The sequence below is a fragment of the Streptopelia decaocto genome, assembly GCF_964273445.1.
Source record: "Streptopelia decaocto genome assembly, chromosome: 3".
Lineage (NCBI taxonomy): Eukaryota > Metazoa > Chordata > Aves > Columbiformes > Columbidae > Streptopelia > Streptopelia decaocto.
Window position 1 is genome coordinate 39,836,888 of NC_138656.1, and position 144,179 is coordinate 39,981,066.

Here is a 144,179-nt window from a genome sequence, read left to right on the forward strand (position 1 = left end):
CTCTCCATCATCTTTGCCAAGTCTTGGGAAACGGGAGAGGTGCCCGAGGATTGGAGGAAAGCAAATGTCACTCCAGTCTTCAAAAAGGGCAAGAAGGAGGACCCGGGTAATTATAGACCGGTCAGCCTCACCTCTGTCCCTGGGAAAGTAATGGAACAGCTTGTCCTTGGTGCCATCTCAAGGCATATCAAGGATAAGAGGGTTATTAGGGGCAGTCAGCATGGCTTTACCAAGGGTAGGTCATGCTTGACCAACCTCATAGCCTTTTATGAGAATGTAACAAGGTGGATGGATGATGGCAGAGCGGTGGATGTTGTCTACCTTGACTTCAGTAAAGCCTTTGACACAGTCTCCCACAGCATCCTCACAGCTAAGTTGAGGAGGTGTGGTCTAGACAATAGAGTAGTGAGGTGGGTTGCAAACTGGCTTAGGGAGAGAAGCCAGAGAGTGGTAGTCAATGGTGCGGAGTCTAGTTGGAGGCCAGTATCTAGTGGAGTGCCCCAAGGGTCAGTGCTGGGGCCAATATTATTCAATATATTCATTAACGACTTGGACGAGGGAATTGAGTGTACTATCAGCAAGTTTGCTGATGACACCAAGCTAGGAGGAGTGGCTGACACGCCGGAGGGCTGTGCTGCCATCCAGCGGGACCTGGACAGGCTGGAGAGCTGGGCAGGGAATAACCTGATGAAATTTAACAAGGACAAGTGTAGAGTCCTGCATCTGGGCAGGAACAACCCCAGGTTCCAGTATAGGTTGGGAGATTACATATTAGAGAGCAGTGTAGGGGAAAGGGACCTGGGGGTCCTGGTGGACAACAGGATGACCATGAGCCAGCACTGTGCCCTTGTGGCCAGGAAGGCCAATGGCATCCTGGGGTGTATTAGAAGGGGGGTGGTTAGTAGATCGAGAGAGGTCCTCCTTCCTCTCTACTCTGCCCTGGTGAGACCACATCTGGAATATTGTGTCCAGTTCTGGGCCCCTCAGTTCAAGAAGGACAGGGAACTGCTGGAGAGGGTCCAGCGTAGGGCAACGAAGATGATTAAGGGAGTGGAGCACCTCCCTTATGAAGAAAGGCTGAGGGAGCTGGGTCTCTTTAGTTTGGAGAAGAGGAGACTAAGGGGGGACCTTATTAATGTTTATAAATATATAAAGGGTGAGTGCCATGAGGATGGAGCCAGACTCTTCTCAGTGGCAAACAATGATAAGACAAGGGGTAATGGGATCAAGCTGGAACACAAGAGGTTCCACTTAAATTTGAGAAGAAACTTCTTCTCAGTGAGGGTGACAGAGCACTGGAACAGGCTGCCCAGGGAGGTTGTGGAGTCTCCTTCTCTGGAGACGTTCAAAACCCGCCTGGACATGTTCCTGTGCGACCTCACCTAGGTGTTCCTGCTCCAGCAGGGGGATTGGACTAGATGATCTTTTGAGGTCCCTTCCAATCCCAAACATACTGTGATACTGTGATACTGTAATTGCAGTACTGCATAACAAGCTATAGTACCTATATGTCACATTACAAAAAACAGAGCATGGAATGCAGGAGTGAGCAGTTTGCCAGCACATGGAAGAAATAAATCTATAATTATTTATAATATTTTGCATGCATAAGATCCAGAGCTGACCAACAGTAATTTGCAAAGTGGACATCCTACATGTATTTTCATCAGAGAACAAGAAATGAGAAACTGAAGAAGGTGAGCACTTAGAAAAGATGTACTTTATCAAAATGTCTCTCCAAATGTCCAGTAAACAAGTCATCAGAATTCCTGCAGTCTGAGGCCATGATGCCTTTTTCAGAGCTTTCTTTTATCATAAAGTATGTCTTGAAACAGTGCTGGCTTTACGATTGGGGCTTAGTACTCAGAGCCAAAGAAATATGTTTGGGTTTTCATTTGGAGGAAGAAGTCTGTCTCAAAGTTAGTCTTGACTTCTTGCATTTCCTGTCTAACTTGTCTATTGAGTGATTAAATGACTACCTCATTTGGTGATTCCAGAAAAACACTGGAAGAAGATTCTAGTGGTAAGCTCCCCTGCTCCCACACCAGGCCCCTTCCACAACTGTTTCCAAAGCACTTCATTTATGAAACACACAAAACCTACATGCACACATACACTATATACTGCTGAAACACAGCCTCATGTGAGGGGAAGAGGAATAGCCAAAATTACACAGTTTCTAAAAAAAAAGGGAGAAAGAGAGAAGAAAGTTATACATGGTAATGGAGCGAGGCTTTTGTTATCAAAAGAGCCATGACACTGCACTTCATGGTACCCTTCAACTCTTCTTATCACAAGGTAGGACAGAGGAGAATAAGGATGAATGGCTGAAACACAGTTACAGGAAAAATCCATTCCAAGGTGTGTGTGCAGCAGAAACCACACATCCTGGCTGCTTGTTTATAATTATTTACTTGATGCAGCAGTCCACTGTTTGGTAGCTAAATTAAATAATTCTTTAATAAGTAACTACCTCTTCGTTCTCCTTGTACTTATACAGAGATATAGAAACTGTATCCTGCTCCATCTTTTCTATGTAACTAGAGCCAAAGCTTAAATTGCAGTACTAGGGAAGGTTTGAATAGTTTCTTTGAAAGCACTTCGGCCAATGCAAACTAGGAAAAGCCACGGCCAGCTCCAAGCAATTAGGCAATTTTATAGATTCACAAAAAATAGTTTTGAGAATTACTTTGCCCATCAGCAGATTTATCTATGACTCTCAGCAGAATTTTACTGAAGTAAGAAAGTACTAAATGAAGGTTGCCTTCAGTATGTTTCTAAAAAGAAGAGCAGGAGTGCAACATAACTGGTGTCTGCATGGACTGTGAAGCTCAGTAGGTTATTGTTGATAAACTCTTTGGAGGGTGTTACAGTCAAATTGAAGTTGATAAAGACAGTTGTGCTGCAAACTGAATCTTTTAGGCTGTATGTGTATGTCTTCTCATTTGGATGTCAGGCCTACCCTTCTGGAAATCTGTTAACAGACATTTGGTTTTTTGTGAGATTAGTACTATAAAGAAAATAGCAGGGACAGCACCTATGTTCAGGACATCTGAAAATAAAGTCCTTTAGACAGGCCAAGATTTTTCTCTACACTGGTATTTTCTGACCCTTCGACTAGGCCTATGAGTACTGTTTATTGTATTTATATAGCTATCAAAGTTAATACCACACTGGAGTCTGCAACACAACCTTAATCAATAACTGTTTGAGATTTTTGTGAGCAATGCTCTATTATGCAAACAGTAAAAATAGGTGCTTCAAAGTTATTCTTGGCCTAGTTCTGGGACACTAAAGGAACGAAATCAGATGATTAACAAAAAACATCAATAGCAGGCCAGAACTGAAGGCTCAGACAGATCTCAGTGCTCAAAATACAAGTGTCTTTCCAATTAACTAATCTGGCTCAGTTTCTGTTTTACTAATTTTTAATAGAGAATAGTTGAACAGTGATTCCAAAACTGCAGAAGTGAGGTCAGAACAAATGCTGGTGCTTTGTGGGGTTTGAAGCAAACATGCTAAATCTAATCAACCTAGCATCTTATATCGTAGTTGCTTACTACACCCGAATAATTATGTCTACCAATAAAAGAATTAGTGATATAAATAATGTGCTCAGAATCATGCTGAATTATATTTTTATTTACACACATTTTCTTATTTCCATCATATTCTTAGGAGTGTTCAGTATCCCTTTTGGCTCCAGAATAAATTTCTGAATATCTTTTTAATTTTGGTTCTTAAATGTGAGATAAGAACTTTATAAAAACCTGTTTTTACAAAATATTGGAAAGAGATGTTTTCTTTGTAATTAAATTCTTGATTACTTTGCACCAGAAGTCATGATTGCATTGCAAGAGAACACAAAGGAAACTTATACAATGCTGGAGATCTTCTGACTAAAATTTTAATCATCTGCTTGACATCATGGAAAGTTTACAAAGGTTTAATCGATGGCAGCTCCTGCCTTTTTCTTCTTAACACTGTTTGCTTCACATCTGGGTTTAATCTTTGGTTAAACAAATGAGAATTTATGGAGTTTACCACTGAGAAGTTTCTTTTCTTATCTCCTTGTCTGCATATGAAGTTTTTGCTAATCGAGTTGGTGCTCATCTAACACCCTTGTTCCCTATGCCTTCTAAACAAATAAAGACATAAATCCAAAAGAAAAAAAAATGTAATAATTAGTCCTGTGTATCTTGTGGTTTTTGCAATAAGAAACAAAAAATCTTGGTCAAGATTTTACAGGAAGGGTGAAGAGGACTCTCATCACTGCCTGGGCACTAATCAAGAGGGATAAATGCAGAATCCTTCATTTGGACAGAAATGAGCTGCACAACTACAAGATGGAAAGCAAATGGCTGGTGGCATTTCTTTTTAAAGGAGTTCATGGGATATACTGAATCACAAGCTAAGCATGAGTCAACACTATCATGCTGTTGTGAAAAGAGCAAACACCACACTGGGATTTCTAAACAGAAGCCGATCCTGCAAGATGTGTAGAATAAGCCTTCTGCTGCATTCAACAATGGCAGGGCTTTAACTGAAATATTGTATGTAGTTTAGGCACTGCACTCCAAGAAGAGTATGAACTAGCTGAGAATTCAGAGAGTAATGACAATGAGCGGAAATTTAGACTCTGACTTACAACAGAAAATGGAAGAACTGAGGTGGTTTAGCCTCAAGAAGAAAAGGTTGCAAAAGGCACACGATATTCCTCACAAACGAAAGGCTCTTTGAAAAGTAGGGGGAAGAATCTTTTTCTCTTGATTACATTGGCTATTACAAGAGATAATCAGCTTAAATTATAGCAAGAAAAAGCTAGGAAAACTTCCTAATGAAAAAGGTAGTGAAATGCTGTGATGACCTGCCTGGGAAACTGTGGAGTGTCCATCTCTGGAAGATGAGTCTAAATTAATCCCACTATGAGGCAAGGGGAAGATTTCTGAAGGCCTTTTCCCAGTCCTTGTTTCCTTCGACTCTATGTTTTCTATTAAAACATCTTTTTTCCTTAGACACAAAAACATATTTCTTGGTAGTGAAAGTCCTTAGATGATACTACTGAACCACACATACTTTGTGTAATCACAATGATGGGGATGCAGAAGTGTGGAGGGCATATGGGATCTTCTTATATTGTATTTTTTTCTCTGAAGCAAAAGGTGAGCTCAGCAGATCACCATAGCATAAGGGCTGATTTGTTCCAGGAAATTTTATTGAATACTGACAGGCATCAGTCAAGCCCCACCACACTGAAACTTCAACGCTAGGGACAGAGAGGCTTGGCTGCTCTAGCCCCACTGTTTTTCCCTTCCTACCTCTGTTACCCTTGCTATTTTGGTGGCACTACCATGTGCAGCTATACTATATTTTTCATTTGCAACAGTACCCCAGTCAAGATTGCTACTCAAATGCTTCTGCATGTGTATATGAGTGGAGGAAAAGTTGAGGAAGGTACCTGAGAAAAGGATCGTGACACCATGAACTCAACTCCTACTGTCACGCCCAGCACTGCTCTGCCAAACTAACAAAACATTTGTAAAACCGAATCTTAATGCCCATGTTCCACAGATTACTTATGTATTAGAAATGAACTTTCCAGACCCTGCATACCACCCCATACTGTGCTTCATCTGAAATATGCAACCTCTCTGTCTGGATTCTAAAAATATTTAAAAATAAACACAACACAATGGCAATCAGAATAACAATAGTTTAGATGTACAAGACTGTTAATATATTACAGGGCAACAGGCAGGGAGTGAATTCAGGAGCAGTGCAGACTATCTAAATGTTTATCAGCAATTCTATCAAAAAATCAACCTCTTTCACTGTTGCCCCAAGCCTCTACCACCCTCTGTCTGGTCTCTAGTTTGGTACCTGCCTAGTACTTCAACTACATTATATTTCATAACATTTTAACATTTCCCCCCCACTTTTCTATTTCTAAGAGGAATTTCATCCTCTGTTACTTGTCATAAAGACATTGTGGGTTAAGTTTTGTTGCCATGTGTGTTTGCCTGTGTGTGCATCTCTCTGATGCCCAAAATCTCTTTAAAATCACAAGGTTGAAAACACACAGGTTAACCAAAAACAGGTTTTTTTTACACCTCACCTACTTACCACACAAAAAAAAGATGTACAGGCTGCCTTACTTTCATGTTGTTACTTTTATAGGTCTGCCTTCATAAAGTTTATGCTGAAGCAAGTATATGGGTGTGGTTTCAAAATGGCATGAGGTGATTTAAATCCGTGCTGTTACTGAAAGTGTTAATTCTTGAAACTAACCTGGCAAACTCCAGGTCTGCCATCCAGCTGTCTCCATGAGGTCAGCAGAGCCAGTACAACCAGGGAAATGTGTTTGATCACTTGGCCACTCATGCAAGTGAGTTATTAAGGCAAGTATTATAACCCTGTTAAAGAAGTAAAGTTGAAGAATGAAGTTATACTCTGACTTTCCAAGAGTCAAATGGCAATTACAATTGCTGGATCATAAAAGAGTCATAGTTGATAAGACTTAAGACACTTGATTCAAAAAAGACTAACTGAAAAATAACATTGTGACAGTATTTTGAAAGAGTAAACAAATTACAAATGTAAACACACACCTTTCAGCCTGACATCAGTAATGGTAGGGCATATCAAGGACTTGACTAACTGAGATGAACATTAGTGCTAACATGTGCTTACTGAAAATACATGTTGTCTATCAGAGTATTCAATAGGATTCCAGTTTATGATTAAACAGATATTGGTATTAACATGTTAAGTCTTCCACTTCATTTGTCAAATGTCTCCCTTGGAATTACACAGCATTTTGACTAAAGGAGCTAGAAAAATACACTAGCTCATAAGCAGATCTCAAAAATTCTTGAAAACTGGGAAATCATCACCAAGTAATTGTACTTCTAACTCAGTTCTGTATAGCCATGTTTCTAGGCCTGTGCTATTTTTAACACAGTATTTTAACTAATAATCTAGAAGAAAAACAATTCAATCTCCCCCACCATAAATTAATCACTGATAAAAACCTGCAGATGTCTCAAAGAACAGTGATAAAAAGTGAAGGGCAGGTCAGTGCTAGTGGGTGATGTGCATGTAAGCACATACAGTGGTAATGGAACAACCACATATAAAGTCTGACTAGCTATAATTACACCAGATGATATTTGGCCTTATTTCGTAGAGGAATGTGAGAATAATCTTCTTATGGTAGGGACTATGTGCTGCCAGTCATCAAAAAAGCCTAATGCAGTCCTTGGACATGTGTACAGGAAAAAGAATTTTAATCTTACTTCTGCACCTGACACTGGAATGACTCCTGCTACATCCAGTCTAATGCATACAATTCAAGACTGATGTTGCAACTTGGAGTAAACTCAAAGAACTGCCAAGAGAATGCCTCAAGTGTTGGAAAAAAATCCAAAACATAAAGACAGAGATTCAAGAAACTCAGCTTATTTACTTTACCTGGGAGATGGATAATAGGTGGCTAAACAACTATTTTAAAATCCTAATAATTTAAGCAGGAAGCATTGACAATGGCTTCTTCAATCCAGCAGATTAACATATAGCAAGGTCCAGTAGGTAGCCATTGGAGCTAAATGAAGTAAGACTATACAAAGGGAGATTTTTTTTTTTTTTTTTTTTTTAATTTGGTGAAGGTAATGAATAATCTATAAAAAGTACCAGAGGATTTTCTAAGAATTTTTAAGTCAAGATTGGATGTTATTTGAAAAGTCATCTTTAGTTTAAACCCTCAGTTAGTGTTAATGATGTCTTACAGCTGTTCTATGGTAAGATAACATTACTGTTGAAGACCTGGTATTATGTTTACATCTGTGTGAAAACTACCAAGAAGAAAATAGAAGTAGGAAATGGAAGAAGGGAGAAAAAAATGAAAAAATAAAAATAAATAGAGTTTTATTGCAATTATTTGGATTCTTGAATTTCTTGTTTTCATAAAGGTCTCTCTATCCACTACAGTTTTAATGGTATCTTTCATTCCCTTTCTTGAGCCAACATGCAACATTATTATACAATGTCAAAGAGCAGAAAGGGTTCAAGCACACAGCTGGCTGTGTCTGATGGGTCCACCACTTGTGTCCTGTTGGTGCAACCTGAGGTATGACTTGGCATTCTCTTCCAGTCATGGCCCTAGAGGGAGACTATTGCTCTCCTACTGCCCAGATATACCTATTTCTGAAAGCTAAGAGAGCAACAAAGAATGGTTTGTCCTCATGTATTAGGACGGCCTTGGGGTCATCCAGAACTGAGCATATGTCATTTAACATTTCTGTTTCCCCATGCCAGCTCCAGAGACTGGGACTGATGTGGCATAGAAAAATACATGGGTTGGAGAGATGTTCTATTTTTTTTTCTACTTAACAGCCTGTGGCTACTCAAATGTGAAAGATGGTACAAGTTTTGATTTCATACAAAGAGCAAAACATGTTACTTTTGTCTAAGATGATTTCTCTTTCAGACAAAACCAGTAAAAATAAACTGCCCAAGGGAAACGGTAGTCTTTTTCCATTTGTGACAATCCTGTCTCCATGGTCTTACCACTGCTATGCCCGTTATCACCCTTTAAATACACAGGTCTACACACAGCCACAGCCATATGCTCTGTTCATTTTCTCTGACAGTTTCAGCATGGCTGAGTCTTACAGTTGCATTGTGTGAACTCCTCACAAGCCACAGCACCATCAGCTGAAATAGAGAAGCTCATCTTTGCACAAAAGGGAAACTAAGGAAGGATTAAAAGATAGGTACTATGTTTTTATGCTCATGATGCAAGAAAAGACCACTCTGCTAGTTTGGTTTTATCTCACAGATACTGTCATGGAACAATGCAGGGAGAATTTTCACTTTGAATAAGTGGAACCAGAAAAAAAAAAAAAAGCCTCTGAAACAGGTTTTCCCTTGAAGTTCTGGTCCAACACTCTCAAATATAAACTCTCTTCAATTACAATTGTAATTCCTCACATGTTCACCTGAACATCTGTTTTGTTCCTACCTACAGATTTATCTTTATAATATTCTTGCTACTTTCAAACACGTATTCCTCCCTGATGACACTGGATTCCCCACAGTGGAGTGACAGGCACAAAAACTTGGAGTAGCTGGAGTGGAACAAATACAACTCTCACCTGCTCTGACTTCCAACCTAAGCCCCAGCAACGAATCAGCAGAATAAACCCCTGCCCTCTGAGTCCTGAAGCTGATCTGCAGTCCCACACCTCAGCTCCTCCCTGCCAGCTTTCCCCTTTTCTGAATCTTCTGGATAACTCCCAGCTGTCTCTGCCTGCCTACAATTGGAAACCGTGCCCTGCTAACAAAGCAAAATGTTTTGATGGAGCCATGGTAGAAAACACAAGTCAGTTTTAACCTAAAAGTAGTATATGCTTTGTAGCCCTGCATTTTTCACTAGTCTGTAAACTCTAAGATTCTTGGAGATTAAAGTTTGCTTTGGTTTGCCCTCTATGAGACATCAAATATCACTATACTATATTAGCAACAGCTGCTATTTCTGGCCTTATTCCACTCCCAAAATGTTTTCTGTCCTGAACCATATGTTTCACATATAGTTATTTAAAGAGTTTCACTAGCTAAGCTGGTTGAGATGAATCATCCCTCCTGCAAAGGTGTCGTGGGATATACAGCAGAGTAATTAGAACATTAACTTGGTTACATAGCACAAATAATATCGTACATGTCAGTTGTGAGTTGCTGCGACACAAAGAGTGACTCAAATGAAAATGAATTCTAACTGATGTGGAATGAGCTTTCACATCCCAGATTACCCAAGAGACAGAGACAGGGAAGACATACCTTCAAACTATAATAGAATTAGGCTGGGTGTGTAGATATTAGTTATGAGAAAGTATCAAACACATCTCTGAATTTAACTGCTTATGTCTACAACATTTTGACCTATTGTTGTTTCTCTTCCTGCTCCAATGCCAGTTTTGCTGGTGCAGAGGGGAATAATCACAAAGACTTTATCTGAGTCCCTCATTCAAGATGGCTGTCTACTTTTCCTTAAAATATCTTTTATTGAGTTTAACTGTCATATACAAAGGATTTTAAAATGTCTCAGGTGCAGTTTGAAGTTAAGGAAGCTTTTATGCACACTAGGCCTTTGGCAGTATGAACTTAATTAAGTTTTGATTTTCTTCATATCTACTGTTTATTCTTACTCTCACTACATCCTATTTACTATGAAACATGTAAACTTTATGCCAGAGCAGAACTCCAGCCTCTCTGCCCAGGTAAGCATCCAAATAGTCCGACAAGAACATCGTGCTGCTTCTTACACCCAGGTCTGTCCCAGGCAATTTGGAATGCCTGCCTTCATGGTGTTACTGCACATTCAGCCACAATGGAAGGACCTACCTATATCAGTTCCAGGAGGGTCTCTGAGCTGGTGGCAAAAGCACTTTCAACAAAGGTGGCAGGTGTGTACCCTTATCTTTTTTTGTGGGTTCTGATTACTGATGTACCATGTACGGTATCCATCTCCTCCTTTAACTGTGAAATTTTGAGAGAGAGGTCGTAAGTGATCTTCATGCAGAAATTGGGATTTATGGTAGCTCCTCCGATTTCCTGATAAGCTGGTCTCTCTTCAGTGCTAGGTGCTATTTTCTCTGAATCCCTGACAGCATGGTTATATGGTCTATTCAGTTCAATATAAATCTACAATGTTCCATAATGGGGTAGTCCTAGCAACTTTACACCCTTGGACATTCCTGCTTCCTTGTAAGAGCACTGACTTGTTAGTTTGTTTTCCTGATATTAGTTTTCAGACTGGTAAGGGTCTTTGGCCTGATTCAAAGGGTTCCTATGTGCACACTAGAGATAGGGCATGGAAAGCAGCAGGGAAAAGGCAGTGGGCTACTTGAGAGGAGGAGAAAAGACAAGACCAGTCTTTTCTGGCAGCAGTGCAGACATCTGCTTGATGAAACTTACCACATAACAGTAGCCTAGGATACGTTCTTATGCAGCGTAAGGAGTGTAGAACAAAGGTTAACCTAGCAGTCTGGATTAATGAGGCCAGACATTTACCATATACTCAAGCTGAGAGAAAAGGTCCATTTCTAGATTTCTCCTTCGTACATCATGCGTGCTAGATAACATTGCTAGAATGCATTGAACATTTACCTACCTTGTTTTCTAAGAGATGTCACCTTTCCTTAACATTTTTGAAATGTCCAGCTTTAATGTTATTGCTCAAAGCAAAATTTCTTGTGAATTTCAAACAAGAAATAATTAAAAATAACAAGGTTTTGTTTGAAAAAATAAATCTGCCAAATTTAACTGTTTTCTAGCAAAATGGGTCCACATGCATGCAAACAAAAAAGACCCCCAAACCACCCCCCCAATAATCGGTCATTCTTACCATGCTTTTCAGGGTTTATTTTGCTTCACACTATCTGTGACAGTCACTTTGTGAGCCAGAATCTCTGGTCCAGTCAAGCCAGGCTCTTGTCAAGCCTGGCGGGTAAAGCTAAGGTAGGTTTGAATGACATTCAAAGTCCCAGATGCTGCAACTGCTCAGGATACAGTCCAATCCCTGGATTAAACAACAGCTGGCTCTCTAACTGATGCCTGGTTTCCCACAGTCCTGAAGTCCAAACATTTAATCTGTCCTGAAAGAACAAACAAAACCTAACCCCCCCCCCCAAAAAAAACCAAAAAAAACAGTGTGTTTTTTCAGAAGAGATCTGTGATGAGTAAAGGATTCTCCTGCAGTACAACTAGAATAGATCTCTCAATGCACAACACCACATCTATTTTTGGAAAAGCAAAAATAGAGCTAATTGAGTGATCTCACTGGCTAGTAATTTCTTTGAAGTAGTTTATCACATACATGAAAATATACTGCTTTACATCACTTCAAAAGTCATATTTGTTTTCTTTATATTAAGTTATAGTATTTTTCTTGATGTTTAAACTTCAGCATATGTGACTTCAGTGGCATTATAGAAACCATTGGCAGATCTTTTTGTACCTACATACTCATGTAGCTGTCCAGGAATGCAGCACTGGAGCAGTTAATTATACATTTGCAATGCTTAGAGGTTGACCCACAGACAGTTAAGAATTATACAAGACTCATAATGTTATTTCAACCTCTTCATCTCCGACACACATACAGACATATCTACATTCATATGTGAAATCTGTATCACATATGGGAGACTGAAATTTTCCAAACTTAAATTAGTGGCATTTAAATTAAAAAAAAAAAAAAAAAAAAGAAAAAAAAGAAAAACACAAAACCAACTTGAGTATTAATGCTGATTGCAAGAGCATGCCAGCATTTCACAGCAGATATAAATGTGGGAGATTTAACATTTTTGTACTCATTCTCCTGCAGGCACAGCTGAGGAATGTCCAGACCATCTCAACCACAGCCAAATTAGGATAGCATTAGATATGCGTCTCAAGTGCAGAAGCAGTTTTGTAAGTTAAACTCCAGACAACGGAGGCTTAGACATATAACTCACCAGACTGATGCATTCTTGTGCATCACCTGTTCATTTAGCACTGTAGAGAATAAACATGCATCTTTGGTCTCCTGCTGAAATTCAATTGTTTTCTAATAATATTGTTTTATAACTTGAAGTTATATGTAAGCAGAACTTTCAGGGCCCGTAGACAGGGTTAATGAGATGAATGTTTGTTCCTGGAATTAAGGCTGGGGTGAGTTCTAATTGGTTGAACATCCCCCCCTGCTTCCTTTTACACATCTCTATTATTTGCACCTCTTTTTATCTTTTCTCACATAGAACCTAAAATACATCAAAAAAGACAATGGTGTTTCTAGACCTCCTGAAAGGTGAGTAATGGTAAGTTCATAGTCATTCTTATGAATCGAGGTTTTATGTTCACATCATTCCTTTCTGACCACCCAAGACCCATTGCAGAGGGTCACATTCATAGTCCTACAGCCAGGTATCATTGCTGATGTAATTTCCAAGGTGCTTTCAGGAATGTCATTTCCTTGTTACAATGCAGGATTGGTTAACAGCAGAACAGTGGCTAATTCTCCCAGCCCCGATCTTGCTGTTTCTGTTTTGGTTTTGTTGATTATTTTTGTTGTTGGTGGTTGTTTTGTGGGGGGTTTTTTTGTGTTTTTGTTTGCTTTTTAATGAGGACCGTACTTCTGACCTCTGTTGCTTTAAAATCTGCTACTGAAAACCATAAAAGCTAGAACTGACTGCAACTCATATTACTCTTGCTACAATGGTATGTGCCACAGTTATTATATTCTGTCAAGTACATAAATACTCCAGAAAACTTGCATCCATAAGCAGATAAGAAGGTATGGCACAATATAGCACATTAGATAAAGTACGATTGTGATGGGGTAACTTCATTTACATTCCATGTCTGATGATTTCTAGTAGCACTCTGAGTAGGGAAGCCCAGCCTGTTCATCTTTTCTGACTTTATTTGTGAATCACTGGTAAATGGTCTCATCCTAGATATCAGGTCTCTAGAAGCATAAACAAAGTAAATGTGAGTAATACAAATATAAGTACTGTAAACTTATCTCCACACAGGAAGGGTAAAGTTCCAAGTTTCAGTTCAGAAGGATATAGGTCTAAAATGTCCTTTAATTTTTATGCACTTTTAATGTGCATATCTACACATAATCTCCTGGATTGCTTATAACTTGTTTATAGTTACAGTAGGTACCTTTCAGTGAATTTATTATTTAGATCTGTAGAAAGGAGTGAGAATGAAGCAGAAAGATAGGGTTGAAAACTTGGTTTCAAAAGACTAAAACATTCTTCAAGAAGATTGTTATAAAAAGGAAAAATCTGTTCCCTTGTTAAGCATAGTAAGATTCAGAACTATTTTGAAAGTCTCTAAAGCCACATTTCAATTCTGGAAATATTAATAGACTAGGAATAGAAAGAGGCCCAGATCCCATACAGAACTAACACCCATGACAGTGCGTAAAACTTCGGCTTTTGTTCAATGGCCCACACAAAGACGAAATTCAATGAAAAATGGGGACTGAACCATTAACACCAGATGAGATCTTCTTGCCTGTCTGAAAAATGAAATGAAACCCCAGATGAAAACAGAGTGCTGCTACTTATAATGTTGACACTAGTGATGTTCAGCTTCAACTAAGTTGCATCTGGCAACAAACATTTTATCATCCCAAGTGGTCATGACCCTCTGCAGACAGTAGAAAATCTTCAAGAGATCCTAGACAGATTGTTGCTAAGTTTTGAGAATGGGCCTAGAAGTTATAACTTCTTGCACTTTGCATCTTTACCAGATATTGGCATTAAATTTTTTAACTGAAAACAAAATTCTGTGAGAAAACTTTACTTAGTCCTTAACCAATCTATTCAAGGAAAGTTACTTTTAACGATTATATTGGATCTCCCCTGCTGTAGTTTTTTTTTCATTACTTCTTTTCCCATCTAGTTTATATTTTCCTCTTTGCAAAAACTTCATGGTTATGGGCTGACATTCCATTTTTCCTTAGTCTTCTCTAGACTAAACAATGCCAATTCCACCCTCCCTCATGCTGCCTCTAGACTGTTGTTCATTTTTTTTACTCAATTTTGGATTGTCTCCAGTGTGTCTACAGTTTTCGTGAAGTATGGTGTCCAAAACAATACTCCTTGACACTCTCCAGTGCCAAGAAAGTGCAACAATTAATTTACAGACCTTGCATAGAACATTTGTACTCCAGGATCACTCTATTTTGCTTGAATTTGTTAATCCTTGGTAAACACAGGGAGCATCTTAATTTATAAAACTGAAAATATATGTTCGGAGATAATTTTTCCTTGTAAAGGCTGGGTTCAGGTATAGCTTTGTGATCAGGGTCTTCAGGCCAGAAAGTTGTGAACATTTTTTTTAATATATATATATGTTACTACAGGGCATGCCAGGAAACTGGGAGTTAGCTCTGATTTACTGTACAAAATGGTCCTTATTTACAGATGCTCTAGCAGCAAATATGGTTTTCAGAGATGGATGGCAACTGTCCTATTACCCAGCTTTCCATAGACAGGTGAATTTGAGAGTATCTTCTCCCACCAGGAACGTTAGAGCAGAGATACCTTGCAAGATCCATACCCTGTTACGAAATATAAAGCTTTGTTACTTTTATGTACCTTTAAGCTGAAACATTGTTTCATTAGTCAATTGCCTTGTTGTTGACTTGGATTTCACCATGAGCTCTAAGACCTTATAGGTAGCAATTTGTTGCTATTTATACTTGGTCTACCAACATAGTCTTAGCTACTGCTCTATTGAGACTAATGTAAAGTAAATATTTGTTCTAACACCTGATTAAAAAAAACCCCACCTACTATTACTTCATTGTGTTGCCTTAAATTGCATAACATTTTACAAAGAGGATTTGGGACTGATCTTAATGGGATTTACTACCAAAAATTGGGGATTATTTCCTGGTGTGAGAGAAGGTAGGAAGTATGTAGAACAGCAATACAAATGTCCTAATAATAGATAACTTACTCCTTATTCTTCTACAAATTTCTTGCATGGCATTATCAAGTGACATAACTATTATGCATCTCCTTGTCTTTCATGAGCTATTTCAGAAAAACATTCTTATATTCCTTCCAAAGCAAACATGTTTTTTCCATTTATTGTTGCACAAATTTCTGAAAATAGAGAAAGAGCAAAAGACTTTGTCAGTTATGTTCATGTTAAAGTAGATTATACCCACTTTGATTTTGAGATATTATTAGCTTCAGGGTACAATAACATGCTCCTATGTTCTGGTCAGTACTTCTAAGCCAAATTTTAATTAGCTTTAAAGAAGAAAAAAAATAAAAATAAAAGTACACACACTGCCATTGTATGGCTGAAGCAATTAAGACCGTGGATAAATACCACCATATCTGTACCAGCACAACTTTTGCCTACTCTCACTTTCTTTTGTTAAACAATGGTTTTCCACACATAAAAGTGCTGGATAACAAATAAGGTATGGTGGTTAAAGTTTTAAGAAGAGTACAGGTACATTTTTTTAATGATTTAGCTGCCATTCTGGTATTTCTTCAGCAAAAATAGCACGGAAGGCTTCCCTTCTTTGCCCTAGCCCTCATTTTAATTTATTGGTATATTGAAATAATATTTTTTTTCGTTGCTTCTTGTCTTCTTTTTAAGTGACAAGTGGAGAGAAGGAATTTTTTTTACTTTTCTGGAAATGTTACAGTAGCCTGCAGTGGCAGTCCACTGAAGATTTCTGTAATTTCTTCGGTTAGAGAGATTATTATTCTAATACTTATTTACCCAACTTTGCAGTTAGTTCACTGAAGTCATTCTTAGTCTTCAAGGCAAAAAACACTCCCTGTTGAACCCCACAGCTATTAATTTCCAGTTTCATTCACTCTTTTCTTTCAAGTTATAGACACTCTGAGCAGTGCTGGTGTAAAAGTGGAATAATAATTTCAAATATACTTATTCCAGCTTTCCTCTGCTATAGCAAAGAACAAGATTTGACCTGCAGTCCCACTTTCATTTTCCCATGTAAAGTCATACAGCTATAATAAGCACTAAGACACTGTGAGACTAGATGCGTGAGAAAGTCTCATTTTACTTGAGACTCACTGACCTCTGTGAAGCAACATCGCATGTTGGGCTGGTGTTTTTTAAAATATCTGTATTTGTTTCGTATTTGCCCAGTACCAAGTGTAATAGATCTTTGACCCCTGGATAATATCTGAGCAACAACAATAAGTATTCTTAACTGTTCTGTGTTAAATGTGACATGCGACACTTCAGGAACAGAAGAGTTAACAACAGAAGTTTTTATTCACATCCATTTCCTTATTTGTATTTAAAATACTTGACACTTGCACAGTTGAATACAGGAGCTAGAGGCAATCACTGGAATTCACTCGGAATGTCATAGATACAGGACTGTATCTGCAAACAACTTCTGGAGAATGCTCACTGAGAAAGCCTGTGGATTCTCAAACATCTATTTCTATTGCCTAATGCAAATTCTTCTTGATGTAGCTTAAAACCATTGCCTTTTATGTCAATGTACATAAGCAGTAGTTTATTCTCAACTTTGTTGCTATCCTTTATGCACATAAATAGGATGTGGGATCAGGGTCCTTTGTCCTCAGACATGGCTGGCCACACAGGCTTGCCACTAAGCCAACCTCCTCTGTCCCCACAAATCCATTTGCAGGTGTGGAGTTTAAATGTGGGTGTGGGGGGGGTGTATTTTCCCTTTCTTTTCTCCTTCCATTTAACTCCCAACTATTCTCTGTTACATGACACACACTCGGAATTACATGTGTGAGAGCATGCAGTCAGTAATGCAGCATCAGCAAATTCAGACCAGAACTGTGAATGAACTAGACAGAGTCCACCACAGCTTAGCGCTAGTCACTCCTTGACTTGGATTCTGTATCTCAGCCAAACATGACGGCAGCCTCTCCGCAAACCAGAGCACAAATTTTTAAACGTTAGTTTGTCACAAATTACCCCTAGACATTACAGATTTGTGTAATTCAAAATCCATATGGTTTAAATGTTTTCCCAGACCACAGCTGGCTGTGGTAGAGCACATTAGCAGAAGTCCAGTCTAGTATTGCAGCACTGACAGGGACAATTGCAATGATCCCTAAATTAGAGTTTGTCAGTCTGGGGTCACAGTGATTTCCCCTGCAGCCCCAGCAGCAATACCTGCCCACAAACATATTCAGTCTCCTGGCCACCCATCTTCCTCACAGAAGAAAGGTCACACGTGCTATGTTCCATTCAAATGCTCTCATCCTGATGATGCTCTACACTAAATTTATAAGGATGGAAAAAGCAGAGACTGAAGCTTATTTATCCTGGAACACAGAAAACAAAGAGACTGCTTGAGTGTTAGAATGGCTAAGTTGAATTAACAATCAACATGCAACACAATGCATTCAGAAACAATTAATTTGCTCAAAAAACAACTAATTGTATTTTCAACCTGAAACTGCTTGGATCCAGAGCAAAAGAACACTGTTTCTCACAAATAGACCCCCTGTTTTTTTCCATGTATAGCTTTGTATAGTTTAACTCTTGGTGCTTTTGACAAGGGATGCTCCTCGGCTGTAATAAATTTCCTAAAGAGGATTAGGGAAGGGGGATGCAGCAGGGAGGGTATCAAGTCACAAGACAATATTGGGCTGCTGCAAAAAATAATGTGGTTTTAGGTAAATTGAGACCATTTGTTATTAAAGTACACACAAATGGGACTAAACCTCAAGTAACTAAATGTAATAAACACTAGAAATGTGAGGAGGTTGTGTCAGACCTTTACAACACTCCAATGTTTGTGAGTAACATATTCACAAAAAAAAATACAAAAAATAGCTTCAGGTCCACAGGCATGTGGCTTCCTAAAATATCATTTCAGGACTCTGGCATTGGCAAAATGTGCATGCCAGACACAGGAAACCAAGAAAAATAAGACAAACTAGAGAAACTTCCAAAATTGTATCATTTTTATAGTTTAGTGAGGAGATGAATGTTCTCACTGTGACTGACCTCCAAGAACTAGATTTGTAAGCCAATACAAATATTAGTGTTTTGTTTGTTTTTTTTTTTTTTTAAGTCTCTGAACACCCATATAATATTAGACACAGGACAATCCAGCTTAGTTTTGATCAGCTTTTAGACCATTAATCAATCTCTACTTTGCTTAGCAACTCCAGATCAGAACAGGTTTGGATTGGTTGGTTGGTATTTTTAATACTGATCACCTTCTAAAAAATAGATAAATAAAAATTCAATTGTATCTTATACTTTGCAACCATAATCTCAGAAATCAGTGTTCTCTATATTTACTCTAGAAACAATTTATAAATTGATATTATGTTATTTAGTTCTAGCTAAGCAGTTTTTTAAAATATCCATTGTCATTGAAGTGACCATTGAAGGTCACTGTATTTGCTAATAAAAACCCGTTTTATTATACTGAAGTTGGTATTAACTAATTTTAAATAGTCTTGACTGGAGAAAAAAAAATATTTAGTTTAGTCAAATTAGTTAATTGATTTAAAAAAATGATGCTAATGGTATAAACATGGCTGGTAACTGAACTCACAACACCCACTTTCACATGCATTCACTGAATGCCTTGAGCGAACAATTATCTGCTCAAAGCATATTTGCCAACTGTTCTACTTAAAAATATTTCTATTTGTGTCACCTGAATGATTTCTGTGACAGGCATTTTTCCCAGTTTGGTTATAAATTTTAAACAATAGAATAATGAACAAGACAGCTATAGTCTGGATTTTCAGTAACTTTACCTTCTGTACTGAAATTCAGTATTATTTTTGGCTAGTATTACTAGCCCCTATACAAAAACAACTGTTTCAGAAGTTCCAGGTGTGGTAACAATGCCAATTAACCAAATTAAGAAGTTGGTACTGTATTCTCGATTCCCAGATTCTTCCCAAATCAAGAAATCACAACTCTACACACAAGTGTATTTATTCAGGCTGAGAAGAGTTCCCTTTTGTCTGATGGGTATAAATATAAATGTGATATAAGTATCTTTTTCCTTGACTACAAAAGATCACAATCATTAAGTGATTATTACACAATCAAGGTATGTTCAGTCTCCAACTGAATCAATTGTAGGTAATCAATACTAGAAGATGCTGAAGCTCCCTAAGAAGTCAGTTATTGGCTTTTTAAGCAGCAGTATTCCGAGTCCCTGATGTTTCAGCACTTGCATGCAAAAGCGAGCAGGAGAATTAAGTGTCAATCCAGGTACAGAGCAGAATCTCCCATCTACCATTTGGCTTTGTGCCAACATAATACTGGTTATGGAGGAAACACTGCCATCAGTCTAAACAAGTATTTAAGCAAGTCCTTAACTATTGTAAAAATACAATGGTACCAAAAGGCTCCACATATCAGCCTTCTTTCTTTTAGGGAAAATAATAAGTAGGCTCTCAGCTCATGAGTTGATGTGAAGGAAAAAATAGTGAGAGAAGTGAATGATTCTTATCCTGAGATTTGTGCAGAACCATTACAGGATCTCCTGAAGCATGGGCCTCTCCATTAAGTGACCACCATGAATTGTCTTGTGTGCTCCTCTGTATCGCACAGGAATTTAGATGTATTAATAATAATTCTCTTAGTATATTTTAACATAAACTCACAGCAGCATATAACCATGCCACTAACTGTATAAATTTTAGCTTTTCTTTGCATTAGTCTTGAACTTGTACTCTCCCAGTTCCATGATTGTATTTTAGTAAATTTCAGCTGTACTTATCCTAATTCTTGCAGCTTCTATTTGAGCTAGATACATCAGAAAAATTTTATGGACAAGGACAATTTCAATTGTTTTTTTTTGTTTGTGTTTTTTTTTTTTTTTTTTTTTTTTTGCATCACTTCAACTCAATTGCTTGTAGTATCAACAAGGATAACCCACTTGCCACAATACACTTCCTTGCAGTTCAAAATGGGGTCACTTTTGGATAAAAAAATTTAGGCTCCATATTAAAGTTACAAACAAGTAACTAAGTAATCAGTCTAGCATTTGGAATATGCCTCAAATCCTTTGTCTCCAGACATGAACATTCTTAAAAATATCTGCAGACCTTCCCTTAGAGAGTAGGGCTGGAACACTTCTTACTCTCATTGCATAAACTACAAAGCAAGCATGGGAAATTAAGAAGTTTGCCCAAGGTGTCTTAGGTGACAACAGCAAAGCAGGAGTTCCAATGGACTTCTACAGGCACATGGGCAACTTAAATATGTTGGTATACAAAACTGTTTCAACTTATCCAGCTTGGGAAGAAACAGTAAACATTTGGAGTAAATACTTGAAAAATGCCCTAGTCAGTGCTATTCTTGATAACTTGGTTAACTAACTATGAAATATTGTTAAGATGTAATTTATTTTCTGTTTACTACTTGCAATTCTCTCACTTTAGAGTGTAAGAAAAAAAAGCTTTTGCATACCTCCTCTAAAACCAAAATTAAACAAGAAGGCTTTTCAAATAGAAGTAGGAAGGGTAATTGTATCTTAAATTGCTAGCACAATGCTATAACATTTCACTGCAAGCACTGGAGGAATTAAAAATATATCACCTGGATTTTTAAGTTTCTAGGAAGTAATCTTATAGAGCTTCAAAAATTAAAGCTAATTAAACAAGATAACACATCATATGCATTTTCAAGTGCAACCCAACGCTCTGTTCTTCTCTCACTAGACAGCATTTTAAAATTGTTGTTTGGAGAATGCTAATTAGTAAGAAAGTAGTATTTTTTTTAATTTTATTTTTTGAATGTTTAGTTTTCAAGTTAGAAAGTAGGAAACTTCTCTGCTGTTGAGAGCCAAAAACTTTAGTGGTCTGTGTAAAGTTAATTGATCCATTATTCTCATTTGTAACCAGGTCTGAATTGTTATAAGTATGTTTACGGAAGGACCAAGGGTGTTTACGGAAGGACCAAGGGGGAAGCTGCACAGTTTTTTTTTTTTGTTACTATCAATATAAATATTCCATCTTAGAGAAACAAAAACCAACCAATTAACAAACAAACAAAATCCCCACAAAATATTGTAAAATCTAAGCCTTGTTTCTTTCTCTTGCTACTACAGAAGTAGTGACACCTTCTGGCAGTGAGGGAGGTGGCCAGAGAAGAGTTTCTGATCCACTTGCAGCTGTAAAAAAACCTACCAAAAATAAAATTCACTTAGCTTCAAAGTGGTAAACTCTACTATAATTTCAGAAGCTCTCTCATGCAGAGTTTAATATTGACTTCTGCTGAGTATTAACAGAAATCATTAATGAGGAAAGATAATAGTCATTTCAGAGAAATCAATAAGTCCAATTAGTATGAGCTTAGGAAAAAATACTTTGCGTCACTCCCTTGATTTATTTTTACAACACGAGGTAAATAACAGATAAATATTGTTGAACCGACCTCCTTTAATACAGTAGACAAAAGTAACACAAGCCAATGGATGAAAGACAAGCTAAATTTGAAAAACTAAGAAGCAAATCCATCATTTGAGAGCTTGTGCTACTACAAGTGTTGCAATAATTTCTCTGCTGCAAGTAGCTAAACTGGATGTTTGCTAAAAAACAAACTCTGGTGCTTTAACATACTGGACTTGAAAGGAGCTAAGCAAAATCCTAAATCTGTGTTTGGCACACGCTGTAGAAGGCTCACATTAACCCCTATTGTTTTTAAAGTAATGCAAATAATAAAACTTCTAATCTTCCCAAACTCAGTCCTGTTTGTCTTGTTGGTACACTCCCTATGTACCTCTAACATTGAGGGCTTTGCTCCAAGTCCTATGTACATTTGTAACACTAAACACAGTTACTTCAAAGCCATTAAAAAATCCTTGCCAAAACAGGACCTCACGCAGGTACCTGCCATGATCCAAATCCAGAATTTTACATCTGTTAAAAGTAAGATTTTGCCTGGAGCACAGGAGTCTGGGAAGAATGAGAGCTATTGAAACAGAAACTCATCCCTGACAAGTGTTTTATGCCACTGACTTAATGTTTCCTCCATTCTCCAGTATGAAGGAAGAAAATGTGTAGTCCCACTTACCACAGAGAAGAGCTGGAGGGCAGCAGTACTCTCAAACAGTGCATTTTGGGATGCATAAGCTAAACTCAGCAACGAAAACAAGGAAGAAGGTCCTACTCCAAATGGCCCAGTAACTTATGTCATTCACAGAACATTATTCTTCAGTCTACATCCAAGGTGAAAATTTAGTTTTAAGAAGTAATCACAGATGCTCCAAAATATCATCATAGAAGTAATTTAGATGCAACATATACCTAAACCATCAGATTTTAAACAAATAGAATGGTATATTTTATTATATTACATAAGCTAGGCAGGGCACAGTAGTGGTGTCCCAATCCATTTCTTACAGAAGTCAATAATTGTACCTCAAACTAACTTACGTTCTTGAAAAATTAGACAAAATACACTCCATATATAGATTATGCATTCTGCAGACAAAAAGATGATGTGAACAGTTTTAAACACATGCCTTGAGCATGGAACTCCTCAGTCTCTACCAGAATTTTGAGTTGAGAATGCTATTATACAGGATTCGTAATATTAAGAAAAATACCTACTTAACTCTTCTGCAGTAGTTCCAGAGGAATCGCACCTATAGCTAATACCTCACTGTGCAAACACATCAAGAGAGGCAACCTTTTCTCAAGTCTGTCTTTCATTCAAAGCAAATATTACATCAGCCAAAAAGAATAATCTTAAACCTCTGAATAATTCTGAAAAGTTACTTTTCTACTTGAGCTCGAAGGAGACAAGTTTTAAGTATCTATAGATGTGCAGCTATATGTGCACATTTCTCCAGCATAGTTACCTCCTGCTGTAAGTATTCTCTACCTCTTCTGATTTTCAACAGTCCCTCGATCCTGTTTCCTAGACATTTGCTTTGTTGTTAACTCTCCTTGCTGTTATTCCTTCTTATGCTGAATTCTGTTATAACACTTTTCCTCACCTCTTCCCTGTCACCTTTAAGTTTTCATCATCCAATACAACCTTTTATTGTGTGCAGGATTCATTCTATTTCTGACACAGTGTAGACACAGTCTCTGCAGAGTCACAGTCCCTCCGTCTTATATTCCCTACCTGCTCTGTTCTATGTATTCAAAAGGCTCTGTGCCATATAGGCTACCCTGCAGATATTGAAGCTGGTGTGACTTACCAGATGCCACTAAAAAGGAGATAAAGGCTTCATCATCTAGAGACCCTTCTAAAATTCTCAATACAATTTTGTTTTGGCATCCATGATTCCAAAGACATGTCATCAGTATTTTTCAGAGAATCTTGAAGCCTGTATTTGTGACGACTGGTCTTTAAGACTACTTAAATCTATGTACTCCGGTGAGAAATGGTAACTCAATGGTAGGCCATCCTACAACTGCATAGCACTTTTGAGCTAACTAATTCAGGAACTGTTTTAGTCCCACCTTCTCTTCCCCACACCTCTCTCCTGTCCCCTTGCTATCAGCTTAAAGCTCTTTCTGAATCTGTTCTTGAAACTACATTGCCTGGATTCTACACCAGCTACCGAGCTGACAGAAATATTCTGACACCCTGTCATTTCACTGCCAAATTCAAAGGTATGTAATAACATGAAAAAGCCATAGGAGTAACAAGTATATTCATTTCTAGATTGCTACAACCAAATCCTGGGCTGCTGCAGCCAGATTCAAGCCTGTTATCAGTATAAAATGACCTCTACTGGTCAGAAAGATTCTCCCCTTTTTCTTCCCTCCTATGTTGATAATTCTAATTTAGTACCACATCATTCCTAGACCAAAACATCGTTGAAACGATCAGCTGGTAGTTATTCTTTGATGCAAGTAATAAAGCAAAAGATTGTCTCTTAGCTTCATCAACTCAGAATTATAATTTTGTTGGTAACAAAAAAAGTTAACAGACACCAATTGATACATAAAATCTGAATAACCTGAGCTTGTAGTACTCTCAAAGTAACAGTATGTCAACAAGAAATATAGCACAGTATTGCAAATTCATTAAAATACTATTATTTAAATTTAACAACTGTTTTTATGATCTGTTTGCAATTCCCTATGGTATTTCAATATTCTTCAGTCCCATGAAAATAACCAACTACTGTATTGATATGTATGAGAAGGAACATGTAGTTAATAACAACTGTGGTAATTGGAACAAAAAGATTTGAGCAGAAATAGCTGAATTTAGACAAGTCACTTACCTACAGCTTCAAAACCATTACTTGATTTGAATGATCACAGATTCTCATATTAATGCTCCATGACAATGAATATTTGCAGTTCATACAAGCATTCTGCTGAAGGAATGGTTAATCAGCACTTTCAAAAGTGAATCTTGCTTAGACCACCATTAGTAAATCTAGTTTTTCTAAGCCAGATTCACCATTTTAATAGGATATGGCAATGACATGCTTTGAGGTCCTCCTGATAAAATTAGAGAATATTTGTTATAGAAACTAAAGAAAAAAAAGCAAAAATAATTAGATTTAAAAAGAAACAACATGCATAAAGACATATGCCTCCAGGTTGCCATCTGCTTTCATTTTCTCCTCCTCACTTCTTGTTTTCCAACCATCCTCAAACTCCAGGTTTCAAATGCCTTCTTTTTAAAACAATCAAACTCTCCCTCCTACTCTCCAAGTTTATTTGTTATCTTTTTCTTTTTTTGGAGGGCACATTTTATGTTATCTCCCCCTCCCCTTCCCCCCCCATTATAATCTGTAAAAATTTTTCCTGTTTTGATACTGAGTATTTTTTACTATGGGATATGACCCTACACAGAATCAATTTTATCTCAGGAATAAAGTCTTGCACAAATTCATTTGCACATATGTTATTGTATCTTTCATAAAACAAGCACCAACCTAAGAACACCACACTTAACTATAAAACCTATATACTATTATTACATGCTTACATGTATTATATACTTACATGTAGTGTAAGAGAGACCTCTCTTAGCTGCTTTCTGAAAACAATCCCCTCTAATATGAAGTCAGAACCCAAGACCTCCAAAACACAAACCAGAAATCAAAGTAGTCTTCTTAAAAATGCTTCTGTAAGACCTTAATTGTATAACATTGTATGAAGTACTTCTGCATGAATAATACCCCCAATAACTACCATTACATGCTCTACCTTCCTATGGCTTTTAAGCCATCAATTATATTTCTACTTTTCTGTCCATACAGGAATATACAGGAAAAAAAATAAAAAAACAGGGCACCCATTTGTAACAAAATAGTGTCAACATGTATGTATGTACAACATTCACTTTATTTCCTCTGACTCTCCAGATAAGCTAGAGTAAAACAAGTGATGTTATTGCCAATAAATGAGCTGCAAGAACAGCTAAGGCAGCATTTGCATGCAACAGAATAAAAAGAGGCAGTACTGCTTTCACACATGTTGCTTGCAGGTGAGATATCCTATGCTCCCTTAAAATTACCTGTCCTTGAAAATACAGACGTGAGTAGTTTGTCTCTTCTGATGATCCACTAAAGCAGGAATTAGTGGCTCTTTGAAGAGGAAGGCAACAGGCAAGGATGGACTGTACAAAGTAACCTGGCAACTCCCACACTGATAAATAAGCAATAGAGGAAAACAATTTATTTTGTTTTCCCTTCAAAAATTCACTCTGTCATTGTTAATGTACCTATAGCAACACATAGAAATTCACTCTAGGCAATAAAACTGTGACTGGAAATGTAGCAACATTTATCTGTGGCCATTATTTGTCACATCATACCAGAGATAAAAATTGTCACCGAAGATCCATGTTAAAAAAAATTGCTATTCAGGAATAGGGATTTTTCTAGTGGTGTGTATGAGAGGAAGCCTGTCCTATAGCATCATTTCTTCAGTCCTTTATACCCCATACCTTCAATGCATACATAGAAATAAGAGGGCTACTCCCGCAAATGTAAACACATCCTTCTCTTGTAAGCAGCTACTTTGTAATTTAATGCAGCTGGTCACCTTAGTTTCATAGACGCAAATTCTGTTAAAAAGAAGAAAGTACATTGCAGTAAAAAAACCTCTGTTCTCATAGCAAAAAGCTCAAAAATGAAAGGAAAATATTTATCTCAGGAATGGAAAGGAAACATTTTGCAGGTTAAGATATCCTTTTGTACTTTCATCTGCTGCAGAAAGAGATACTATCCTTTCCTAAAAATAAAGTGAAAAATACATATATATCTTTACATTGATTTAAATCCTGATTTTAAAGGCAGAAATTCTGTCATCCAAAGCAAGGACCGTAGTCTCCTGGATTCTTTCCCTTTAATTGACTGGCTGTTGAAGACTGAAGCTTGGCTTGTGAGGACAATGCTCTTTTGTAACATTTAGCTCTGAGGACTAATATTTTCACTGTCTGTTGTTGGATAACACTACAAACATGGAAAGAGCAGGTAAAAATTGAGGAACACACTATTAATGTGAGAATTTGGGGACAAAATATTTGTGATATTCCTTTCCGGAATCCCCAGTTATTCCACCAATAACATGACTATATCAAAGAGAAAAGCTAACTGTTGAGAGTGCAGATCTTACCATATAGGTAAAAGAAATGGTTATTGGAGTGCTAGAAGTATAGTGAAGGCTGTTGTGAACACTGAACAGCAGTTTTACTCCTGTCTTGGAGCCAGATTAGGCTCAAGAGGAAAGAAGGAAGAGGTAAAAAAAAAAAAAATATTGATTATTAAAAATTGAGACACAAACTCGTTCGGCTGCTGTTGCGCAAAGGCAAAGACATAGCGATTGTAGAAGCTTGGACTGCATGTGTAACCTACATAAAAAGCACAAGGGCAGCTGAAGAAAGTTGGGATAGAAGTTTAGAATGGACTTTGAATAAGAGAGCACAGGAATCTGAAGGATTTTATTCCAGTCAGTATAGAACTGTACCTTTCCATTCACACCTTTATAAAAGAGATGAAAAATGACTAGCCAGACTAAAATATACAGTTGTTTTTCAATGCATCTTTCTATATTGATGAAATATCAAGAAGGTAAATTTTTACAATGATTAAAAATGCATCCTACTATGCACAGCATACAGTTCATTGGAATATAGCTCTCTGAACTTGACTACGTTCCAGATGATTAAAGATTTCTTCTTCTGTTTCTGGAGTGAGCTGTATATTATCTTTGATTGGAGACAACGGATCTGACTTTTTACAAGAAGGAAGTTTTTCATACTCTCTGCACAAAAAAAAAGACAACAAAACCCAAGAATGTTATATGTTTCTAACCACATGCCTGTAAGAACATATGAGTCATAACAAAGCAAGACCCCTCACCTGACTACTCACTTATCTATGGATAAGCCCAAAATAAAAATATGTGAGGGAAAGTTTTAATTTTAATTACGCTACAACTGAACAACTTCACTGGAAGAGATTTCAACTCCTCCAACTATCCCGTGACAAAATAACAGCTATCACTTTTATAACTGAAAGACTGTATGTACCATATCATACTCTGTTCCTTAACATTTTAAGTCTTCTAAATAACTGTAGTTTCCTATATATCCCACGAGTCTCAACATGAGGATAGAACAGATTAGTGTCTCACAGCACTGTGCCCTTGTGGCCAGGAAGGCCAATGGCATCCTAGGGTGTATTAGAAGGGGGGTGGTTAGTAGATCGAGAGAGGTCCTCCTTCCCCTCTACTCTGCCCTGGTGAGACCACACCTGGAATATTGTGTCCAGTTCTGGGCCCCTCAGTTCAAGAAGGACAGGGAACTGCTGGAGAGGGTCCAGCATAGGGCAACCAAGATGATTAAGGGAGTGGAGCACCTCCCTTATGAAGAAAGGCTGAGGGAGCTGGGTCTCTTTAGTTTGGAGAAGAGGAGACTAAGGGGGGACCTTATTAATGTTTATAAATATATAAAGGGTGAGTGCCATGGGGATGGAGCCAGGCTCTTCTCTGTGGCAAACAATGATAGGACAAGGGGTAATGGGATCAAGCTGGAACACAAGAGGTTCCACTTAAATTTGAGAAGAAACTTCTTCTCAGTAAGGGTGACAGAGCACTGGAACAGGCTGCCCAGGGAAGTGGTGGAGTCTCCTTCTCTGGAGACATTCAAAACCCGCCTGGACATGTTCCTGTGCGACCTCACCTAGGTGTTCCTGCTCCAGCAGGGGGATTGGACTAGATGATCTTTTGAGGTCCCTTCCAATCCCAAACATACTGTGATACTGTGATACTGTGATTTGCCATCAGATGATATAATTCTTAAGACAGACAGTTAATTAAGAAGCATTTTAAAATCTGAATAAACAATAAACAGAATACTCAGAGCTAAGTCAGTCCTGGCAGTGAGAAAATCTTTTATTGAACTAAATTAAGAAAAGAATCCCCTAAAAGCTTATTTTAAAATACTTTATATATATTATTCACTTCTATGTAAATAAAAATATATATCCCAAGTACTTCTATGTAAATAAAAATATATATCCCAAGTATATATCCAGAAGTTACAGATCACCCAAAACTGGATGGACAAAATGTTGATGTTAGGAACTAAGTCTTGGAACCATCAGCAGGGAAAAGGAACAGAGTATGATCTAGCCTCACTCTGTTCTATCTGTCTGTATTTTGATAAATCAAAACATAATGAATTTTCTCCTTGTGAATGACCCTGGTCAGACATTTCCAATTAGAAGTCAAGCAATGCATACACAAACTCTTTCACTTCCTCTTTGAAACTGTCATTCTTACCCCAGGATAATAAAAAATTATTATATTATCTCTATGTATATAATAATAATATATAATATCCTTATATTATATAAAAGTATATTATCCTTTAGCAAGGGTAATAAAAAGTAAGATTTCTAAAAACATTAATACTGTAAGTAATATTTTTAAAACAAAAATCAGTTGTATGAAATAGCCTACCATAAGGCTCAAACCTACCAAAATATATTCATCTGACTTAACACATGTTCAGTCTCACATTTATTAATACTACTCAGTGCAGAGAGAATACTTTTGTCCTACTCACATTTGTTTTCAGGTTAATGAGAAAAATAATTTTATTTAATTATTCAAAGTTGAGATTGTTACTTGGAGCCGGGAAAGCTTTGTCACTAGGAGTTTTTACCCAAGTCCATGGAAATAACATAAGTTAGAATACTTACACTTTTGTTTTGTTTGTTTGTTCTAAAATAATCCTTTTCCTTCAAGTTCAAAACTTGAAGGTATTTGTAGAAACTTCAAGTTAGCCAAGCCGTCTGCACAAGGGAAAACAATAACGTGCAAAAACGTTTCTTGTAACCTGACTTCAGCTAACAGAAATATTTCATCAATTCACCATCATCTTCTGACAATCAGCCATCTCAAAATGTGAAAGGCACATAAAGTTAAGTAGAAAGAATCTTGAATACAAGAAATTTTGGCAACTTTTATGCAGCTTTTGCATTTAGACTAAGAAATGCGTTTTGGTATTTGATGTCAAATAATGGTAATAATTTTCGTATAAATGACATTAAACTAAATGAAATATTTCAATAAATGAATTTTAGCTGAAAGATTTTCCTGGTTGGAAAAAAGTAGTAATTAGAAGAGCATATTTACCACAAATCATTACTTCACGGTTATAGCAAGCTTAAGAAGTCAGAAATTTTATTTGGGAAAAAAAAAAAAAGTATACAGGGTGCTAAATAAAGGCTAAAGCCACTCACCTTTTAAATTGGAAGTTTTTCCGGAGTTCACCAATGGTCGCTTGCAGTCCCAGCTTATTTTCAACATCACAGTGATTTCTCTTTTGCACAGGTGACAGTTTCCTACTTAATCCACTTACTTTAGCTGGTATCAATGGCTTGAGCTTTGTTACAATACGCGACCCTACACAGCTGGATTTATGTAAACCAGGAACCTGTGAGATTTTAATATTACAGCACAAATGGTTAAAATGGCAACCTGTAAGCAACAGGAATTATGCTGCAAAGCTTATAATCAAAAATAAAGTGCTTTACATTATGTTGAGATAATGCAATCTGAACTGCCACAACTAGCACTGAATGTTTTTTCATATGTACAAGTACATGAAACTCATTTTGCCATGACTTAATTCTCGTAATTAGGTCACTCAGTGCGATTTTTTATTTCATATACTCATCCCCCACAATCTCTTATATTCCTGTCAATTTTTTGGGTCAATACCAGGCTAATGGGCTGATAAAAAGCATCATAGCAGCAGAGTAGTTAATACTGATAAAATACTGTTTATCATTTTTGCCTTATTGAACTTCATGCACAAAAAGTAATAAGTTTATTTTAACAAAAAAAGAAATACACTAAAGCCTGATCTGCAGGATTTTTTTTTCTGCGTAGCTTACCACATTTCATAAATTAGAAGTTATACCTATTGCTATCTATTTAATCACTCTTCCTATTTGTACTATATGTGCATAATCAGAGCACAGTTAAATATACATAATGTACTTTTAGACAAAGCTAAAACTTTCTTTACCGAATAAGTTCACACATGGCAAAAGGCCACAAATAACTTGTTCATATATTCCATCATTTTCTTCTGTATTACATACACTTATTTTTTTCCCCATTTTATTGGGAAGTAGCCATATGGAAGCACTAGAACCTTTTACTCTTTTGAAACATTCTGTCACTTTGTTGTGCAACTACCCTCAATTACCAGCTTCCAAGTGATCACTCAATTCTAGCCTGCTGTTTTAGCTTTTATCTGGCACTATGAGGACCAAAATGTAATTATCAAAATACAATACCTACAGAAGAGATTGTGACTGCCTACAGTTTTAAGTTCTTATTTTATAATTGGCTACATAAGATTAGTTTACAACATGTAAGTTGTAAATAATGCACCTATTTCCATGTGGACAACGTTAAGAATAAAGCATTTTGCTCTAAATGAATTATCTGTTTTGCTGGATCACCTTTGGTGATGACACAGCTCTGCCTACTTCAGGTGCTTCACTTAACTAATGCAAATAACTCTTCCTCATTCAAGTATTTACTATTGATCACCTAATAACTTTTTTCTTGAAATGAAAAAAGGTTAGCAGCCTTTTCTTCACATAGAGTTCATACCTCAGTTCTTTCCAAATGACATCGCATTTTGTGATTCCCAACTGCACACACACATTTAAATTGAAATTACATGGTTTCTACCTGAATAGACTAAACAGATCTTGGAATCCCAAATGAAAATTGAAAAAAACAAGAAGCTTAAGATTAAATTAATTTAAATTAGAACAAGGATAACAGTAAAAAATAAAAATAAAATCCTAAAGCTCCCCACTTTTTAGTATTTTGCTGTTCATCTATCACCTTAGCAATTTTGAAACACTCATGAAGTCACCCATAATCCTACATTTCTTTGTCGTACTGGATTACATTGGAGTTACAACTAACCACAAAGTAGGCAAAGCTGCACGTCAAACACCCACTAAGAAACTAAAAACCAGGGTACATTGCTCTCTTTTGTCAATATTACCCTCACGCTGAGCTTGCAGCAATTATGGAAAATAATTAGCAGTAGAAAACACAGCTGGAATACTATCACAGAAAACTACAAGGTCCTAGAGGCCTCATTATCTAATAGCCACCTGTTGGTGAAAAGCTTCTATTAGTTTTGATATAAAAATTGACTAGCGAGATACTTCATATTTTGGATTTGAACCATGATAAGGGTTGATAACTTCCCCAGATTACCTCCCCCAGTTATTACATTTCTCCACAGATCAGCTATATTATTCAGCTTACCAAAATAATAATAATTAATGTTTTAAGTGATTGACTGCCTCTTCCTTAAATCTGGAACTCTTAACTCGCTTTAGTATCTTGTACTGTACTTAGCACAAGCAAAGATTTCCATTGTTTTACACTTGCAGTAAGCAATCCTAAGGGAAAACTGAGCCAAAAGTGGTTCTCCTTATCTCTACCTTCCCCTCTTCAATCCTGGCTACTTGTTCCAGTTGTCTTACTGGTGCTATGACTCACACAAGCCCGGGAGTCTGCGTGGGCCCTCATGATTGGCCTTTCGGCTGTTATCAAGTTAGTGTGCAGCCAGGTCAGTTTCCTGGTCCAATTCATTACAAGTATTATATTATTACCAGCACTTAAAGGAAGCAGACAGAATGCATGGACAAAAATACCCTCCTAGTAGCTGCTTGTTTTAAACTAACCCTGCTGTCCTCAGATTTTCAGCAGATTCCTATTGTCTGAAGAGCTTCAAGCATCCTGAAAATTTGTTTATATATGATGCTTATATTATCTCAGTACTTTCACACTGTGTATTCCCCAATATACCTTTAAGGTGAGCAAAACACTATGCAAAACAGATTAAACACATTCTTAAAACAAAAGCAATAAAATCCTGAATCCCAGTACAATTTCATTTCATAGCTCAGTCTTTTTGAGTAGAAGTGGGCAAAATGTTAACCTAATGAAAAAGCACCGATTTTTGTTCCAGCTGTTCTAGCATAAAGATGTGAATTCCTCCTTAACACAGCAGTTCCTAACAATAACCACAAGATGTCGCTGTTATACAAAACATGTACAATATTCTTGGTTGGCAGAGAAGCTTGCGCTTTTTAGTCTGCCTATCAGGAAAAAAGTTAGTAAGGGTGTACATCAAAAAATGAAAGTGTCTTCCTTCGACTTAACAATATTTTGGCAAATTCTAATGACAATGCCTAAGGAGTCAGTGTGCTTCTAGTTGTTAAGGTCTTAGAACTTTTGTAAATTAGACAAATGGGTAAAGCTCTTAGAAATGTCACAAAGACAAGGGACATAGTTTGACATTTAAACACACTTTTTCTAGTAAAAAGAGGAAGGAGGCTGCTAAACCAGCAGATTTATCAAAACAAGCAATGAATGAGTTTGCATCTTGTGACTATAACTGGATTATGAACATGACTGCACTTTGTATGATAAAACCTGTGTATTTAGCATGCCTGAGGAAAATTAAGAAGTGTTCTTTTGCCTTATCTTAGCTTCTTATTTTATGCTGAAGGGTTTAAAATTCCCAAACAAGTTGTAACTGTGATATCAATCATAGGTGGCCTGGTTATAGTTCATCCCAGCTCTGATATAGATGAACAAGGATATAATTTTATCCTGCCAGCACATGCATTGCTTAAGATCTTTCATTAAGAGTTCTAGAATGAACTAGTAGAAAGCAAAAACTGATTTTCAGAGTTTAGTAGAGCTCATAGTAAAGTTAGAAGAATTCTTACCTTTGTCTTTATGATAGTTCTTTTTCTGTCAGTTTGAAGAGCAGAAAATACTGACGACTGAATACATTGATCACCAACCAGTTTTGAATTTAAGTCAGATTCCTTCATCAAAAGAAAATTGATTAGGATTTAAAACAGGTTTGTGTCTTGTTTCATTTTTTAACACAAAGTATATTTTTATATTTACACATATATACCTTACAAGCAATTCTAAGAACTTACACAAAAACCTGGGCTTATTTTCTGCAAACATCATTACGGTGACACACATATGCTTTCTGAAAGGACTTCTTCAGAGACTAAAAAAGGCAGAGAACAAAAGCCAGCCTACCAGGATTTTTTAGGACCCACTGTAGTGGTAGCAGTGGAAAGACTGCAGACAAACTAAAACCAGAGAACAGACTTGATTTAAGCTAGTAAGTCAATCCATTCTATACAAATACGTTAAGCATTGACAAATTTTGTTAGCACAAACTACATATTCTACAGTGTATCATTTTGAAGAGAAGACTTTGCTGCCTGATTTCTTTTATAACTTAAAGTGAAAGTAAATACTGAAACGTGGGTAATATTCTTACTTCTGCATCTGAACTGTTGTTAGAAATATGCAGTAGTTCTGAGGACTCCAAATTGCATTCTGACAGCTCACAAGAACTTTGAGACTGCGATGACCGTTCCAGTTCTGTTAAGGGGGAGGATTCTTTCTCCAATTCACCACATGCTGCCCCACTCTCTGTTTGTACCCCATTAATCTGATCTTGGGATACCGCACAGTTGCTCCTCTGTTGGTGAAACTGCTGTGAAAATACAGTACAAGATGGACCAGGATTTCCTGAATTACGTATGAGGCTGCTAAACCACCTGAAGCAGTTTTTCTGTGTTTCTCCAGGAGGTGTAAAGATAGTCCTTGTTGATTTTCCAGTTTCTGAAAACTGAGAAACATTTTCTGCTACATATTTTACTTCCTGTTTCTCGCAATCCTGCTCAGCATCTTGAGTTAGGTCACCGTCATTCTTCTTTGTCGTACTATCAAACATAGTTGCATCATTGCAGAAAAACCTAAAAAAGTACAAAAAGGTGAAGGCAATGGAGAAGAAAGTTACTGTAAATAAGTATGTCAATATCCAAAATCCAATAGTTGTCTATATCCATCAATTTTATTTTTGAAGTCCACTTGCAAACACAAATTATTTTGACAATTGGTAAAGTCTTAGTCCCTCAGGGAGGCAGCACTTAACAGGTAACAGTAAAAAAAAAAAAAAAAGGAAAAAAAGCATGCATAAACATGTCATTCATTAACTGATATACTAATAAGGTCCTTAATCTGGAAAGGAGAAACAGCTAGGAATCCTACAAAGTTTAAAAATATCTTTATTAATTATCATAAAGCTCAACAGTAGTGAAACACTTTAGCATTTCTTATCAATGAGAACTAGAAGCTATCTAGTTCTTTACCATGCTATAGCAGCAGCTCCTAAGTGGAAGTCAGAGCTTTTTAAGAAACTGACCATTGCTTTAGAGAACTTACTACCGCTGACAACTCCCAATTTCTGATGCAGCATAACAAATCTTCCAACTCAGGAAGGTGTGTGTTAACGCTAAAGAACATTAATATTAGACTCTTCCATAAAATTACACGGCTCAAAAATATTCAAATTATTTAAGATAAATATTACATTATAAGAGACATAATTGTGATAATATTTTGCAAAACCAATTCAAGTAGCTGTGGCTAAGTTGAAACAAAAACCCATAACACACAGCCAATTAAAAAAAAAAAAAAAAGCAAACCCAGACTCTCTCTTCTCAAAGTGCTGGTACAGAGATCAGGAGCATGAACTGAATGGAATATGAATAGGTATTTGTCATACAGTATGATCAGGTTTGGCTTGACTGAAACAAACAAAAAACCCTATCAACATAAGTCAATATAGCTACTCACTGCTTAAATATTTGGCACAAAGCAACTTTTTTTTTTTTTTGAGATGTGTCATATGACCTTTATCAGAAAAAGAAATCTGGCCAATTCCTAATTAATTTTGATACCCAGAGGCTAGACTGCGTTGCATAGTCTCAGTCTTTATCTCAGCAGTAAAAAAAGACATTTATCTACCTAGTTCATGCATAGACAGCATACCTAGCACAAAAGGTTCTCCATCTCTGCTCAGGACTACAGGTACATTAATACAGTTGCATAAAAAAGGCTGGGGTAACACTTTTCTCTTCTTCAGTTTTCAGATTATTTCAGCAACCAGGACAGCAAATAATATTTTGCTACTTATTAAAACATGTGAGGCAATCATACCTGCTTCTTGTTCCTGGAACAACTACAGCATCCTTTTCTTTGTTTTTCCTTTGTAGAAAGGAAGCAAATTTATTTCTAACTCTGGGCAAAGCATTAGAGCTTTCCTGAGTCACAGAATTCCCTGAAGAATCAAGGTTTTGCATTGCTGAGACACACTTTTGTGCTTGACCATCATGATCACTCTCCTTCTTTAATTTTTTTGCTTTTGAAAATGAATATTGATTCAACAGATCTCCATCTGAGATTTCGTCTAAATCAAAAGACAATATAAGTATCAGTATACAAGTGTGTTCTAGAATTAACCAGTTATGAAAGAACTGAGCATTACATATTTACACTCAGAAGCCTAAAAAAAAAATAATAAGGTCTGGTAGGAAAATTCTTGACACTAGAGTTTAGAAGACTTTAACACAGTTGTTTTCTAGTAAATAGCCTTCAAAGTAACTTTCTCTGAAAAGGTAGATGAAGTGACAGCAACACAGCTGAAATGAAACATGATGTTTGGTTGGTTGGTTTTTTAAACACTTCAAAAGCAAAACTGAATTTGATCTAAAGGCAGGTTGCTAAACCAGGGAGTAGGAAGATATCAAGAGTAACAAAGACAAAAAAGGAGCCCTAATAACATAACAAAAAAGTAAAGGCAGCAGAGGACGAGAAAATACTTAACCATATCAGATGAAGCACAATGGGAAAAAATAATTGCTTCTATTACAAGCCCACAGCTCATTTCAGAGCATAAAACTTAAGTGGTATAGAACACAAGATTTACTAGAGATACAGGGGATAAAGGCAGCACAGTGTTGGAAGAGTACAGAAAACATTCTTTAAATTTTCTGGCTCACCAAATACCAACTCTACAAAAAACAGGTTGTTCCCATTGCTTCACATGCCATTTTAAGATGGAAATTATAATAAAAAATATTATAAAATAGAATAGATGGTATTAAACATGACAACTTAAAATTGAAAGCAATGAAATTTTATAGCAAACTTAAGTTAAAATTAAGTGCTGCTGAAAGTTTGCTGCCACCTTAATTATGTAGGTTTTAATATTCATTAATCTGGCAGCTTGTTAAAAACAGAATACAGACAAAAAAAAAAACCTAAGAGTTAAGCCTCTAATATCTCATGCCATCAATCCCAAGATAAAATCCTTTCTTTCCCCACAGTCATCTACTGTTATTTATATCCTTCTTTTAATGAAAACATACCACTCCTTGGCCTTTTTGCCAAGAGCTCTTTGACCGGAAGTTTTAGTCCTTTAACACTAATTATCTTCTCCATGCCTTTGGTTGTTGGTTTCTCTAGTAACTGCATTTTGTGAGGAACAGTATCTGCATTATGGCCAAGCTTGTAGTCTCTGCTCCAAATGCTATTTACATGATTAGGAGGTCTGTCATTCCAGCCACAACTTCTCTGCTGCACAGGCTGAAAAATAAATAAATAAATGAAAAGGCACAAGTTTATAATTTTGCCTTCTACATATGATTTCTTGATTTAGCATTTAATCATACTTTTTCATGAATGTTCAGACTCACATGAAAATCTTAATATATAACTTCAGAAGAAGGGTATTACCTGTGCAGTGTCAGGGTTATAATTATCAATTTGTTCCATTGTATCAATATCAATGTTGCCAATGGCAATTTGAAAGGCAGTATCATCACCAATATGTCTGTTCCCATCATATTAAAGGAAAAGATCTGAATATTACACCAAATTTCAAGAATCATCACATGAAAGCTGTTTCCCATTTTTGTTCTAAAAAGCACTGCTAGAATATCAACCAAAAGCATTAATACTAATACTCATGGCTCAGTCTAATGCAACAACAATTGCAATAGATCTGCAGTGCTTAGCAAATAAAAAACTCAAAAGGAAACCTTCACTCATCAGCAGGAAAGTTACAATCTTTCTCCTTCCTGATTTCTGGAAATGCCAGAGTTTATGTGGCTTGATGAACATAGAAAGCTAGTAGCTACGTCAACAGCCCTTCTCTTTCTTAATTTTCCTAATCTTACATTTGAAATTTATGCTGCACAAACGTGGCAAAATTCTACTTGTTCTATAGGAAGTAATACATGGTAAAACAGGAAATGCTTAGATTAGGGAATAAGTTGAACCCAGATTGCAAGAATTAAACTGGCAGAGGTAACACACCTAACATGGGCAGAAGCTAAAGACAGTCTTAAACAGTCTAAATATAATCTGTATTTAATGAGTTGGTTTTTAAAAAGAAAAGGAAAAAAACAGTAATGTCCATTTAAAGTGGCATGTCACTCAGTCTCTGCACTTTTTTTTTAATTAAAATCAGAGCAAAAGAGAAAAGAACTTCCTAAGATTGCATAAAAGCCAGACTTTAGTCAACAGCAGAGATGCAATTAAAAAATAGAAGTTCACCACAGATGCAATGAAAAGCAGAAGATCCCACATCTGCTCACCCTTATTTCCCCATTCTGCTGTTTTAACACAAAGGATACCGTCCTGCGTAAATTAGTGTTTCTGGATCAATATCATCCCCATATGCATTCAGAGGAACTAATTTTCTTTTGACAGGATCAAAAACTAACTGATAAAGGAATGTATTATTGGCTCGTGTAAAACCCTGTATGTATTCTTCTGGTACTGTTATGTTCATCTTCAAGTACTGTCCCATTTTTTTAATAACCTGTAAAAAAGAAATTACTCAACTTTATCATTTAAACAAGTTATACAAAAAGTTAACTACATTTCAATTATTAAGTATCTTTGCTTGTAATTAAATGTAGAAGGTATGTCCTGCTACAACAAACAGATTCAACTTAAAAAGGGGAAGGAAAAAACAAGTTTTGTACATTATTTTCTCACTTTCAAGTTGTTTACCATCACATAAATAACACAATTCAACTCTTTAAAAATATTTCTTGTCCAATAAATAAATATGGAACCCGAATAGAAATAAAGAACATCTTCTTAAGGTATATTTGTTTAAACTAATGCATATCAAATTTTATCATTTATATTATCAGGACACATAAGCAGTTACACAGGTGTTTTTAGGATAGAAAAAAACAAATGCAATCAGATTTTCTCCCCACCTCTCCATTACTCACTACAAACGACTACATATTGATCTGGTAGCTCCTCCTATATGTTGTTACTGCACCATTCTAAAATAAGTTCCTAGAAACTCATTGATCTCTACATTTTCCATTTTCACAGAAGGCAGATTATGTTCTTTTGAAGATGGAATTTGTCATACTGTTAGAAGACTGAGTTTCTCCTCTCCAAATAAAACAACTGTGTTTTGGCCATGCATCCTGAATGCAGGGAAATTTACCCATCTAATTAAGAAGTAAGAGTTTGAACTGTTGGAATACTTCGTATCTTTTGACTCACTTATGACTTTCCAACACCATTGGAAAACAGCTGTGATTAATCACAACAAATTACTAAGTGAAAAGTTTTTCAAATTATTAATTCCCAACATTTTGCTCAAAAAGAGATACATTAAAGGAAATCATGATTCATATGGGAAAAGTTCTAAGTTCCCTTTTTAGTTACACAAAAACCAATCAAACCAGTTGCTTTGATGCCTGCTTTACATAATGCAAAACATTTTCAAACTAAAACTCTTTCTGTACAGCATGTGAGAGAAAAAAAAAACAAACACACACTAGAGCATACAAGTAACTTAAGACACTAGACTGCATATTTAAATACTTTTTAAAATTACATTTACCTGCCTCCAGCAAAGCCACATAAGGTATTTTTCTTATTAGCTCTTAAAAATCTTTCTTCTCCCTTACTACCTACACAGAAGTTATTCCCACTCTCTTAGCCTCCGTATTTCCTAATCTAGATTTGTTTTCATTTCATACATTGGATAAGAAACAAACAAACAAAAAAAAAGCACCTACTTTATTTTTTGTTTTGCACCATAAACTTTTCTTCCCTAGTGTTTTTATTTAAATGTCTGTATCCATACATATGTAATTAAATGCAAAAAAGGAATCAAGATCCCTAATTCCTGTCCCCCCCCCACCCCAGATAAAAGTGTACTTATACAAGAATAACAGCGTTCAGTTAGCAGTTCTAATAACTAATCTGCAAAACCAGAAGACAATGCATGTAATGAGGTGAAAAAATCCTCTCCTCAAACAGAATGTCCTTGAAGGATTAGAACAACTCTTTAGTTCAGTTTAGTTTGATATATTTCATTAAATATATAATGCTTCAACACTTGAGTAAGTTTAGCTCAGAGTCTTTCTAAATCACAGGTAAAAAAAATACTTATTTTAGCATTCTCCTCAAAACGGAAGAAGTCAAGAACCCCTCATATTTTCAATTCAATGTTATTTTCGTATATACTAATATAGGCTCCCAAAAAGCCAGTGCACAAAGCAAAACCAAGTTTACCTTTATAATATCTGGATTGTTTGCTATTTTTAGTAACTTGCATGCTTTAGCTAACCCAATTCCATGAATTGAGGAGAGGTAGTCACAACCAGAAAGAATACACATGTAGCGGAATTTCTCTTCTGTAAATACATTTCCAAGCTGCTTGCAGTTTCCTAGTCGAGCTCGATCTATCTCTAGTCCATTTCCAAACTTGTCGATTTTCAGAAACACCTGTAAATTAAGAGGAAGCATAAATAATAACTTTCACTTATATAAGGTAGTTCGTTGTACTTGGTGGCAACAACAAGGGCTGGATGCTATTCTCCTTCTTTTGTTTCCCCCTTTTACTGTAGAAAAAAAACTTCATACATTAAACACATTTGGCAACTTCAAACTCCGCTTTTAAGGATCAGCAAGAGGTAAAGTTTATTAGTGTTTCCTTTCATACCTTTTTACATCCAAAAGCTAAAAGATCAGAGTCTTCTGTAATTATAGCTTGAACCATGCCAGTCTTATTTAGATAAGCCAACTGAGCATCAGCTTCATATGGTGCAACAATACAATCAATTCCCCGGGCTCGTGCAGCCTATATGTAAACAAGAAGCATACAAGTACTTTGGATCAATTTTTGGTAATTGTATTAAGACATCTGAAAGCATGAGAACTTCTACCCTAAACTACAACCACAATCTTTTTGCTCACATACCCATCCCTCCTTACAGCCCAGTATTTCATGCTCAAAACTCAGGTTTCAAGCAGTTTAGACCTATATAAACAGGTTTTCAATAACAATCTTTCCTGTGTTGGCCTGTAACACCATGGTCACTGCATCTGACCACAAGTGCCAGTTTCATAATCATGCAAGTTATATTCTGGACAAAGGAACACAGCACTATAACAGATGTAATACTATTTTGATAAAGGTCCTACAACTGCAGTGAAGGAGAGCAAAAATCTACTAGAAATGTTTTTAAGCAGCCGAAATTTTTTCTGTAGTCTATTCTCAGGCACTTGCTGAGGGGAAAAAAAAAAAAAAAAAAGTGTTTACTTTTTGTGCAGCAAAAGTAAAATTGCTGGTGTTATCAAAGTTCATAGCAGTAGGAAGAGGTATATTTCAACTGACACATCATCACTATTTGCACAACTGGACATAATGAAATTGAAGACAAGTTGAAGTTTGTTAACAGTACCCAACATAATCCAGGTAGAGCAGGAGTGTCAAACTCGTTTTCACCAGGGGCGCATATCAGCCTCGCCACTGCCTTCAAAGGGCCGAATGTAATTTTAGGACTGTATAAATGTAACTACTCCTGCATTTATACAGTCCTAAAATAACATTCCACCCTTTGAAGGCAAAGGCTAGGCTGATATGCCCCTTGGTGAAAATGAGTTTGACACCCCTGACTTAAAGGTTAAGGGGGGAATATTTTTCTTGTCTACATGGAAGAGGTAACGATGTGACAGCTACTTTATGCATATATATTTAAAAAAAAAAAATCAAACACACAAACAAACAAAACCACTGTCAGTATCAACAGCACTGACAACTTACTTTAATAACTTCATGCGCCATAACATGGGTAACATTTATACTGCGCCCAAAACATTCCCTGGCTTCTGCCAGTCTCCCTTCCTGCAACAATTGTTTCCCCTTCAGAAGACTGGCTTGACGCTTCCTGAAAGATAAACAAAATCATCCACCAATCTCGGATTAGCAGAAAGGAGTAAGAAAGACAGACAGGAAAGGGGGGGGTATAAATTCTTTTGCAGATAAATATTTCCCAAATAAGTTGTACTGGGTAATTTTTTAAAACATAAGAATAACCAAGTCATTTTATTGACATGGATGAGTAGATTGGCATGTTAAATTTATAATATTTTCTCAGAAAACAGTGACAACTCAAGAACTGAAATCAGCAGTGTAAAAGATGAGATTCACCCACCCTCAGGTTGCAGTAAAATAGATTTAATGGAACTTGGGAGTATCTGACATTAGAAACTTACTGGTTTAGAAGACAGAAGGCATAATTTATTTAATTTCAAACACTGGAAATTGTTAGCTCCACATTGAAGGAAGCAAATGTCTCATAAGAATTTATAAATAAAAACCACCAGTGAAAATTTCTCACCACTTCAGTGAGAAGTCCCATTACACAGGGACCTGAATCCACACCTGAAGCCAGTTCATCTGATTATTTATAGAGAAAGATGAAGTGGTGTTATTTTTAAAGAAAATTATATTGGGAAGAAATATTTTTGTCTAGAGATCACGACAGCGGGTAAACTAAAAGCCTTTAATACATTATAGGAACTAATGCTCAGAGGTTTACTTCCTTCCTCTATAGAAGTGCTTTCATTTATGAAATGTGTTTCTATTTTTGGAATAAAACCTCTAAGAAGAGGTATGTATGATTTTTAAATGTGAATTAAATTAAATAACACTACCTCACAGGGAAGTTTACCACAGATTACTAACTAGATGAAGTTTGAGGTTTTTCAACTTAAAAATGAATTATACTGTTAAACATACTGCTTTGCTTGCAATTCAATACAGTTCAGTACTTACTCTCGTCTGGCCTTTTCCACTTCCTTCTTAGAAGGTAGGGTGCATCCATCAAATACCAAAATTGGTTTAATTCCAAATGAGAGGAGCATATCAACAAGTTTCATACAGAAAGCTACATAACTGTATCAACAATAACAAAAGAAAATAAATATAAACCTTATTGTTAAACACAAGTCTGTTACATATCTTCTGTTTGCAGGAAAGTAGAACTGTAAGTTTAAGAGTAACTAGTGTTCAAGGATCATCATGGGCCATATATTGCCCCAGCATCACAAAAAGAGTAAGAACACTTGGATGCTGGTTTGTTTGGGGTTTTTTTATTTGTTTGGTGGTGGTGGGGTTTCTGTGTTGTGCTTGTTTGTTTTTAAGACAAATGCTCTACCTCCCAACTCAGAACTGGACTGACTGCTCCCTACTCCTACACAAAATTAATTGAGAACTTGAGTACAATTCAGTTTGATTTTCCTATATTTGGATTCAACACTGCCAAAAACTTTACAAGTTAAAGCATGGATCATCTTTCAGCAACTTGATTCATAATGGCCAGGGAAACAGGAGGCAGATGAGTACAGTACATTATCTTTCCCTGAAGCCTGGCCAAAGGCAGACTAAGTGCACTTTTCTAGAGGTGGAGGAGTGATAGAGTATTAAACCTCTCTTTGTGGAACTATCCACTTTTCTCTCAAGATGGTGGATACATGCTATGGACAGACATGCAAACGTGTCTTCCCATAATAAAAATAGAGGCACAGTATTGAAAATATTCCAAAAGACAGGAGAGCACCCCAAACTGTACTAATCAGTGAAGGTGGTGTATGGACCAGGAGGCAATCCTTCACTGCCTTCCAACCCTGTCCCATAGTTAAATATCTGTAGCGAATTCCAGACTTTATGCATTCGCTTGGACCTCTGATCTCCTTACGCATTATTTCTACAAATCTGTATGAGTTCATTTCATGAGCAGCATAAAACTAAAATCTAATAGCTGCTGTAAACACAAAGCGCATTACAAGGACGCTCAATATACGTATAAAAATCATGTTTGTTTTTTCTTTTAAGGACACTGTTTAAAACAGCATGTGCAACCGTTCCAGCAGGGGTTGGGAAGGGGACAGAGAGTAGGGCTTAGGAACACTAAGGATAAGAGCACTGAAGAAACTGGATTTAAAGCTACAAAACATAGACTGAAAAATAATTATTATTTTTGAGAGACAGGAGAAAATAGGATTATAGCTATGTAATACCTCAATTCAGATGAATTGAAAAGCGTGAAAGGACTCTGCACTATAATTAAAGTGCCAGTCTGGAAAGCAATTTATTTATAACCAGCATTTCCATTCCCAAAAAGTACAACTGAGACTGAGAATTCAGAAACAACAGTAAGAAGTGAAACTGCCTTAACTTAGTTTTTAGCTCAAGAAAAGCCAAACTAACAAAGCTTCGGTTTGTAAGAGGGTAGAGACTGAAATGTAACAAAGACTTACAGATCTGTCGGCTCTCCTCGGGCCAGCTTTTCAGCACAAGCATAAGCCCCTTTGTGCAACCAACAGTAGGTGTCCACAGCTACCGCCTGCCCTTTGTATTTCTTCACGTGGGTAGGCTCAGCAGCCTCCTTGATAAACTGGAGTAGACCCTGAATCCCCATGATGCTGGTTAAACTGCAGGCGGGAAAACGAAAAGCGTCAGCACGAGGCTGACTGTCGGTCTGTGCACAAGGAACGTCAGGTTCGGTAGCAGACAGGGTGCCGGGCTGAACCAGACACAAGAAGCTCCTGCGAGTGCCGTCGCGCGCCCTGCACAGCGGCAGCTCCTGACCGCCCTCCGAAGAGATGTGAAACACGAAGCCAGCGGCGAGCGCGGCCCGCACGGACGGATCTCCCTGCTGCCGGCGGGCTCGCAGGGGGGCAGCAGGGCCCGCGCACGCCCCCCTACCGACAGCGGGGTCGGGAGGGCGCACAAGCGGTGCCGAGCACGGGCCGCTCCCCCGCTTCGGTCGGGGGCTCAGGGGCCGGCGGGGCCTCATGGACGCCCCCGCTCCGTGCCGAGCAGCTTCCACCCAGCGGCGCGCACGTACCGACACGGCGAACCGTACCTGTCCGGGGGCGAGAGGGCCTAAAGCAACTCTCCCGGCTCGGGGCCGCCTCCCCGATGGCGCCGCTACCTGAGCGCGGGCCGCCGCTGCCCGGGGAAGGGGAGACACAAACCGGGGGACACGATCGCCAACCGCCGCGGGGCGCCGCGCGCCAGTACCTCGCTGGGGCGGGGGGAAGGGGTGGAGGCCCGCGCGCCGGTCCCCACGCGCGCCGCTCCGCTCTGCTCAGCCGTGGCGCGCCGCAGCAGCTCGAGGCTTTCAAGCAGCGCGCGCTCAGGGTAGTGGCCCCGCCCCAGCGGAAAACTACACGTCCCAGCATGCCCCGCGCATTTGGGCGCGAGCTCCACCCCCGTAAGGGGCCTCGGCTCGGCTCGGCTCGGCTCGGCTCGGCTCGGCTCGGCTCGGCTCGGCTCGGCTCGGCTCGGCGTTTGGGGGTCGCCGTGACTCGGGCGTTCGGTTCCCTGGCGAAACTGACGCTGAGAGGCTGGTAATTTCGGAATCGCTCTTGTGTTGGGACAACAAACCGGGAGTTTTACGGCACCTTCACTTTCATTCGCAACCGAGCCTGAAAGGCGAGGATTTAAAGACAGAGTGTTTGTAGGGCGGCCACAAATGCTGAGGAATGGGGTTCTGAGGGGGTTGACATTAAAGGGGAAACCATGAAATTTACTGCTAGCAAAGGCAGTGCAGCTAATGCAAGCATCTGCAAAAATATTAGAACACATTCAATACACTGAAATACATTCAGTGTTGTAGCACTGAGTGAGCATGTACCGTGCCAAACTCAGTTCTGCTGGCTCTCAGTACAGTGTAGAAAATTGTAAAACATTGCTCCTTACTTTGGGACTAACACGTGTATTTGAAAGCTTAGCGTTGGCAATACTTCCTAATGCAAATTTTCTATAACCACTAAGTCGCTAGCGGAGAAAATTATGGTCAACATCCCGGAAAGAGTGTGTCATCATAGTATTGAGCATTTATTTTCAGTTCTTTCTTTTTATCCTTGCTGTCTGGTCATATCTGTACCCTGGTATACAGAAACATTTTTCAGGTAGCTGTCAGGAAAAAAAAAAAAAAAAAATCAACCAGCAGAGGAACCACCATAGAAGTAATAATGTATTTGTATCTGTAGCTTTCTTGCAATATTTGAACGTGAAGAAGTTAAACACCAGTAAGTAAAAGTTACTGATCTGTGAATAAGGAATTTAGATACAGTAACCATCAGTTTGTACTATTGCTGTGACCTGTGTTCGGAATGAGTCGTTTTGAGGTGACAATCATACCGGATGATCCATTTCGGACAATATTCTTCACAGCGATTGGTCCAGATCGGTTCAATTACAGCAAAGGCTCCATGACATGCAGTAGAAGACGGCACATGGATAACAACAATGAACAAGAAAATTGTAAACATTAAGTATACTGGAATAAAAAAGCATCACAGAATTTTGGCAGGTCAAAGGACTGGGTCGTCTTGCTAACCCACTGAACGGGGAAGGAGAGAATGGAAGCAGGTTACTGACTGCAAAGGAAGAGGTGAGGGACGGATATTGCAGCAGTGAAACCCTGGAGTTAATGTAAGAGCAGGTTGTCAAAATTGTAATTTTACATCTGTATTTACATACTACTATAATGGCTTTCATTTTAAAAAAGTCCTAAACATCCCTATCACATACTGAAATTTGAAGTGGTGCACAAGAGAGTTTTACAAGAATAGTCCAACTACATATAAAAAGGCATACAAATAATATTTTTATTTTACAGATCTAGTTAGTGTTTTGGGATGTCTCATGCATGAGATTGAGTTCCTATTTAACCATCTGTTGCATTATCTCATTCTGCCTATTTGACACATTAAATACAGTAACCATAGTTTGATACCAGCATGTTGTCTGCATGTACTACAGATTACGATGACAAGGGACTCTACAGTGCCCATCTTAATTTCTTCATACTTCTATTCTCTAACACCGCTGGCAGCACATGTGCTGGAACCAGGAACAGTCTCAGACTGATCTTCCTCCTTATGTTTCTCATCCTCAGGAAATATGTTTTCATATATTGCTAAAGAGAACAAATGCAGTCTACAAACTCTGTAAGAATGGGGACAGAATTAGGATGAAATAGAGAGACTAGGCATGCAATACTGAATTATGCAAATTTTCCCTGCACTCATAAAAACCTGCATGTCTGCTTCATTTGTTGAGCTAGCACTCAGATAACACTGGAACAAATGCGTGTGCATGTTTCCAGCTGCAAGTAATGAGATCGCTGGACCAGATGTCTTGCTAACATTCTAGAATAAAAATTACCACCACACTGGAGTAGGTGTTTTTATTTACTGATTTTCTGAAATTAAAAAAGAAAGCATGATGATGTTTAACTGCTTTATTAAGCTGCTCTTAGTAGAGATCTGTGAAACTGGTGATTGAATCCTGATTAGGGGATGTCTGTCTCTGTGCAGAGAGTTTGAGAAATCATGATAGTCTTAGAACAAAGGAAAAGTGATAGAGATGAATAGGAATCAAATGTAGTACTTTGCTTGAAATTTCACGGGGTTTGAATATCTGGTATTTTTGTAATTACAAACAGGAAATTACTTATTTCGATGTATAAAGTTGTCCATTCATGAACAACGTGATTGTACATGTCCTTCCAGGCCTCGTGGAACAGCATAAATAAATAAATATTGCATAAATGCAATAACTAGTATAAATGCAACAGCATAAATTCACTTCAAAGTACCCTGAAGAGCTTTCTTTTTCCCCTCCTGTTTCCTACATGACTAGGAACTATCGGATGGGCTTATCCCTGTGTGATGTGTCTGATTATCAGGTGCCTGGTTTATACTAGTTTGTCCAAAAATACAGTTAATTCCTTATTATTGCCACCATATTGTCTTCACTGCTTAAGAATTTCATCACTTCAGAAAGTCTGGCTGGCAGTTAGTTGAACCATTTAATCAGTGTTGGAAAAGAAATTTGGTTTCTCTCCAATAGGTAGCAGAGTTACATTTATTGCACCTTTTATCTGCCTTTTCTTGAAATTTCCATTTATGGACAGCATATTTTCACACTTTTTTTTAGCTTAGCTAAGAAGCCAGGCCTTAATAGCACAAGCAAACTCATGTAGCCACTTGTACACACTTGAGAGAAGTCTAGAGGAAGACATCCTGAAAACTATATTTAGTAGCAGAGGAAATGTTTTTAAAAGCTCCCCATTTATCAAGAAAATATTATACCAATAATGTTAGTAAAGTCATTAAACCCCCAGTTTATCTAGTTATTATTGCAACTGCCATCTGCTTCCGTCAGGCCAGGCCAAGAGCATGATTTATGTGAGCAGTATCTCACTTAATCAACTAATTCTGTTGAACTGTTAATACCATTTGCAGCCTTCAGCCCCTGACAGGTACAGAAGGGAAGAGAAGCCGTCTTAATTGCCTGCATCAGAATCCCACATAACCTCATTAGGCTGGTCACATTTCCTATCTGTTCACTGCTGGGTGAGCACAGCTCTTGGATTAGTTTTCCAGGGAAGAGATCTGTGAGGGCGATTCCAGCATTCCCTTCCTGAACGAACCGTACCACTTCAGTAAGGTCTGGGCCCATCAGCTTCTTCATGAGAATGTGGTCACAAAGAGAACACAGCTCTGCCAAATAATACCTTGTGAAGCTCCTTGAGGTCAACTCCAGCTAAGACATATTTGAATGGATGTCTGTCAATAGCATGCTTGGCTGGAGGTGCCAAGCTCATCTGACCTTCTCTTTTGTCCTGGGTTTTTCCACTGAAGGCAAAGAACCACTAATCCACATCTTGCCAGTGAACAGCAAAATGAAGTTGCTCATGAGTAATCCCATGGAAATGGGTGGAGGTATAATGTGTGTGATCCCCTCCCTTCCTACTTCCAGTGGAAACTTGCTCTCTGCCATCACGATGCGTTACCAATGTTTTGATTTGGTCATCTGCTCCATTGCTATGAGTTCTCTGAGTTTGCTTTGAGTGATCAAGCAGTAATTCTCAGGTATATGAAGGAGCATCCATGGGCAGTCTCTTACCGATGTGCATCATGAAAACAAAAGTATGTATTAGTGTCTAGCAGGAAGGCTGTCCACTTGTTCGGATTCCAAAAATTCTGAAAAAGCAGATAATTTAAACAAAAATGTTTAAATTGCTATAGTGCCAGACTCATCCTGGAGGCTTCTACTTAGTAAGAAGTGACAACCCTCTTCAGTTGCTAGTCACTCAGAGACAACATAGCCATAATGTGGTCCCAGAAAGTGCCTTCTCGTCTGTATCTCTAACACTCCTCTGCTTTTGGACATTTTGCCAGGAAAGGAGAAAAATGCTCATGTCCTGCTCAGGTCCCCAGCTCTTCTGCTTGCTTCAGTATTAGTTTTCACCACAGGACATAAAGTGAGATTGAAAACAGAATGCAGAACAAGGACATTTGAAAGGTATTGAAAATAAAGTGCTCTCCAACCCATTTTGCAGGAGCATGATGTGTTTAGATTTTTTTCCTCAGCACTAATCAGCCTGCAGGTTCAGCTTGTTTCTAGAGGTACTAGAATGTCCCGACATTTTTTTTTTTTTGTTGGGGGTGTGTGTAAATGTTTTCATTTTTAGAAGGAATTTCCATTTACAAGAAAACACATAGAAGTAATTATTTTTAATATCTTGCATAACTATTTGTAGAAGCTTAATGGAAACCTGGTTCATGATTTACTCTACAATGAGAAGCCTGAAGACGTGGAGAAGAGGCACATTTTTTAAATCAACCAAATCAGTTTACAGATTATTATACCTATCCATTGCCTATTTGATCTTTATGAAAATATTGAAGAGGACAGACAGTACACCAGTTATCACAGACAATAAGCTGGGTAGCTGTTGTTCTGCATTCCTTACTAAAAATAATGTGAAATGATACATAATGAGAAACAGAATGGGATCCTGTCAGTCAGTAACATGTAACTGTGAGCTCCTGCACATGAGTACCAAAGTGAGAACGCCAGGAAATGTGATCATACCATGCTGGCTCATGGACCCAAAACTGAAAAAGTATCGTGGAGGACCATGGATTGTGTTTTACCCTTGCATTTAACTCTAGTTGGCTGATTTGCTGTGAAAAACAAACAAAAAAACAACCAAACAAAAAAACACCAACAAAACAAAGCAGTAGTCTGCCCCATCTCTTTCTGCCTTTCTTTCATGCTTCTCTGTCTTATTACAAATTGCTGTATTTTCACCATCCTTCATGTTGAGATCTTTCACCTCCTTCCTGTATTCCAAAGGACACTCTAATCCCAACCTTGCCAATCTGTCCTTTTATCTTTATTTTTCAACTCAGAGGTCTTTTCAGTTCCCTGTTTCCAGTTGTTTCAGTCCTTTTCTCTGCCAGGCATATCTTGAAATGATTCTGAGTGGAGAGAATGTATTTTCTCAGTTAGGAAGTGATAATGGACAGCTTCAAATGCACAGATGAGTGTGCACACGAACAGATGTATCCCATCACCTTTCCTACAGTGAAGTCTCAGAAAAATTCCAAGACTTTCCTCAGAAGACCCCAAAAAACAAAACCAGAATTAGGACACCCATTTTTGCCATTAAAGCTCAAAACCCTCTGCATTACCAGTTTTGCCGCCTTTACTGGTTAGAGATTTTTGATCTCTAGAAACATGTCAGTATAGAGAACAAAAGAATGCTAAGATTCTGGTTAACCAGTGCATCTTTTTTTTTTTCCTTTTTGTGGTCCTTCCTTGTGAAATGATACATCCAGGTGCTGGCGAAGCCCCTGTGGCATGGAGCTGCATGGCTCAGGCCAGCCCCTGGAGACCTCTGGAACAGAGAGAGTCCTGGCTTGAATCAAGTGCAAAGGTCAGTTGAGTTTCACTTTTGAAGGTGCAGAGGCAGGAACAACTCTCTCTCCCTTTCTTTATAGGTAAATCTTCAAACTAATCCTGCAGTGATCACTAGCAGTTTAAAATTGTGTAGATTTTTTTTTTTTTTAACCTCATGATAATGTGTATGTTTACTTACGATCAACAGAGAACTTGGAGCCTATTACAGTCATTTTGTTCCTTGGGCACGTGGACCTCACCCTTGTGGTGAAGAAGACAAACAGGTAAATTTTCTAGCATTTCCTCCTAGCTGCAGGTGCTTCTGTGCTTCTCCAAACACCATCCCTTTGAGTTAAAATCCTTTGGAAAGGTGTGTGTTTTGCTATCATGAAGTCCAGAAGAGGAGTTCTAGCTTGTATTACTGTGATTTAGGAGTTTTCCTTTGCATCTCCTCCATGTTGTCCAGAAAACTTTAAAAACAGTCTGGGGTCATTGAGTTTCTCCAGGCTCTCCAAATCTGTCCAGAGCCTGAGCTGTGCCAAGGCCACTTTCTTCCAGTCTGGGAATTAAACAAAGCTGTCTCCATATATCTTTAAGGCATAATCTAGTAGTGTTAGCAGCTTGATTCAATCATTAACAAGATATTGCAAAAAATACAAGGAAACTGCTGCAGATGATGACGAACAGTTTGACAGGTGGTGGGAAAGGAACAGCTGTGTCATCATATTTAAGGTGAGAACCTGCAGCAAAGGAAACCAGAGTCCTGAGGCAGGTGACCAACACCTGGGAGTTGCTGCTGTTGATTGATTTAACTTGGTGCTGGGCCCCACTGCACCTGAGGTAAGCTATTCCTAGACTTACACACTGCATGTGCAGCCTGCTTTTCCAAGAAGAGGGATTTTGAATAATGCTTGAAAATATTAATTTCCCAAACATTTCTGATAATGCAAACTGAACTACCAAGTGAAGTGTGGACTATACAAGGAGTCGGATGAAAGCTTGTTTTAAGCCACTAGCTCAAGTAAAAGGGCCTTTTAACTGAAGGGTTAAAAAGAAACTAAAAAAGCTGTTAATCATGCGCTGCAGGAAAACTGTAGATGAGATTCTCAGGGCTCTGATTCCAGCTCAAAGACTTTTACAGGACTTCCAGCCCAGAAAGAAGAGAGGAAGATAAATATCTGCTTTTGGGGAAAGACTCCTCAGTGTGGACCAGCTCAGTGCACAGCAGAGGTTGTCTCTAAAAAGCCAGCAGGATTCCCTCATAGCGGGAAAAGAATCTTTCGCTGCATTATTTGGGTGAAATTGCCCTCTCCTTTTCTTAGAGTAGGCAGCTGATGGGATGGTGTTTTCATACTACACCCCACCCTCTCAGTCTTACTGGGTGCTTTCATATGTGCTCTTGGGCCATGTGTTGTGGACAGATTCTTGCACATCTTCTTTCTCACTCTCTCCCTCGTCTGCTCCTCTTATCCTTTGCATTTCTGCAGGTGATGTAATGAGAGCAGGAGAAGAGACAACAGGGCAGCCCCCCTCATCTGCAAATATGTCCATTTACATACTCATCTGACCTATATTGAGTTTTTTTTTTTAATTCATGGAAGTGAAAAGTATCCTTTTTTATTCTGCTCTTTACTGACTTTACTCACTCATTTTTACAGTCATCCAACACAGTTACACTCAAGACTCTGAGCGTTCTAGAGATGTAATGCCCTCAAACCAGAAAGCACTGTCAGCACCTTGCTGAATTCCAGCTTTCCAAAAAATAGCTTAAAAATATCTTGGCTCCCTTGAAGAGAACGTAGATTTGAAAACTAAACAGAATGGAGTCACTCCTAAATGCACTCACTGGTGCTTATCTATAATGCTATCAAATTTACTCAGCCTAGAACACAGATAAAGGTAGATCTTGGTAGCACTTAATTTTTATCAATCTGCTTACTTTAGACAAGCCCAGTGTTAGCTGGAGGTGACTTAGCCTCTACCATGTGGATAACAGAAAAATATTTCACACAGGTCAGTGAGATAGATGTTTTATCTAATTTCATTAGAATTTTCTTACATTTTGGAAGTGCAAAAAAAGTGAGGCTTTGGTGGGAAAAAAAATATTTCAAATATTCTTCTGGGATCCAGTGATTCTCTAGCATCAGATAGGATGATCAAATAGTGTTTGTGCTTTCTGGGGAAACGAAGGATGTCCAGTAACCTACTGTTTCCCTTGCCCTGTTATTCTGGTTGAATCCTCTCTTTTGGAAACTGCATCAGTTACATCTAGCCACACTAAGTTCCCTGTTCATTTTTGTTTCCCATATAAGTACTCTTCTTCTTTGTGCTACATGAAATAAAATTAAAATACGTTAACCAGTAACTAATTATTCCAGCAGCAGCTGAACAGTCTCTCATGTGTTTCCAGCTGTAAGTAACCTAAATTCTGTCTTTTGCTTTTATGTAGGTACTGAAATATTTCATATTGCTGAGTCTTCTAGCAGCAAATGAAGGATATGTATCTGTTCCTTCTTTCCACTTCATATTTGCTTTTGAAAGCCACTGGCACCAAAGAGGTTATATTTGGTCATAATAATTTCACAGAATATCAGGTAGGCAACATGAACCTTATTCTCTCTGTCCCACACGGTGGGTCAATGGAACCCAAAGACATCCCCGATCGAGAAGCTGCTTGTTGGGATGCAAAGTCATCTTCTTGTATTTTCTCTCATGAGTGTCCTCCTGGAAGTACTCAAAATTCTAAGAAATGTAAAGTGTCTACCAACCAAGACAGGTACACTATAGAGCTGGCTCAGGCTCTTGCTGAAGAAATCAACAAAATTACTGATGGCTTCTTCCCACATATCATTATAAACCACCTGCAGAGGTTCAAGATGGATGCTAACAGGGAAAAGGATGAAGCCTCCTTTGGAATTCCCCAAGCAGAGCAGGCCTGGGAGGAGTATATGGGATTTTTGACCGCTGCAAAATCACAGATGAGAGGGGGCCTGATTCTGGATATCCATGGACAAGCACATCCTGAACGGTGGATAGAACTAGGTTACACACTTTCAAAAACTTCCCTCAACTCAGGCATTTTCTCTGCATCATGTTCCTCAATTAGCCACCTGGCCAGCCAGCTAGTCAATGTTTCTTCTGAGACTCTGGTTTCAGGGAACAGAAGTTTAGGTAAATATATTGAAGATCAAAATAACAGTTATGTTTGCGTGCCTTCTCCATCCAATCCTAGCCCAAATAATGGGAGCTATTATAGCGGTGGATACATAACAAAGACTTTTGGTTCCCGTAATTCTGGCACCATTGATGCCATTCAGCTTGAACTACCCCAGTGGGTGAGGGCAGCTGAAGAACGTCCCAGATTTTGTAAAGCACTAGCAAGGGCTGTAATGAAATTCTGGCAAACTAACTACTGCAGCCAGTACAACCATGAATTTCTGCCATGCTGAAAGAGTCTGTCTTGTCAAGATACCTTTCTGTACTACAGTAATGATCTGGATCAACAGAACAACTGATACACCTGGAACATTTAAGTGTGCAATATAACTGTGGATGCCGGTGGAAAGAAACTAACCTGCAAAGGAATATAGTGACATTGACATAGAGAAAGTCCACTGCTAATACCAACAAGTCTGTTAACACACATCTTTGTACTAGATCCAGCATTGAAAAGACTGCTTGAAGATGAGTGGGTCTATTTGGAAGTGTCACTTGCCTGGTATGCTTTTCTGTGCTTAATTTCTTTCTAGTAGCATCCTCTGTTCTCTAACACAGAATAAAAAAAAAAAATTCTTCTTCTAATTTACTCTGTGCAGTGCAATACCTTAGTTGATTATCTCTTCAAAGAAATAAAGTGCCTCTGCTTTTCTTGTGACACTTAAGGAAGACAATTGGATAATATAATTGTGTAAAATGTTTGTGGCTGGGACCATTTCCCATTTGGTGTTTATAAAGCTCTTCAAGTAAACAGCAATGCTGAGCAACAACATGCAGTCTGAACTTCTTCACGTCTTGTTAATTTAATAAATTATGAAAAAAGTCTCAGAGCATTGTAGCACTGTAATTTTGTCACCATTTAAATAGCACAACAGTAAGGCAGTAACTGGATGGAAGGCTGCTAAAGATAACACATACATATTGTGCATTTTTGACGGTTTTCCTTCCAGCAGGGTTCCCCCCAGAGAGCTGGTCCATTGATTTCATTAAGCATAGGATTAAACACCTGATTGTTAGTGGGAATAGTACTACATTCTGGATGGGCTCTTCGGCACAGTTAAGAATATAGTGGTGTGAATAGACATGAGTACAAATCAGCTCTTGGAAAATATAGGTAATTAATAAGGAAAAAGCAAAGAACCAGATAGCAAGACTGAAAAGACTAAAATTCAAAAATTAAGAACCTATGAAATCCTACCTAAAGATCTGGTAAAAAGAAAATAATGAGTAAATAGTCAGCCTGAGGAAGTAAATAGTAAATAAACTGAAGAGAATTGAGATGTCTGCATCTTGCAACCACAGTAAAATACTTTAGTTCTAACTATAAATAGGGACAATGCCAAAGAGAAATATTACCCAACTATAAAACACAACACAAAAGAGCATAAAAAGAAACAGGTGAGGTGCTCTCTGAACCTGAACTGTTCATTTTTAATAATATTTGAAGACTAGGCTATTTTCTGGTAACTGGAAGAGAGCTGATGTAGCTCTTTCAAAGGCAAACAGGACTCAGGGAACTGCAGGTGTGTTACCTTTCATACACCAACTGCTAAATCATGGGGGGTATGAAGGAAACACAAATGGTAAACGGCAGATTACACTTTATCTGGTGCCACTTGGTTTGTCAGACAAACTTGATTTTAGTTTTAATCATAAGGTTGGTTAAGATGGTGAGTTGACCCTGGCAGTCACTAAGTGCCCACTTAGTTCCTTGCTTACTCCTCTCAGTGAGATGGGGAGATATTTGGAAGAGCAAAAGCGAGAAAACTGTGGGTTGAGATAAAGACAGTTCAATCGGTGAAGCAAAGCTGTATGTGCAAGTAAAGCAAAATAAGGAATCGATCCATTACTTCCCATCAGTAGGTAGATGTTTAGGCACTTCTTGGGAAGCAGGGCCTCAGCACACATAATGGTTACTTGGGAAGACAAATGTCATAACCATGAACGTCTTGCTTTCCTCCTCCACTCCATGAGCTCTTATTTCTGAGCAAGAGTTTATATGGTATTGAATAGCTCTGGTCAGTTCAGGTCAGCTGTCCCAGTTGTGTTCCTTCCCAGCTTCTTGTGCACCCCAGGTTACTCATGGGGGTGGAAAAAAAACACCTTGATGTTGTGCAGGAATTGCTCAGCAATAGCCAAAACACTGGGGTGTTACCAACACTGTTTTAGTCACAGCACCATACAGGCTGCTATGGAGAAAATTAGGCTCATACCAGCCAGACTCAGCACAGTTCATCATATTATTTTTAAACATACTCCCACAAGATATTTTGCTTTAAAACAAAAGCAGTATTACTTTAAAATCCAACATAGCCCTGTAACAAGTTGAAGACATGTAAAGTATTGCAAGTCATCGTATATTGAGCTCATCAGAAGACAGTCTTTACAAGAAGACCAGCAGGTCAAACACCCTTCATTACCAGTAATACAGAAAACCCACTATTTTCCCCCAAATAGTAGGTAATTATGTCACTAATTACATGGATTATCCTAAATACCAAGGTGACACACTTGGCAAGGATTTGTACCTTTAGCCAGACAAAGGATGATAGAATATATATTCTGTTACCTGTGTCATGTCATGACACTGTCCTGGAATGCTGAAATGCTGGGAAGGATTTAGGGAATCATGACTGATGATTAATTGAATATGAGGTCAGCATGCACTCTTCTGGCTTAGAGCATGAACATGCTTTTTGAAAGCACAAGCAAGGAACTAACAGGCAGGGCATATTAACCCATTGTGCGTATCTGATGCATATAAAATTGTGAGTATAAAATGGAGTTCTGAGGCAGACACTTAAGGAAAAGATAACCACTGTGATGGAAAGAGAGAAAAAGGCTATAGACATCTGCCTCATACTGAGAGACTCACAAAACTCAAATTACAGCTAACTTTGCTGTCAAGTGTAATTGGGAGACTGATAGAACATGGGTAAAGGAGAATACCATTTGTGTTTTGCTTCTGCCTTCAAAATGGCTGACAGAGCGTGAAGTGCAATTTCTCCGTATCACACTCCCCTGACTTTTTGTTTCATAGGGGCTTTTTGAGGAAACAGAACCAGAGGCCCTGGGGAACATCTGCAGGGATACAGAAGCCAGACCTGTGCAGAACCTATTGGACCCAACAGGGCTTGTTAGGAACATCTCATCAACTCTGCCCATCCAAGGACACCAAAGCTCTTGAAACATGAGAGAAAAGTTAGAGCAATACCTCTGGAATAACATTTCTTGTTCTTCAGAGAAGTCTATATGGCTAGCAAAAGAAGAATTTTTGCAGATATATGGCTCTGAATCTTTAAACAATTAATCATAGTATGGTGTTTTTCCTTCTTAACAACCAAAAACTGAAGTGAGACAGGCTTTTCTGTGAGTATCTTGTTATAATCCTACACTGTCTTTATGAGAATTTTTTCTCTGTATGAAGGACTGGAATAGATGTAAATATTTGATTTCTATATGTTCTACTTAATAATCAAATGGATTTACATATAATAGAAAAAAAAAATCAACACATACACCAAAAAAAAAAAAACAGAGGAAAAAATTGAAATGAGGAACATGCTAATCCATTTTCCTGAAGACAGATGCTATGTTTATTTGTTTTGACCCTATTCTCCACTGATACCTGTCTTCATTGTCTATCCAATGGGACTGTCATCTCAGTTTTGTTCCGCTTAAGACCTTTAAAAAAGAAATTGCAAAATTTCAATAACTAATTAATATATTCAGGTTAACAGACCAGTTTGATAGTGTTTTGTAGTGTTGTACATGTAGCTCACAGAAAAAGTTCGATTTCATTTTATTGTAAATCCATTGCAGTGCCATTGGCTTCAGTGTATTTGCTCCTAACTTGCCAAGACACAAGAACCCCTGTATTTTATTTTATTATTCTGGAAGAAAACTAATCATAGATTTCCAAGGCACATTAATGGTCAGAGAATAGCATATGTGCCAACTATTTGAACATTGTGTTCCCGAGTTTTCTGAGCTACTATGTAAATGCTGTATGCACAAGCATTAAGTCATGTATATTTGAATGCAGAATTCCCTATTCATCCCACCTAACCGGCCATCTAGATGTGAAGAGTTTCATCTGAACTAGTTCTCTAGATAACCTCTATAGAAAGAGATCAGCACCTCTGCTAGGGGTGATTCTTTCCATCTTATGATAGGTGGGATAGACAAGGCTGTGGACATTCTGGTCTTTCTCCACAGAAGAAACAACCTAGGAAGCCTTGCTAGGCAGCTTGCAGTAAATCAAATCGATAGTACACACAAAAAAGTATTAACTTACAGTAACCAAAGCTTTGTGCAGATAAGAATCAATAGATTTTGAGCTGGCTAAAAGAGTCAAGTCTGAGCAAAAAGTTACTGACATGAGTTTGAACAGGAGAAGTAAATGTCTAGAATACTCACTTTGTGGAGTGTATTCTTCAGCTTGCTTCCCAAGCTTCCACCAAATGGAGAAGGGAGTTGGAGAGGGAGCCATGCAAACCATGTCAGAAAATGAAAATGAGAAGCAGACACTTAACAACAGAATGTCAGAGTATGTGACTGTAATAATTTACTCATGCTAATGGCTTCTGCTCTATGAATGCCACCACAAAAGGCAGAAAACACTTGTGCTTACCTCATATACAGGAAGAGACCCAAATACTGCACTGGGCTCTTTGCTTCCAGACTCAAAAATTTCCAAAGGTTGTCTGTGGATCTGACCAAAGGAAGCCAAAGTCAGTGCATGACTAGCTGGAGACAAAAGGTCATGAAGACATCACTTCTGTCATTGAATTGCATGGTGACATTCATGTTATCTAATCTATATCACTACTATGGAGAAATATTATGCACAGGTTGTCTTTGTACCATGTAAAGCCTGTCTTTATTTATTTATTTTTTTTTTTTTTAATTAGGAGGGGAGCACAGTTCTGCTGTAGAAAATGCATAACCAGCAAATTTGCAGCTTCCCAAGGGACACAAAATCAAGACAGTTAACAGCAAAATGCTTTTTATCACCTAAGTTAAAGCTTCTTTTAAACACTGACTTGGTTCTTTCACCTATTAACACCTTGGATAAGCTCAGAAAAGGAACCATTTTCAGGGTGCTTGTCAAGTTTGGTGGATGCACACTATCAGAGGACAGTGGAACTCTAGAAAAGGGGTAATGGAGCAAGAACACCCTCCCAGGTGAAAACTTTATCACAAGGCTGTCAGTTGGGCTGTCCTTCTGTTGGGATTTACAACTCACAAGCATTAAACAGCCAGTTCAGAAAGATGCAGATGAACAAGACATTTCTGCTGTTAACTGTTGAAAGCTTTGAATTTGGGAAAATAGCTCAGGTACCTTGACAGTTCATCCACGTTCACCTTAATCTTGAGACTTACCTATGTATTACACTTATGGACCAGACAGGAAAGGAAACTGACTTTACATGATATAGCTGTGATTTCACCCTAGGAAGGCAATTTATGCTCTTCCAAAAAGGAACAAAAATGCACCTACAGCTTGAAATACTGCAAAGAACTCTTGTTTCCATCAAATTTGAAAACATTAGTTTAATTTGAAATGGTACATTATACAGAGATTTTCTGCTTATGTTTTTTCATGGTCTTACTAGTATATTGCTGAATGTGCTATATTAGTAACAGTTTAAGAGATACCACATCTTCAACAATGTAAAACATTCCTAACAGAATCTCTTCCAGTGTCTGTCTGTCAATTTTAAGCATTACTTGTGTGCATTAATTACTTGGCATTTCCCATTTCAGAAAGACTACTGAACTACTGTGAGCTCATGACATCCTCTAGGTGTTTGCACAGCCACTTTTTCCTTTTCTACTACAACTGTAAGAGAAGAAGTTTTATCTGTTCTTATGACTTTTTAACAGCTAAGCCAGGTACAGATGCAGAAGATCCACCATTATGCAATTAGAGTTGCAGAAAGTAGTCATAACAATATCTAAACTAACTCAGAACTTTCCTGCTTTCTGATTTCTTGGGAACCCTAAAAGAACTATTGTATATAACCAAGGATTCACTGTTTTTCTAGTATTTTCACACTTCCTTCAAGTAAACTTAAGATATTTAGGATTTCTGTTGAAGCATGTAAAAATTCTAGTGGTTTTTTAGTGTTGCTAAACCAAACCAGTGAATCAGTATGTGCTACCTTCCAAATTGGAATCTGCCAGGGTGAAACAATGAGAATGAAAACAAGAGAGGCTTCTCCAATCCTTTTGTTTATGCATTTTTATTCTAGCTTGTCCATTGAATAAGAAGGATATGTAGGGTTCTTTATGGATAATTTCTAAATGTGAAATACCATTGCATTTCCTGTATGTTGCACAGAACAAAACCAAAGTTTTTATATGCATTAGCTACCTTTGGAGAAGCCAGAGCTTTGAAGAACTTCATGTCCTGAATTACATCCACAAGTTTAGGCTTTTCTACAACTGAAGGTGATCTAGTCAATGACTTCCACCTGTACACAGAAGACAGAAAAAATCTGATGCTTCTATCAAAATGGCAATTTTGAATGCAACATTCTTAGCTGGCTATGAAATAAAATTATTTTGAAGTATAAATTATTCCTAAGTAGAAATTATTCTGTATATCTTCAAAATATAATTTATATTAGGACCTTCATAGGTGTCATGAAGTGCTTCAATGACACTTTGTCAATCCAGATACTGGCTTGTCATCTTTAGAAATCTGGAAATGTTAATATAAAAAACACAGCTGGGTGCTGAATCTGTCTGATAATGGCTTTTCAGCATTTCTGTCAGTTCTGACTACATTTCCTATATGCCGCTTTCATAATAAAGAAGATTTCCTCTGCTCATATATCTGGTTTCCAAAGTTAATCACAGGAAGAAATGATCTAGTGTGTCTGTTAGAGTAGATTAACACAGTTTCATTTATAATTTATAATCAGAAAAAATAAGTCAGATCATACAACCTAAGGAATTACAAACTACAGAGAGGAACTAAGACTCTTCTGGATGGGTCTGTCTACCTGTTGACATCACCTGAACCACTTGTTTAAACTGTAAGCACTTATGCTATTCAGCCGGGTTTGTTCCATTTAAGGTATATACACATTTGGGGAATATCTGTTAATACCATTTATAACTTCATTTGTTAATTGAAGTTCTAAATTATTATCTTAGTGACTTATATGGCAGCTGTCCAATAAGCAAATTGTAATAGCACCATGAAGATAACTGATTTGACCCAAGAGAAGCTTCTGTATCCTGTAGAGAACAAAGTCTAGCATCCACAAGTAACACCTATCCATTACACTATTTGGTATAATTAAACCAGAGAAATCCAGTTACTCTTGAGGTGACAGCCCACAGACTATATAGAATAATAAGACTGAAACTTTCTATTGTGCAGAGTGGGACTGTCAGTTCTTCCCACAGTTAAGCAGGTTCCTAATTTTCTTCCAGTCTGTTTAATTACTGCACTTTATATGTATGCTGCCATTCTCCTTTACTGAAATATTTGAAGAGTCCTCAAATAGTAGTCACAGTTCGACACAGACATGTCATTTATGGAAAGTTTCTTTAGGGTTAGCTGGCTTAATTATTATATCTTTAATTCCAGAGGTTTCAAACTAGCTGCTGACTGTTCAAAAGAACTACAAGGGTTAGTCCTTCAAATGCTGCCAAGCACTTCTCTGTATTGATGAGTTACTGTTCTGACTTTAGTGGGAATACTCACATTAGTAAGAACTCTATGGAATAATAAGTCTTAGCAGGATACCAACCTAATAGGGGACCAGAAAAGCACCCTAGGGATTTCCCTTTGTGATATGGTTAAAAGGCAGCCTAAGAATGCACACAGTATATGAAACCTTGCCACTAGAGCATGCCTGACTTTTTAAACCCCAGATTTGGACTGCTTTGTTTCTAAAGACACAGTGCAAGTTGCCTTTAAGACATTATTTCTGTTCATTATTTCTGTTCATTTGATCAATCCACTAATTAATGAACCAGGGAACTACAGGACTAGAAACATGACTTAAGCTGGAGGACCAAGACTCTCTGGCTTGGCTTGTAATTAACCCACATCCCTTGAGAACTCTACCAAGAGGGAGAAAGGTCCAACAGTGCTATTGAATACACAACACATATGCCATTGTCAGAACGTTATGATCAGAAGTACATGAATGTATCCATAACATCACAGCAAATTTAAGAAGACCATTTTTTAAGCTGAAAGATTAAATTTGGTTTATTCTTACAGAAGGATTTGGGTTACGGTTGAAACTATTCACACTAAGGTTTTTCAATAAACTGTTTTGGATCCCAGTAGTATATCAGCTTGTGGAACTGGAAATGAAACAGGCTGCTAACCTGAATAGTGTATATAACATACAGACTCTAATTAGGCTAAAATCTGAGACAATTATCTAGTCATCACTGAATTAAAATCCTGAACATCACCTAATCTTGACTGTCACCTAGTCATAACAATTAAGAGATTTATTTCTGCTGTGCAAAAATATTTTTAAAAAGGATTTTTCTAAATAACTCATAGGAAACACTAATACTTTTCTGACTATCAGGTGAAAGGTGCTTTTTAAGTATGTTTTCAGAACTGTTCCCCCAATCATACATGTATGTAAATGTACAAGATCTTACTTGTCTCTGTCCAGCACGAGAGGATATTCAAACTTCTTATTCTTTTCCATATGCTTGCTTTCCTCTTTAATTATAATAGGAAAGCTATTAATATCAGAAGGCAAAATCAACCGACTGATATCTGAAAAGTCAAACGTCCTGGGTTGCCCGAAGTAACCAATATAGTATCCGTTCATGGCGTGCCACAGCCTACAGACATAGCGGAAGCAGTGCCAAAGGACAAAAAGGAAAAATTGATACTTTTAGAAGTAGAACAAAAGTGAGAAAATATCTATCTACATTATCAAGTTCCGCAGCACTGTTCTAGAGTTCAGTATGGTAATCGTTGAAAAAAGAAAAAGAAAAAGAAAAAGGAAAAGAAAAGGGAAAAGAAAAAGAAAGAAAAAGGAAAAGGAAAAGAAAAAGAAAGAAAAAGAAAAAGAAAAAGAAAAAGAAAAAGAAAAAGAAAAAGAAAAAGAAAAAGAAAAAGAAAAAGAAAAAGAAAAAGAAAAAGAAAAAGAAAAAGAAAAAGAAAAAGAAAAAGAAAAAAGAAAAGGAAGAAAAGAAAAAGGGAGTCCACTGTTTATAATGTAAGTAATCCAATGGTAAAAAAGTCCCAGAAGGATGTTGTAAAAATTGGAAAACAAACAAACATTTCATCTTTATAATTACAAAACCGAGAAGTAAAGACACCAATATCTTGAATTGTTCCTACAGGAAGGTATTGCCACCAGAGCAGGATCTACATACAATTTCCTCATTGATACTCCCAAAAATCCAACAGAACCTCCTTCAAACGTACTTGTTAGCCGTGAAGGAATTACAGTTGTCTATAAAGCATATTCATACTGCAATAGTTTAATTACATAAGCATTGGTTAGACGAAATGCTTAGGATCCATGTCAATTTAACAAATATTGAAAGCTAAAATAGGATTAGAACAGGAGGTCATTTCTAAAACATTGGGACCTTTGCCTAAGCATTCAAGGTCACCTTGCTGAAAGAAAATAAGAATGTACAAAAGGTCTGACTTCCTGAGAAAACTGGAAGCCTTACATTAAAAAATTCATTCTTTCAAGTGCAGAACAGAAAATGCATCCAATATTGTATTTTATTATAGTTCTAGCCTATATACAAGTCTAGTAAGAAGAGGAACTTTGGACACAGTTCAACTGATTCGTTATAGCAGTAAGATGCATTAGGTATTTTTGTACCTGACTGAACCATCGATAGATGCTGTCACTATCACATTTTTCTCCTCTTCATGAAATAAGTCAACCACTTCAGTAGGGTGTGCCCTCCAGCAAAGCTCCTCCTTTATTTGCTGAGAGAAAAGAAGAAACATAACGGTATTTCAGGCAGTTCTGTGTGCCACCACGGTCGCTTAATGGATCTATTAGCATGGCTTTCTGAAAATTAAAAGAGGTGAAAAAGTAATCCCTCCATGAAACAGCCTGCAAATGATAGAAAGACCACTCCGGGACACAGAAAACTCCATTCTTAACATAGCCTCTTTGAACACAATGGAGTAATGCTAACAGCATTTTACTTATGTTTTTCTTGATTTTCACAGCATCAAGTTATTACTTCAAGCAAAAGACATGACCTTTATGTGAAGTAAGCACTTTTAGTCCCCACAGAACTCTGAATGATTTTTTCTGTTTGTCTTATCTTGGTGTACTGTTCAAGTTAAGAAAATCTGTCAGATTTTGCCTTACTTTTTTAGGATTTTGTGGATCTTCTAAGAATGATTCAATACTCCAGCACATAATATGTCCTTCTGTTTAAGAAAGGAAAAAGCAAAACATCAATAAATTTCATCAGTGCTACACATTCACTCATTGCTGCCATATGCTCTTGGTAAACACTGGACAGAATGAAGCAGAGATTATAGGCCAGTGAAAATTATTTTAAGGTGAATGTCACTATCTCATTGTCAAGCACAGAGTAGAAAATAATGGACTATTTGTTAACATGCAAAGAAATATCTATACTTTTTGTGAGCAATGTGTCATTAACTGGATAGTTTTGAAATGGAAAGAAAGTTTTTTCTTTACGTGATATGGGTATAAAATAAGAGTAATCTTGTCAAGACAATTATCTGTTGCACAAACTAGATATTAGAGGTTCCTGAGGATTAAACTGTTTTTCAATCCTGGCAAAATGGACAAAGTTTGATTAATTGCATACACAATGAAAGCTTAATGTTTTACAATCTTTTAGTTGACTCGTGAAGCTAGAATCAAAGAACCATTTTCCTTATGACCCACAGCTGCCCACTTTCCTGCCTAGGATCCCTCTTTCCTGTTGAAGTTGTCTTTATGTCACGTTTCTACGATTAGACAGAGGAATCTTTTGTCTAATTCCACATTTCATACTGGTCACATCTGGTTTCTAGGACTGTACACTTGCAAGAAAGCAAGGAGGCTGACAGAGAAGTTGACCTTTTCCTAACAAGGAAAAAGCTGTAATGGGAACAATAAATTGATAGTAGCACTGCAGATAAAAAGAAGGGTGCAGAAAGCATGAAAAGCAAATAGACAGTGGCACAAACACAAAAGGACAAAGGGAAAGTGCCAGATGAATAGATAATAGGGTGGATTCTTTTCCACAAGTAATTAAAATCCTGTTCAGTGCATGCTGCCTTCCTGAACTCATTTAGTCTCCCTTTAGTCAATGGGGAGTGGAAACTGCTCTTCATTTTCAGCATCAATGTCAAGCTACTGCTCAGTTTGAAAAAAATGGAAAAAAACCAGCTTGCTCCATCCAACTTCTGACAGCATAAGAGCAGGAAGCTGGCAGGAAACAGTTCTGATAGGTATTTTAGAATAAAAGTGACACATTAAAGGACAAATATCTCATATGACAGAGGCAGAAGGAAAATTGCCAGAGTGATTTGAAAGGTTTGGAGGAGAATCAGACAGCAGATAAACTCTTGGACTTTCTGCCAAATGAAAGCCAGATTTGGTGTGAAATTATAAGTCTAATAATGAGCTGCTAGCACAGACCACAAGTGCTTCCTTTCTTTATATAGCAGCATACTGCTGAAGCTATTACTATGTACTCCATATCAGTGTCTGAATCCTGGCTCTTGATATAGTCACAGCTGCAGTCTTTTATTTAGTCTTATTACCACAGATGTGATTTTTTTTTTGCTTGTTCTTAGCAGTAATCTTTGCCCTTTTTATTAATACAGTAACTCCAATGGAAACTATACGTAGTGCTTGTGAAGGAAGAAAATTGTCATGTCTTTTATGAAAACAATTCTACTGATAATGTTATTAACACTAAACTTTAATCTACCATCCTTTCATGCATTTGGACTTTCATTTCCACATTTCTGGCACATTTACAGCATGATATTTTGTGGTCCTACGGACTGTCCTGAACAGAATGACTAACATGTTTACTCACCCTTACTGCCTGCCAGAAGCATTTTAGTGGAGATGTCTGTACAGAGTGCTGTCAGAGGAACTGAAGGATATTTTGAAAATGGCAAAATTTCATTCACTAACTTTCCCTAAAATCGATAAATAGATAAATAAATAAATAATTACATATTTCTCTTTATGATATCTACATGAAAAAAATAATAATCAGTGCATCAGAAGCTGAGTGCCATTGATTTGATCTATTCAGCATTATTCAGCTCTTTTCAGAAAGCTGCTAAAAAGGTAGGTTCCTAATCTACTGAATGACCAAGGTAGCCGAGGTGTACTTTTCTGGATTGGTGTCTCTTCTACATCAAAAGAACAAGCTATTTCACTCTTCAGGCAATTCAGTTTAGTTGTACCCACCCCTACTTCACCATCTAACTCTCATTTGCTATGAAATATCATCAGTATGCATCTTGTTTGCTACTGAAAATTGTTTCTTGCTGCAAATGGGCCCATGATACCTTCTTCACCAACTTGTTATCTTTTTCAAGTAAGTACCAGTGGACTTTCTCCCTTACTGCATCTTCAGGTTTGGGAGGATGTGGGGGAGAATGTCTTGCTCATAAGGAAGATAAATCCATGTAATGATGATGACAATCATGCCAGTGATGACATCGCTGTCAACTGAACTTGGGGATTCCTATGGGAATCTAAGCACAATAATATATTGACTATGAAGACAATAAAACCCAACAAAGCCCACATCTACTGTGCTTGGGGATATTTACCATCATATTCTATTTTTGCATAAAACATCTGCAAAGCTACCTCACCATCTTTCTGAAAAATCCTCTCTGTGACTTGCCTTTGCTGGCATTCCAGTTAAAGCCTGACATGGCTGACGTATTGTGGTCACTGTCTGCCACAATGACCAATATTACCCAATCATATCACAGTACTCCCCTTCTTGCTGTATGTATAATACTTTGCATCTTGTAACATATTTTCTGGAATAGAGCCTTGTAGACCTGAGGTGATATGACAACTAAGCCATTGGCATGCTGTTGCATGACTGGCTTTACAAGGTGATTATAGCTGTAGACACTGTGTGTTAGGATACTATTCTCTCCTGATTTGTAACCCTACTAGTGCTAGCTGGCTTGTGCAATGTTCCAGACATATTTCTCCTCTTCTTACAGTAGGACACTCTGCCTTATCATCCCTTCTTAGAAGGTAAATGTTGTGGGTGAAAACTCAGCTTCTGGACTGTCACATAACTTTACAGTCAGTTTTGGTTGTAATGGTTTCAAATCATGTTTCTTCATTTTCCACTTGCTGTTACTCCCTGCTGCAGTTATTAAAGCACAACTATTTTGTGTCCATGGAAGAAACAATTAACAACAACAACAACAACAAAAAAAAAACCAGTAAAATATCCACTGCTGTAATTGCTAGTTAAAAAGCATGTTTCCAAAGATTAGTAGAATTATGTTCTCAGTGGTCCGGTCCTATCCCAAAGACATTCAGATAACTACCTGAATACTCCATAGACAGATAGAGCCATTGTCATGAGCAGAAGCCAGGATTGGTGAGTGTTCTTCTACCGCTTCGGATAACAGTGCATTCATCTCCGTTGTGATTTCTGCTTTGGAACACAAATGATCAGATGTTTTGTTAACTATTTTTAGTACTGCTTTTGAATGCACAGAAATTATGTAACACAAGAAAATAAAAAAAGTAAATTTGAAAATAAACTCCATCGTCAAGATGGCATGACTCTGAAAACAATACAGATATGGGTAAAAGACAATTGAAAATAAATCAGAAAAATCTTCATGATCTTATCTAAACCAGCCAGAACATTGCTCTATGATGGGGGGCAAGCTTATTTAGAGCATAGCAACAAATTATACAGAAACCGCAAGCACTGGTGAGAGCAGAAAAGGAGTGTGGGACAGATGTCATCAGGACATCCTGCAGCCTCTGCATGAGGCTTCTAGAGATCACTATAAATTTGGCAATGAAGCGAAGTAATTCTGGAATCATAGATTTCTATACTTACTTCTTCAGTTCAAAATATGCTAAATGCAAAGTGGTGGTCACAGAGAACCTTTTTGGAGTTCTTGCTGTGACTTCCCCAGAGCTGGAGATGCTGGGGGTTCCCATGAAGGTCCTCAGTGAAATGGACATTCAGTGGATGTAGGAATGTCTATTTTATTGGGCAGCTATAAGGCTTAGGGATAGTCTGGTTTCAGGGCAGGTTTTCCTTGCAAAATAAATCCAGCTTAAATCCACATTTCAGATGATCAAATTTCTTGTTATTGGGAAAGTCTGCCTTCCAGCAGAGGATGTCTGAAGGATTCAGAAGAATCTAGAGGATTTGCTTCTTGCAAATTCACTGAATTCATTTGCACAGCTTTAACTCTTAAGTGCTTGGCTCTCTCTTGTTTGTCTTATTTTAAGGGTATATACTTCAGGGAAGATTTTTCCTTCTAAAATTTAATTTGCTTTTGAAGATTTTGTCTGTGAGGCTGTTCACTTATACTTGACTCAAGTTGGCTCTTGCTATACCATTTCAATAATTCATTGCTCGAATATTTATGTGGAAGAGAAGTGCGTATAGTTCGCATTCCCAAATTCTGCAAGGTTTTCAGAATCATGTCTATTTAGAAAAAAAATAAAACAGCTATTGAGTTCTTGCATGTCCTGCATCCTGGCCTGGATTTTGGGAAATAACTGCAAATCAGAAGGGAGCAGAAGACATTGGGGTGTGTCATTTACATACCAATGGTATCCAAATTATTATAAACACAGTTTGCCAGACAAACCGAAAAACTCATTTGCTATATTATCTGGGCAGAAGTCATGGATCAACAGCAAAGAGAATGAAAAACATATTTCCATACCTGTTGCTGTTTCATCACGTTTTGCATTTCCCTAAAAGTAAGGAATAAAATGTAACAGAATTAGATAATGGAACTTGGGTGTAACTACAGAACAGTTCTCTAGCTGAAATTACTTTAAGAACTTGTTTTTTTAATTGAAGGATTCAAATATTCCACCAATTTCCATTCAATCTGGGGCAGCACCGAGTGAAAACAAGAAACATTTCATCAGAAGATATTTGAAGTCACAGATAAACAAGTCACAAATGAAATTGATAGGAATTTAGAAGCATGCTAAAGGTAAATTTGACTGAATGGCATTAATTTATTAGGAAAAGTAAAGTCAAATACTTACAGTCATGTGAATATAACCTAGATCTCTCACTTAGAGAGTTTAATTCAGAACATGCATGTAGTCTTGTTACTGTCTTGAGCAAAGATGAACAAAGTGCATAAATAGCAATAACATTTACACATCTGCATCTTCAGTATGAGAATTGTCAGTCTTTCATTTGTGCCTTACTCTATTTGTCCAGGAAGGTGGCAGATGCCCGATCCCTCGAGACATTCAAGGCCAGGCTGGATGGGGCTCTGAGCAACCTGATGTAGTTGAAGATGTTCCTGCTCATTGCAGGGGGGTTGGACTAGATGCACTTTGAGGGTCCCTTCCAACCCAAACTATTCTATGATTCTATATAGGCTCCTGAGGATCCCCAAGGCTGACAGTAATAGGTATACTGGTCTCAAAAATTGTCAAGTCAAATAAGGCAGGAAAAACTATTCAGCCATGAGTGTTTGATGTGTTTTAGAAGAGGACAAGCCACTTGAATCTCATCCTACCTATTGATCTATAAGGCTTGATGTGTTTGGCTTCTGAAGATCTTTTTAAGAGCTGAAAATGACTGTCCATTTCGTTATTTTAATAACTACATAGCACAAGATATTGTATACTTTATTTTGCGGATGACAGGCCTGTGTCTACTTGGGAATCTATGAAAGCTCTGCTGAAACAATATGCTGTAAAGAATCTAAGAGGTAGTGGGATTTTACTGTTTTTGCCCACTTGCTATTTGTTGCTCTGCAGATATGGCATGATCTTCTCATATAAAAGGACAAAAAGTGTCACAACAATCATAATCCCATCCTTAGCAAAAATACAGATTGAGACATTGGCATCTTGATGGTAAATTAAAAAAAAAAAACCAACAAACCATACTGTTATTTGAAATAATGTATCCAAGAAAGTGTGGCTGCAATACAGATGTGGTTCTACTTTTATTCAAGTACTTCATAATTTGTTTGTTTTATGTTCCCCTTTGAGTTCTTCTACATCCCTATTTGAAGGTCAGAATTGTTAGTGATGAGCATCTGACATACACTTTGATAGTCAGCTATTCCATTTATCACAGAGCCAGCTGCTTGGCAGAATGTATTCTTAACTCCCCACCTTATTCAGCTTAGGTGAAAAAGGTTCATTTCTCTGTAATTCTTGATATTTAGCTTTGTGCATGGCTTTATGGAGGGAATTTAGTAAGCAACAGGATTTTAAAATCAAAACTAAAATGAAAATAGGAATGTATTTTGAATGCTACCAAACTGATGAAGCCACTATACCTACCCGACGTTGGCTCAAAGAACTGCCCCTGTGCTCCGAAACAATGCTGATACCACGCCTCCCAGTAGCAGTAAGAGAGAGCAGGGAACTACTTCTCCTGCGTGAAAGAAATTATTGGAGATCACTGACATTCTTGAAGATACTGTTTGCTATCTGGAAATCAACATAATCCAGTGTGATAAAGCATAATAAAATAGTGCCTGAATTGATTAGATTGGTTAGACAAAGGGTTGTTGGTGCTTTAGAAATTTATCCAATAACTAGGCAATATTTGCGTATTACATAGCCAACCTCTCCTGTCAGGAGTTTTGAGCAAATTAAATCCACAGTAAATGCAATTTAACACTGGTGTTCATTCTCAAGAAGTGAAGGGGAAAAATTCGGTGCATGCCAATAGCTTGTTCCCTTTCATTTTACATGGTACTTTGCTCTGCAAGTAGTTTTCAACTAATTATGGAAATTTATTTTCAATCTGTAAAGAAAATTCTCAGAAATGGGATTCTGTGGAAAAACTCAGAAAAACTCAGGAAAAACTGAGTGGAAGAAACTCAGGAAAAAAAATTTGGATGTGGTCTTCAGTGTTTGTGTTTCTGAGTCAAGAAAAGTTCTGACTGAGCTAATGAGAGGTTCTCGCCACATAAATTATACCAATGTCAAAGCTGTTGTGTTTTTGACAAGAGTATATTGATAACTGGGGTAATGTAAAACCCATATAGGAAGAATGCAGCTGGGATAGCCCACTTAAATTTGGACAAGTGGCTGTGACTTTGTAGTTTTTCAGTGCTTGATTTTACAAACTTGACAGCATTCTTGAACATTGTGTGCATGTATATGATCACAGTCAAATTCATCCAGGTACCTTCTCAGTACATACAAAAAATCCTAAGCCTCCACAATTCAAAGTCATTGTAGAATCCTTCTGATTAAGCATAATAAGAACTTTTCTTGATTTATAAAAAAATTCTATTTGTGAATTGTAATCACCACATTTCTAATGTAATTAGAGTTTCTTAAAGTAATCATTAAACTGCGATGTCAAAAATCACATTTATGTTCAGTTATGTGGCACTGGTACATTTAGGGGTGTAGTAAATATATAAGCTACTTGAAGGTTTTAAAGCAATGTAAGACCATAAACTATCTTTATGATTCAGGAGAGCAAAAAACCTGCCTAAATGCTTAAGATCTTAAAGCTGCGTAAGTATTTAAACCATACAGAGTCATTCTGGCTACCATTGCCTTGGCATATCCATTGGAAGTCAAGCACTTCTGAAGTTATGTACAGGTGCAAAGCCTTTCTCTCGAAATGAGCATATTTGGCGAAAATTCTGTTCTCCATCCAACACTACCAACGAATGCCATCTTCTAGCTTAAGATGAAACTTGAGGCTGCACACAATGAGCCTGCCTCTTGCTCTCTTTGCTGAGAATATCTTATAGCTTGAGGATTATATCAGGTTTAAAATAAAGAAAAAACCTGCTGTCACACAGAGTTATCTCACTGAGATAAGAATCAAAGAAGGTACACTACACACGAAAATGGATACTTGACAAAAGCTGACTTCTGCTGAATTCTTCAACAGAACTGAAACTTAGGAGATCATTTAGAGGACAAAATGATAGCCTAGTGGAGTGGTAAAAAAAGAACATATAATCTGGATTGGTAAGCATTACAGAAGTGTAAGGATAGGAAAACTAATTAAGTGCTTGAACTTGAATTAATTAAATGCAAAGAAAATATCGACTAAAATCAGCTGTCTTGGACAAACATTACATCAGTTTACTCCAGCAAAATACCAAATGACTGTGCCTGTCTTGAAGGAAGATAAAGTGCACCCTGTTACCTGGGAAAGAAAGCACTGTGTACAAGGAATAATATGGCATTGACTCCAGATACTTGAGGAACTGAATTCTGGCTGTCTTCATTCATTTTAAACCTGAAAATAAAGATATTTGTACAGGATGAATCACATAGGTTGCGTATTGTTCCTGGAAAAATTTGCAGACTTTATTTGTAACCTAAAAACTCAAGCATTTTATTTTGCAGAATGCATGTCACCTAAAACTTGCAGACACAGTTTTTCAGAATCAGTTGATCAGTTATGATGGATTAATGTCACTGAACAGCAGGTACAGAATGTGCCTCTGCCAGGAAAAACAGGGACCTGATGGAATGCTGAACATTTCATTCAGCCAAGTATTTCCTTGAGAATTAGTATTTAAGGGAGAAGTAAAGTAACTTATGTTGACATTAACTAACTAAGTTAATGCTGGAAAAGTACCTTGTTCCTGGCATTCAAACCAGTCATGTGAACTCTGGGTAAAATACTCAAAAAGCATTGATTTTCCTGTCTTCCAGGCATCCGCATGAATTGGCTCCCTCATATATGGGGAGGCAAAAGCAAAGGAAGAGACAGAGCCAGAATTGCGGTTAAGTTTTGATTATTTCCAATGGTACAGAAAAACTCAGCTCACTTTGTCATAAACATGCCAATTTTACACATGAAGGATGATGTAAAACTATTGGGTAGCATAGTTAAATAATAACTTTGTATGGTCTTAAAAGGCTATGTATTCCATCACCAACACAGAAATACTGCTTTGGTGCCCCCCTCAGTCTAACCAGATGTTGTCATTGTTCACTTTCCTGATGTATCAGCTTAATCTGTATGAGAGTATCTGGAATCATCATCCTATGCTCACATTTTGTCACTTTCTGTAAAAGATTTTTATTCCCAAGCCTCCCAAATGACTTCAGATTTCTCCCTGTTGAATGTGACTTCTAATCTTCTAGGTATAGACAATGATACTGATGCTGATAATGTTGAACATCTGCCATTATCATGTGAAGCTGCATTATTTCCAGGTGTCCTCCCAAACACAAAACTTCCAAAATAAGAATGTTTCTAAAGCTCAGTAGCAGCCTTGAGACAATGTCAGAGCGACTCACACAGTGGGAGTTTCCGTCAGTGGCAGTGCTCAGTTATTTTAAAACACTATTCTTAATTGCATCATCCCTTCCCCAAATGACTCCCTCTCTTGATCACCTCTCCTATCTGCAATGTTAGGACTAGCTAGCAAAGTAATTTGAAGTGGGAGGTAGGGGACTCCACATAAATTGCTACTTTAACTCCTCCTTGTCCATCACCCTTTACCATTGGGTATCTTAGAATTTCCACTATGCCATTTGAAAAGTTTGTATGAAATACTGGAGAACAAAGTGCCTCCATGAAAGCAATACTTACATGCATCTCACAGAGGCAGATTCAAAATCCCACAAAATTATTGCACCATTTTCACTTCCTGTAGCTATCAAACTGTATCCTCCTTCTTTTAAAACATCAAAACATTTCTTTTCTACAGAGGGTACAAAATGCTACAAAGAACATTAAAAAAAAATGAGTAAGAGCAATGTGGACACTAGAGAGTGAAACGTTTTAACTGTCAGTTTAACAAGATGCCTAAATTGACAGTGCCTACAACAACTGCATATTGAATGGTATAATACTATTGTATTCGAGCTACACAGAAGCACCAGAAGGATGCAGAGTGACAGAGTTGGGAGACTCCCTGCTGCAGAGGACAGGGGCCTCCATCTGCTGACCTAACCTGTTATCTACAGCACAGTTGCAATTAGACCATGTAGAAACAGCTGTAAGAACTGAAGATTCATCAGACGTAGGCATCTATGGAGACACTCTAGTCAGGTGTAAGGAGTAAGTCACTGAACAGAAATATAATGACCTTTCCATAAACATCATCCAGGCCTGTTACAGAGTTAGTGAAATTATACAAAACAAAATGTAAGTCTTCTGAATTAGTCAAGTTAAATTGGTCAACAATTGAAACATAAATTTGACATCTAATTTTACCAAAGGAATAAGAAGAGAAAATTAAATTACTTTAACACCCAGCTTAATCTTTACGTGCCAGTATTACTGAAGGTCAGTCTAGCTATAGTAATGAATGGCATTTCATTTCTAGAAGACTTTATACAAGAACATCAACATACTGTTTTGTACAGCAATGTGAAGCACATGTACAGAGCAGCTGCAGCGACAACTATGAAATGGATAATTAGGCAGATATAGCCCTTAGAAACAATCACTTTCTCAGGTGATTTTAGACCTTCAGTGTAGTGAAAAGTTTGGAATACTTTTTTGGTTCTTATCCTGTTGCTAAAACATGAAATCCTTGAGGGCAGTGTAAATATTTCCTTTTCCAATATTCTGTAAATGATGTGGAACTTTGAAGAGTTTCTTACCTCTGTATCATTCCTCAGAGAACCGGTATCAGATGGCAGCTCAATATCCGGAAAAAAATGTGTTTGTAAGGTGTCAGTTTTCAGTGACAGAGACACAACTGGATTCCGTCGTGGAAACAACATTGCCTCAGGAAGCATCCATGTTACATATAGATATGTTTGAACTGAGTTACCCTAGTAAAATAACTGACTTAATGAAAGAGGAAGGAAAGGATTTCTCCATTCACAAGATAATTATCAGGAAGTGTGTGTTAAAAGGCTGTTTTCTGTGCCAAACTACAAAAACTACTACAAGTATCACCTAGCATATGCCTACACTGCAAACCGAAGTGCCAGCCAGAGATATTCCAGCTCACTTTAAATTATCTGCTCTTATATTAGAAGCTGCCCAGCTGTGGAGTTCAGAGCTTTTGATTTCATTCAGTTTAGCTACTCCCTTAAAGTCAGCTGTCTCTGCAGTTATAGCTGCTTATTTCATCAACATTGCTAGTCTCCAGTTCATATCTATCATACCAGCAAAACTGGTGGTTGTTCCAATTGTGTGAGAAGAAGCCACAGTTCAGTCATGGCCCTTAGTCATTGATTCCTCCCCATCATGCCTAGAGGCTACTGGGAGTTACCTTTTGGTAAATCTTATGATATTAAGTGTAGTAAACAAGAAATACCTTGGGGAAAGGACTAGAAATTGAGAGAACTATAGTGCATTCCTGCAAAGAATGAACTGCTTTTGGGGTGTTATTCAATTTCATCTTGCTAACTACTATATTCAGAGCCTCTTAAAAAGCTAATAATAACAACCTGTATTTCTCATTATCACTGAAGCATTTGTATAAAAAGTAGTTTTGCAATTATGTGAAATAGTATTAATGTTAGATTCATAAAGAGCTGGAGGAGATTCAACTTCTCACCAACCTGTTTGTCAAGGGATACGTTTACATTGCATGAATGATTTAACAATTTCAATAATAACACTGGGGGACTACTGGTGTGATGTAGTACCTCTGAAAAATCTGAATATCAAAAGCAAAATCTGTATAAAATGGCTTTTTATTATCAGGAGGCTCAAAAGTAATAAATTATTTACCAAGATGAGAGCTTGTATGTTTTTTTTTTCCCCCTAAATGTATTATCTGGCTAGTAAAACTTATTTCTTCTCCCCACAACCTTTGTTCCCTTGCACATAGAAGATTTAAAGTACTAGAAGAATTTTGTCGCAAGTAAAACATTCCAATTAGAGGAAAAAAATTCTACAAAAACATGGTTTCTCTGAGAAATGAAACCACAATTATTGTGAGCTCCAAATACATCCTGTTAATTTTAACCAAAGGGAACACGGAGTAGACTCTTAATATCAACCCAAGCAAATCAATCTGACTTATTACTGTCTTTTTTCTTTCTATCAGTTCTTAAGCAGTCTTAATCTAGTAATTTTATTCAAAAAAATAAAAATCCTGTAGCAAAATCTTCTCCGATATTGAAGGGGTTTTTTTCAGGATAAACAGGGCAAACACTGTTTATAATAACAGCAGCAAAATTTTAAAGCTTTTACCTTAAAATCAGGGGTGTCAAATTAATTTTCACCGATGGCCGAATCAGCCTCGTGGTTGCCTTCAAAGGGCTGAGTGTAATTTTAGGACTGTATAAATGTAGCTACTCCTACTACTCCCCTTTGAACGCAACTGTGAGGCTGATGTGGCCCCCAGTGAAAATGAGTTTGACACCTCTGCCTTAAAGAATCTATAACTGCTGAAAGCTTGATCACAAACAGAAAAACAAATGCAAGGAAAGAAATTGTCAGAATGCTGAAAACCAGCAATGGACTAATGAACATATTAACACAGAAAGGCAGAAAATGAATTTTATGACATGCAGAAAGTGGATTGTTCCTCACAGTTTCTAGAAGTTTATCTACTAATTAATGCAAAAGTCCTGGTTTACCTCAAAAATTAGGAGCTACCAAATGAAATTAGAAAACTTTTTAAAAACTATATTTGAAAAACCTGAATCATTTTCATCTTCCCACTCTTCTCCAAAACAAGAAGCGCATGTTGACTTCTCTTAGCCTTCAGATAAACTATCTGCAGCAGACAATGTTCATCTGTGCAGTGCTGGGCCAATGGCAAGGCTTTAACTTCCTGCCCATTTTCGAACTCCCAAATTTTCACTGTTCCTACACATGGATGAGAAAGATATACAAAAGGGAATGAACTTTCAACAATAACCTGTTCTTCAAAGTCAGAAACTTGAGGTGGATCAAACCGGGAAAGGAGAAGAATAAAGAAAATCCAGTTGAAGGTTCAGAGCTAGGTCACTGGTCTTTCAAAAGCTGTAACAATGCAAGTGTTTCTTAGGAAAGCACTCTTAGGGACACAAAACTTACTAGAAAACATCTTCACTACTAGCCCCACCAGTTTTTCTTCTTTTTCCATGTCTGTTTTGTGCTGCAGCCCAGGATAAAAGACCGCTGCCTATCTTACCACTGCTTCTGGACTAACATCATCAGAGAGAAAGCAAGTCTGGGCAGAAGACTTCAGGTTCTGAGCTATCACAAGAAGCAGAGGGACATGGTTGCTGGACTTATCCCACAGAGCTAGTGGGGAAGGGGAGCTACAGAATTAAGTGAAGCAGTTATTACGCAGGACTTCACTTTTGTAAGACTTAGTAGCACTCACCTTCTGTCATGCTTTTAAGATGCATAAAGGGTGCAGTCTCTGCTCCCAAGCATAAAGAAGAAACATTAGCCGGTATGGTGTATGGGAAAGGCTGTCTCCTCTTTATGTGAGGCAGTTTTCATATATGTCATATATTTTGATACTTCCAGTGTGTACTCTTGAACACTTGAATATAAGAAGAATTATTCAGTTGTAAACAGATTACAAAATTATTAAAGTTTGCTGCAGAATTCAGTGTAGTACTTGTGTATTGGAAAGGTCTTGTCACATTACCTAAAAGTGACACAGGCTAAATAACACATGAAAAATTCAGGAAATGTGTAGATATATATATGCTAGTGTTCAGTGCCTGGAGACACTACAAAATTGAGCTTAGATGCTATAAAATACAAAAAACTACTGTTCTCCATCTGCAGCCATTCAGTTACAGATCTGGGTCCTAAGTCCTATGAGGAAATACCTTTTCAGACCAAGCGTTTTGAAGATAGTCTTCCAGAAAGCAATAGGTTAGCAAAGTACCAGAGCCCAAGCACCCCAAAATCACCTTTCTATTAGTCACCTATCAAATAAAACCCAACTAAGACATGACACCCCGCCTCCCACCCTTCACTTTTCCCCAGACTGACAGATATGCATTCCTTTCTGTACATACTTCCTCCCACCTTGGAAGAAAGCCAAAATTAATTATTCTGTCACTGAGACAGTCAAGACAAAGAGTTCTGTCTGGTCATGTAGTATGTCATTTTAAATAAAAGTAACAAAAATGTGGCAATTATTTAATTGCTTTACCATCACATGCCCCAGTAGCAAGATAAACCCCTTTTCTTTCAAAGGCTGCACAGGTCACTTCAATATTCAGCCCATGCGCATCTTCAATCTGATATATTTGATATCCTGTTTCTAGGTCCCAGACCTGAAAAAATAAGATGGTAATTAGTTGTACTGTAACCTCTAAAACTCATCATACAATGTGTTCTACTGTAACTGGAGAAAGACGAATACTTCCAAGAGCACACCCTGTGAAATAGGTTCTCAGTTACAAGAGCACACCACCATGTATTTTTACTGAGCTATTAGTGTAATTTCCCTGAAAATGTCCCTCTCTCTGGAGAAGCCATTCTGGCAAGGGGAGACTGTTTAGTATGCTATAAGAAAAATCCTTGTTAAGTCAGAGAGGCTGTTGTTAAATATAAGGACTTTTTACAGTGCAAAAGCAAATAAATCTAACTAGAAAGAGTGGTTTGAGCTATACTTTCTATGCTGAATATCAAAATGAGTCTTTTCATAAACATTTGTTCCAAAAATGTAGGAACAACTATATCTGATGATTATCTAATCCTTTTAGGAATTGAAACAATGCCTTATAATGAACTACCAGTACAAATTTTAGTCACTGTCATGGAATAGCTCAGATTCAACTGGATTTTATGAATTAGCTACTCATTGTCATGTGCACTGTCTGGATCTGATTTTCTGCAGTATCAAGTGCCCAAAACTAACTTGTAATTGTAATGGTGTTGCAGCCACCAGGGTCTAAGGAAGGCAGGATTTAGAATAAGAAATAACATATTTACCCAGTTTATAAAATGAACAAACTTTTACACAAACAAGCCTTTCTCCACAGGTTTGGCATGCATAACCAGCTGGCCCGGTAAGAGATGCTTCCTTTCCCTATGGATCTTGCCATCTAATCCCATCAACAGTTAATGAAAACTGTAGGTCCTTGGTACCTCTGATGATCATTGTTACACTCTTAATTACATCAGTAATGATTCATTTTATTAATCTGTAGGTTTTCTGACACTTGGATGGCAACTATTTTTTAGTGGTTCAAATGCAAATGATATAGTTAATAGGCAAGTTTAGCCTTTTCATTAATGTTTCAACACAAGTGCTTTTAAGTGATTAAAAGTGTTTACTGGCTATTATATTCAACACTTCTCCCTCACTGTATGACTTGAAATCCTTAAGGCTCAGAACAGTATGCTCTAGGAAATTATTTGAATGAGAAAATGATCTACAGACGGTCAGCAAATTTGCTCCAGAACTGCTAGCCAAAAAGAAGCAGATCAGACAAAAGAATAAAAAGCAAACCAGGAAGATGAAAAGTCAGGTTTTATAGTTTAGGTGCACTGTATGTGCCAATGAAACTTTTTAATTTTAGTGAAGGAATCTTTTTATCTGAGAGAAGTATCTTCTACACAGTCTTATTTTTACAAAGTGACTTTTAAAATGTTTTATACCAGTCCATAGAATGTCTAAAGTACATGCTTATATTCTACTAAGCTGACTGGGACTCAAGCACTTCTTAAACTTTAAAGAGATCCTCATTAGATATGCCTTTTGAAGTGAAGAATAATGTGTAATTGCGCTTGCATGAATTATTGATTGGATCTAAGGTAGATTGGATCCATCGTGGCATTTTACATTTTCCTTTGTAGCTATGAAATAACCAATGGACTTTCACCTCTTTTGCTATACATGCAAGAATCCATTGCAGGAATAGGTGTACTGTACCAAAATACAGCCTAAGGAAATAAAATTGCAACTAAATCACATGCCTCTGAAGCCTTGCTCAATCTGCCTGGTGCTTGCAGTGCAATTATGTTAATGCAGGTCAGGGAGGTAGTTTTCTGACAAAAACAATGATGATGAATCCAATAGTTTATTCGTCATGGCTACCACCTCCCTGGAGAATTTGTGCATGAAAATAGCCTCAAAACCAACACTTTGAATAATTAACAATAATCACTTATCTAATTGCACAGAAACTTATTTGTAATAAAAAAACCTGAGACTTGGTAACAACTTACACTCACCTTCAGTATTGACTCAGAGCAGATAGTGAGAATTTGGTGAAGAGCCATGTTGTAAATCAGAACATTGATTTTTTTCTCATGTGTCTGTGGAAACTGCCTCCTATCTTGTATCACTTGAGTTAGGGGATAAATGTCAATGACAGTTGAACCTGCACAGGGTGAGAGAAGTGAGAATATATGCATTTTATGTACAATACTGGTTATTTTCCTTAGATATAAAAAGATTTTCCAGAAACCATAGAGTTTGAGACCTTCTGAGGAGGATAAGGAATCTTGTCTGTTTCTTGAGAATATCTATTAATTCAGAAAACATTCACACATGCTTCCCACAAAGCACCAGTTAAACAATGGCTGAGCATTTCACTGCTTTAAATGACCACCTGCCCACTTTTGATGAGATTGATACCCTGACTCCTAATCATTAGATGTCATAAATCCTCCAGTCCCAGAGTGGGCTGGCATGGAATGGAATGAACCCAAATAAATAAAGCTCTAATTGGTAGATATATCACTAAAATAAATTATGGTATTTGCTTTCTTAGAGATATAGCAGTTCTATCTGCAGGCAACGATGATGTCTTTCCAGTACCTTCCTCTATACAGCATGGCAGGTCTGAATGGTGTTTTCCAGATACCTTCTAGTGCTCTCAGATCAGAAAGTTTACAAAGACAGAGAGGCAAATGAGGAAGACAAGACAAAAGAAAGGACGAAGCTTTTACGATGCAGGCTCACAAGCCAGACTACACATGCAACCTCCTATTTCAGTTCCAGTATTACTACAGTTCTACCAGCAGAGGAGCATCAGTCAGAAGTGAGTGCGCAGCAAAGGACAAACTTGCCTCATACTTGGCATAAGTCCAGGCATAGAGGCCAGCAGCTTGGAAAAAGGCACAGGAGGAAAGCTGTAGCAATATTCAAATGAAGCGTGAAGGTGAGCTGTGATTTATGGATGATAGTGAACTAACAACGGAAAATCTCCTCTGTAAAGTCAGGTACATAGCAATGAGAATTAATCTGCCTACATATAGCCTCAGTCTCTTGCCCTCTTCAGGGGAAAGGAGACATTAACTTAGTCTTTTAATAGAATCATTTAGAGAGTCCAGGACCAGATTTTTACAGATATTTAGGCACTGATCCAAGCATTGTTTATAAGGGCAAAGTTACGTAATTTAAATTTGAACTGAATTTCCTATCTGTACTCTTAAAAATCTTTAAAAACTAGACTGATTAATAACCTGGGCATTTTAAAAATAAGACCTAGAAGCTAAAGTTTCTTAATGCAATGTTTACCAAATGCCTAAATACCCGTAACAATATGTGGACTCTAGTCCAGTATATATATTTAGGCTACTAAACCAGGTTTATTGGCACAAAGATTCAGCAGAAATTACCAGGTCACTGAAAACAAAGTGTTTCACATTCATCTTCTCAGATCTGACAAGCTTTGTGAGCTTTATGCCTTGTTCCTAACCCAAGGACAGAAAAAGCTGTCTCCAAAGACAATTTGTCTGGTATGTCTCTGGCTTCTATAGCCCCAAAACAGGTTCAAAGCTTTTTTTTTTTTTTCCAGTGATTACATCTCTGGGGCAGAAAAACCCCATCGGTTTCCAGAGTTTCTGCCTTAGATACAGAAGGCTGGCATCCTTAGTGACACTGCAAAGCTCTGGTCCCTCGGAGGTTCCAAGCTCCCTGCTACAGAGACAGGAAAAAGAGTCCAGAAACCTTGGGATGAGTTCCCGCAATATTTCATTTCTGATCAGTTGAACAGTACATCTGTTGACACCACAGATTGTGGGGCTCTCTATAGCTATCGAGTTAAATAAGGAGTTTGAATATGCTTCTGAGGTCTCCACAGAGACTGTACTTTGCTGGTTTGATCTCCAAATGGGAGGAGAGTGCTAAAGGAACAGGGGAAGATCAGCAGCTTAGTAGCTTTCAAGAAGTGACAAGTCTACAGAACAATATCTGTAGTTGAGTTTTTCTAAGGGAGTCTCACCTTGCTTTCAGAGAAGCCTTTCTCATTTTCTCTGGCTCCTGTTGTTAAGTCCCATGCTGCATACTTTCATGAATATTTTTATATTGAAACTAGTACCATATATAACAAGATCAACTTTAAAATGGTCTTCATGTGCAAATACCCCTACCTCCCAGTATTCTGTTCATATCATATACTTTATTCCTGTGCTCAACTTCATTTATATGTAATTGCAAAGGAAATCACATTCTAGGAGAAGAGGGATGCTCTCATACATCACGTGCAGCAACATACCAGTGATAAGTGTGCCATTATTGTTGTCAAATACCATGGCAGAGGCCTCCAGCTCTCCAGGACTCCCTTGATCATCATGGAAGACTTGCAGCAGCGAAAGGGTCTGTAAATCCCACACCCTAAAAATCTAGAGCGAGAGAGAGGGGAGAAAATCTAGTAATGTATCATTATTGGATTTTCAAATAATTTTTGTTTCTATTACAGTAATATTGGAGCTTCCAATGAAAATCACATTGTTAAGCATGGTGCATTCCAAAGTAAGCAAGACAAATATCAACAGTAACATTACATCCATTTTGCTAAGGATAAAAGACACAGAAAGGCTGAGTTTTGTAATCTTGACCCAACAAGTCCACAGAGGAACCAGATCTCCTGAGAACTCGTTCTACTCCTTAATGGCAAGATGATTCCATTGTGTCAGACTTTCCTGTCATGTACAGGTAAATATGGATAGTTTAAAAGCTTGTATTTGGATTGGAAAATCAAATGGTTTGCAACAGTACAAAGATAAATTTCAGAGGATTCAAGAAAAAGGAATTCCTGAAATCTTTGATTGACAGCAGATGCAGGAGCAAATCAGGATCACAACATATTGCAGAAGGTTCATTTTGATGCGTATGTTGTTCTTGTGCTCTCCCTAAGCAAATGCAGCCAATCAGTTAGGGTACTATCCTGTAAGGAGCACTAGATACATTAGATAGATTTGTACTCACTTTAAGTTTCAATGGAAAATACAGCACTTGCTTTAAAATCTAGAACTACTCATCAATAATTGTATAGTAGCAGCACTTATTCATCCTATCTGATCAAAAGCTGTGTTGAACTTCCTGCTAGCCTATGCAAACTGCTCTTAATCCTGCAAGAAATCATTATTTAATTTCTCAGATCCCATACCTTTTAATGTGGTGTATTTCCCTGAAAGATAATCTTACTATGCTTTCAAAAGCTATTCTGTCATCACATCTGCCTTCAATTCTTATTCAGCTGCCAAAACTGTGGTGAGTTTGAGATAAGTATTTATGCAAGTTATTTATATTCACTCAATTGTGTTATTTAAACGTGGGGCTGTGTTTTCAACAGAGATTTTAACACAAAGACACATGTCAGTACAATGCTTCCTATCTACACTGAGAGTGTTGTGGGTATTGACAAAAGTCATTGAATCTTCGGATTAAATGCTCCATAAAAATGTAAGTCCATAAAACACATCAGCACAAACTCATGAAACAGTCAACTGAATTTGATAACTGAGCTGTGTCTGAGACAGAACTACCAGATGAATCATTCTGCTTCCTGTACTAGAGTCCCTGAAGGTCTTCCTCTCTCAGCTGTTTCTTATTCTTAAATTTGTCACTCAGCTGAGATCTCAGTAGCTTTTTTTAGGTGGTCTTGATGCAGTTGGCCGAATTCTAACTTCATAGTCTTGGCCAGGAGGCATGAAGCATCCAGCCTGCCCTGACTGGGGCTGGGCTGCCGCTTCTCTAAAACAGCAATAATTTTGGGAGATTCAATGAGTAAAAAAATAAAAATAAATACTAGGAAAAATCCTAGGGAAATTTGTTGCCATTTCTTTGATTCATCCCAGGATCTCCTGTAATGTGCAAACATTAAGGTCAAGGTAGGCCCAAGCCCAAAGGTGTCTGTAGCAGACAGCTTGGGTGCAGTTTCTTTCATGATATTCCTGAAAACCTGCGTAATTCACTCACAGGTAAAAGCAGCTGTGTTGGTACATTAGCTGGCTATTGTGGAAAGACAGTCCAGTAAGCCTCTTGAAACCCTGCTGAGGATCTGTCCATAACAGATGGGCATTGTAACAGAAAAGACAGTGGAATTGGGACAGCAAGACTGGAAGTTCATTTTGAAATTACTTGTTTTTCTTTCTGACTGATATATTTGATAGCACAATGACTGGCACCTTAGGAAAACTTAAAAGAGATTAGATAGAACAAAGAACATAGAGCTCTGTTTGCCACTTTCATATAATTTCATAAAAATTTTAAGGACATAAGCTACTTGCTAAGACCATTAACAAGTTATGTCCCAGGAAATGACTTACAGCCAGTCTTGTATCAAAAGTGCTAGAAATTACTACCATCTGATGGGTAACTCAAATTCAGCTCAGTCAGGGTGCTACTGACCTAGAAATGCTGGTGAATGGAAAGATAGATTAAATTATCATTAAAGAGATTTGATTTGCAAAGTAATTGCTTTTAGTTCATCTTGCCTAACACCAAGCTAGAAATCTGACAGGAAGAACTCTGAGGAAAAAACAGGAACATGACATTTGTGAACCTCATAAAGAAAACAGCTACAATAAAATTCACTGCTGAATGCTCAGAAAATTCAGCTCCATAATGTTACTCACCTTTTAATAAAAAGTTATTTGAAAACTTGAAACAGATCTGAGAATTACTTTCTCTGCAAATTTGGGTTTAGAGAACTTTAATTCTGCAGAGTACCACTTGTATCTGTCCATTTCATCACATAAAAGCCTTTTTTTTTTTTTTTTTTTTTTAATATATATAACTACTTCAGGAAAAGCTTTTGTTTTACATCTATGAACAGAGAAAGTAAGTGTTTTCCCAAAAGACACACAGCAAATCATAGTCTGAAACATAATCCACAAGTTTTGTCTATTTCAGCTTTTCTCACCACACCCCGTTCCCTTCTTAATTTTGAAATCTATTTATTTTTCAGTTGAACAGAGCATGTGGCCATTATAATTCATAGGCAGTATGCCCTGTCCTTAAAAATGCTTTTGTTAGTGAGGAAGACTTCACTTGTGCCTCTGTTCATGTTACAAAAAGTTCATTGCAATTGCCAGGAATGATTTCTTCCAAGGATACACACTATACAATTAAGAATGAATGTTTGTTACTCTGGATATTATAAAATGCTGAAATATCCCTCTTTTTTTCACTTAAAAGAGGATCTCATCACAGGAAAAACACCATTGCTAAAAAACAAACAAACAAACAAATAGAAGACTGTTCACTGTTTGCAAAACAAAAGTAAGGGAGACAGTAATGGATAGAAGTCATTCAGGTATAACAGAGACACAGATTTTGAGATTATTGGAATATCCATCATTAATCTGATTTTAAAGGAAGTTACAGAGGATCCAGCAAAATTCTGAAAAGGAATGGAAGAAACAGATACATCAACCAGTGTTTAAACAGATCACCTTTGGCACCAGAGAGAAGTTCACACATGAATGTTTCAGAATTTTAAGTAGAAAGAAAGTTCCTCCTGAATATTTTGTTTGTTTTCAGGAAAACTCAAAGGGAAAAGGCTCTAAAGAACTTCTTACTGGGATTAAATTTTCTCTAAGGCAGTACTTGGTCAGAAGAACCATGTCCATCATATTCCTCTGACAGACTTCTGTTTACATTTGAGGAGTTTACTCAGATGTGCAATTTCTAAAGCGTATAAAAAGAGCTCTAGGGAGAAATAGGCAGAGAGAAGGCTTGAAAAAGGAAATCTGATTGAACAGAAAAAATGATGAAACTACTCATCCCACTGAAAGTAAGCCAGGAAAAATAGAAAGAAGAATCGGTGGCAGAAGTCAAGAAAGTTAGGGCAATGTTGCAGGTAGATCTCCAAGCTCAATACTGACATAATCACAATTAGCATGTAGAAACAGCTGCAAGAACTGAAGATCAATCAGAGGTAGGTATCTACGGAGATACTCTAGTCAGGTAAAAGCAATTAGTCACTGAACTGAGAGATAATGAGCTTTCCATTAACGTCACCCAGACCTGTTACCACGTTAGTAAAATTATACAAAACAAAACTGAAGACAGACAATTCCAATAATCTCAAGGACTATTCAGTTTACATTGGTCAACAACTGAAACTTAAATTTGGCAGCTTATTTTATCAAAGCAATGAGAAGATCTTACAGCACAAGAAAATATGAGTAAGACCTTCTTGGAATATTTCTTGCTGCTTGTTCATCTATTAATGCCAGCACCACATGACAAAAATGCAAACACCTAAAGTGACAGCAAAAACATGGACACATCACAGCATTCATGAATCTCTTCCCTTCCTTCTGGCCTTCTTCCTTTTCCAGCCCATGGGCAGGGATGGGGAGATCACACAACCCACTGTTCCACCTGAGTAACTCTACACAAGGCATCACCAGCATGGCTGCGGGATACAGTGTCACTGCTGTTCATCTGCATCAGCACTCACAACTGTGCATGAATTCATGCACAAAGAGCGACAACAAAAGCCATGCTTATTTGGAAATTAGGAAGTGACTGGGGGAGTGGACTTAGGAACATTTTGTTAATAGCAACTTTACTGTGCTGCTTCCTGCAGCAGCCCAACTAACGCCAGGAACCCCTGAAGCCCTCTGAGAACACACTCTTTATGGTGAAATGCTTCTAGACTGCATCTTCTGAAATCACAGAAAATAGATTATATTCAAGCACACAAAACACATTAGAGAGGAGGGGAAGTGTGGAGAGAAGGAGTTTCAATTCTTTTTGGAAATTTCTTTCCTTCTTCCTGATGTTTCCACCTTACAGGAAAAGCTGAGCTATACTTACAGCGACATTATATTTACAACACTGGCTCACATTAAGTGTGTATATTTGCATAAATAAACACTTCTCACTCGACCACCATCTTCCTTGAAGTCCTAAAACTGAGAACATAGAAAGAAGCCTGAACTGTCATTTCTATCAGGTCTAAAGCATATGTTTTATGAGCATGTAAAAACAGCAACACCCCTGTCTTCTACTTTTCTTAATACACACACACAGACAGACACAGAGCAAAAGATTCACCTTACCAACTAAAATGGGAACAACAGAGGGAGACAGAACAAAGATGGCAAATAGGGCAAAACAAAGTTGGTAAATAAATATTTTACACACTCTCAGTACAATAAAGTTCAGGCTTGGGAACATTTATCTGTTGCTGGGTTGTTATGAGGAGGCCACTGTGGAAACCTGCTTTGAATTTAGAAGAAGTGAATAATCTTCTGCCCCTTTCTGTATGTAATTAACTGAGACAGAAAAGGACTAAAGAAGTCCAGGATTTGCTGACCCCCACCCCCCACCAAAAGATGAACCCTTCAAGTTACTGCTAGTTGAGAATAAGAAAGTGAATGTAAAACACTGCTCTAAAGAAAATATCTCAGCAACTCTCAAGAGAAAACAGTAACTTCCTTTTAGCACTTCCAAATTCTCACATCCTGCTGATATGTTTGTAAGTTAAGGAAAATGTGTTTTTTTGAAAAAGACAGACACTTTTCTCAGTTTTACAGAATGGTGATGCTGCAAGTCTTTAAAGCAACTTATGAAAAAACGTTGCACAGGGAAATCCAAAATCCAACCACTTGGAGCAGAAAGAAGTTGCAGTGGCCACAGCATTTGCTGTGGGCATAAGCAGGAAATGTAAGGAACAATTAAAGCTGATTTTCTGATGAAGTGCTTAGTTTAACTACCCATATTTGATTCACTGTTCAACTGTTTCAGGAGGTCATTAAAGGCTCTGTGGTCTAAATGAAAAAAATTACAAACTTATACAGAACATCTGAGCCCTCAAAGACAGAAATCACCAGGCATGAAGTGGAGGTCAAACTGCAGTTCTGCTTGCCGTGTTATTTAATAGAGTAAGTTCTCTGCAGAGAATGCTGTCATGTGTCTTTTGATCCCTGAAAGTGATCCTGCAAAGTACTACAACTCCCTGCAGTTATTAGAAGACTTAGGAACAAATTGATGTCAATGGGTTTATTTGTGAGGCCAAGGCAAGGAGGATTTAGCTCTAATCCCATTAATGCAATGTGGTGCAGCAGATGGTACTATAACTAGTGCCTTATTGAGACAGTAATTTGGTGAAGTTTGAAATTCTGAACATTTCAAATCACTTCCTCCAATAGTACCATTAACCTGGTAGCATATAAAGTTACTTTTCTTCTCCCAGCCATGCAGGAATGCTGGAAAGAATTCAAATGCAATAGTGAGTCTAATTGCCCAACAATGAGGCCGCAGGATATTTACTGGGTGCTATGCAATGACTGAGAGTGTGTAAGGGCTCTGTATGTCTGCCTCTGTATTGCATGCTCAGTGTGCTGACAACAGACGTACCTGACCCAAATGCAAAGATGAAATAACCCCCAACACTTCTGGAGAACTGTTTCAGAAACAGGAAGCTCAAGGTATAGGACAGAGGTGACTGCCCATGACCACCAAGATCAGAAGAGCTCAAAAACCAGTCAGGTTCCTCCTATCGATCTTCAGCCAATCTTAGTATCAGGCTCTCACCTTAGACATAGTGTTTGAAGCAATTTTCAGGTATACAACACTTCATTTACCTTTTGAAGATGTCATTTTTCTTCATTTCTCCATGGGAAAAAAGCAACTAGAAAACTACTGATCTGGAAATTTATTTTTAATATAGCTTAAACCCTAGATCTCAGTTTTTTGGTAGAAGAACTACAGAAATCACCACAGGCTGAATAAAGATCATGCTCTGTTCCATCTTCAGCAAATACAGACTATTTAATACTTTAACCACCGAATACTTGCCCAGAAACAGAACATCTAATGGATCATTCCCTTCATGTATGCTGAGAATACGTGAGGACAATCCATTCATGAAGGAGATTTGGTCATTCTCAGATATACTGAGAAAAACCCTATCATTTTGCAAAGATACAACCATAGCTAAGACAGATATTTTCCTCAAACCCTCTAGCTGCATACTGGTTGTAAGCAAAGCATGTGAACATGTTATACACCATGTAAGCTTAAGAACTAGAGAAGGAAAATGTAAGTATGAGCCCAAAAAGTACATTTTAAATTAGTTCTAATCCCTTTTACTTTTTCACAGAATCACAGAATGGCTGAGGTTGGTAGTGACCTCTGGAGGTCACCTTGTCTAATCTCACTGTTCAAGTGCGGCCATCTGGAGCCAGTTGTCCAGGATCATGTCCAGATGGATTTTGAATTATTGCCAAGGATGGAGACTCCACAACCTCTCTGGGCAACTTGTGCCAGTGCTTGGTCACTTGTCAGGTTTTTCCTGATGTTCAGACAGAACTTCCAATGTTTCAGTGTGTTCCCATTACTTCTACTCCTGTCACTGGGCACCACTTGAAAGTTCCTGGATCCATCTGCTTTATTCCCTTCCTTCTGATATTTATACACATCGCTGAGATGCCACTAAAGTCTTCTCTTCTGCAGACTAATTTTGTAGTTGTTTTCTTTTTTTTTCAGACCCAAAAGACAAAGTAGTTTCAATAATGGAAAATGGGACAGGAAATAAAAGAACATTGGGCAAGTTACATTAAAAGTCTCAAGAAGAATATTCAATGTTCTTGAAGGATTAAGCAATATATAAAAGCAAAATAAATGTCTTTATCTCTGAGAGGAGCAAGTAAACCAAAGAAAATAAGAGCAAAGCAGCAAGGGACTTTCAAAGCACTATCTGATATAGATGTGGCCACATAATTTCTGTGAAGGATCATTGGAGCAGATTTCCCAAATGCGTCTTTTTCAAATTATCTAGATTAAATTTAATATTGTTGATATGCAGTACATTTTAGTAACAGCCCCGATTAGCAATGGTTTGAAATAAATTAAACATGGTGCTTCCAGCTCAGCTGTTCTCATTTTTCGGGAAGAAAAATTACCGTATTATAAATATATCCTTAAAACAATGTCATGTGCTTTCAAAATAGGTTAGATAAACATCCGCACCAACCTACACAGGCATTGATACAATCACTTGCTCTGTTCCAGAAAGGCAAAAGACATTTATGACTTCCCACTGGGATATTGCACAGTCAGTTTGCAGTTAAGTAGTGTCAAAATTCAGCGAGGGAGTATTGATGTGCTTGCATCAAATTGGCTGCATGAGATTTTGAAGAAATTATGAATGGAATGAAACTCTGCCATGCCCCGGAATGGAGATGCGAGAAATCACCCTGTTTATTACACCACTCTCCTGCCACATGTAAATATGTCCATTGCTCTTTTGTTATTAGCTGCCAAAAATGAAATTACTTTTAAAGAGAAAAAGACCGAAGAACATTCCCTTCACTGATTTAAAACAAAGGTTTTGTGTTGTTTACAGATGGTACTGCACAGTGGTATGAACACTGGGAATATACTCCTTACACTAGCCCTATCAATTATTGAACAAAACTGAGATTGTTTTATGCATTAAAGCCTGTAGCCTCAAATCTTGCTCACCTGACTCACTTAAGTGGTCTAATTCAACCACTAATGCTAAGTGTGGGTGTAACCAAGTTCTGCACCAGGATGAGAGAGCTGCACGGAGTTCTTGAAATTCACAATTTAGACACAGCCTGAAATTCTGAGCTATCATAATGCAGACCATGGTGCATAAGAATCTGATTTAAAGAAAATAATCCACATAGTACATGCATTTTACTTTTCAGCAAAGTAGTGTCAACACACAGTGTAGCAATGCTCATGTTAAAACAATTGCCAGTCCAATTCTCTAGTTTATTCCAGGGGTGGATTGCACATTTATCTTAATGAATAAAGGCTAAACAATATTCTGCTGAAGGAATGTAACTCATGGAGTTTCTGCAGTATTTTTAATTCTTGTTTATGTGATTACTGATTTACAGAATTAGAGACTTTCATCTTATTAATCCTTTAGCAGGACTGAGCACGGGTTCACTGCCAACAGAGATTCTTCTTCTACTTAGAAAGGTGGGATTTTTAAGTAGGCTGTCCAAGACAATAAGACCTGCATTTACTAAGGGCTGCCTAAACCCCAGTCCTTTCAGAGTTCTGTCCCACCCTTTTCCTCTATCCCTCCTTCACCACATACACATGGGACTTCTTTGTAGACACAAGTGACCTGCTCAGTAATCTGTACTTTTGGAATAATCTAAGTCACAAAGTTAAGTCACGTGAACAGACTTAGGCAGTGTCAGAGGAGGTCGACTGAAATCCAGTCAGGTCATCCAGCAACAGATGAAAAGCAAGAAGAATAGTCCTCTAAAATAAAGCACATGCATCTTAAAAATATAACTTATGATAACATATGTTTTGCTTCAGCAAAACAGCAAAAAAAAAGAGAAAACTACTTCGATTTTTCTTATGCTAGGCAAATTGGAAAGCAAATTGGTCTCTTTTTTTTTCAGATGGAAATAAATTATGGATTTAACATAATGTTAAAAGTTCCCTGAGAATTTGTACAGTTTTGTATAATACCTGGTTCTTATCTGTATGAACACAAATGTGCTTTAACTGGGTTGGAAGCAATCCTGTTACAGCTGACCTTCCTTGCTATTGTGTATACCATAGATCACCTACAGATAGTAAATGCTTTGAGGGATAGAGTGATCATCACTTTATTTGTAAAGTCATTTAGACTTCTCTTTGAGAGATGCCTTCTTTTTTGATATAGTTTTCAACTATGACCATAACATTTGCCTGACTTTTGAAAGTCTAGGAATTTATGTCTATTTCTTTTTATTTTTGAGAAGTGTAGTTTCTGCCTTGTAACTCACAACACTGTTTAAAGACGTAGCTTTTAATTAAAATACATTTTCACATAATCATTTTCATGCACGAGTGATGTTACTGATGTCATTGGCACAACTCAGCTACATTTAGCTACGATCAGGTTTCCACATACTTGAAGACTTGTAAAATGGATTTTGCTTCCCTCTAAGTCATCATATCAAGGCACTGAAAGGCCCACAAAGGACCTGAAGAGATCATGTAGCAATTTACTGGCCTAGGGGCTTCATTCTTATTTGCTTTTCTATAAATATCTTCTTGTACATTCATTCCCCCTAAGTCATGTCTTATGTCTTATTCCATTTTCTCTACATGTATAGCTTGCAGGCTATCTGTCAAAACCCTCCTTTATTTGGCAGTAACGTGTGCCTGTAGGAAACATACAGAGCTGTCTACAGAATAGACAGGTATAGGTTTATACGAGTAAGGGGGGAAGGGTTATAACTCCAGGATTATGTGAACATGACAGATTCCCAATGACTTATTTTCAGCTAGCAGTACATTTAGAAGGGTGTGGGTTGTTTTAAGAATAGGATTAAAGACATGAAAACATGATATTTACTGGCACCTCAATGAGCAGTGGTAAGCAGTTATGGCAGAGGAGCAGCATGGAGAGAATAAAGAGCTCAGTAATTCTTACATAACCAAACAAAATGCTGGAAAGCTTTGAGATTGATGGATATCTCAATAGACTAACTCTATTAGGTCTTCGTGGCTCTGTAGGAATTATTTTCCACAGATCATACCTTCAATTTGAAAGATCATTGTGAACTTTAATAATTCTGCCCAGTGCCTGCAGCCTTACCCAGTTTGAGACAACTGGTTAATTTAGTATGCATGCTCTGTATTCCACCATTGCAGATGTTAATGAAAATATTGAATACTGTTAAATATTGAAAATATCGTACAGGACAGCTCTTGAAAGAGCTCCATAGCCATTCATAACTACCCCTTCAGAGGCTTCTCATTTATTTTTGCGCATATTTTTAGAAGTTTTTATTCTCTCCTAAACAGTCTCATTTTGACAAATGAGAGAAATCCCTGATTTGTCTCCAATCCCTGATTCCACCAGTAACTTAAAGGAACCCCACCCATTTCCAGCAGAATCTTGCAATATTTGGTTGAAGAAGTTTTGTTATTGATTTTATTAGTATTCCTCTTAATGGACAATGTTTTGGAGCAGTAAGTCTTGTAAAAGACATTCTTCAGAAAGAGGTCAATAGATTCACATAATGCATAGAGTCACCAGTGTAAGAAAAAACCCACCTATGTGTGGAGGGGGTTTTGGTAGATAAAGACTTTGTTGATGAATTAGTCTGGCTCAAAGGAACCTCAAGGCCACTTCAGGAAGCTGAGAACAGAATCTGCTGTGAGAAAGAGGGGCGTTCCACAATCACCGGGGTCCTGGCGTGGCGTGAATCATCGGACGTATCATCAGTGAGACTCCAGCACACGGACAGCCCACGATATTCATTTAGTGAATCCATGCTTGAAGCGTGGACGCGTGATTAGTATATAGTTATGTATATAAGGAGACTTGTTTCTGTAATAAATGGCTTTAGCGTGATTCACATTGAATCGACTTGTTTGCTGAGTCCTTATTCGTTCCAACACCTATGGATTTAGTAGGCTGACAGCCAGAGAAAAAAGTAGATGAAGCTGTAGGAGGTTTTTACAGGTGAACACTACCAAATGAAGCATTCAGGTACAGGTTATGTTGTAATTCTGGCAGTTGCCAAACTAATACAGAAATTACCAGAATGTTAATATCTACTATCGCAAGTATTCTTTTGTCACATTCAGAAAGAAAATATGCCAAATAGTTCCATGTTAGTCTTGCTTCTCAATATAAAATAATTGGGAAATATTAAGCTAAAACTCCACTATTATTAAAATAAAAGAACCAACAAGCAATGAGATTAGGACTAGATACTATCAGAAGGACTTATTCAAAAGCAGATTCCTACCTGCATTTATAGCATTGATTTCCGTGAAGTTAAGAAAAGTGTTTTACCTTTGTAGAGGAAAGGCTGATGACCTGTTGATCTTTCTCATTTGTCACAAGTTCCACAATACTATGTTGGTGTCCTGATAGCTTCCCTGAAGGCTTACTATTAACAACTGGATGCCACAAACGAAGCAGTTTGTCATGACCTGAAAGAAAAAAAAAAATGTATATATAATCAGAAAGACCAAATAGTCCCTGGTATTACAAATAAGCTTTGTAATGGAGAGTTTAGTGTTGATAAGTCTCTTCTTTCACCATGTAAGCAACTCCTACATAAGGATATGAATTTTTAATTCTAAGGGCTGGTTTCCAGCTTGTCCTCAAACTTGTATTAAAACAACATAACTGATTTGCCTTTCTAAGCCTTTTTATTTTGCTAGAGGAACATCGGGGACACTGGATGTGATCAGGTACACTACATGAGCTAGACCTATGGGAGCAGAAATAGAACTGGTGCTCAGATTTTTTTCCTTTGAAGATCTAATTTACAAAAATGTCAAATAATATTTGTGTCCACTTAGCCAGGAAATGAAGGGATGAGCACCTCTGTGGAAGAGGGTGGGTGTGCAGAACAGGAAGGGGAACACATATGAAAGCTGAAAGCAGATAGGAAACAATAATGGCTCATGAGTGATTTTGTGTCTTTAAGTAAATGAGAATTAGGTCTTTCATATTTATTTGTATGTTCAAACATTAAATTTATTTACAATTTTAGGGAATAATCCTTGATTGCATAATAGATGAATCCTTTGGTAGTATTTTCATAATAATTTCCAGAAACAGTTCAAAACACAAAGATGTTAAAAATGTACTAGTAAACTCTGGGTTTTACATAGTGATGTAAACATCACTGTACCTAGTGCTCTGAAATATTTAATATGCTTCACATAAGTTTCAAGAGAGCATGAGCCCAGTTTAAATTTGACATTAATGAATTTACATTTTAACTTTCAATTCTTGGCAAATATTGCAATTATACGAATTGTATGCTATTACCAGAATACTCTAATTTGACACAGAGTAAATGAAACAGATACATTTTATCTAGACTTCAATTTGAGGGTTTTTTTTTCTCAGCTTAAAGTGAAGTGCAAAAAGCCAAATAAACCATAGATTAAGAATTACACGCCCCAAAAGAACATTCACTTAACCTCAAGACTGTGATGCTCAGCTCAGTTTTGTAAACAAAGAACAGTCAAAGGTCGGCTCTTCCAGTCTGCCCTCCAGGCATCTTCCTTAAGCTTGCTCAGCCTTCTGTCATTGGTCAGTCCCTCCCTCTTTCTCCACAGAGATCTATTCCTTTGCTGCTTAACACAGCAATATGTGATTCATTTATGAGCACCCCATCTCCCTTTTCCTCCATTAAACATTATTGTCCTCTCAGTTAAATTGATTTCACTGTTTATGTAGCCTCTCTCAAAATGAGAGTGGCTCATTGGAGAAATGATCTTCTCTTAAAATAGCCACAACAGAAAATAATTTGGTTTTATGCCAGATCATTTCAAACGTGTGACTTGAGTATGAAACCATGCAAACATCTGTATTGGCACAACAGAGGGATAACTTTGGCATAGGAAAGGGGAGCCATGGATGAGCAGCTGACCAGCAGTAACATCAATGAGAACCAGCTTCAGGGTGCCTTTCAGGCAGAACTATTCTAGATGAGCTGCCTATGATGTAAGCATGGCAGGAAGTAGCATAGAAAGGCTATAAAGAGGTTTGTGAATCCCTTTTGGATGGGGAAACTGCAGAACATGCTGGGCCCCTCCTTCCTTCCCAGATACTGCGTTAGGCTGTCACAGACATGTCCTGTAAGTTAGCAGAACCCTTGTGACCAGGCCAGTGTACATTGCTGAGAACCAAGGTCAGCTTGCAGACCTTCCATGAGGTCAAGAGAAGGACATGAAATATGGTAGGCAGGAGCCTCCAGTGAGACTAGTGAGATAAGTTATAAGCAGAGGGAACAGGCACTGCTTCAACAACGTGCCCTTTAGCAGCCCCAAATGGAAACTCTCATGTCTCAAAATGACAGTCAACTAGGTAGAAGCTGTTGATAGTATCCGACCAGCGAACTACCTACTTGCCGAGCTTTTGAGGAAAAGGGTCTTTCTTAGCCTTCCTAATTGCTCTGTTCGTTATATTCCCAAGGTGATGGAAGATGTCTGAAGGGGAGGATAGTGCACAGAGAGTTTCTTGTGAGAATAGAATCACTAATACATGTTCTTAATTTAAGATATTAACAGGAAGAACAAGTCTCGCTAGGATAGAAAACCTTTTGCTACATTAAAAATGCTGTTTGCTTCTTATGTGAAATAGTGGATTCATTTTTGTTCCTTTTACTGATGTTGAGATAATGGTGCATTTGGCTATAGTAGGCATGTTCTCTCCACTGGACTAATGCCAGATTGGCACTAACATTTGCTGCTCCACTGCTTCACTGGAACATTTGCTGGAACATTTATTCTCTCTGTGCTCCAAAAATGCCTCCAGGATTCAGAATCCTGACACAGAAGACATGGGCACAAAGCACATTCAATAAAACCTTGAAGAAGATTAATTATCTATCTATATATCAGAGAACAATTTTTTAACATTCTGTGAAATCAATGATTTGAATCATGATGGGTTCTGTTTGGTGTTCTCCATTCCAAGATAAATAATTATGAAAGCATGTGTTTAGGGTTTTTTAAAAAGTCAGATGCTATGACCACAGCTCTATTCTAGCTAGATGTTATGGATTCCAATGCATTCTTGGAACATGTGATCCTTTGTCAAATTGTCTCCCTTGTTCACACAGTTTTGCAATTTGTGTGGTATTACAAAAGTCTGCTGAGATGTCTGCATTTCAGTGGTGTTGAAACCCCCTTGAGAACAATAGCATTTCTGAATGGAAAAAAAACTAGGTTTAGCTTCACATGCCCTGATAAACTAGAAAAGAAAAATATAAGTCCTGGTTTCTTTCTATGCTGCTCCTTGCACACAGAAGGACCCCTTATTCTTTTAAACAACCCATAATTTCTTCAAGTCTGCCTTTTCAATAATCTTGGGTTATAATGACTGCAAAACCTCTTCAGAACAGTTAGACATCTGGTCAACACAAGTTTGTATTTTTATCATATTGGACAATGTCTCTTTTTTTGTGCTGCCTTGTCTGCATATGTTCTTAAGCTTAGATTGCATCATAGAAAAGAGTCTGCTCATGCTTGTGAAGGCTAGTATTAGTGGAGTCCTGCGATACGATTTCTGTAACTAGGATTCCTGGGAATTCCTGAAAATGTCAATACCAATGATGTTACCAACTACTCCACTTGTGCCAGGAATACACAAAGGATGCTAAGCAAGCAGAGGACTTATTTTTATCAGTCTTAAGCTTCTACTGCTAGATTTAGAAATCAATAATAATTTGTCTTCTACTTTACTGCTCACAGGAGAACAATAGCCAGATTTGAAGAAAGAATAGAGTTAAAAGTTGATATATCATATAATTTAAAACTGAACATCTCCAGCTTTTAATGCATACATAATTTGATCTTAATTGCAGCTATTCCCTGGGGTGATGATTAAGAAATAGTTGGTATCAAATGGATGCAGAATAAGAGGAAAATCATATCAGTTTACCATTTGGTATAATATTAATGCAAAATGCTACACAGAAAAGTTATGCTAAATTACTATGGGCTCCATATTTTAGGCCACTATCAGGTTTTTATAATTTTATTGGTTGAAGAAGCCTAGCTTTTAGCATGAAAAATGAACTCTGTACCAGGTTTGCTTGTATCTTTTTAATTGTCACTTCTTAGTGTAATAATACAGTGTGGTTTTTGCATACTATTTGTGTTATATACCTGGCTAAATAACAATGGATTGGGGCTTAATAGAGTGGTTAGCAGATTTATCTCCACTGAATACTTTAGAAGCTAGCCTGCAATCAAATGTTGGATTTTTTTTTCTTTTATTATAATTGCTGAATGTGACATATAAATATACTTTGTACAAATGTTGACACATGTCACAAAGAAATCTATATATTATGATTCCTGAATTATTTAACTGTTCTGGTCTTAAGCAAGTTCTGGTTTTAAGCAAGACTCTTGTACTGAAGACTTGGAGATAGGCAGCATTGATGTCACTCCAGGACACCACCCTGTCAAACAGAATATACGAACAAGACTGCTGCCAGACTCCAGATGCATTTCTGCAGCATGAAATATGACCACTGCAACAGAAAGGTTCATAAAATTATTGGATAACAGGGAAGAAATGGATGTAAGAGTGCTATTTCTGCAATTTGCTTTTGGAGAAAGAACAAACAGCAAAGCTTTTTGGAAAAACAATCAGAGAGAAGAGCAACAGAAAGTATTAAGATGGCCCAATGTGATTGCCTAAAACAGGAAAGGATGGCCAAAGAATTATAGGAAAAGGTGGGGTTGTTGCTGATTCTACCGGAGTAATGTGTATAACCTGGCCACGACAGTCACCACCGTGATTTGGAAAGGTGCCTTCGAGTAGTTTAACCTACTGCTTGTTCTGTTTTATTACATAAATAACACGATACATGAATCAAACCCAGACTGAGCCCTTGACAGATTCCTGTCACTTTTCAGAACAATATATTGGAAAAAAACCCAGTACTTACCTCCAGTGACAATGACTTTTGCTTTTGCACAGTATGTGAAGGCATTGACCCCTTTAGGGACAGAAAATTCCTTTACAGGTCTGTAATAATTAATAAAACAGTAAATCACATGAGAAACATTTGGAAAATACAGTCTACAGTTGTTTTATTTTATTTTTCTGTAGTATATAGAATAGCTGTTTGCATAATATATACAATCTCTTATTAAAAACCAAATAGATTTATAACAGTGACTGAGATAGTAGGATCAATAAAATGGGAACAGAGTACACTTTCCATTAAAGTAACAAATCTCTGACTTGAACACCTGAATCCTTTATCAGTTATACTCCAAACAGAATCCTAAAATGGTAGCTGTTGCCAAAGTAAGCCTTCACACACATCTGCATGCTTATAGTAGTTCATCGCTGAGGAAAACTATCAAACCAAGTGCCTTTGCCTGTCTCGGACATGGAGGTCTATTGTGGCCTCTGTTTTGCATAAAGTAAGTGCAGTTGCTTTGCTGCTGCTTATGTATAATGTACTGTATAAGGCATAGTCTCTATTTGTGTTGTACAATAACATGAAGAGACTGCAAGTTTCTGAAATTCAACTGAATTATTCTGTTGCAGTCACTACAAAAGCACTGAAATTCCAAAAAAAACAACACAGGCTGAGATTGACTTGGAGTCCCTTCTAAACCCATTGTTTGTGCAACTTCTGCTTGTCTCTCCATGTTTCATACATTGCCACTAATAAATGAATATTTTCTTGATTTTAGGAGTTGGCAATAGCATGGCTAACATCTCTCTCTCCCAGGAAACAATAACCATCAGAGTAATTAAGCTATACAGAATTAAATGAGTGCACATTTAGATTTTTTCTTTGAAATACAGACAAGTAGGTAGTTCATTTATTCTGGGCTAGAGAGTAGCCATGAATATTGAAAAGCACAATTGGGGATGACAGTAAATTTGACAAAAGACTATGGAAACTTTGAGGATTAATGAAAGAGTTTCTTATTTCTAGGCAGGTGTAAATAAAAGGCTGTTCACTCCCTATTAGAGGGACAAGTTTTCTTTTCAGAGCTCTAGCAGAGGAGACTTAATGCTCTTAATGGTATAAAATAGCAAGTACTTTATTTAAATCTGTGATTGGCAGATTTCGTCAGTATTTCTCATATCTTTCCTTCATTTCTTAAAATTGATACTTCTGTATAATGGTCTATTGGCTCTTTAATGAACCATCTTGACATTCTTCTAACATCAGAGTGAATAAGAGGTTTCAGCAGTATGAAGTCCTTCCCAAGTCTTGGCCTTGCAGCAGAAGCACTCAATGATCCCACCATACCTCCCTTTTTTTAGGCACTTTACAAGAAAATACTCATCAGCCATTATCCACAAAGACACTTAATGGCCACATCAGAGCCAAGATAGATTGCATTCCTCTTCAAGCACAGTAACAATTGCTTGCTGAAAAGTTAATTGGGGAAATTTATTACGCTAGTACCAGTAAATCATATATTTAACCACAATTACTTATGCAATGAGCATTTCAAAGTGATTTGATCCATAGCTATTTTTAGGGCTATTAATTTCATTTTAACAGCCATGTAATTTTTCAGTTGTCTAAATATAATTTCATTTTGCTGCTGCATGGAGCTGCTTAGAGAAATCTACTTATTGGAATTGGAGACACAATTATAGTCAATGTTAAATGAAAAAGATTTGACAAGATATTTGCACTTAATGTTCTTAATGGTGTATGGTGGTAGCATATATTCTTTTGACTACACTTTCGGGTCTACAGTCTTTTTTTTCTTTTCTTCTCAAACTGATCCTTATTTTTTTCAAAACTTCCAGCAAAATCAAATAGGATTTCTCAGCTTTTCTGCTGACAGAGCATGTGACCTTGGAAAAGCTATAATTATTTCATATTTCACTGTACCTACCCACAACAGACATTTAACACTAATAAAACCTAAAGTTATTGGATGGATGCAAGAAATACTATGTGAATATTTATGGCCTGTGTCATACAAGAGATAAAACAGATTCACATAAATGTTGCTACTAGCCTTAAAAATCTATTAATCTCTGGATGTACCTCACAGAGAAATTGTGAAGCTGGTCTAACGTTTACACTGCTTTGAGATATTTGAATGAAAAGGTCTATCTGTATGCTATTTATAGTTTCTTTTTACATCAAAATGTATTTGTATTGTTTATTTTTAAATTGGGCTATAAACTCTAGAAAGGCTTGGAATCAGCTATAGCACTGATGTGCCATAGGAATGATGTGACACAAATAAGGAGGCCACAACTCCTTTCCTACTTCATAGTAAATCCATTTCACAGCCCTCAGTATAATTTGCTTTCTTGATTTAAGCTAGTGCAACTGAAACTTGTGAAATTGAAACTGTAAATGAAACTTAGTTTTAATATAAATTTAAAATGAATGGATACATGATACACACGTAACAAAGCAATCAATTTTTCAACTAAAATTTGCCTGCCTAGGAGAAGCTGGAGTAGACAATACTGCCAATGTAACTTATTTTTAAGGGTTGTGAGTGATGAACACATATGGACAGTCCTCTCCTACATTAAAAGCTAACAAACAGTAATATTCAAGTATTTAAGTAGCTGTATTTTTTTTATACTAACAATGCTTATAGAAAACATAGCTTCAATACAACAGGATGGCAACCTGCAAGGCACTGATCTCTGCAGAGTTATAAAAGATGACATATACTTACAAATTGTCCTTTAGTCGCTTTATGTCATCCAAAATAAATGAATGAATGCTGTCTGAAGAGCAGGATCCAAAACAATTTAGTTCAGAAATATACTTGACTTTCATAACCCAGTCATCATGTAGCTTGCGTTTAACACTAGGGATATAAATTGAGATGTTATTAGGATATACAGGTATCTACTGTAACATGCCCATAGGTGCAGTGAGATCATACACAACCAGTGCTAGCATTTAATATCCAGGGCAGATGCAGAACCTCTCTTCCAGCTCAAATGCAAGCACAGCTAAAGTTAGAGTTGAATCCTGCTCTTCTCTAGTAGCAACTATACTTCCATCTAATTGGGCAAAATAAAGCCATGCCTTTTGCAAACTGGATAACAGCAATTGTGAGGAGTTCTCTGGAATTATACTCTACATCCCCTCTGTTGTAAGATCTCTTGTAAGATATTCTACTGAAAATGATGGCACTTCCTTCACACAACAACAAGCAAACCAAACTTACTGCAGTTCAAAAAAATGTCTTTGTTAGGTGAGGTTAATTTATGTGTAAAAGCTAATCCTCCATTTAGGCCAGAGAAAACGCAAATTAAAAAAAAAAAAAGCCAGACTGATAATATTTTATCAAGAGTAACTTACATGTTAAAAGTTTTGGAGTCCAGGGCCTGTAGTTGTGATTCTTTTTTGCCTTTACATCGTTTCAATCCAAACTGATCAGCAGTCACATTAAGCAGGTAAACATAACCCTTATCATCTCCCATTAGGATAGTATCCTTAGCCAAGTCATCTGACTTAGTCACCGTGCAAACACAGAGCAGACCATTTTCCATCGGTTTGATGATAAAGCCATTATTCTGTGAAATATGGTAGATTTTTAGATATTGCACACAAGGCCTTAAGCTGACTGAACATATTGTGCTTATCTACTTATATCAACATTCAATTCTTAACTTTTTTTTCAAGCTGCCCCTGTGACAGCTGTTTCCTGGTATTAGAAACTCATAGAAGATCATCACCAAGTGAAGTTAAATGCAGATTTAAGGTTTTCAGTGAGGATTTATTTCATAGGTAGCCTTTTCCATTTCCGTAAGAAAATATTAATTACATATTCTAGGGAGGATCTCACCATGCTAAGTAGGATGTTATATTTGCTAAGACTGTACATGGTTTCCTGTTCAGAAACAAGATGCTGTCTACAAGAAGATGTGAAATACGCAAATAAAAGAATTATTCAAACCACAAAATGCTGCAGTAATGCAGAGAGAGAAATTATATCAGAGTCCTAATTATTAACACAGCCTGTACTTATATGGGCAGGTGTTTGACTTTTAAGGAATTGAGATAGTGAGAATGAATACAGCTGCAAGCCATTGTGGTATTTTGCTAGACTGAGAAGTCCTGGGAATGGAATTTTGGGTCATCTGCATTATACTGTTTATTGGTTCTACTGCCTGACTCCATCTGTTATTTGACTAAAGCATCCTTGCCAACCTGAACTGGCATAGAAATTAACTCCTCACATGCCATAGGAATTAACTGCTTCAATGTTGTCAGTGTAGCACAGAAACATTAAAGGAGACATTACCAAGATATAGAACTGTCTACACATCTTTCCTGTGGTCTCCAATGAGAACTGCTCCCATTCAGCCACAGGGCACCTTCAGCCCTCACTGATGGACTGATTGGAGGAAACCTGGAGAATAATGACTGGAGAATACCCTTTTGAGCCTTCTTTCCCAGGACTCCAATTTGATTGCCAGGAATACTTCCACTGATCTGTCTGAGCTTGGGGTGAGGCCTCTTAATATTGAGAACAACAACAAAAAAAATCCTAAGGTTTGATCTTGTCCTAAAATTTTTACTTTGTTTCATGTAATCTTCTCAGCCAACTCAGAATTGCTGTGAAAAGACCCAGAAAAAAGGAGGAAAAATCTAAGGTATGGGTCAGAAATTCTTGCAAAAATTGTATTTTGTAATAAGGCATTCAAAAAAACTTTAACTGGTTGGATACACACTGTCAACATCAAGATGCTTTTGCTCTTGGAAGGTCCCGAACAAAATGCAGGATATGAAGCAGTATTTTCTTTAAGCAAAGAAGTTACCTCAAAGGAGTCTATGTTAAATTCCTTGGGAAACCTGTCCCTTGATTCTTAATGTTTTCTGAGAAACACATACGCACATGTATCCACATTAGCTATATATATCCACACATGCATTAGATATACATAGAAAATAAATTATTTGGGGGTCTGTTTGCAACATAGTGCAAATTTTTCCTCTTTCTTCCAAGTTTTTTAGACAGTCTAATAACCCCATTTGCTGTGGGAAGGCTATTCCTTCTTTAGTATAAATTCCACTGTTCAACTGAGTTCCTATAAAGAGAAATGTTAATGCCTTCATCCTGTTAGACAAAAGGAATGTGAATGCACATTGAAAACAAAGACTAATATATTTCAGGCTTCTTATTTAACACTTGCCTGACCCAACATACTACCTGTCTCCCCTTTGATTTATAGTCCCAGACAATGATTGTTCTTTCAGTTGTTACAGCCACGACAAATTTCAGCTGATGTAGGAAATCACATCCAGCGATCCAATCAGTATCCTGGTGAAAATAAAAAGGATTAATAAGGAAGGATATTGTATGTAAATGTATAGCCTTCTTTCTTACTTAAGTACTATTTTAAACCATCTCCACATAAATTCCACACACCCTGCACTAGCGGCTGTTAGATCTAGCCCCACGTAATGGTACTGAGAGTTCTAACTCCATGCACAGATCATACATGAAGTTACAAAGGTGCCAGGCTCAACCTCTGTTATCAGTGACTCACCTCAGGTGCACAGACGTTATACATGAGAGGACAAAATACACCTATACTGTTAGCTGCACTATGGTGACACTGAAAAAAGCACTCTGAGCAGAGGAAATTTAAGCTACAACATCCATGGTAAAGCAGATTAAAATCATGTGTGTGTTTGTGTTTTGTTTGTTTGTTTTTGTTTTTGTTGTTGAAACATTAATAGTTGTTTGATTTTTTTTTCCCAAAAAAGTAGCAGACCTTCCTAAATGAGAGTGGGATTGATAGGGAATATGCTTCATTTCATTTCCATTTCAGCAATCTTATTTCTTAGTTTATTATATAGGCCTTTATATTTATCTCCTGTATTAAGTGCATGTATTGAAATACAAGGTGGTTTTTGTTATGTCTTCAATGGCATAATTATCTATTATTTTCAAATAATTCAGAACATCTCTAAAATAACACTGACTGAAACATCTTACTTTGTTTTCTAGATTAAAGTGAGAAAGAAACATCTGACACAGACTTAAACAATACTTTTTTGGCAATTCTTCAAGTAATCTATACCTACCTGTAACCTCTAAAAACCAGTTCCAGTGGAAGTACTTCATGAGCAGCTAAAACAAGGACCTATGTTGCTAAAGACACAGTTTATATCCACAAAGTGAGTTAAGAAACCAAAAGCACAAGACTAAACCCACCGTGAACTCAAAGCAACTGCTGATGCTTCTACTTTTATTTCCATTGTTGTACACAATATTGATTTTGCTATTAGTGGAAAGGGTCCAAAATCCTGACAGAATGATATCAACTTTCTATTACAGGAGCAAGCTTCTTTCCTTCCTAATGGCCTGTGGGCAAGTGGTAATACACTTAGAAGGATATCTTGTGCAGCTTTCTACAATAAACACATGGAAAATGTCAGCCCTGCAGGCGCCTTATGGATTGCTTGGTAATTCTTCTGAAAGATTTTATTATTAGTGGCTTTTTGGAGTCCTTACAATAGTGTTAGATGCCTAACTGGTATGGAAAAGCTGGTTTTATGTTTGCAATTAAGCTATTATTTTGTAGTGCTGGTTTGTAATGATGCAGTCACAGAGCTGCATCTTGCAGAGGTTTTGCAGGGCATCACATGTAGTGAGAAAGTACAGAGGCAAAAGAAGCATTAAAACCACTTCTGTTTTGAAGAATGTTCATATGAAGTTTTACAAGATCCATACGAAGGCTACTTACATCAACTCATGGCTAATACACATACAAATACAAATAAAACCATAGGGTGTACACATTCAAATTTTCCTCACAGCATCTGAACCACAATGAACTTTGAGTGAAAGGAGAAAGACACAGGTTGAGAAGCAATGAACACTCCCACAGGAGGACAACATTCACCAAAGACTTCAACCAAGATAGAATTTCTCTTGTAGGAGTCTTCTCTCAATAGAAGACAAATATTTCTAATTAACAACTGGCAGTCTAAAAGAGTATCTGAAAAAATCAGATTTCAACACATGACATGCAATTTGTATAGGTCAGCAGAAAGCAAGAATTAGTAAAATGCACTCCAGATTTATCCTCTTATTTCCTGTTGCATTATTTATAGGCACAGTCATATTTGATAATACAAGAGCAAAAGCAGAAAAAATGTGTTTATTGTACCAGTTGATTAGAAGTTGCCAGTCAGGAAAAGATCCAGCATAGAGAAACTGAAGTTCACTGGACCAGGCAGCAATAGAAATGTTTTTCTGTATCTAACTGAAAGATTCCAATCTTAAGAAAATTTGCCCTAAATTTGCCTTTAATAATTCCAGTGAAATTACTTTAATTACACTAAAGATCAGTGGATTTAAGGCCTGGAGATACCACTATAATAACCAAGCTTGGCTTCCTGTGTAGCATGGTCCAGAGAATGTCCACTGAGAAGTTTAGAGCCTAACAGAGACTGAAAGATTGTTCAAGTTAGCTAGTGCTGCCTTCCTTGCCAGTTCTTCTTCATGGACCTCAGGTTGTACAAACAGCAGAGCTTGGTGTTCTATTGTTAAGATCCAAAATATAAGCTTTTGACCAAAAGAGGCTCCTAGTATGCCTTGAGGCTACTAAGAAATTAATAGTATGAGAGTTCTGAAGAAATTAATGCACAAATTAATAGATTAATTCAATACTCTGAGAAGTGGCTGGTAGAAGAGAACAGTCTGCCAGAGACTGTAACAAAAAGTTTCAGCTTTAGAACAAAAGCTATAAGAATTTCTCTTCTTAGTACTGCAATACTTGACAGACAAACCAGGCAGATGAACCAAATCAACCTTTTCATTATTTCCTTTTTCCATCCTATCACTCAAGGGCTCTATCTTCACTCCCTCATTTCCAATAGTTTCTGTTTCAGCTTGTTTGGCTCATTCACTGGATCTGTTTATGCTTTTCTATGCCATATTTAAAAGTCATTTCATTTCCATTCTTCAAGAGAAGTAACTTCTTCACTACCAGTATTCCCATCATCATTCAATGACGATTCTATGCTGACTACTATTTTTGGGACCTGTCAGCTGGACAATTTTTAATGCATTTAACATGCACTCCAGTGTTTTTTTCAGTGGTCATATTTTAAAACAGAAAGTCATATGGTACTAAGTCATACCATACAGAGTTTTAAGTGTATTATATTTATGCTTCTATTATTTTCATTCAGTCACATAATCTCATCAAGAAATGAAAACAGGTTTTCTTGAAGTAACCTATTGTCCATAACATCCCCGGAACAAAACAGTAAACTATCTGTACTCATAGTTCATGTTCTGTTTATACCATCATGCTGAGAAAATTCCAATGTCTGCAGTCCACTGGACTCTATTCCTAGAACTGCTGTGTTGAGCCTTTCTGGCTCAATATCCTCAGGGCCAGGACCTCTGATGCTCTGGTTGTGTAAGTCACTGTTCTGAGACACCTGAAGAATGAGAACACTGAACAGTGGAGAGTAGAGGCACCTAAGGATTATTCTGCAGTTTGTTAACCACCCTCTACATGCATCATTGTTTATCAATGGATAGTAGATTTGCAATCTGACAACTTTCCTCTGAATTAATTATCTTACAAATGCCTACAAATATATAGCTTCATTGATTAGCTGGTGACAGTATTGATGATGATGTTAAACCAGATGAAAATGGCATCTCAGCTGGGAAAGGATGAGACAGCGGCACATGACAGCAGAGACAGCAGTTCAGGCTGGGCCACACGGATCTGGTGCTGAGCTGAATAGAAGCGGGTGCTCACAGATGCTAAATAGTGTTATTTGTGGATACTAAAACTGCGAGTTTCGTTATTGTGTCTGTTTGGAATCACAATCTTAACAATTATGGTATTACATCATAATGAGAGATACCTTTATCTTAAACATATCCTCTTTCACATTTTTAATGGCAGAGATGACCTTCAATGGTACCTAATCCTGCCATGGCTGCCAAGTATTGTCCTACTGCCACAGCAAAAAGACCTCCACGTCTGCTGAGGAATTATTGTAAGATTAGTGCTTGGTGCTCAGAGACCCTGCAGCTGCATACTGCGCACTGAAGCATCACGCTGCCACACCAGGGACAAGCATCAAACATTGTTCTTGTCCTACTTTGGCATATTTGGACGGGGGATGTTGTTCCTACAATCAAAGCAGGAACTAACTACTAAAATTCACTCCTGTAACATAGCTGTAAGAGAACCTCTAAGCTGATTTCAGTCACAGTTTCCAAAAGCCAATAGGTTCTAGGAATGTTTTTCTCACAGTTTACCTCTCTGCATTAATTCCACAGGTCAGATTAGATCTTGCAACAAATCAAATGTAACCCAGGTCCAGATCTGTTTTCTGAGTCAGAGTAGTAGGGCCCGTGGTCTGGAGCATTTCTCTAGCGTTTTAGAACAGCCACAATATGTGAGAGACGATCAATAAAATGCACTGCTCCCTGGCACAAGATACCTACATGGACTTCTAGGGTAAGAGGCCAGGTCACATTGTTAAGACTGATCACAGTTCTCTTGTCTGCAAGGAACCTGATTACCTAAAATCTGCAGTGGTATTCCTAGGCTAAAAATGAGTTTTTAAAGTATATACCGTGTAGCCATCCAATCTACCTAGCAAACCATAGAACTGTTTTTCACTAATGAATTTATCATTTTTCTTATTTAAATTTTACAGTGACAATTGAAGTGGTGGAACTTAGAAGAAAAAAATCTGGAAAAGTAATGGGTAAAGGACAATTTGGTAGGAAAAAACAGTATTGATCTGAGCTTTCCTTTTATCAGATGAAAGAAAGCAAGTTACCCAAATTTTTCTGTAACTGAAAGGAACAAATTGAATCTGTTTGACCTGTTAGAATAATGCACATTAGAATGATTTCACTTTACTACCTGCTGATTTTTAATTCAAATGATTTAACAGAAGGAGGAAAATTAACTTACTTCAACAGTGATGGTTGCCAGAACTGACATCTGAAAAAAAACAGAAATATGTTGTCACAATAACAAATTAGCAATTAAACTAAAAGTCTGAACACAATCAGCTCTTCTGTATCACAGGCAGAATACAACAATAATAGCCAACAGAAAGAGTTTGTGGTTAAGATCTTCTGAGAAAGATCTTTAACCTACCTACTGTCTGTTCCCCTATATGCAGTGAGGAACTTAAACCTTCTCTTTCTCTCACAGTAGTTTCATGGGGTTTTGTTTGTTTGTATGGTTTTTGTTTTGTTTTGTTTTGAGAAGTAAAATATACCCATTTTTTACAGTGGAATACAGATCAGCAGTACTTCTCGTGGAATTGTGCTTCCATTGGTCCTTCATAGCTAGAACAGCATCAGCTCATGTAAGAGGCAGGATGTGGCATACAGAAACCCAGGCTAATGCTGGCCCAAATGACGTCAACTAGCGCCCACAAAATATCAGGTAGAGGTAGCACGTTTGGCTGCACATAGGAATGCCTATGTTGGTACAGCATCTTTCAGCAAAGTTAACTATTGTTGGACACCACAGTATTTGACGCAAAATCTAAACTGTTTGAAGTCACAGAGTGGTAGGCATACCTGTCACCATCATCCAGTACAGACAGGGTTACTTTCTTTGTCCTTTGACAAAACTATTATTCAGTTCTCAAAAGCAGTTTCAACCTTCTCCCTTCTGAAACACTCACAGCTGCTTTTTCCCCTCCTCTTGCCACTGTTCCTCTTCAGTAATAAATCCATGGTGCCTCATTCCCATCCCAGCAATTCCATGTTTCATAAACCAAGAAACAAGGATCAAAGTCTGTCTTCCCATAGAAGTGTGATACCCAGTGTCATCATGGATAGTCTTTGATCAAAGTTTAAAACTGTTGTTAATCAAGAGTTTAATATCCATGCACAGTAACATTAACTAAAGCGTGCTCAGAAAATTTTCCTTAAGGCTGCCCACTCCTACAGGTCTTCTGTGCTGATCAAGGCAGCATCCATGCCTGGGATCTCAAGAAGGGTAACTAGCTCTCTCATCTTTTAGAGTAAGCGGGACATGGCTAATACTGCAGAGCTGCACACCTGTGTTGAAGCACATCAGGTCCACGTTTGTTGCAGAAAGCAATGCTTAGCCCTCAAATAGAGAACCTGCTGGTCTACAAATGAATATTTGCCTTCACTTCAACTTCTGGTGGCTGCAGATATGTAAGAGAACATGGGATTTCTTATCACAGCGACCAGGGTTAACAAAATTCTCCAAGCTCTCTTTCAGGCAATTATTAGATTCACTAGCAATCTACACAGTGGATGATGGTAGCCTGTCACTGGTGAAATAGGAGACTATTTCAAAAGCTTTCCTGATGTATACAGACTAAATTAAGCATTCTTAATGCCATCTAACATGACTAACACTCTTTATTTGCTGATAAAAAAATCTCATTAATTCTTATTTAGTGGAAGTGTAATAGATTAACAAGATGTGTGATGGTTTGCAACCTCTTTATTGTTCCTATTCTTATTTGTAAATTAGGGTGGGTTTTTTCCAAGTTTTTATCTATTCTCAGTTTCTACCTAGTATCAAATAAAAACTCATCTAGATTGTCAGCTAACTCCAAGGATATGACACAACCATTAAAGAAATTGTCCAGTTATATGTGCTTTCCAAAGAGCAAAGCAAATAATATTAATCTGATCTTGTGGAAAGCTTAGTTGCATGGGAAAGCAATTCACACCAGGATGAATGAATAGAATATGGCCCTGTCTCTTCCTCAGAATGTTTGTTCCTTACCAGACAAATGCCCCAGAAGTGACACAGTTAAATTCTGTATCATATTAGATTCACTATTTATATCAGACCAAATATTATTCATTCACGTACATGGAACACACTGACTTCTGTGGGATATATATGCATCCAGGAACACCATATGTTTAGTAATCTGTGCTTTAAAAATGCAAAAATTATATAAAAATAAGCCTCTCTGTCTATTTGCCAATGCACTGCACCCAAGGCACAAGTCCCACCCAGGAGCAACTTCAGAGCAAGCATCCTCATATTCCCCTACCAATATGCTGCAAAGCCAAACTAGACAAAACAACTCATAAGCTGAGATTTTAACGCCAGGTCTCTTTAAATCCATGGTCTTTGAGAGAAGAAGAATGACGTTAAAAGTGCCAACTCTATGTTCGCCTTTGTGACGTGAAGTGATATTCTAGCAACAAGACTCAAATGACTGAAATGCAAAATAATTTGAGTCTTCCTTGCATCGAGATGTATCAGAGCAATTCTAATGAAATCAAAATTCATTTGCTAAAATCAACTGAGATCAGAGATTATATAATGAGTAAATGATTGCTGCTGTAATGCCTCAGTCATTTTCAGAATGTTCAGTTTTATAAGTGAGATTTGAGGTCTCTAATTTACTAAGTTAAGCAGCTGGGAGTAAAAGCATTTATGCTGCAGTCACTGATGTCAGAGTGACATCAGTCCAGTCTATGAGGAGGCAACAATTCAACTTGAAAACAGCATGGGGAGGTGGGGGATGGGCAAGAGAGCTATTTTTAACGTTATACTTTGTGAAATTATTTTTCATGGGTATGTAAGAGGGATAACACTCTGGAGGACAGAGAACTAGGCTTTCAAATAAATTATTTCAGTATTTACCAGAACTGCAGTATCGCTTTGTTGTTTAATCATTGACAGGAGTCCTTTCTTGCTTTACATGCTCCCGTCATAAGCATTATGAACTAAGTAGCTGAAACCCCTAGAAAGCATTAATTCTGCTTAAAAGCTTTACAATATTGTCTGAAACCATTTTTAATAAGCTGTTTGTATTAAAATTCTACAAAAGTAAAGTGCCTATGAGCATAGATGTGTGATGTACCTCACAGCATCTAGAATTGTGTACCTCTAAATAGTAATATCTGGGAGACTCATTTAAAAATACTACTTTAAATGCATCTTGAACCTGAAGTTCTACTTAAAATGGTACAGATCTTCTTACACTTTGCTGATGAGGGGTGTAACTGTGAAGCAGTGTCTTGCAGACTGTTAGAAAATTCAAGACTTTCAAGCATCTAGGTGTTGCTGTATTGAATAACTTATTTGCAAAGAATGGATGTTTCTGTCCATTCTAGACAGTCTCAGTAGCTGTAGAAAATAGCTAATTCTGTGGTTTTCACTGTATATACAAAAGTTAAGTCCAATAGCATATTATATTTTCAGGGAAGCTTAAAGCTTTAGGAAAAAAAAAAAAAAGAAATGCAGATTATATTCTATTAAACTGACTTCTGTTAAGAATGTATTTTATTAGCCATCTCTAATCTCTACTTTCTATCAATTTCTGGGGAGTGTTCAGTAGGTTTGTAGTTGAAAATAACAATGTGTATTTCCTATTGTACTTAAAAATTTAGGCAAAGTTAACCTTAATTAAAAAAAAAGATATCTATCCCTTTTTTTATGGCTAAGTTTGCACACTAGATCACAGTTCACTTGGTTCCCATATATATTGCTTAATGGAATAATAAAAAAGTTTATTTGAGTCAGAATTACCTGGTTGTCAAAAATAGTTAGTTTTCCTTTCTGAGAGGATGTTACTGTGAAATTCAGATGGGGGACCTTCACTATACTCGTAATTACATCTTGTCGCCTGAGGACTGTCAATGACAAAATATTACTCTTATCTTGCAGACACAGAAAATCTAAACAAATAGAACCATAATATCAAGAATATTTTCTCTTCATTAAATGTATATTTGTACCAACTCCAAAGCAGTAATGCATTAGACCATAGGTGATCCTATACTTGATCTAAATAAACACGTTGCATTTTTAAATATCATTAATGCATTATGGGTGTGCTAGCTCTTTCTACATTATTTAGAAAATATAGAAAGGCAAAGAATAACTATGTAAACAGTCTGAGTCAGGCAAATTTATAATTTCAAAATAGATTAGGAAAACTGAGAACTGGGCAAGGCAGAAGGAGTTTTGAGACGCAATGAATTTAGTAAAAAAACATATCTTTTGGAACACATAAAAAGAAGCATGAATACTAAGAAAAGACAGACACGAGATCTTATTACTGTACTTTCAATAAAATGTGCAACACATGGCATTAAAAAAAATAATTTGGGGTACAAGATGAAGAGTCACCTGCATGAGGAATCTGCTGTTTTTCAGATAAAAGAAAAATCATGTTTTCGTCTTTTGTCTGGGAAGATGTGCCATCACTTTCTCCTATGAAATAACCAAAAATCTAAACAAAACAAAATAGAACAAACCAAGCAATTTATGATAAATCTGCTTCTGGAATATATGTTTATACATACAAAGTCAAATATTTATCTGACATTTTTATCATTTAATATTCCTTGAGTAAGTTTCCTAGCATTTTTGCCTTAACCATGAGTTGTCAATACAACTTTAGATTGCTGAGATCTGCTACTCAGGCACAATCTTTCTTCAAGGTTTGGAAAGAAGCCAGCATACACAGAGCTTCTAAGAACAAAACCCATCTCATTGATAAAGCTGTTAGTACAACTTTGCCTTGTAACTATTGTTTGTAAATAGTCACCTTCAATTTCCTTTTTCCAGTTTTACCTACCTGTGCCTCCTCAGCTAGACCTCAGCTAGAAGAAAAGACAGCAAAACGCAGCCAGAACAGATTTCTCTATATTTATAGAGACATTCAAAGTAGCATAGTATTTAGCCTACACAGAAGAAGAGCTTTACCATAAAGATATGTAGTTTCCCATTTGCCTGAAAACAACTGAACATAAAAGTCCATTTTTAAAATTATCCTGCAGCCACCTCCCTAATCCTGGCAATGTTCCATTTTTACTGATGATGATGGAGATCCCCAGACAAGATATTCAGGTAAGTCACTCATTTCTGTTCCAGGCTGTGTCAGTATTTCAGCTGAAATCTCTCCAGACCTCAAGCTCTATACCTTTCCTCAGGAAATTAGTTCAGCCCCACTCAGCTGTACAGATATTTTTTAATCTTCTTTCTTGTATTACGGACATGAAATATGCTCACTTTCATGAGTTCTAGATACGAGACGGTGTGATATCTTAACTTCTGTTTCTGCCTGGCAGGCAGAACACTGTCCAAAGACAGAGCATCTTAGAAATCCCTTACAGCTGCATAAATGGTTTCTGCTGACTCCAACATGGAGACAGGGGATCCCAAAAAGTCCCACCCCATAATGTCTACCAGATGTTGACAAAGAGCATAAAAGATGAAGCAAAATGCAATTTACACATCATTAAGTTATTTGCAACTAAAAATGTAGAGCTTTCAATGTGGAAACTACATTTGGGAAAGAGATGCAGAAGTCAGTTTCCCTAGTCATTGATAAATGACAGCTGTTAGACTGTCCAGGATAGGTCTTTTAAATTTTGAAGCCAGTAAATGACTAAGGGTAGATCCTAATTTAACTAAAGAGAAGATTCAAAATAACTTTTTTTTTTTTTTTTAAATAAAACAGTGTCCTTTGTGTGTGGATATATTGTTGTGGAGACCACTGGAAACTTAGGAAACCTTTGAACATTGAGGTACTTGTAAAAGAGAATCATCAAGAATATAAAGAAATAGGAATACTCACACAAGGCCATGATCTTTTACATCATGGAAATATATTTGAAAGACTTTGTTACGCTAAAGAGAGGTCAGATAGGGAGAGGTAAATTTGAAAAAATTACATCTGTGGAGTACGAAGAGAGGAACAAAGGGTCAGGGATAGAGTTCTGGGAAAGGGGGTTGGGGGAGAGACAGAAAATTATAAAAGAGAGATATCAAAGGAACAAAGTGACGTGTATCCATCTTCCTTGACTTTCAAGACTGAGGGCATGCTCAGCAATGTCGAAAGCAGCGGGAGAACTCAGAAGAATAGGGATGAAACACAGTCCTTTTAGAGAAAAAAAAAAACATTAGAAAACTGGAGCACAGACAGGAGAAACTGTGATGGCTATTTAGAATGTTACAGAAAGAAATTGTTATGAATGATACATTTGAAAAATTAAGTGATAAAAAGGAAGCTGAAGCAAGATCAAGGCTACTTTTGTTGTTCACACAGAATAACTAAGGATATATCCAAGTGGAAGTTACAAATGTGATTTGTCTAATCTAACTAGTAGGTTCATTAACATCATAAGAATGAATGTATTTGCTATTTATTGCCCTTAAAGACAGAAAAATTGATTACATCTCAAAAATGGATTACAGACTCAATACATAGAGAATTCTCGGGTTAAAAAGCTCTCTACTAAAATGCTGCCACATCTCTAACGCTTCACATTTAAAGTAATGGGCAGATTTATTCCCTGTGAAAAGGGGAAGAGGAAGGAGAGAAAGCTGAGGAGAAAAAAGAAAGAAGAGAGGAAGCATTTCTGATGGTTTAGCTAAAGATAGACTTATCCACAGAGCACAAATTGCATAGTGTAGTCATAAGAGATTTTGCCTCAGGCCAATGCATATCAGTGAAGTAGTTCAGTAGAAGACCTGGACATACTCAGGCTCCATGCTCCAGATCCTGCTGCCTTGTCAGGAATCTAGTATATCAAACTTTGCTTAAGGATGAGCAGTTCTGGTAGATAACTCAGGGCCTTTCACCAAACAAGCAGAAAACAGGTTTTTATTTAGTTAGGTCATGCTTTAACATGTATTCATGTCCATCCAGATAATAGGCTCAAGGACCTAGGTTCAGAGAAAAGAGAGGCCAACTTCCTCAAGTCATGTAAACCAGTGTAGCATAATTAATGTTTAATAAGAATTTTGATTTGGAAGTTCAGCTGATGTACCAAACAGATAGAGTAGAAAAGTAGTTTACCTACAAATAAAAATTTAATCTACCCAGGCTTTATTGAATTCATTCTAATTCACCCTTCTTATCAGACCTCCAGTGTAATGCCTTTATAAGGAAAGATACCTCTCAGAGTTGGAAAGAGTGGAATAACAAAAATCAGCATATTTGGAATAAAAAACCATCTTGCTTGCTGAAACTACTGGACTGATTTTGTAGCCAGCACAGTCTGAGCAAATCTTGCCCTTATGAATCTGCTAGAATTACCAGCATGGACTCCCCCATGTATTAAGCTGTTTTGCACGATATATTTAGAAGTCTAAAATTAGCCAGAGATAGTCAGCAGAAAATCCAGTACAGGGAATCTTTTAGCAAAAAGCTTGTAGAGACAATGATGTCATTTGCAAAATACCCACCTGTTTTGCCACATGAAAAAAGAGGAAAGACTGGGCTCAGCAAAGGTCTTCCATACTTAATCTTTCCCTGATATGATGGCCTGAAAGAACTAGTCCTCACTGTAGTGGAATAGTTTAGGGATGCCTCTACAGATCATTTTCATATTTACAACTTCCATTTACATCAAATACTGATCTTCTGATGCTCAAGATTCACATTGCAGGTTTTGGCATTAGGAGCATAGGATTTTTCTCACTAAAGCTAAGATTATAATAGCATAGGGCACAGAATCACACAAGCTAGAAAGAACTAAATTTTACAATAATAGAAACTCCTTCAGCTCTCAAGGCACATACCAGAATGGATATCACCACTAAAATTTCAGAACAGAGATTCCAAAGACAGATTTTACCCTCCTATCTTTCCCTGGAAACTTGGATTTAATCAATGAATGGACACATGCAAGTTTCTAAATTGGGTACTAACAAACTAAACATAGAGCCTCTTTCAACTTGTTAAAATGAAACATCACTGCTTGAATAGAATAACACAGCAACTAGTAAGGCACTCTAAGCCAGCTCTTCAATTTAGCTTTTGTCTAGATCAACCAAAACAATACATTTTCTGTTTTCCAATTTTTTATGCCATGGAGCTCATGAGCAACAGACTCTACCTGTAAAACAGGAACAATGCATAATCAACAGTTTAATACTGTTACCTTTTAAGATTCCAATTAGTTGTTGACAATTAATAAAGTTTTGGAAATCCTTACCTCACACCATTCTGTCCTTGCATCAAGGTTGTTGTTAATCTTCCTAAAAAAGGCTTTAACATTATGATCCTTGACTTCCGGACCAAAAAGTGTCTGTGTGGTTGTATAGAACTTATCATAGTCAATCATCTCATCTGTATGGAAGGAACAATATCCACAGAGTGAAAAACTGGCAAGGTACAGCTTCCTTCCTTATTCCCCCTACCTCCTGTTTTATTTCTCCTTCAATATCAATAGCATACAAGTTCCAGCTCCTCACAATGTATTAATAAGGCATTTTTAAACAACAACAAAAAGTTTAGTCCTTATGTTCAGTCTTTTCAAAACCATCTGATTTGCAATACATGACAGGAAACAGGTAGGTAAAAGAATAGGTGAAAAATTCTCACCTCTTCTTTCTTCCGTTACTCATACCACAGTTTTGTGTTTTTGATCTGAACCTGAATGATGTCCTGGGATGAAGTTTATCCTTTCATGCAACAATAGCCACTTGCATTGAGAAAAGCAAAACTTTGTCCTGATTATGCACAACTAAGCAACTGGATTTATATAACTGATTTGGTTCATGCTTTTACAAATCACTAGAAACATCACATTGTGCTAACTTATATAGGCGGCAACTCCACCAATTATATTTTGTGAGCAATCACCATAGCATTAGAACTTGACCAGGAGACCTAACAGGAGAAGAAAAGCATTCTCATAGCACAATTTGCCTATTTCCTGTAAAAATCAAGAAGTCACAGCTTGAATATTAATTTGAAGTCTTTTTTATAGTCTTGTCTTTCTGACACCTCCTCTCCACATGAAAATTATACTTTTCCATCAGAAAGAGAATCTCTTACCGTCATCTTCAATACGCAAGCCTAATCTCTCCTTTGTCTTCTGAGCTACTGTTTTTTCAACTAGTATTTGGAACTGCTTTAAAGCATTCTTGAAATCTGGCACTTCAAGAGTAGAGCAATTCTCCTTATCACAATCCTTTCCAGACATCCTTTATGAACAGAAAACAAGGTAAGAGGGAGAACTCTTCTTACAGCCTGGTCCAAAACTTGTTTTGCCCCTTAAATCTCAGACTCCCACATAAGTTTATATGAGATGAAGCTGCGTGACAGGTATACCAAGCACTACATAATTAAAACAAAAAACAACAACAACAACAAAAGGCATGAACAGACATGCATGACAGACAGGCATGAACTTTCTCCCTTCCAGAGCCAGATAAGAATTTCACCAGGTTTCAATTCTGCTCCAGCTGGCACTGCTTTAGTAATATGAGATCATATTCTTCAGCAAGAATACACCTTTGAGACTGGCTGCTGCAAGTTTATCATATCTTTCAGACTTTTGTACTGAGTAAGGATAAATGAAGATTATTATATCTCTAACTTTCCTATTGTCTTCTTACCCTTTAGATTATTTTCAGGTTTTCTACCAAAGGCTGCACACCGACTAACACAGTTATGACCAGCTGCAACTGTGGATTCCCTTGGATCCACACATAATTTGGTGAAGACTGACAGAGTCCATTCTCTGTCTATATTTGCTCTATGCTAGAAGAACTGAGAACAGCTTGATGATATTCTAGCATGTGCTCTAGCACATGATATTCTAGCATGTCCTGTTTATTTTATTCAAAATCCCTACTCAGTCAACTAGAACTCCCAACCTAGAAACCCAGGTACCCTGCAGAAGCATTTTTTTAATTGCATAAATCATTAGGATTGAGATTGCAAGAAATCCAATAATGGAGTAGTAGAGCTTTAGTTATTTTCAGCTATCCAATTACCTCGCTCTTAAGCTCCTACAGCCATTCAAACTCCCTTTACTTGTTTTATTTAACTTCCAGTCAAGTTACTGCTTGTTTCTTTCTCCTAACATACAACTAATGATTCTAGAGATAAAGTGTCAGCTCTTAACATGTGCCTGGACAAAGCTCAGCTATATGACTTGAATGACTATTGTTTTGAAAAGTGTCTGCATTGAACTTGCATCTAAGTTCAGCCAGGATCTTAAAGTCAGAATTCTCCTAGACCAAGGCTCCATGAGGACCTTTCTGGTTTTTGTTCTCAAAAGAAAAGCAGGATAGGGCTATTCAGAAAGCAAAATGGTAGCTACCACTTTCTTTTGAAAGTGGTAGCCCAGAGCACTGAATAATCAAAATTCTTTTATATGCTATTCAGTGTCTTGAGATCAGACAGAATTTTTGTCCTACAAGAGCACCAGTCCTTGTGTTTTTTCTTTGTTGTCCTTCTATACTACCACATCTTAAATTCTGTACCGAATAGTGGAACCCCGGGGTATTATACTGGAGTGGTGGAAAATTGATCTCTAGCTGAAACAGAATTAAATCCAAAACCATTAACTGAATGAGTAACACAGTGACTACTGAAAAAAGGGCAAGTACCAGTTCTTTGGGGAATATTCTAAAGAATCAAGCTTCATTCATTCTTTGGAAAGGAGTTATGTAAAAAGCTGTCTTCAAAGAACAGTTCAGTGCAGTGAATTTTAAGAAGGAAGCATTTTCCTGAAAAACAAGGTGCTTGAAAAAGGAGTTTTATGTTTTGCACCTGTGACTTAAGAGTCACAGTTAAAAAAAAAAAAAAAAAAAAAAAAAAAAGGGCTATAGGTCTCAATATTTAATATGTTAACTACTTTGGATCATGTTATGATCACAGATTCTCTGCGCAAGGAAGCTGTTTTTCTAGCCCAGGGTTCTGGATTCTGAACTCCACCTCAGAGGACCAACTTTCAGCTTCTACAATCCTTTACTGAATCTGACCCCTTATGCTTGATAACATTTTGCAAATTGCAAGGGCTTACCCTTTTTTGTCGTTGCTACATGAAGCAGTTTGTTTTACTGTGGAGTCAGAAGAATGGTGTCCTTTTTGTGGCTCTGCCATTTCTTCTTTCTTGGTAACTTTATCAGGTTGCTAAAATCCACCTGTAAAACAGGAACAACATCCCAACCCTGAACAAGTTCCTTTAAAATATTACTAATCCTTATAAGTTAATGTCTATGTTTTATATGTGAGATATCTGCAGTTCCTTTCATATCACGACACTATGCTGACATTAAATTCTGGCACCTTTCTGTTTATCCCACTACTCCCATGTCCACTGCACATTTACAATAATATTATTAGCATAATAAATATAACTGAACTGTAATTGGAGGTTAACAAAACTGTTCATGCTATTAGCTATGCTTAAGCAAACACACATTTACATTTGTTCACTGATCTTCCACTTAGTGAAGTCATTAATTCACATCCATTAACACAATAATATACTTCTGCGATCAATAGAATTCTAAAGAAAGATAAGCACATCAGTGATAATGAATAGAGGCTGGTATCTTCTACCATTAAACAAATGGAATTCATGAAGAAATAATGACAAAAGTTGTCCCTATTTTTATTCCCTTCACCAAGGTAACTTTCATAATCCTAGATTAATTTCATTATTATACTAGTGCAGATGCTACTGCTTTATTAAACAGATGATTAAGTTTTGGGTGAAAAAATCTGACAAGAACAGTCAGGCTAAAACATCCCCTTTGACCTTGAGTCCTTGCTCCCAAACTTAACAGAGGCATCACAAATTCATAAAGTCTAAATCCAGAAGAGACCTTGAGATCTTCTGCTTTCACCTCCTCAATGTTACAGACCATTAAATATCAGCCATTTATCACTAAAATGAGCAGAACAACTTCGATCTAAAGAATAACTTGCTGAAAGGTATGAAGTTTTAATCTGCAGACACTAGGAGATGGTGAATCCATCATGTTTGTTCCAAAGGTTAATTCCTCAGATTATTGTTACAATTTAAGCCTCCTATTTGAATTTGTGTGGCTTTGGCTTCCATGCAGCAGTTATTGGAATGTCTTCACTGATTTAGAGTAATAGTTGGTATATTCTCCTACTAGTGGGCTTTGTACCTGAATTACTTCTTTTTTTTTCCTCTTGTTAATTAAAGACGATTGAACTCTCTGTCTCCTGCTGCAACACTTTCCTTCAGGCCTCAAAATAATGTTTTGCAGCATTTCCACTTTTTTCAGCTTTTTGATTATCTTTAAAGAATGCTGATGCCATGTTGCTGTGCTATACCATAATAAGCAAATTGGTACTCTAGTCAAATAGTGAATTTCAGTCTATTTCTTAAGCTCACATTTCAGCAGACCATACTGATCAGTTTCTTTGTATTGTTCTTTAGCTACTGATCTCCAGATCAGCTTTTCTGTTATTTCACCCAAAGCTGATGACAGGCCCATGGGTCGAGGCTTTCTTTCTGTGTCTGTCTAAAGGGCTGGTATCATTTAGGAATGTTTCAGGAATGTCAAAATCACGTCTTCAAAAGAACAGATAAAGATCATAGATGCAACACACTCTTGGGAAAATCAGCTGAACAACAGTTTTGAAACATATAGGAAAGACAACAATTTGGTACTGAACAAATTTACTAAAAAGAATGCATCTAAGTGTGTCTGTATGAAATAGCTAGTTCTTCAGGGAAAGTGATGCTTCAGGATATGCTACCTAATGTTCTAACATGAGCAATGCAACTGTTTGAAGTTTCCACTGGGAAAAGCACAAAAGTTTCTGGGTGCTCCTGCTCAACAGTACTGAGTATGTATTTTGATTAGTATAAAGAAGAGAGTTTGGCAGAGAAAAGCATTCCTGGAAAAGGATAGCTTGAGGATGCATTTTTGGTAGTTCGAACAGTAATTCTCCAGGGAAATGTGAGTGACAAACAAGAGTGGAGAAGAACTGCATTAGAAGATAAGCAAAGTCTAAAAGGGAAATTTAATATTAAGTTGATGAGTAACAGCAAGTCCTTGCATTAATAAGTCTACAGTAGTATTAACTGAATGAAAAGCATTTTCTTTCCTGTCTCCCTGTAGAAAGCACTGGATGTGGTATATGACAGAGTTGATGTTTATTCAGAAGTCAAACCTCCCAATTCTCCTCTTATTGCTACACAATCATATTATTCTCAACTATTGGCAATTCTCTCAGACCAGTACAAAGTTAATGATGCTCTGCACAGGTGCAAGTAACAGCTACAGCAAGCAGGATTGACAGCTCATTTGAAAAAAAAAAAAAAAAACAATCATTTTCAATCTTAATCTCAAGAACTGTCAGAAGTCTATGAAAGTCTATGCTAGTTCTAAAATTCTGACCATGTGTTTGACAGCTTATGACAACCCAAAGCTATCACAGAAGACAAACCAGCAAAAGGTGATAGATCTTATTTCCTGCCTCTACTGGGTTGCCATTCACCCTTTCTGGTAGTTTCATTCAAGGACAAATTGCCCCCAAGTACAATGATGGTTCAGAATAGCCCAGAGAAAACACAGTAAGTTGAAAATGGCCATAGTTGTCCTTAAAGAGGATCTGGCACATAACAGACTTTGGTTCTTACTCAGATTTTGGTCCAGACCAAGCCCAGCCATTAAAAAAAAATATAGGTCCCTGAAGCTGCCTTCTTTTGATGAACTAAGTTACCTAAGCTTTGCTATTTGATCCTTTTAAACATTCCTTTATGCCTGGCTGTGTTTGCAGGTGAATCAGGATAGAGCTGCTTGAATTCAGAGTGGCTGAACTCCTTCCTGACTGGCGTGAAATTGGACAAGTCAATGCTTCATTGATTTTAGCATTGTAAAAATTACAGTTCTCCTGTGAAACAGTATTGTGTTCACATTTACATAAGCTCACTCTCTTTTCTACGGATTTAATTCTTCACTTTGCTTTTGCCATATTATTGCCCCAGCAGCAGTATGACACTCCGTGCTATAAAGTGCATTTGCTCTTCTGTTTCACTAACAACAGCTGAAATGACCAAGTGATAATTTTGAAAATAATATTTCATATGCACTAGTTATTGATTTGTATGCTGGACTCTGGAAAATGACAACAGGCCAGTGAGTTTGTAATCACTTTCACTTCATGTTTGTCACACTAACAAGAAGCTGCAGCATAGGGATGAACTCCTATGGGAGGTCATTCCTCTAAAATAAACAGTTTATATCACAACTGAATTTCACAGGGTTGTTGTGGCAAAACCTGGTGTTACTGGTCTTACATTGGTTTTAAAATGTTAGTGTTTGCTGTTCAAGCTGCCCTAAGAGCTGTGTTTATACATCCAAGTAAGGTATAATGTCAGCAGGTACAAGTGTATATCACCACTTATTTTAATCTACTTAGCAAGAAACAGGTGCCATGGAGGCATCAATCTGCCTGTGCAACCTGAGCATGTACCACAGTCCCAGACAGGTTTGTATAGCCAAGATGAGGTTAATCTCATCTAACTTACTTAGGCATCTAAAAGGTAATAATTTGATTCACCTTCTATGCCAGTCAATAATAATAAACACTTTCAAAGAGTGTTTCATCTTACTGCTCTTAGGTGCTTAACTTTTAAATATGTTATTTAGGTGAGATGAATCACACCTGCAGCTAGTACAGCTCTTTGTACATATGCCGGGTATACTAGAGTTCAGATGACATGGTACGTGCTGCAGCCAACTTCAACTCTAGCACAGATGTCCTGACAACATCTCCTCACATCCCAGGATTTTCCGCTTGCGTCTCCTTCCTGCTGCAAACACTTGTGCTTGCTTCAGTGAACTGTATTTGAGCTGTGAGCAGTGAACTCTGTTTTTCTCACTCCAGAATGTTCTCAGATTCTTGCAACTTTTCCACTTAGCCTGCTTCATGATTTAAAGTTCATATCCCAGTATGGACTAGATTACACAGTTAGCATTACAAATTCTGCAAGATTAAGCCCTAATTTTGAACTTTTGCCATTACACTTGTGCATTTTTTTTTACATGTTCAACTCTTATAGATCTATAGTAAAAGCATTGCTTTAATGCCAAATGGTTGAGAAAAGATGAAAGGTTTCTTCTGTCTATAAGCTCTCCCTTACTCTATAGATATACACTGAAGTTATATATAGATAGAGGGAATAATCACTTGGCTTTCATCTGCCTTTAAGGCTAAAGAATAGCAAAAAGAACATGTAAGAAAACAAATGCCAGGAGAAGGCTGTAAAAATCCAAATTAAAAAGCTGAAGCCAGATAGCCAGAGATTGTTTTTTGTTGCTGTTTTTTTGTTTGTTTGTTTTCCTGTCTTTCAGAGGACTGCAGTCTGGCTGTCTACCTTGCCCTTTGAAATAATGCATTTTACAAAGTTCAAAACAGGCAGCAAAACACCAGCCTCATCTGATTCCTGAAACAAATGTATTAAGTATGGACAAAAGCTTCTCTTTTCTTTTCTGCTCACTCTCTGCTTGTCAGGAAAGATGGAAAAGAGCCTGTGACTTGAAAGGCATGCTAGCAGAAGACAAAGGAGAAAGAAGAGAGAAAATGAGTGAAAGCAACATATAAGTGAATGAACAAATGGGAAATGAAGCAGCTCTCTCAAATGCCTCAAAACACTCTTCTTAAACCCCACTATGTTCTCCTCTACAAAGGCCCTGACATTTTCAATGGTATAGTTAGAACTGGGAGTCATGGTTTGTGGTTTGCATTTTTACGCAAGGTTAGGGAGTACCAGAGACTTTGGTACTTCATTTACTCTGCTTCAGGTTCCTCAGCTTTAACATGTGTAACACTAAATGCTCTGATGTCCTTAAACATTTCAAATTACTAAATACAGCAAAGGCAGGGAACCTTTGGAGACAGTTCCAGACATCTTCAGACTTTCCAGTTGTGAATGATTATTTCCATAGCTGGCTTTTAAGGTTTTTCTTATAAATATGTAAGCATTTATCTACACACACATACATGTTGGCCACCTGAAAATTTACAGCCAGTGCAATCTCCTATCCCATGTAAATTGTGCATAACACACACACATTAAAAAGACTGCTGTGGAAGTCATCTAGGAGTTTCAATGACTGTTTTGTCATACAAGACTTAGACTTTATATTGCAGCTTCTTGTTCTACTCTTTTAATCCCATGAGCTCATCTACCTTCATATTTATTACTCTGAGCTGAGATACACTTCCAGTAAGCCACACGCATACACTTCCAGAAATGCAAATACTGGGTTGTGGTTTCTCCTGTCATGCAACTATAGGTAAAATTCTTTTTGCAGCATTTCCATTGACATGCATGCATGTTTGATGAGCAGGGTCTGGTCCAAATATAAAACAGTGCAAACATGAAGCATTGCAAAGCAGATGTCTGGGTTTCTTAAAGGTTTCAGCTTTTTAATTGCACAAAAAGCTAGGGAATTAATTAGAATATCAAAACCATAGCTGCATTGGCTTTAGACTGTTTTAGGTAAAACAGGTGCTGGAATAGAATTAGGAGTCAAGGTTCTGTTTCCAGCTTTGCCTTTAACCTGATGATACAAAACACAGTATTTCTTTTTGCTGTGTCTCATATGAGTAGTGACACTGCATGGAAGACAAACGGAACTCTGATTATGAAGTATTCAAGATCACTTGAATAATGTTAGCAATTTGGCAATATTAATAACGTGACCACTATCAAATCAAGCACTGAAGAGACTACATACTTATTTATCTATTTAATTTTGCTATGAAAAGGCCCAAACCAGGAATTCTGAGATATGATCTTTGTAAAATGTAACTTATAAGTTCTCTTTCTCTTATTTTCTACAAATCCGAAAGACATCTACAGGTAGTATTTTTGGCAGGTGCTGTAGTGAAAGAACAGTTAGAAACCCTGAGTATATAATGGAACCTGCCAATGGACAGTATGCTAACATGTCCAACTCACTAAATTCCACTTCTCCCCTGTTCTTCCTTACCAGATTTTTGCTTCTTTTATTTTGCAGGGATAAAAAAGTTACACAGAAGATAGAGATGTCCTCTTCCCAGTGAAGTGTACCATTAATTTGGCCCAGCTATATCTTGTTGTTAGACTTTCACCATGCAGCAACTGGTTCTAAACCAACCCATGACTGTGTATTAACATAATGATTTTGCACACCATCTGTCAAACATGGGTAAATCTCTTTTACAGACAAGGAAAGCTAAAAAGTTATGCCTTTCCTAAAGCCCATGCTAAAGTACTTGTGGTCTGTTACTGGAAATTTTGGAAGGTCATGTGCTCTATTAATCCAGCTTTTACGGGGAAAAAATATACTCGATTTGAGAAAGACAGCTGCTCCTGCTGCCTTTGTAATGAGAAAAAAACAGGACACCAGTGATGAAGAAACAGACTGAACTAGCTTTTTAAAGTAGGCTTGAGTTACCAATTAAATCATATTTGAGGGATTTGAAAACATAGATTTTCAATAAAGTTAACATTGATAAGAATAGTTATCTTAATCAGTGTTTTATTTTTCTGACCCATGACTTTCTCTATTCCTCACCCTTGTGTCACAGCAATCGTTTGTCGGATAATATTGCAATGACAAGCTGATAATTTGTATATAGATGTGAATTTCAAAAGACATCAAACCTACCGCAACTATCCACGTTTTCATCCTCAGTCCACAAGGAATCACACCCTCAGTCTAGCCCTTTTAATATTACTATGTATATAAGAGGGGGGAAAAACCCAAACACAACAGGTATTGTTTGCCAAGACACATTTCCATGAAAATTTTGTTGCTTCCACAGCTGGCTTTTTTTTTTTTTTTTTTCATCTGAAGTAAGAATAGATTTAAATGGAAAGCTTTATTTGGACCCTTGTGAAAGGTGACACAAATCACTGCATATGTGGGTCTGCTAGTAAAGCAAACAAACCAGAGGTCTTCTTCGGAGGAAAACTGCTGTTTGGTCAGGCCCAAAGCCATGCTGAGAAAAAATCACTGTGATCCATTCAGGGACAGGTTGGGTTTGGAGACAGTACAACTACCCTAGCACAGCTGGGGGTCACTACAACACCCTGGCTAAAAACAGCTAGAGCTGTACACAGGCAGCTTGGGCATTCCTGTACCATTTTCATACAACACACACTGGAGACAAAGGTATAAAAAGGGGCAACTTCATATTGTGAACTTGGGTATCTTCCTTGCTCCGTGGCTGACAAACAGGTGTTCACCTGCACCACAAGTCTGCTGGGGCCGTGATGCTGCTGGGCACCTTGTGAGGGTGCAACTGCTAGAGTCACCTCTGAGCACTGTGAGGAAGCACCTCAGAAGAAACAACAGGAGTTTTCACTGGCAGGAGACCTGGAAAAGCAGTCTAAATATCGGTCCAGCAGTTTCTACCTCTTCCCCGAGCAGGGCTCTGAGGCGGCCTGTCCCAACGCGGCTCCCCAGAAGGGAAGCGCTGCTGCAGGCGGCCGTACCCGCGGAGGATTTTAATGAAGAGGAGGTGACAGCCGCATCCCAATCACGACCAGGCTGCTCACCGCAGCAAGCGAGAGGGCGAGGTGAGGGATCGGTTGCGAAGGAGCCATACGGCACCAGCACAGGCAGTGTGTGGCTGTAGGAGCGCGCCCGCAGGACTTACGTCGCCGGGAGCAACGCCCCGACCGCCCGGCAGCGACAGCGACAGGAGCGGGGGCAGCTCCCACTCCAGGGTAGTCAAGGGCGAAGCCACTCAAGGACGCGCCCTCCGTGGGCGGGAGGGCGGAGGGGGCTCCTCCTCCTGCCCTCAATAGCGGACCGCGATGGGGCTGCGAGCGGCTGGAGTGGTTTAGTCCCGCTCCGGTCGGGCCGCGACGGGCTATGAGCGGCGAGCTGTGAGCCATGCACTCGGGCAACAGCACGGGCACGACGAGCCGCCCGGAGCCCGCGGCGACAGAGCCGGAGGTGCCGGGCGAGCGGCCCCTCTTCAGCGCCGGCACCTATGAGCTGCTGGCGCTGCTCGTCGCCACCATCGGCATGCTGGGCTTGTGCAACAACTTGCTGGTGCTGGTGCTCTACTACAAGTTCAAGCGGCTCCGCACGCCCACCAACCTCTTCCTCGTCAACATCAGCCTCAGCGACCTGTTGGTGTCCGTCTTCGGCGTGAGCCTTACCTTCATGTCCTGCCTGAGGAGCCGCTGGGTGTGGGACGCCGCCGGCTGCGTCTGGGACGGCTTCAGCAACAGCCTCTTTGGTGAGTGAAGGGGTCGCGGTCGCCTCAGGTTCCCTCCCTGTCCCACTGGCTCCTTCCTCTCGACTGCCCTCGCTCTCCTCGGCTACTGTCCCCGGGGTCCCGCGCCTTGTCCCCCCTCCCCACTGGCCTCCAACCGCCACTTACCCGCGCCCCAACAGTCGCCTCCTCCCTTAAACGGCCGCCGTGTCCCTCACAGCTTCGTCCTAGCAGTTTCTCCCCTTGATCAGCACTTCGTCCCACTTGAGTCAGCGTTCCCCTCCCTCTGTCCCTGGCGGGGCAGGAGGAGGCGCTGTCCCGGCCGGGGCGGCTGTGGGGCGGTGCGGCGGGCCAGGAGCCGCCGCCGTGGCGGTGTGCGGGGCAGGGGCTGGGGGTCACTCTGACGGCAGCGCCGTGTGGCAAAGGTGTTGGTGAAGAGGTCGACGGTGCTGAGTAAAATGAGTCGGAGCGAACAGTAAATTAATCGGGAATCCGTTTGGCGGCCTCTCGCCCTTGCCAGTGTGACGGGAGAGGTGAGGGACTGGGGGAAAGAAAGCAGCGACGTGAACAGGGGTTTCCGAGTTGCCCGAGTGTTGCGCAGACTTCATGAGCATGCATGATTGTATTTTATGGGAGGAAACGCTGCGATCTGTGCATAAGGGGCTGTAGGTCAACAGTGTCCCGCTGCGGTGGAACGGGTGGAACCCCTGGGGCAGAGCGCCCCTGCCCGGGCCTGCAGCCTCCCCGCTGTCCGGGCCCGGCTGTCTGTACAGCTACCCAGCGTCTGGCAGTGCCGTGCATGTCTTTACCCATATCTGAAATTCAAGTACTATCTTTCAGTTACAAGTGTCAAGTTGGTATTTGGGAAACTACTGATTTCTGTGAAATTGAATTTTTAGCACTGCAGGAGTACCTCTGCTATTTCCGCTTCTGATTACTGTTTTCCACTTACTGTTATCGTTTTCTTTCTTGAAATTCATGCTTTGCCTTAATGTCAGTCTGCAAAAGAATAGGATGCAGTCCAGCTATGTATGTGCAGTCTGTTAAAAATAATATAGCTTTGCTTTTACTGACAGAGGATGCTGTAAAAGAACAGGATTGTGTTTCTAAGGGCTAATCAGTAACCAAATTTAAAGCTCATGTCAGATCCTCTTTTCTGGAAGCGGTATATGAATTAGAGGTGAATGGATCACTAAGCACACACACATAGTGTCGAAAATTTGCTTTAATAAGGCAAATTATTTTGTAAGCTTTGCAGCTTTCCTGCCTAAATCTTTGTTTCACGTGGTGCTACAGTATGCCTTTGGACTGCTGGAACAAAGGTGCTTGGTTCCTCATGATTGATTTGACTGCTGCTGTGTAGTGCAGCAAAATCTTGGGTCTTGGAAGCTGTGGTGGATGCAGGATATAGTTCGACATTTGTGCAAGGTTTGGTATTGGATGACTTCTGGAATGCACAGCTCGTGGACATTTGTTTCCAAGTGTTACCAGGAAAAGCACTAAAGAACCCACCTAAAATAAGGCTATCTGTATCACTCAGCCAGTTTAAATACTTGAGCAACTTAAGTGTCTGTCAACCAGGTTCTGCTAGGCAGTTGAACATTAAGCTTACACAGGAGAAGTGTAGTTCTGTTCCTATCTTTATCCCTTATATATTATACTTAGTATTTTTGAAGAAGGCCTATAGGGTCAAAAAATAATATGTATAGTAGGGGTAATACTAAAACAAGATTATTATAATCTCTGACCATCTTCCAAAGATGGACCAAATAGAAACAATAAGAGAGAAACTGACAAGCAAAATGCTTGATCACACGTGATTTTTTTCCCCCTCTGCTTTTTGGGGTGTGCTACGTAATTTGTCACTATAAATGTCATCAGTGTTGATGCTGCCCTGAATAATTTTATTTAATAAAGTTATTTTTAAGGAAATGTAGGCAAATTCATGGGCCTTATCTATAGAGTGGTTCAGCTAGCATCACTGGTTTGCAAAACTATGTCTTCTTGTGCTTGGTTATATTATTTTCTTCTTTCATAGTGTGTCTTAGTGGGAAGAATTTCTTTAAATGATGTATTAGAAAGTGTGTATGTGTAATCTGTCATACAGATTTGTTTGGGAATATCTGATGCCTGAATTTACTTAGTTCACCTGCCACATAAAGTAATAGAAAGTATTTAAGTTGGCTATTATAATTTGACACTAAGCCAAAAAAGCTATGTCTGATCTTAAGCTTTCATTTTGTACATAATATTGTTTTATGTTCTCAGCTGGAAATGGAAAGATTGGTCTTTTCTGTTCGTGAAGATAAGTGGTTCTCCACCTGAGCCAGATAGCAGGGGCATGTTAATACTGAGGGAAAAAGATGATGCCCTGCAGCTAGCATGGTGCTTTGTTTGCCATCCCGACAACTGCCACCACATCTTCTAGTTTCATTTTGTAATGTGTCTATGAAGAGAGCAGTTATTTGGAGGTGTTTGTAGTTGGAGTTTTTTTGTTTGTTTTGTTTGCTTGTTTGTGTTTTACTTTTCTGGTAGTTGTGGAGATACTCATGGAAGATTTCATTCAGAGTATCCAGCTATTATATTTATAAATACACTTCTCTTGTATATAAACCCCAAGTCAATTACTGTCTTGGGGTTTGGTGGTGGGGAAGGTAATGTAATGAAATCTTACATGTGTATTTTCTAGCAGTGATTCTTAAAGCTTAACACTTCTTTCCTCCCTTCTCAAACTTTTGGGAATAAAAAGTACATTCATTGGTCAGAAGGCTTACAAAATTGGAAGCTTTTAAAAGAGAGATTCTCATTAACTAAGCAGAGTAGTTACAGCTTTGCAGTTTTCAGTTGCTCAGTAAACCAGAGTGACCTAATAAAGACATTTCTAGAATCAAGTGAGGGTAGTTACGATACCATGAGTATGGAGGCTATTAAATCATAATAGATAATGTGAGCTTATGTTATTGCTGCGAGTATTTACCAAGGTTGGACCCAGTCCAGCTCATTTTACATTAGATGACCAAACCCTGTCTATTTACAGCTAAGCTGAGTATGAACTTGGACATTGCTATGTGAGCTTTGTATACCAGGCATCCAGGTCCAAAGGCTGTTCAATTTTAAGTTCAAATAAGATAATCCCTATGTAATGTTTTTCTTGGAAGAACAGCCTCTAGGTCCCAGTACTCAGTGTAAGCTGTCTTTCACATTTGTTGACATAAACGAGAGGTTCCCCTGACAGTAACAAGTCTGGGACACATGATTCTTTTTAATATGATATTAATATGATTTAAATATGATTTTCACTTTAAATTCAGAATTATTTCTTGACAAATTTTGAAAATCAGACTTTCAAATCACTGTAGTTAATAATCAAGAATCACTTTGAAAATCGTGATTATGTAGCTTTATTTTAAATTATCGCATGTTGTTATGAGGGTTTTGCTTATACTGTTCTGAAAGCCCAAGATCAAGGTATCTCTGTTTTCTTCTTAAGAATGTCAGTATGATTAAATACATAGGTGGAATGTGTGCCTCAAACTGGTAGCATCTGCATTTCCAGAAATCTTTATGTAATGATAACTGCCGCCGCCAACAACAACATGAAGAGCCTTTGCTACATTTCTAAGAATTTCATTTGGAGAATCTGACAATTTCCTGTGTAAAAGTGCTTCTCATTTTGTCAGCCACTCTAGCAGTTTGGAGGCATGTGAGATCCAGAACTTAGACACTTTAAGCAGAGTTCCACATTCTGTAAGCTTTCAGTTGACAAGAAGACAACAGAACTACAGATTGTCTATCTAGGGATAAATGACTACTTTTTGTGTTCCTGGCAATAGTCTCTTTTTGCATTACCACAACTTTATAATTAGGCAAGCCCATGTAGTAATATCCACTTCTTGTGTTGTGTTGTACAGCTCAGGGCTTGCTGTTTATGCTACTGCTGGCTGTTTGCACTGGGGCTTGAAAGCTTACCATTGAGTGTTTGGAATGTGCAGAGATCTACTTGCTAGAGTGCAAAACCGATCATTTTCACAGCTGAATATCTGTCCTTATTGCACAAGTAACAATCTCAATTTTCTTCTATTCATTAGATTCTGAAGCTGGGATACAGTTTAGGTACATATATATTCACAACAGAGGCCATGAAAAGAGCTGCTCTTTGCTATTGCAAAGCCGTTCTTAGCACTCCGTATATTCGTGTGGGGAGAACAACATAGATCTGATGACTGACAAGTCTTAGTCTAAGCTCTGGCATGGTTGTCTGTTTTAGATGGTAATCCCCATTTTAATTTAGTTACACTGACTTCCAGTATTTATTTTTTAACAGGTAGAGTATCCTGATGGAATATTATAGCTGTTTCAATTAAGTAATATATTTAAACCATGACGGTCACCTTTCCATGGGGGTGAGCAGTCAACCTAGTTTCACTGAGTCTGCTACCCTCTCTCTACATAAAAGCTTGTAACTCACCGTTGGTAGTCAACCAAGCTGCAAGTAGTAGAGATCTGTTTAATCCCTTTATCTGATTTAGTAATACAACTCATACCTGGGAGGGTTACTGTCTGTCACTGAGAGCATAGGTTTTTTGCTATAGTTGGTAGAGGAGGCACCTGACAGCTAAACATGGCCAAATAACTTCATTAACAGACCCTCTTACATGAAGCAAGAATTTGTTTGATTGTGGGTTATGGGATCATGGCATAATAATCTTCATATGCATCTGCTGGCTTTTCATAAGCAGACAAACTAGGTTTTTTAAAATGACAGTGACTGTTGCAAAACTTGATGTGCACAAGAGAAGTTTGAATCCTGCCCATCCCCAGGCAGAGGGTGTCTGCTTTAATACCTTGTGTATGTGAGAATTAGGCCCTGAGGGTTGAGAAGTAAGCTCATCTGATCATGTGGAATGTACATACATACCTCTCAGGCGTAAATCACTTGAGCTGCAAGTAATGGCAACTAAACCATCTGCCAGTAGTCTTGTTCTAACACTTTCTGATGGATTTAATTGAGCAAGGGAAGAAAGGAGTGGAAAAACTGACAACAGGAATGGCCTTGAGGAAACAGAACCAAAATTGTGTATCTGAGACTCTCTCTTGACAGAAGATTGCATAGTAAGAGTGTACTCTGGGGTAGGCTTTATATTATTAAATCTTTACTGTTTGTGATTGAAAGGCTAGCATTGCTAAAGTGCGATTGGAGACTTGTGTCTTCCCTAACTGTAAGCTGAAAGGGTAAACCAACCAACCAACCAACAAAAAAACAAACCAAAAACTGCTGCTAGCTTTTAATGTTAGATTAATTGAAAGTATTATGACCCTTCTGGGCAAGTCACCATTGGTATTCAGCAGCTAGGTTTTGGTGAGCTACCGAGTAAATGTTGAGGTCCAGCTGCATACTCCCTTCCCGTAATGTGAACTGGAGGATGGGAAAATTTGTAAGCCATTTTACAGACTGTACATTCCTGTGAAAAGCTGCAGAATGTACAACTGAGGGAGAAACTCTTTGAGAAAGAAAGGGGTACAATTATGAAAGTTTTTTTTTTTTTTTAATTGTTTCTAAGGCAAGACGATTTTTCCTCTTCCTCCAATACTGAAGGGTTAATTGCCAGAGACTGTCCTATGGACCTGGCTTAAGCTTCAGCCTGTTTCAAAACAAAAACATTTATCTATATATGTAATTGTTAGCTACTTCATCTAAGGTTCTTCTCTGCCCACTGGAAGAACCATCCCCTGTGCTACCCTCTTGCATTACCAATATATCTTGTATGCACTGATTTAATCTCACTAAAAGCATTTTCTATGGTTACTTGGCAGACAGTTTTAGGATCTTGTGTTACAGACAGCTGGAAACTCGTTCAGCATGCTTTCTGCTGTAATATTTTTTTTTTAAGTGAATGAATTGCTTGCAGGATTGAACATGGAAAAGGTGATTAACTCCACTGCAGTTTTATAAGACAGGTGTGTATAAAATATACTTGAAGCCTATTATGTCTTGGAGAAGTGGTTTTCATCTACCTATATTTGAGTGCAGATGCTAAAATTTATCAAAAAATTAGAAGTGATACATAGCTGTCACCTAAAACATAACTAATTGCTGAATTCAAATGGATTAGTCATATACTAAGTAACACTTGCAGTAGAACCTTGTCTTGCCATGGACAAGAAGTTGCTTATACTCAATTGCTGCTGTTTAGCTCTTCGAATGTGAAGATGAGGAGGGATTGCAGAAGAGAGGCTTTCCCCTATCATCAGGTATGCAAAATAGCACTTTGCTACAGGTCAAAGATTAATATGGAAAAGAATATGTCCTTTGACAGAAGTCTTGATCTGTCTCAGAGTTGAAGCTCATTTGCTACGCTATCCTGTAATTGTTCTGTAGAGATGCTCAGTCTTGAGGAATGTGTATCTGATATCCCCTCTGTCCAAATTACTTGACATGTTTCAGGGAGGGGATGCAGTATGGCAAACAATGCAAGTCAGTTCTATAACATGGAGCAAGCGGAAGCAATTGTGGTTGTTAGAACTAGTTGGAACTAACACTTCTGAGGGGCACTGTTTTATTTTGTTTTAATCAGGGATTATAAAGTTAGAATACAAGAATCCAGCAGCATTCGCTAGAATGTTGGATGTATGACAACTGCTGCTTGAAACCATCCCTTGACATCAGAGCTAATCTCCAACTCAATTTCACCTATCAAAAATGAATATTTTTTGCCTTCCCCACGTCTCATTTAATTACCATTCCCTCATTTGAGAAGAAGTTTTCCACCTTTGGAATCAGTACATTTGTTTTGTTATGTGTAGAAATTTGCTTGGAACTTTACAGTGCTATTAGCACATGGGGGAAAAAAACCCTGCAGACTGTCAAAATACGTGTTGCACGCTGACTGTGGCACATTGAGTTTGAACAGACTTTTAAAAAAATTTTTGCTACTGTGAGTGTTATTAGTTTGTGTCATTAAGTGTGGAGGTGGCAGGCATATTCCAGCTCTCACTACTCAGAGTTGTAAGAGACTCTTGGGCATTTTCTGCTTTTATGGCTTTGCAGCTTAATGATGGAGTTTGTTGCCTCAAAGTGTGCACGTGGAACAGCTGAAATTCCCAATAGTTGGGAAACTCAAATAACATCTAAGGTTTCCAGTTGTTGCTGCAGATCACTCACGAAGTCCCTACTTTAATGGTCTATCCATGAGACTCTTTTAGTTACACAAGCTAAGCTGTGCTGCTTCTTTCTCAAAGTTAAGTATCAAATGTGCTTTGGTTACATATTGGTGCAGAATGGAAAAGATAGATAATAGGGGGAAGATTTTTTTTTTTTTTTTCTGTTCTAGTCTTGACCTTGTCTGTACTTGTACTGTACTGAAGTCATATTAAAAAATAAGGACCTCTCCCACCCCAAAACTGGAACTTACGATTCCCTGACTTTTAGTGCAACATGAGCTCCTAAGTAATTCGACAGTTTTGAAGATTCTACCTATTGAGAATTTATTTTTTTTATACTTTGAAGTTAGGAATAAAAGAAATAGCTGAAACTCTTACAAGCTGGAAAACTGTTGCCAAGAATCCCAGTCATTATTTGTATCAAAAGCAAGAGCTCCCCAGTTTGTGCTATACCTGAGAGTTGTGCAGCTGCGTGTTTTTTGAGGGCTTAAACTTGTGGTAATAACTTTTGAAACCTTGAAATCACAGGCTTAATCTTCAAATTACATGGAGTTTACACAGTAAAATCAAAATTTTTATCTTGTACAGATTTTTACAAGCTTAATTTTTGAAAAAAGGCATTATATCATACAGTGCACTAATATAGATATTAATGTCAAGTATATGGAAACAATTCTAAAAAATACCAACTACTGGATTTTTATGGAGTAATGGGTGCTTATCTGAAGTCATAAGAGTTACTCTATATCATTTCTATATTAAAAAGATGAACAGTCAAATTTACAACTCTAAAAGTTATTTGCATTCTATGGGAGTATAGTAGTATTTAATACTTTTTTTTTCACACTTTTTTTCAACATTAAAGGAGGGGAGAACAAAAAAAAGCAGTGCAATCTTAGAGATTCTTGTGAGTTAAATTGCTTCTGAAATGCTGATGATACTACCCAGAAGCTGTTCCCCTGGCTATTTCTGTTCCACTTAGCAGTGTCTGAATGCTGAGAGATGCTGTCCATAGTTCAGTTCAGCTTGTTCAATAAAAGTAGTTTATTGGTAATCCCTCATCTGAGAGTTTAAAAGTGCTTATCTGCCTGTTAAAACCATGTTTACTTAGATGTGATGCACACTCGCAAGGTAGCTTCTACCCATTGAACACACTGAAATCTTGTTTTCTTACAAATTCCTCTGTCATGTAGCCTGCTGTATAAGTAACAAGAATCACAAAACTCAAATGACTCTTAAACAGCATTATCTACAGCACTCTTCACCAGAATTAATGTGTTTTTTTTTTCCCTAGTTATGTAATTTGTTTCTGACAGACATTTTAAAACTCATATCTTTAGGGCAGATCTCAGTATTCCTGTTCTTACAGGTATTTCTGCATGCCATCTACCACAAATACACAGGCAGCCATGGCTCTACAGCACGAGGGGCTTCTTTGGACAAAATTCCTGACATTTTGTCTTATCTTGCAAGGACATTTTGTTTCAGATTTCTGTTTTTATGGCTAACTCCTTCGACCTCTGCTCTTACAGCTATGACCTTGCTACAGTAAAGATATTGCATCAGAGAGGAATTTACTGTGACTTGCTGTGACCTGCATTTCTTGCCTCATGCCTACATGCTACTAGACACTTCCTGAATACCAACAAAACAGGGATTTGCATTTCAGTGCATACTGTCCAATGGGCTAAACAAGCTCTCTTTTATGGTTTGGGTAGAAAACTCCAGTATCCATTTAAAGAGCACGGGTTTCATACTGGAAGAGCTTTGAGCTAACACTGTGCAAAGATCTATGTGTAAGTACGAATTTTTAGAGATATTGAGCTTCCAATGACTTCCTTCAAAATGTCAAGGACTCAGTAAATTGTTGCTTCTAAACACGTATACTGTCAACCAAGCATGTGTGCTTTTGATTACTTTGTCATGACCAGAATTCAGTACTCGTGTTAAAAACTCATGGGAAATACTAAGAGTACACAGGGACACCTGTCACTGAATACCATTGCAGGTACCTTATTTGTCCATTTGGTTTCCCTGAGATTCTAGTGGGAGAGAGGTAAGGTGGCAAAGAGCAAGAGGTGAATTTAGGAATTTTGAATCTTGAGGAGCTGTTCTTTCTTATCCACTGATCACAGACAAAGCCTCAGTGAACTATGTAAGCAAACTGAGCCTACAATTGAGTGATGTGAATTTCCTCCATAACAATGTCTGTGGATGATTTTAAAAACCATCAGGTAAAATTTTGTAATTCCTAGTCTTTGGGCATAGAGAAATGGAAAGTGAATTTCTTACCTTTACCTTGTGTTCAGGAAGTAGACTGCATTGATTATATAAAGCATTTACCTGAGTTTGTGTAAGTGTAGAATACTACCTATATAATTCTGCAATTATTTTCTGATTCCTGTAAAGATCTTTACTTGATCCACAGTCTTCCATCTATTTTCAGCATATTAGGGCCTGAAAAAGGGCATTAAGGGCTTCCTGTCAACTTCATTTTAAAAGCACTGACCAACCAAACCTTAAGTGTTGTGGAAGCCCTCTGGCCCACATCTGCTGGTTCAATATCTCTTTTAAGCCATAGAAACAAAATTCCTACAGCAATTACTTATACAAGAAGAAAATCCACAAAATTTTACAGACCTTAATTGTGAAAATAGTCTGCCTTGTCTTCTGCATGTCCAGCAATAGCTACTTCTTTGTGATGAAGGTTTAAAGATAACACTGGCAAAAAAATGTACATATTACAAAAAAAAAGGCAGCTTATTGTTTCTTTTCAAAGAGAGCCATGACAAGAATGTGACATGTTTTCCTTTAGAGTGGGAAGTCCTTCTTGTTAATCAGGAAAGCTTTCTAAACTCAACACCTGTAAAAATGAATCCTCCAGTACTTGCAGAATAAAGCAATTTTCTTACAGAGATCTTAAAGCATATCGTTCTGTGAGTAATATGCTGGTTAGTAATATGCTGGTTTTGCTGATCAATGCCTTGACACAGAGGCTATGTATTTATTTAGATTTTGTTATTCTTAGTTGCTTTCCTAAAATCCATGTTGCTGATGATTGAGGATGCTATTGTGAAATCTGCATGTTAAACCTTCTCACAGCTGTATAAAAGCATGTTATGCCAAATATGAATGTATTTGAAGAAATTAAATCTATGTGTGTGCATGACAAAATAACCTGTGCTGCTTCTTGATAAAATGTTCACAAATTTAGACACAGATATTTGTATAACCTTACCGAGTGCTGTGAAATACACACTTTTGTGTTTAAGAGGCTGTGTATATGAGCATGATAACTGAATCATAACAGATCTCAGGTGACTGACACATGCATGATGAGCAGGCTAGTTTTTGATTGCTAAATTTCACAGACCATTAAACATAAATCCTTATATTCTAATCAAGACAGAATTTCATTGACTTCATTAAATTATAAAAGTGTCCAGATGGGGTAAGGCTGAGAACTCAAAATAGTCTGTGACTTCTGTCATAACACATTAGTAAGTGTGTAGTGGGGTTGAGATGGACAGAAGGGGAAGAGAGTACACAAATAATCAAAATGAAGACTATATTTTTATGATAGCACCAAGATAGGAAATGTCACTTAATATAACCCAATGTGTTCTACATGGGACTCCTTCAGCAACGTAGCACTTTGCTTTCCTGGTTGTTCTTTGGAATGCAAAAACTTGCAGGAAATCTTGAAAGAAGTTGGAATTCTCCTAGGCAATTTGTTCACATTAAAGGTGCATTTCTATGCTTTCAGTTTTTGAAGGCTTTCTTTGACTTCAGTCTCAACTCTGAATTCCCTAGGTTTCTAACACATTTTGTTATTGCTGATTATATCACTTCTATGTAGCAGATTTTTATTTTAAAAAAGTCCTTAACCACCACCCCCTCACCCCCTGCCAAACTTCAAAACAACCAAAAAATCCACCTTGTAGCACAATCTCTCACTTAATGAAGTAATGTTTAGGAAAAGCTATAAGCTTGATTTTTTTTTTTTTAATTTTTTTTTCTCTTGTCCTACTTTTTGGCCATTGTACATCATGGGTCAGATGCCAGCACCTTACTCTGAGTAGTCTGAAGTTAGTGATACTGTTTGAGTTAGTAGTTAGTGTCACCCAAAAAACGTAATGGTGTTTGCTTCATAACATGAGCTAATTAATTTTGAGTTAACCTGCTAGCAAAGGTAACATTTAATGAGACGGCTTGAGTCCAATTTGCAGTGTCTGTGAGTGATTTAACTGACTTTCTTTTACTTTTCTTACAGGAATTGTTTCAATTATGACCCTCACTGTTCTTGCCTATGAACGCTACATTCGAGTAGTCCATGCAAAAGTGATCGACTTCTCTTGGTCTTGGCGGGCTATCACATACATCTGGCTCTATTCATTAGCCTGGACTGGAGCACCTCTTTTGGGCTGGAACAGATACACCCTGGAAATTCATGGATTAGGTTGCTCAGTGGACTGGAAGTCAAAAGACCCCAATGATACCTCCTTTGTGCTCCTTTTTTTCCTTAGCTGCTTAGTAGCACCTGTTGGGATCATGGCCTATTGCTATGGCCATATTCTTTATGCAGTAAGAATGGTAAGTTGATTCAAATAAAAGGCTTCTCTTAATGTAATATTTTCAGTGAAAATTGCTGATGCTATATATCAAGCTTGGATCAGAGCCTAAATTTGCACTCTAACCATTCAAAATTTTAAATAGGAAATGTTCATCCATGTCAGGGACCACTAGAAAGGATGTAAGGTGGGAGGAGAACCAACCTGGGGCTACCAAGATTTACTTGTTGTGCAGTTTTATGGGGAAGCAGGTTAGGGAACTTCTCATGCTCACTAACCTGCATCACATCCTGCCTTGAAACAGGGAAAAGAAGGCTCTGTTTGTGATTCTCCAGATTAAGGAATTCCCTCTCTCCCCTGCAACTCTTGAGAAGATAACTCTGTAAAACTCTTCCAAGTGGAGGTTAAGCCCTGTTAAACTAATCTTTCATGTTAAGGCAACCCATTTTAATTCATATCTTTAGTATCAGAAAGTGTTGATGTTTCATATCCGGTGGGTGGTTAGTCTGGGCCCATTAAAATTTGTGGCCAACAGTATGGACAAAATTGATAATAGTTACAGAGAACATTCATGTGTGTGTGCCATCTTTTCCTCATTTTATGACTGACTCAGGTTACACTGGGAAATTGCTGCCTAGTATTCTACTTTAAATGGAGATTTTATAATTTCAGGGTAACAAACTAAGTGCCAGAGCAGTACAGGGAAGTCTGTAAATTTTTCGTCTCTGAAGATTGACGAGATAAATCACAGTACCACAGTATCACAGTGTGTTTGGGATTGGAAGGGACCTCAAAAGATCATCTAGTCCAATCCCCCTGCTGGAGCAGGAACGCCTAGGTGAGGTTGCAAAGGAACATGTCCAGGCGGGTTTTGAATGTCTCCAGAGAAGGAGACTCCACAACCCCCCTGGGCAGCCTGTTCCAGTGTTCTGTTACCGTTACTGAGAAGAAGTTTTTTCTCAAATTTAAGTGGAACCTCTTGTGTTCCAGCTTGATCCCATTACCCCTTGTTCTGTCATTGTTTGCCACCAAGAAGAGCCTGGCTCCATCCTCGTGGCACTCACCCTTTATATATTTGTAAACATTAATAAGGTCCCCCCTTAGTCTCCTCTTCTCCAAACTAAAGAGATCCAGCTCCCTCAGCCTTTCTTCATAAGGGAGATGTTCCACTCCCTTAATCATCTTCGTTGCCCTACGCTGGACCCTCTCCAGCAGTTCCCTGTCCTTCTTGAACTGAGGGGCCCAGAACTGGACACAATATTCCAGGTGTGGTCTCACCAGGGCGGAGTAGAGGGGAAGGAGGACCTCGCTCGATCTACTAACCACCCCCCTTCTAATACACCCCAGGATGCCATTGGCCTTCCTGGCCACAAGGGCACAGTGGCATAGTGGCACAATCTACAGGATTGTCTAACTAGTCAGACGAAGGACCACTTAATGTGAGCTGAACTTTCTTATGTCAGTGGATGAGGGCAAGCTGTTTTTAAAAAATACTTCTTTTAAATGCACCATGGTTTGTTGCATTCCAGTAGATTTGCTATTCTGTTTCTCTTTGGTTCATATTTTTACATTTACTATAAGCAGTAAAGGTCTGGGAAGCATGATGTAAACTTCCAGAAGAATTATGGTACACAAGGTAAGATGTACAGTGTCTGTGCCCAAAACTAAATTGGCATATTAATTATTTATAAATAAATTTAGAACTGTTCAGTTTCAAGTAAAACGTAGAGTTATTTTAGTTTACCATTTTATCTCTTTATTCTACAGCTTCGCTGTGTGGAAGATTTCCAGACTGTTCAAGTGATCAAACTTCTAAAATATGAAAAAAAGGTGGCTAAAATGTGTTTCTTAATGATCTCCATGTTCCTTATTTGTTGGATGCCCTATGCAGTGGTCTCTCTCCTGGTAACATATGGCTATAGCAACCTTGTAACTCCAACAGTAGCTATCATCCCATCTTTCTTTGCCAAGTCAAGTACTGCTTATAATCCAGTCATCTATATCTTCATGAGTAGAAAGGTAGGTACATTAAAGATTTTCTTATTTCAATAATTAATGACCAATGCCACAGTTGCAGAGGTTAGATCTGATTTATTTTAATCTGTGAAGTCTAGATTTTTCTTTTTAATTTGAACAGCTAGGATAAATGGTAAAGATCTAGTAAAATTAAAATCCCTGCTTCTGATTAAAGTACTACACTATCAGAAATTGGATTTTAAATGTCTGAATTCGCACATGAGCACTCACATTAAAGGGAGAGGAAGGAGTGACAAAGTGTCTAGTTCTGACAGTTTACACATGAAATGAATTATAACTAGAAAACCTCATCTGAATCACTCCCTTACCAGAACAGAACTCCATCAGACACAATTCAGAATCTCTGGTGTCTGTTTTATAGGAAGAAAAAAACTTTCCTCTGACTTTACTATTATGGCAACACAGGGATTGAACACCTCGGTTTAGTACTTCAAATAAGTATGCTCACAAAAAAGCATGAGTGACTGCCCTTTAGGACTTTTAGACTCGACTTTTCTAAGCAAATATGTCGGTAAGATGTTTCAATAATGTTAAAATACCAGGCAGTAAAACAATTGTCCATACTCTGGTTCTGCTTAGGCCTAGAAAAGTTTTAGGAACTCATGTTTCTGATAAATTACTTCTGAGAAGCTCAACCATGAAAAACAAAGAACATTGCAAGCAAAAGTAGATATCTCTTCAGTTGTCACCTGGAAGAAAAATTAAAAAAACCCCCACATCTTGAAATTTTGTTTAATCTCAAGTGGCAACAAAAAGTTGTAATTTGTCGTGAATTTAAAAATTTCTAAGAGTACAATAACTAAAAAATATTTTTAATGTACAAAAATGAAACACTGTGTTCTTAAAATGTTTCCATTAAGTTTTTTAAATGAACATTTTGCCAAATTTGGGACATTGTCTTGGATTATTTCAGTCTTCATAAATTTATGATTTTGCTGGAAAAATATTACACCAGTAACATTTCTCAGACCTTTGTTTTATTCAAAGCCAGAGTCTCATATGGATGATAGCAAAATGATTTTTGGAGATAAGTATATCATCTTAACAGTATGTAAATTTATCTATGAGAGAAACAGGTTTTTATTTTTGTCTGCTTTTGTAGTCTTCTTTAGGAAAAGTAGATGCTGATTTAATGGTGGTAACTAGCTCATTTCAGTGGTTTACAGAGCAAAGAAAGAATGGAAATATTTGGAATTCTCAATGACATGTCAAATATGTGGAAGCTAGAAAACTATACATCTTTCTGTAAATCATCAGTACGGTGGAGATAACCACTGAATGCAGTTAAGCCATGTTGGTCAATTTATTTAGACAGTAAAATAGCTCCACTATAACCCTGAATGTTAACTGAAAATGAAACAAGCATGTTGTCAACTGGTAAAACCAATATTGCATAAAGATACCTGTAGTTTAATAGCATCACTTGACAAAAGGTAAAGAAATATGAATGACTGCTGGAAGGATTTCCCTGGGTTTTAATTACCTCATTATAGAGATGGAGTTTTTTGTGACTTCCTATACTGGTTTGCAATTGCCAGGCAGCAGCTGTGGCCAGAAAGCCATCTGGAGGGCAAAACAACTAAGTCAGTGGGTCCCATCAGCCAGATGGGTGGCCAGGCAAAGGCTGCAGTGCAGCTCAGGCCAGGGCCAAGGGAAAGGATGAGCTTAAATGCTGTTCCTCAGTGAAGGTGAGAGGCGCCCAATGTGGCATCTTGCAGCTCTTCCTCCACAGCTCAAGGTTACACAGCTGCATGATTATCAGAGCTGGTCTGGGTGTGTGGGGCTAATGACAATCATGTTCAGATTCTTTTTCAACAGTGATATATTTTTTTAATTAATACAGTGAGTGTATAAAGGCTTATAAACTGGGTGGTTTAACCTGGAAAAGATTTTGTATGTTCTGATACCCAGAAGCAAATCAAACTGGTACACGGCACAACAATGCCAGTATAGTCAGCCAGGAGAAGAAGAAATCAGCTGAACATGCATATTGGAGATGCATTGTAAAGTGCTTCTTCCTCACCTCTAACTCCAGATTAATACCAAAATGATAACATTTTTACTCATCTTTTGGGTTATTTTGCCCTCAGAAAGAATCCTACAACAGTCTATCTTCTGTCTGATCTATTCCAATATGCTTGTGCCTTCTTACTTCCATGCTACTCAGAGGTACCATGTGATCTTTGAAATCTTCAGGGCTCCAAATGACCATTATCTTGTGTTTTCATATAGTGCCAGGTTACCTTTCCATATTATCTTGTAAGTTCCTGGAATCATAGAATGTTCTGAGTTAGAAGGGACCTGCAAGGATCATCGAGTCCAACTCCTGTCTCTGCATATGACAATTCCACAGTTCACACCACGTATCTGAGGGTGTTGCCCAGTCTCTTCTTTAACACTGTCAGGCTTGGAGCCGTGACACCTCCCTGGGGAGCCTGTTCCAGTGAAGAATCTTTTCCTAATGTCCAACCTAAACCTCCCCTGGCACATCTTCCTGTCATTCCCTCAGGTTCTGTTATTAGTTGCTAAAGAGAAGAGATCAGCGCCTGCCCTCCT

The 144,179-nt window shown here is 37.8% G+C and overlaps 3 protein-coding genes and 1 long non-coding RNA gene across 5 annotated transcripts in view; 2 read left to right on the plus strand and 2 right to left on the minus strand.

Annotated features, from left to right (window-relative positions):
- Window positions 1-25,827: 25,827 nt before the first annotated feature.
- EXO1 (exonuclease 1) lies at window positions 25,828-45,370 on the minus strand. 2 transcript variants are annotated; one of them, XM_082050143.1, is made up of 14 exons: window positions 45,125-45,370; window positions 44,517-44,690; window positions 43,033-43,152; window positions 42,019-42,142; window positions 40,915-41,052; window positions 40,485-40,697; window positions 38,567-38,754; window positions 37,665-37,761; window positions 37,298-37,514; window positions 36,087-36,336; window positions 34,360-34,840; window positions 33,782-33,883; window positions 30,245-30,438; window positions 25,828-27,758 (listed from the first exon to the last, which is right to left on the minus strand). In XM_082050143.1, the coding sequence occupies exons 2-14, from the start codon at window positions 44,675-44,677 to the stop codon at window positions 27,617-27,619; spliced, it is 2,427 nt and encodes an 808-aa protein (XP_081906269.1). In that variant the 5' UTR covers window positions 44,678-44,690; window positions 45,125-45,370; the 3' UTR covers window positions 25,828-27,616. The 2 variants fall into 2 exon arrangements, with proteins under 2 accessions (XP_081906269.1, XP_081906268.1); XM_082050142.1 differs by lacking the exons at window positions 44,517-44,690; window positions 45,125-45,370 and having other exon boundaries at window positions 42,019-42,138; window positions 43,029-43,050.
- A 176-nt stretch (window positions 45,371-45,546) lies between these two features.
- LOC309438099 lies at window positions 45,547-54,971 on the plus strand. The gene is made up of 4 exons (XR_014183708.1): window positions 45,547-45,611; window positions 50,904-51,001; window positions 51,173-51,248; window positions 53,414-54,971. It is a non-coding gene; the product is annotated as an uncharacterized lncRNA (long non-coding RNA).
- A 2,791-nt stretch (window positions 54,972-57,762) lies between these two features.
- Window positions 57,763-117,841, minus strand: WDR64 (WD repeat domain 64; the record flags this gene model as incomplete). The annotated part of the gene is made up of 28 exons (XM_082048937.1): window positions 57,763-57,864; window positions 58,600-58,633; window positions 58,814-58,894; window positions 60,560-60,659; window positions 62,827-63,015; window positions 64,020-64,129; window positions 64,524-64,585; window positions 66,220-66,325; window positions 67,718-67,827; window positions 69,089-69,119; window positions 70,686-70,779; window positions 72,526-72,618; window positions 73,927-74,057; window positions 74,946-75,119; window positions 76,946-77,115; window positions 78,407-78,530; window positions 80,437-80,585; window positions 82,707-82,833; window positions 94,239-94,378; window positions 98,869-98,948; window positions 101,606-101,740; window positions 102,241-102,455; window positions 104,096-104,206; window positions 108,852-108,881; window positions 112,428-112,531; window positions 113,031-113,133; window positions 116,849-116,982; window positions 117,694-117,841. 28 exons carry the CDS (start codon window positions 117,839-117,841, stop codon window positions 57,815-57,817), a joined length of 3,135 nt encoding a protein of 1,044 aa, XP_081905063.1. The 3' UTR covers window positions 57,763-57,814.
- A 9,685-nt stretch (window positions 117,842-127,526) lies between these two features.
- Window positions 127,527-144,179, plus strand: part of OPN3 (opsin 3) — a gene marked incomplete at its 5' end in the record, with an annotated part of 20,795 nt that continues 4,142 nt past the window's right edge. The window contains 3 exons of the mRNA XM_082048707.1: window positions 127,527-127,878; window positions 139,289-139,608; window positions 141,354-141,605. Coding sequence (XP_081904833.1) covers window positions 127,527-127,878; window positions 139,289-139,608; window positions 141,354-141,605 — 924 coding nt within the window. The remainder of the gene's footprint in view (window positions 127,879-139,288; window positions 139,609-141,353; window positions 141,606-144,179) is intronic.

What these genes read in the sequence shown, in the direction of transcription:
- EXO1 (XM_082050143.1), bottom strand. Translation starts at nt 44,677, where the DNA reads ATGGGGATTCAGGGTCTACTCCAGTTTATCAAGGAGGCTGCTGAGCCT. An exon ending in GAACTATCATAAAGACAAAG is followed by an intron (nt 30,439 to 33,781) that starts GTAAGAATTCTT and finishes AAAATCTCACAG; the next exon opens with GTTCCTGGTTTACATAAATC. An exon ending in AAAAACTTCCAATTTAAAAG is followed by an intron (nt 27,759 to 30,244) that starts GTGAGTGGCTTT and finishes TTTTTTGTGCAG; the next exon opens with AGAGTATGAAAAACTTCCTT.